General features: G+C 38.5%; 6 protein-coding genes and 1 long non-coding RNA gene across 13 annotated transcripts in view; 3 read left to right on the top strand and 4 right to left on the bottom strand.

Moving 5' to 3' along the window:
• The first annotated feature begins 7,052 nt into the window (after positions 1-7,052).
• tmtopsb (teleost multiple tissue opsin b) lies at positions 7,053-89,904 on the top strand. Its single transcript, XM_062020947.1, has 4 exons — positions 7,053-7,984; positions 53,641-53,969; positions 67,988-68,221; positions 89,488-89,904. Exons 1-4 carry the CDS (start codon positions 7,612-7,614, stop codon positions 89,761-89,763), a joined length of 1,212 nt encoding a protein of 403 aa, XP_061876931.1. The 5' UTR covers positions 7,053-7,611; the 3' UTR covers positions 89,764-89,904.
• A 20,999-nt stretch (positions 89,905-110,903) lies between these two features.
• On the top strand, positions 110,904-123,120 carry LOC133630402 (uncharacterized). Of its 5 annotated transcripts, none has more exons than XR_009821246.1 (4): positions 110,910-111,278; positions 120,969-121,104; positions 121,186-121,350; positions 122,901-123,120. It is a non-coding gene; the product is annotated as an uncharacterized LOC133630402 (long non-coding RNA). The 5 variants fall into 5 exon arrangements; XR_009821247.1 differs by lacking the exon at positions 122,901-123,120 and adding an exon at positions 121,911-122,149; XR_009821248.1 differs by lacking the exon at positions 122,901-123,120 and having other exon boundaries at positions 110,904-111,278; positions 120,958-121,104; positions 121,186-121,733.
• Positions 113,059-121,618, bottom strand: and1 (actinodin1). 3 transcript variants are annotated; one of them, XM_062021973.1, is made up of 7 exons: positions 121,172-121,618; positions 120,980-121,064; positions 115,464-115,508; positions 115,198-115,343; positions 114,730-115,134; positions 114,409-114,663; positions 113,059-114,331 (listed from the first exon to the last, which is right to left on the bottom strand). In XM_062021973.1, the coding sequence occupies exons 2-7, from the start codon at positions 121,047-121,049 to the stop codon at positions 113,348-113,350; spliced, it is 1,905 nt and encodes a 634-aa protein (XP_061877957.1). In that variant the 5' UTR covers positions 121,050-121,064; positions 121,172-121,618; the 3' UTR covers positions 113,059-113,347. The 3 variants fall into 3 exon arrangements, with proteins under 3 accessions (XP_061877957.1, XP_061877958.1, XP_061877959.1); XM_062021974.1 differs by lacking the exon at positions 121,172-121,618 and having other exon boundaries at positions 120,980-121,092; XM_062021975.1 differs by lacking the exons at positions 120,980-121,064; positions 121,172-121,618 and adding an exon at positions 117,755-117,819.
• A 3,924-nt stretch (positions 123,121-127,044) lies between the features above and the next one.
• On the bottom strand, positions 127,045-130,068 carry cops9 (COP9 signalosome subunit 9). The gene is made up of 3 exons (XM_062021976.1): positions 129,878-130,068; positions 129,556-129,628; positions 127,045-127,211 (listed from the first exon to the last, which is right to left on the bottom strand). Exons 1-3 carry the CDS (start codon positions 129,938-129,940, stop codon positions 127,174-127,176), a joined length of 174 nt encoding a protein of 57 aa, XP_061877960.1. The 5' UTR covers positions 129,941-130,068; the 3' UTR covers positions 127,045-127,173.
• An 852-nt stretch (positions 130,069-130,920) lies between these two features.
• On the bottom strand, positions 130,921-134,966 carry otos (otospiralin). The gene is made up of 4 exons (XM_062020962.1): positions 134,608-134,966; positions 134,423-134,487; positions 133,711-133,734; positions 130,921-131,323 (listed from the first exon to the last, which is right to left on the bottom strand). Exons 1-4 carry the CDS (start codon positions 134,775-134,777, stop codon positions 131,136-131,138), a joined length of 447 nt encoding a protein of 148 aa, XP_061876946.1. The 5' UTR covers positions 134,778-134,966; the 3' UTR covers positions 130,921-131,135.
• The window catches only part of LOC133629887 (threonine synthase-like 1), a 211,311-nt gene continuing 198,276 nt past the window's right edge, over positions 131,145-144,179 (top strand). Inside the window, 1 exon segment of the mRNA XM_062020959.1 lies at positions 131,145-131,331. The gene's annotated coding sequence lies outside the window, so the exon portion shown is untranslated.
• Positions 135,237-144,179, bottom strand: part of apodb (apolipoprotein Db) — a 9,606-nt gene continuing 663 nt past the window's right edge. Inside the window, exons 2-5 of the mRNA XM_062020961.1 lie at positions 143,930-144,047; positions 143,743-143,864; positions 143,586-143,671; positions 135,237-135,958 (exon numbers count right to left, since the gene is read on the bottom strand). Coding sequence (XP_061876945.1) covers positions 135,726-135,958; positions 143,586-143,671; positions 143,743-143,864; positions 143,930-144,043 — 555 coding nt within the window. The 5' untranslated portion in view covers positions 144,044-144,047 and the 3' untranslated portion in view covers positions 135,237-135,725. The remainder of the gene's footprint in view (positions 135,959-143,585; positions 143,672-143,742; positions 143,865-143,929; positions 144,048-144,179) is intronic.

The raw sequence follows: 144,179 nt of genomic DNA on the forward strand, positions 1-144,179 counted from the left end.
TCGAAATTATTTTGGGTCTTTTCTGATTGGCGTCTTGCCATCTCATTAGATCAAACAAGTAGAATGAGCCAAGTCACAGAAGAGGGACAGCTAGTCGATAAGTGTGAGATAGCAGTTGACAAAGCAGATATTCTTAGGTTTGATATCTCCCACAATCAGAGTAGTGGAGGAGAAGAGTGGACGATGTTACTATCACACTGCCGGTCCAAGGATTAAATAAACTAATCTGAACCGTGTACTTAATTCCCGTACGGTACGCATTAAAAATGAAAGATAGGAGGTGTTTTCTCTGTAATCAAATACAAACGGTCCCAAAAGACAAAGTATTTGTCGCGGGAAAGGAGATCCAGGAGGAGGAGACATCCTGCCCCAAGTGGAGATACTCAAGTACCTTGGGGTCTTGTTCACGATTGAGGGAACAGTGGCTCGTGAGATCAACAGACGGAATGGTGCGGCATCAGCATGCGGACTATGCACCGGTCCGCTGTGGTCAAAAGGGAGCTAAGCCAGAAGGCAAAGTTCTCAATTTACTGGTCTAGCCACCCCCGCGAACCCGAGAGGGACAACTGGTAGAAAATGAAAATGTATAGATGGATGGGATCTACGTTCAAGCTCTGGGTTGTGTCCTAAAGGACAAGATCGCGTATACGAGCGGCCAAAAAGAGCTTCCTCCATAGGGTGGCAGGACTCTCCATTGGAAATAAGGTGAGAAGTGCTGTCATTTGGGAGGGGCTCAGAGTAAAGCCAGTGCACTTCCATATCGAGAGGAGCCAGGTGAGGTGTCTCAAACATCTGCCTCCCTGGGGAGGTGTTCAGGGCACGTCTGATCAATAGGATGCCACAGGGAAGACCCAGGACACATTAGACAGACTTTGTCTTTGAGCTGGCCTGGGAACGCCTTGGGATCCCCCGGGCGGAGCTGGCCGAAGTAGCTGGGAAAGGGCTTAGGGTGGTGCCCTCACGACCCGACACCGGATAAGTGGAAGAAGATGGATGGACAGAGGATGGAGAAGTGATCCAGCCATGTAGGGCACCTTTATAAGCACACAGAGTGTGCATAAACACGCCGTGGGAGTGTGCAGAACACCTCCACAAGCATGCAGCCCAGCCTTTGACTAGCCCTTGTGGTAACACTTACCCTTCCCGGTAAAATACTGTATATAAACCAGACAGTGGCTCATTTTTTATGGGCCCATTGCACTTAGTAGAAAAAAAACCATAACAGCAGATTTGTATTTCCTCCACTTCTTTTAACATTTAGGCATTTACAGTATGTTCAAAATATAATTGAATTTATTGCCATTTGACATGTGATTAAGGGGAAATTACCCCGCTGGCCTAAAATTGGCGCAAGCATATCTGGTTACATTAAGTGGACACTTAAGCCTCATGACATTGGAGGAGTGAACATGCCACAAACGTCTCAGGAGTTTCTATGAATCTGTCTGCATTATTAATGGAATTAATTTAAATAATTCCCGCTGTTTTGTTCAATTAATGATGTGGTCCTCGGTGGAGGTGCAAACGTATGACATCTGATATCAAAGCGATGACAAAAGACGTGAATTATGTACATGGCGTCTGAAAAAGTTAACTTCATTTTAACTTTTGTCGCAAACAATAAGAACAGATTTTCCTTAGATGTGTTGCCACATTGATTTGAAGAAGCAATCAGGAGAGGTATTAATTTGTATTCATTGCTTACTGAGAGCTGCAGCTAATATTGTAACCCTACTGTATGTATATTTGCGGTGTACAGTTGTTGTTTGCCTTGATGCAGCCTGTGAGCACAGAGACATACTGTAAATCCAACTGCTTGAACTAACGATTCACTTTAAAAAAAAAACAGTATTCCCACTGGGTTTAAACATCTGATGTCAGGCGGCGTATGGATTCTCTGCTCCTGATGGCAGCAAAATCTGTGACTTTAATTAAAGTGAAGTGTATTCGGGAAGACTATACTTGAAGACCAAGGAAATATTGGTTTTAATGGTTCATGATGCTGAGAGATGCTGTCACTGATCTGAAATATTGAACCAAAATCATATATTGAGGATTATAGTGTAAGAAAGCCTAATAACTAAAAGCATCATTGTAAATGTTTGTTTCTCAGCATTCACACATCAACAACATATTATGTGTGTACAGGAGAAGAAGACGGCACAGACAGCCGGTACGTCGTTTTAGCTCTATATATATATATATATACACAATAGAGTGACTAATCCAGAATATGTGTGGTGTGTGACTATGTGTGGAAATTAACTGTAGTGTGTTACCAGTAGTGTTGAGCGAGAGGCGGAAGTCCAAGAGGGGCAAGGCTGACTCGGAGGTCTGTGAGCAGGCAGGAAGTTGGGGGCAATAGAGAGGCGTCAAAGTCCGTGTCCAGGGTGGAGGTCGAGATCCAAAAGGGGCAGCCAGAGAACCAGAGGTTTTGTTCTTTGAACAAGGTGATGTTCATACACGGTTCATTTTGTGCACCAGTAAAAAAAACATGGTAACACTTTAGTATGGGGGACATATTCACCATTAATTACTTGCTTATTAACATGCAAACTAATAACATATTGGCTCTTAACTAGTTGATATTAAGTACTTATTAATGCCTTATTCGGCATTGGCCTTATTATAACCCTAACCCTCTAACCCTGGCCCTAACCCTCTAACCCTAACCCTAACCAAATAACTCTAAATTAAGTCTGTTACTTAGAATATGTTCCCCTAGTGTCCAAAAAACTCTAAATTAAGTCTTTGTTGCTTAGAATATGTTCCCCATACTAAAGTGTTACCAAAAACATATAACTTTGTCTTGAATTTGAAAAAAATATTTTATTTTTCACTAAAAAAGGGTTCGGTGAATGCGCATATGAAACTGGTGGGGTTCGGTACCTCCAACAAGGTTAAGAACCACTGGTCTAGAAAGAAAAAGTCTAGGGGAGCGGATACAATTGACAACCTTAAGCAAGTAAGCGTGTGCGTGTGTGTCAACAACACTCTTTAAAAGTAGATTTTACAAGCTATTGGTGAAATCTAACGTGGTACATTTTGCAAACTATGCAAATAAACTAAGTTTTCAACCCAAGAGATATAATTTTGGTTCTGAATATTTATATAATAAGTCAAAAAAGCTCCTTCAAAGTTATTTTATAAACTTTTGGTGAACTCTAAGATGTTAGATTTTGCAGAATATGAAAATAGCAACAGATGTCATTTTTTGTCCAGAATTTTTGAGGCGAGTCATGTAAAAAGTCAAAAAAGCTTTTTCAAAGTGCATTCTATAATATTTTTGTAGAATCTAAACTGGTTAATATAACAGAATATAAAAAATAACCTGCATGTTCAAACCACAAGACGGAATTTTGGTTCGGAATGATTGAGTTAAGCCACATAAATCAAAGAAAGTCCTTTCAAAGGATACTTTAGAACAATGTTTTTCAACCACTGTGCCGCAGTCTGGTGTGCCGTGGGAGATTATGTACTTTCACCTATTTAGGTTAAAAATATTTTTTGCAAACCAGTAATTATAATCCGCAAATAATCTGCAGTTGTTGAGTGTCGGTGCTGTCTAGAGCTCGGCAGAGTAACCATGTCATTCTCTTCCATATCAGTAGGTGGCAGCAGGTAGCTAATTGCTTTGTAGATGTCGGGAACGACGACGATGGTTTGTCGTGATCACGATATGCAGGCGACAGCTGGAGACAGCTTGCAGGTAAAAAGGTATTTAATGCTTAAACCAAAAATAAACAAAAGGTGAGTGTCCCTAAGAAAAGGCATTGAAGGTTAGGGATGGCTATGCAGAACGAAACTAAAACTTTCACTGGCTACAAAGTAAACAAAAACAGAATGCTGGATGACAGCAAAGACTTACAGCGTGTGGAGCAGACAGCATCCACAAAGTACATCCGTACATGACATGACGATCAACAATGTCCACACAGAAAAGATAGCGACAACTTAAAGGCCTACTGAAACCCACTACTACCGACCACGCAGTCTGATAGCTTATAAATCAATGATGAAATCTTAACATTGCAACACAAGCCAATACGGCCGGGTTAGATTAGTAAAGTGCAATTTTAAATTTCCCGCGAAATATCCTGCTGAAAACGTCTCGGTATGATGACGTTTGGGCGTGACGTCACGGATTGTAGCGGACATTTTGGGACACCATTGTGGCCAGCTATTAAGTCGTCTGTTTTCATCGCAAAATTCCACAGTATTCTGGACATCTGTGTTGGTGAATCTTTTGCAATTTGTTTAATGAACAATGGAGATAGCAAAGAAGAAAGCTGTAGGTGGGAAGCGGTGTATTAGTGGCTGGCTGCAGCAACACAAACACGTAGCGGCTATGTCGTAGCCGGTGTTTCATTGTTTACATTCCCGAACGATGACAGTCAAGCTTTACCATTGGTCTGTGGAGAACTGGGACAACATAGACTCTTACCAGGAGGACTTTGAGTTGGATACGCATGCTTGTGGAGATGGGACAACAGACTCTTACCAGGAGGACTTTGAGTTGGATACGCGCTACCGTGAGTACGCAGCTGCGGCTTCCAAACATTTGATCGCTTGCCCGTACGTGCGTGCCACTATGTGCATGTCACGTACGTAACTTTGGGGAAATATATGTGCTGTATGAACTTTGGGGAGGTGAACGGTACATTGGGCTGTGGGATTGAGTGTGTTGTGCGGGTGTTTGATTTGTATTGACGGGTTGTATGGACGGGAGGGGGGAGGTGTTTGTTATGCGGGATTAATTTGTGGCATATTAAATATAAGCCTGGTTGTGTTGTGGCTAATAGAGTATATATATGTCTTGTGTTTATTTACTGTTTTAGTCATTCCCAGCTGAATATCAGGTCCCACTCGCCTCTCACAGCATCTTCCTTATCTGAATCGCTTCCACTGCCCTCTAGTCCTTCACTCTCACTTTCCTCATCCACAAATCTTTCATCCTCGCTCAAATTAATGGGGATATCGTCACTTTTTCGGTCCGAATAGCTCTCGCTGCTTGTGGCCATGATTGTAAACAATGTGCAGATGTGAGGAGCTCCACAACCTGTGACGTCACGCTACTTCCGGTACAGGCAAGACTTTTTTATCAGCGACCAAAAGTTGCAAACTTTATCGTCGATGTTCTCTACTAAATCCTTTCAGCAAAAATATGGCAATATCGCGAAATGATCAGGTAATGAATCTGCTATCCCCGTTTAAATAAGAAAATCTCATTTCAGTAGGCCTTTAAATGTTCTTAATTGCTAAAACAAAGCCGGTGCGGGGAACAGTGCTCAAAGGAAGACTTGAAACTGCTACAGGAAAATACCAACAAAACAGGAAAAGCCACCAAAATAGGAGCACAAGATAAGAACTAAACACTACGCACAGGAAAACACCAAAAAACTCAAAATAAGTCACGGCGTGATGTGACAGGTCATGACATTACACCTACTTTGAGACAAGAGCTATAGTGATGCATGCTTTGTTATGGTTTAAATTCATATCCAACAATTGCGACAACATTTTATTGTCAACTGAGTTTCATTTTTTAATGATTTCTGCTGGAAAATTAAAAAAAAGCCGCCTTGGCTCAAAAAAGGTTGAAAAACACTGCTTTGAATGTTTTTATGAAATATTGATGAAATCCAATCTCTCAGCATAAAGCACATTATGATTTGTGTCTAATCCTATTGCTTCTCAAATATAATGTTTTTACGCACAAAAATACAACTTAAAGGCCTACTGAAACCCACTACTACCGACCACGCAGTCTGATAGTTTATATATCAATGATGAAATCTTAACATTGCAACACATGCCAATACGGCCGGGTTAACTTATAAAGTACAATTTTAAATTTCCCGCCACACTTCCGCTTAAACGTCTCGGTATGATGACGTATGCGCGTGAAGTAGCCAGTTTAACAGAGGTATGGCTTCCCCATTGAAGCCAATATGAAATAGCTCCGTTTTCATCTCATTATTATACAGTATTCTGGACATCTGTGTTGGTGAATCTGTTGCAATTTGTTCATTGCATTATGGAGAGAGAAGCTGAGCAAGCAAAGAAGAAAGTTGTCGGTGCGAAGCGGATATTTTGCGAGGGAAGTCAGCAACACAACACAGCCGGTGTTTCATTGTTTACATTCTCGAAAGATGCAGTCAAGATCGAAGAACTCGGACAACAGAGACTCTAACCAGGAGGACTTTGATTTGGATACACAGACGCGATACCGTGAGTACGTAGCTGCGCTTCCAAACATTTGATCGCTTGCTATAACTAGCTCGAGCTTGTAGCTAGGAGCTAGGAGCTAGCATAACAAACACCTAGGTGTTTGTTATGCGGGATTAATTTGTGGCATATTAAATATAAGCCTGGTTGTGTTGTGGCTAATAGAGTATATATATGTCTTGTGTTTATTTACTGTTGTAGTCATTCCCAGCTGAATATCAGGTCCCACCCGCACGCTTCCAAACATTTGATCGCTTGCCCGTACGTGCGTGTCACGTACGTAACTTTGGTTAAATATATAAGCTTTATGAACCTTGGGTTAGGTGAACGGTCCTTTGGGCTGAGTGAGTGTGTGTGTTGTGCAGGTGTTTGAATTGTATTGGCGGGTTATATATACGGGATCCCGTCCATATAACCCGCTCGAGCTATAACTAGCTCGAGCTAGTAGCTAGGAGCTAGCATAACAAACACCTAGGTGTTTTTATGCGGGATTCATTTGTGGCATATTAAATATAAGCCTGGTTGTGTTGTGGCTAATAGAGTATATATATGTCTTGTGTTTATTTACTGTTGTAGTCATTCCCAGCTGAATATCAGGTCACCCCCGGCTCTCACAGCATCTTCCCTATCTGAATCGCTTCCACTCCCCACTAGTCCTTCACTTGCATTTTCCTCATCCACAAATCTTTCATCCTCGCTCAAATTAATGGGGAAATTGTCGCTTTCTCGGTCCGAATCTCTCTCACTTCTGGCGGCCATCATTGTAAACAATAGGGAACTTTGCGGATATGTTCAATTGACTACGTCACGCTACTTCCGGTAGGGGCAAGCCTTTTTTTTAATCAGATACCAAAAGTTGAGATCTTTATCGTCGTTGTTTTATACTAAATCCTTTCAGCAAAAATATGGCAATATCGCGAAATGATCAAGTATGACACATAGAATAGATCTGCTATCCCCGTTTATATACAAAACATTTATTTCAGTAGGCCTTTAATGATCGTCTCTCAGTATGATGACAGTGATTAACTGTGAGTGGAGTTGTCGGGCGCATGCGCAGACGCCGACATGCTGCCCAGATGGGCACATTTCTCTCTCCGCGGCGCACCAGCCGGCGCAGTGGGCGATAAAAGGGCAGACGTGCGAGAAGGGAGCGCACCTCTCCTGCTGAGGAGCGCTCGGCGCAGGGTGTGGGCGGAGCCGCCGTGACACCTGCGTGTTCCTCACCCACGCTCAGCTTCCCTCGTCGGCCGCAGACGCAACCCTCCGCCTCGCGCCCGGTGCGTAAAAGTCTTGACGAGTCTGAATTCCCCCCCCCGATGGGTTGAGTTCGCGCTCCGAACAGCTCCGAGAGCCGAATGGTTCGCCTCCAAACTTGTCGGCATGATCGACTCCAACGTCAGCCTGAGCTGCGCACACTGTCCGGAGGGAGGAGCCGCCACCACGGCCAAGTACGAGGAGGTCTCCGGCTCCCTGCCGCCGCCGTCCCTCAGCCCCACCGGGCACTTGGTGGTGGCCGTGTGCCTGGGCTTCATCGGCACCCTGGGGTTCCTCTGCAACTTTGTGGTGCTGGCCATGTTCCTCCGGTACCGGGCTCTGCGCACGCCCATGAACCTCCTCCTGGTGAGCATCTCGGCCAGCGACCTGCTGGTGTGCGTGCTGGGAACACCCTTCAGCTTCGCGGCCAGCATCCGGGGACGCTGGCTGATCGGGCGGGCAGGCTGCGTCTGGTACGGCTTCGTTAACGCCTGTTTGGGTGAGTCCTGATCACTTTTAAGTACCCCCTAATCAGAGCAAAGCATATTTGGTTGACAAAAAAGAGATAAAGAAGTAAAATACAGCACTATGTCATCAGTTTCTGATTTATTAAATTGTATAACAGTGCAAAATATTGCTAATTTGTAGTGGTCTTTCTTGAACTATTTGGAAAAAAAGATATAAAAATAACTAAAAACTTGTTGAAAAATAAACAAGTGATTCAATTATAAATAAAGATATCTACACATAGAAGTAATCATCAACTTAAAGTGCCCTCTTTGGGGATTGTAATAGAGATCCATCTGGATTCATGAACTTAATTCTAAACATTTCTTCACAAAAAAATAAATCTTTAACATCAATATTTATGGAACATGTCCACAAAAAAATCTAGCTGTCAACAGTGAATATTTCTTTTCACAGTTCTTTTTGACAGACATTTTAGTGAGGGTCAAACCATCATGGCATGGGGGAAACTCTGGCTTTATGGTAATGAATGGAATAGCCTACTTGATTTGATGTTCAGTTTATGAACTTACATTGATATTTTGTTGAAGTATTATTCAATAAATATATTTATAAAGGATTTTTGAATTGTTGCTATTTTTTAGAATATTTGAAAAAAATCTCACGTACCCCTTGGCATACCTTCAACTACCCCCAGGGGTACGCGTACCCCCATTTGAGAACCACTGCACTAGTGTACCGTGAGATAATGTTTGGTGTGCAGTGGGACTACCAATATTTTGGTACCGGTACTAAAATTATTTCGATACTTTTCGGTACTTTTCTAAATAAAGGGGACCACAAAAAATTGCATTATTGGCTTTATTTGAACAAACATTTTTAGGGTACATTAAACATATGTTTCTTATTGCAGTTAAGTCCTTAAATAAAATAATGAACATACAAGACAACTTGTCTTTTAGTAGTAAGTAAACAAACAAAGGCTCCTAATTAGTCTGCTGACATATATGCAGTAAAATATTGTGTCATTTATTATTCTATTATTTTGTCAACATTATTAAGGACAAGCGGTAGAAAATGAATTATTAATCTACTTGTTCATTTACTGTGAATATCTGCTTACTTTCTATTTTAACATGTTCTATCTACACTTCTGTTAAAATGTAATAATCACTTATTCTTCTGTTGTCTGATACTTTACATTAGTTTTGGATGATACCACAAATTTGGGTATCAATCCGATACCAAGTAGTTACAGGATCACATTAGTCATATTCAAAGTCCTCATGTGTCCATGCAGGGACACATTTCCTGAGTTTATAAACATGATATACATTAAAAAAAAACGAAAGAAGATGTTGTGATGCCAAAAAATATCAACGTAATCATAGTAGTATCGACTAGATACGTGCCTGTACTTGATATCATTACAGTGGATGTTAGGTGTAGATCCACCAATGGCGTTTGTTTACATTTTGTTGCCGGTGAGCTACGGTGTGTAGTGAAGCATGTTTAGCTATTCCTCATACTGCAGGGATGATACTTGTAAGAAACGTACTTTATTTGTCGCCATGGAGACCAGGATTAGTGATTTAGAAGTAGCTAAAACACTGCACACTGCGGATGGACGTTAGCCGCTAGCTAGCTAGCCATGTCTTAAAGCACCTCTTCCTGAGGGTGTTTCAGTGTTCTAACTTTGTTAGTTTTTAAGCCAAAATGCGTCCGTTCTCCCTTTTCTGTCTACACACTGTGTCTGCTTGTAAGTACTCTGTGATTGTGTGCTGCCGAACATGCTCGTTTGCTCGTAAACCAGCAATGTCACGACGTGACTTCGACGCAGGCGCGGGGGGTGGGGTGGGGGGGTGCGGGAATGGTACATTTCAGAGACGGTATCGTACCGAAAATGATTCATTAGTATCGAAGTACTATACTAATACCGGTATACCGTAAAACCCTACGTGGGACAATATGTAATTTCACCTAATTGGGTTAAAACTATTTTATGCAAACCAGTAATTATAATCCGCAAATAATGTGCCATTGTTGAGTGTCTGTACTGTTTAGAGCTCGGCATATCAGCAGGTAGCTAATTGCTTTGTCGATGTCGGGAACACGGTTTGTCGCGATCACAATATACGGGAGGCAGTGTGCAGGCAAAAAGGTATCTAATGTGTAAACAAAAGGCGAGTGCCGCTAAGAAAAGGCATTGAAGCTTAAGGATGGCTATGCAAAACGAAACTAAAACTGAACTGGCTGCAAAGTAAACAAAAACAGAATGCTGGACGACAGCAAAGACTTACAGCGTGTGGAGCAGACGGCGTCCACAAAATACATCCATACGTGACAATCAACACCCAAAATAGGAGCGCAAGACAAGAACTAAAACACTACACACAGGAAAACACCAAACAACTCAAAATAAGTCACAGCGTGATGTGACAGGTGGTGACAGTACACCTACTTTGAGACAAGATCTATAGTGATGCATGGTAGGTGATGGTTTGAATTCATATCCAACAATTGCGAAAACAACTTTTTATTGTCAATATCGACTGCTGAGTTTAATTTTTTTATGTTTTTCTGCTCTTTTATGTGTGCCTCGGGATTTTTTCAATGAAAAAAATGTGCCTTGGCTCAGAAAAGGTTGAAAAACACTGCTCTAGTCAACATGTTCAAAAAGGAGTAGGAAGAAGCAGAGCTTATTTAATCCTACCCCTTTTCCTTTACATAGCAGTTGCTAAAACTTTTGTTCACTTCCTGTTCTCAATTTATTTACAATATACTCCATAACTAATAACATTAAAAATCAAAAAATACATAAATAGTAATCAGTGAAGTAATTTATATTTCATATGGTGAGATAAATAAGATTATCTAGAAATGTTGTCGGGAAAAAAAAACACACGTAAGAATTGATACAAAATTGGGGGATATTTTGATATATTTAAAACAAAATGCTACAGACATCATATATCAAAACTTAGTGTCAGCTTTCTTATGAGAGACAAATTGTATTATTATTAGTTATTATCTGTCACTGAATGTATTAACTCGTGCTCACGTCATCATCTTTTTTGCTCTTTGCTCTATTCACTGCTACACTATCATTCTAAAAGCTTTGCACATATTTGTTATTTAAGTGCTTGTTTATATTTATAGTTAATCGTTATTATTTATTGTTTTCATTGAACTAAGAGAGCGCAGTCGAACAAGTCCTTGTTTGCTAAACATATTTGGCCAATAAAGCTGATTCTGATTAGTATCAAAATTTAAAAAAAAATCATTTCATAACATCATTTTGTTCATTGTTCTTTACATTTTTACTGTTGTTTTTTTCCAACAATATGTCGTGGGCCAACAAAACCCAAGCACCTGGACACCCCTGAAATAACTACCAATTGTACACTTTGTCACCTATAACACAAAGCTGACGCTAAGGTTTGTCTTTAAACTTATTTAATGTCTGTTTTCAGCATTTAAAAAAAAAAATATATATATATATATATAAATGGGCCCCGTATCCTATGACTTTTTGTAATGTGGCCCTTGGTGGAAAAATATTTGGACATGAAAAAGCAGCCGCCCTTATTATTGATGGGTCTTGGGTCACTTGAACTGAAAACAGACCGAAGGCACCGACTGTGTTAAAATGACAGCAAAAAGCATGCAGCATTTATGTAAGAGAAAATGCATTGGAACTGTGTGTGTGTGTGTGTGTGCGTGTGTGTGTGTGTCTTTAAAAGTATAATTTACAAGCTATTGGTGAAATCTAACAAGGTACATTTTGCAAAATATAAAAATAAACTACGTTTTCTACCCAAGAGATAGAATTTTGGTTCTGAATATTGAAATCATAAGTCAAAAAAAGCTCCTTCAAAGTGTATTTTATAAGCTTTTGGTGAATTTGTCAGAATATGAAAATAGCGTACCTTTTCTATGCAACAGACCTAATTTTTTGTACAGAATATTTGAGGTAACCCACGTACAAAGTCAGAAAAGTTCTTTCAAAGTATATTCTACAATATTTTTGTGGAATCTAAACTGGTTAATATAACAGAATGTTAAAAATAACCTGCATATTCAAACCACAAGACTGAATTTTGGTTTAGCCACAAAATAAGTCAAAGAAAGTCCTTTCAAAGGATATTTTAAAATATTTTTATGAAATCCAAGCTGGTAAACATAGTACAATATAAAAAATAACATTCGTATTCAATCCAAGAGACCAAATTTTGGTTCTGATTCTTTGAAGTAAACCATGAAATATGTCAAAAAAACCCTTTCAAAGTATTTTTTAGAACATTTCTTGTGAAATCTAAACTGGTAAATATAGTTTAAAAATAACCTGCGTACTCGACCCAATAGACTAAATTTTGGTTCGAAGTATTGGAGTTAAGCCATGTAATATGTCACAAAAACTCTTTCAATGTATATTTTAGATTGCTTTTTGGGAACGCTAGATTTTGCAGAATATGAAAATAACCTGCGTTTTCAACCAAGAGACAGAACGGAATATTTGAGTTGGCCCACATAATAAGTCAAAAAAGGTTTCCTTAAACGTATATTTAAGATAACTTTTGGTGTAATCTGAGCTGGTAAATTTGGCAGAAAATAAAAATACCCTAGGTATTTAACTGAAGAGATACAATTTTGATTTGGTATATTTCAGTTAAACCACAAAATAGGTCACAAAAGTTCTTTCAAAGTACATTTTGGGAGCTTTTGGTGAAATATAAGGTGGTACTATAAATCATTCAGTCTGTTGTGCAGCCTTTTGAAACATTTGTGATGAAGGGCTATATAAGTAAACTTTAAGTTTACATAAGTAAACTTATAAGGAAACTTTAAGTTTCCTTATAAGTAAACTTATAAGGAAACTTTAAGTTTCCTTATAAGTTTACTTATAAGTAAAAATAAATTAAAAAAATAACTTGCATATTCAACCCAAGAGACTGAATTTTTGCTCAGAATACATGAGTTATACCACGTAGTATAAGTATATTTTAGAAGATTTTGGTGAAATCTAAGCGAGTACATTTTGCAGATTATCAAAATAACTACGTTTTCAAGCCAAAAAATTGAATTTTGGTCCGGAATATTTGACTTAGGCCACATAAAATGTCACAAAAGCCTTTTCAAAGTATATTTTTGAATCTTTTGGTGAAATCTAAGTGTATAAAACAGAGGCTAAAAATAACCTGTGCAATCAACCCAAGAGATGGCATTTTGGTTCTGAGTGTTTAAGATTAAGCTGTGTAATTAGTCAAAAAGCTCTTTAAAAGTATATTTTAGAAGCATTTTGTGAAATGTACAATGGTAAAACTAGCGCAATATATAAATAATGTATATTTTTAACCAAGCAGATGGCATTTTGGTCCTGAATATTTGAGTTAAGCCGTGTAATTAGTCAAAAAGCTCTTTAAAAGTATATTTTAGAAGAATTTTGTGAAATGTAAAATGGTAAAACTAGCACAATTTATAAATAATGTATATATTCAACCAAGCAGATGGCATTTTGGTTCGGAATATTTAGTTACGTCACATAATATGTTACCAAAGCTGCCCAATGAAGTTGTTGCTTTATGTTCTGTACTGTGCATCCCATATGTGGTTGCAAACTTCTACTATTTTGAGTTGGTAATAGATGATAAAAGTGGTTAATTGTGGCACCCTTTGGAAGCTCTTATAAGCCATTTTGGCCAACAACATGGGAGTGCAGTATAAATAATGAGCGTGCACACCCAAAGTAAGGCGCTAATGGATCGGAGCAAAGTGTTAGAGTGACGATGATGATGATGATGATGATGATGGAGAGCAATCCCCGCTGTGCTGTCGTCCATTTGCAGGCTGCTTGAAGCTGATAAAGGTCTAAAAGGTTGTAACCCTCCATCATTTTACTCCGCTTCATAAACCTTGAGCCTCTCCTGCGCCCTGTTCCACGACGCCCCCCCCACTGGAATGGATTACGTCAAGTTCTTGCAGCCGACTCTTGACCTTTATGTGATACCGTTCTCTCTGATTTAACAAGTTTTTGATGCCAAACTGCAGAAAATAATCCCCAACAGGTTCAAAAAGTCAGCGCTGAATATATATAGCGATGGTTTAGTTCTTTTTCAAACAAGCTTAAGAGTGCTACACCACATGTTTGCACTTGAAAAGGAATAGGATGAAGCGCAGCTTATTAACACCTTCATCAAATAACACAAGGATAAAACATTACATAACTACAGAGTAGGGTTGTACGGTTTACCGGTACTAGTAAAGTACCGCAGTACTAATCAATTACAATTGGTACTATACTCCCTTTAAAAAATACCAGTTGTCTTTAAAAAAATATATATTATTATTATTTTTTTTAAGAGGTGCTTTAAAACATGGCTAGCTAGCTAGGGGCTAATGTCCATCCACAGTCCATTAGTGTTTTAGCTACATCTAAATCACCAATCCTTGCCTCCATGGTGACAAATAAAGTAAGTTTCTTACAAGTATCATCCCTGCAGGACGAGGAATAGCTAAACACGCTTCTCTACACACCGTAGGAGGATACGATAGCTCACCCGCGTCACCGCTAAGAAAAGCTAGCGCTCCTCAATGTAAACAAATACCATGGGTGGATCTACACCTGACATCCACTGTTAGGATACCAAATACAAGAGCGTATATAGTAGGGGTGTGGGAAAAAATCGATTAGAATTCAAATTGCAATTCTCACGTTGCACGATTCAGTATGGATTCTCATTTTTCAAAAATCTATTTTTATTTTTATTTATTTATTTATTTATCTAAAAATGTTTAGTTTTTTTTTAATTTGTATTAATCAATCCAACAAAATAATACAAAGCAATACCATAACAATGCAATCCAATTCCAAAACCAAACCCGACCCAGCAACACTCAGAACTGCAATAAACAGAGCAATTGAGAGGAGACACAAACACGACACAGAACAAACCAAAAGTAGTGAGACAAAAATGAATATTATCAACAACAGTATCAATATTAGTTACAATTTCAACATAGCAGTGATTAAAAATCCCTCCTTTACATTATCATTAGACATTTATAAAAAAATAAAAATAAAAAGTCACAGTGGCTTACACTTGCATCGCATCTCATAAGCTTGACAACACACTGTGTCCAATATTTTCACAAAGATAAAATAAGTCATATTTTTGGTTCATTTAATAATTAAAACAAATTTACATTATTGCAATCAGTTGATAAAACATTTTCCTTTACAATTATAAAAGCTTTTTACAAAAATCTACTACTCTGCTTGCATGTCGGCAGACTGGGGTAGATCCTGCTGAAATCCTATGTATTGAATGAATAGAGAATTGTTTTGAATCGGAAACATATAGTTTTTGAATCGAGAATCGCGTTGAATCGGAAAAAAATCGATGTATAATCGAATCGTGACCCCAGGAATCGATATTGAATCGAATCGTGGGACACCCAAAGATTCGCAGCCATTGTATAGTCGATACTACAGTGATAACATCTATATTTTTTACTGTTACAAATTCTTTTAAATGTTTATTATGTTTATAAACTTAGGAAATGCGTGCGTCCCTGAACACATGAGGGCTTTGAATATGACCAATGTATAATCCTGTAACTACCTGGTATCGGATTGATACCCAAAATTGTGGTATCATCCAAAACTAATGTAAAGCATCCAAACCAGTGGTCCCCAACCATCGGACCGATTGGTAAGAAATAAATAAAAAAAAAAAAAATGTATTAAATCAACATAAAAAACACAATATATACATTATATATCAATATAGATCAATACAGTCTGCAGGGATACAGTCCATAAGCACATGATTGTATTTCTTTATGAAAAAAAATAAAAATAACAATTCCACCCCCCGGTCCGTGGGACAAATTTTCGAGCGTTGACCGGTCCGCAGCTACAAAAAGGTTGGGGACCACTGATCTAAACAACAGAAGATTAAGTGATTGTTACATTTTAACATGAGTGTGGATAAAACATGTTCATCATCATCATCATTTCTTTTTATTCCTTTCATGAAAATGCATATATACAAGCCATGTACAGTTGACACTATCATTGTTTTTTTGTTTCTTATACATTTCCATGATCAGAAAGGAGCAGATGGAATAATATCCATCCATCCATCTTCTTCCGCTTATCCGAGGTCGGGTCGCGGGGGCAGCAGCCTAGGCAGGGAAACCCAGACTTCCCTCTCCCCAGCCACTTCGTCCAGCTCTTCTCGGGGGATCCCGAGGCGTTCCCAGGCCAGCCGGGAGACATAGTCTTCCCAACGTGTCCTGGGTCTTCCCCGTGGCCTCCTACCGGTCGGACGTGCCCTAAACACCTCCCTAGGGAGGCGTTCGGGTGGCATCCTGACCAGATGCCCGAACCACCTCTACTGGCTCCTCTCGATGTGGAGGAGCAGCGGCTTTACTTTGAGCTCCCCCCAGATGGCAGAGCTTCTCACCCTATCTCTAAGGGAGAGCCCCGCCACCCGGCGGAGGAAACTCATTTCGGCCGCTTGTACCCGTGATCTTGTCCTTTCGGTCATAACCCAAAGCTCATGACCATAGGTGAGGATGGGAACGTAGATCGACCGGTAAATTGAGAGCTTTGCCTTCCGGCTCAGCTCCTTCTTCACCACAACATTATATTGTGGTATTCCCCAGGGAAGTTGCCTGGGACCTTTATTATACTCAATATTTGTAAATGATATGTCATGTATTTTAAAGAATGGTTGCTGTGCAATTTACGCAGATGACACAACAATATATGCTTATGCTGATAATTGCACAGACCTGAGCAGTATACTACAAGACAAGGTTATGCAGATTTCTAAATGGGTTACAGAAAATAAGATGAAACTTAATATTTCCAAAACAAAATGTCTTGTTATTTGCTCAAAACATGCTCATAGAAAAGAACGCATATTGAATGTTTCTTTGAACGGAGTTACAATAGATGAAAGACTATCTTGGGCCACTCACATTAATAACATAGTAAAAAAAATGAGCAGAAGCATCTCAATCATAAGAAGAAGTGCCTATTTTTTAACTAACACAACTACGAAACAAGTTATACAATCCCTTGTATTGTCACATATTGACTACTGCCCAGCAATTTGGTCCAATGCATCTAAACAAGAACTCAATAAAATCCAGCTTACCCAAAACAGAGCTGCCAGACTAGCTCTCCATTGCTCATTTAGGACCAGCGTTGAGATCATGCATAATGAATTGTCATGGATGAGAGTTGGTGAAAGACTAGCGTGTAGTTTGATTCTATTTTTAAAAACAATCTATACATACCATAAACCTTCATATCTGTATTCTCAGCTGTTGCTTGCTAGTGAAAGTCACAACTATGGTACCAGGCTAGCCCTAAGAGGTGCTTTCACCCGTCTTAAACCCAAAAGTGATGTTTTGAAAAAGACTGTAATGTATAGGGCAATCACTTACTGGAATCGACTTCCACAATATTTGGTATCAATCACCAGCAGAGTGGGTTTTAAGAATAGACTAAGAGGAGAAGTATTGCGGAAAGAGATTATTCTAGATTGTACCTAATGTCATGACTGTTTTTATTGACTATTTTATTGATTATGGGACAAGCAGTAGAAAATGGTGGAGGGAACTTTTTTCGTCACTTATTGTTTGTCTTTGGTACACTAATGTATATATTTTAGGCCATTGGTTCTTTGTTTTATTTTTTATTTTTGCAAAAATATATATATATCTATTTTTATATTGCTCTTTTTATCTTTGTTATGAACAATATTATGTAAACTCGAAGTTATTATTATTTTTTTGGTTCTTTGTTGTTGCTATTTTTGTATTACAACATTTTATTATTTGATCATGTTGTACTGCATTTTAATCTTTTGTTTTGTGATTGTGTGATGTTTTTGCCTGGACCCCAGGAAGAATAGTCTCCACTGCGGTGTAGACTAATGGGGATCCTTAATAAACTAAACTAAACTAAACTAAACTAAACGGATCGATACAGCGTCCGCATTACTGATGGAATAATACTATTCTTATATTTATCTGCCCCCTTTTTTACACAAATTATTTTAGATGACTTTATAACTGTTCCCTCCACCAACACCCGAACTGCAACATACGTTTTCATTTTCATTTAAGCATTTTCACAATGACATGTCCAATCAAAATCAAAAATCAGTTTGATATAATTCCAGTTGTCTCTTTTTGTAACTCTTTTTAAATTCAAAGATATTCTTGTTAAAACAAAAAATAGCCAGATATTAACAGTAAATGAACAAGTAGATTAATAATCAATTTTTACAGCTTGTCTCCCATAATTTTGACAAAATAATAGAATGAGAAATGACACAATATGTTACTGCATATGTCAGCAGACTAATTAGGAGCCTTTGTTTGATTTCCTACTACTAAAAGACAAGTTGTCTTGTATGTTCACTATTTTATTTGAGGCCAAAATTGTTCTTCAAATGCAATAAGAAACATACGTTTAATGTGCCCTAAGATTTTTTGTTAAAATAAAGCCAATAATTCCAATTTTGTGGTCCCCTTTATTTAAAAAAGTGACAAAGTATCGAAATACATTTTGGTACCGGTACCAAAATATTGGTATTGGGACAACCCTACTACAGAGTATATTATAATGAAAACAAACAGAGACATTGTAATGAATAGATCATTGTATAACATATGACAGCTTATAGATAATGATATCATATATCAACCCCTCATAAACACAATTTGCTCGTTTTAGTTCAGTGTTAAACTTCATTGCTCAATCCCTTCCATAATTTTACTCCGCATATTGACTCAGGGACATAAGATGCTTCTTCTTCTGGAAATGGTCGGGTCCTCTCGTCTTTTTTCTCCTTGTCCTACTGACTGATGGTCTGCAGTATCGGTTCGGAAAGGATGCCAGCTGTGAAAAAGTGGAAGAAGATTGTTGGATTGCTCATTAGGGCGGAGGAATTGTACTGTAGCGCTGACGTCAACCGGGCTGGCCATTGTTACTATGAGGGGCTTAAACGCCACTTTCAGTTTCCCTTCCTGGACGTGTGATTCCGTCCCAGTGCTGCGTTTGACCTTCAAGAACAGGCTGGTAGCAGGCTAATGAGACCCTGTGCGCTGCAATCAGTGTAAGCTAGCAATCAAGCCTTATCGCCTTTTTCTCGCCAAAATGCTCACTCAAGAAGTCGGTCATTACGTCTCCTTCGGGGAGGTAGCCGGGGTTGTATATTGTAGCGTCCCGGAAGAGTTAGTGCTGCAAGGGGTTCTGGGTATTTGTTCTGTTGTGTTTATGTTGTGTTACGGTGCGGGTGTTCTCCCGAAATGTGTTTGTCATTCTTGTTTGGTGTGGGTTCACAATGTGGCGCATATTTGTAATAGGGATGTCCCGATCCAGGTTTTTGCACTTCCGATCCGATACCGATATTGTTTTTGCACTTCCGATACCGATACTGGCCTATCCGAGCATGTATTAAAGTTTAAAGTTATTTAGCCTACTTAGTTGTCAGAATCATGTTGAATAGGGTTTTAGTACTCTTGATAACAACTAGCCAGCTGAATTAGGGGAATTTGAATAATACACAATGGTTGGTAACAAGAAACTGACCTGTTTATTCAAGGATAAACACAAAATAGACAAAATTATACATGCCAAACAGAAATGGCATCATTGAACTAGGGCTGGGCGATATGGCCTTTTTTTAATATTGCGATATTTTAAGGCCATATTGCGATACACGATATATATCTCGATATTTTGCCTTAGCCTTGAATGAACACTTGATGCATATAATCACAGCAGTATGATGATACTATGTGTTTTGATTGATTGATTGAGACTTTTATTAGTAGGTTGCACAGTGAAGTACATATTCCGTACAATTGACCACTAAATGGTAACACCCGAATAAGTTTTTCAACTTGTTTAAGTCGGGGTCCACTTAAGTTGATTCATGATACAGATATATACTATCAGATATATACTATCATCATAATACAGTCATCACACAAGATAATCACATTGAATTATTTACATTATTTATAATCCGGGGTGTGGAGGGGGGCGCCGGATGTAAGTGTCAAAAAGACAGCCAAAAGAGTTTGATATGAGAATAAATCTAAAGTTAAAATATAGGGTAGAAATGCACCCATTTGCAGGAAATGTAGTCTTGATTTTCAAAAATTTCTTTCAAGGCTCGCATGTCTACATTAAAACATTCTTCTTCATACTGCATTAATATATGCTACTTTTAAACTTTCATGCAGAGAAGGAAATCACAACTAAAAAAATCACAAATTTTTTCATACGGTGTTGATGTGGAAATTTTTACCTCGGCATTTTGATGGTGTGGGTGTGTGGCACCGAATGGAGATAAGCGTCTCGACAGACGTTACAATATTTGAACAATGATGACGAAAACTGTTTTCTCTGTTGTGTCCGTGTGTCGAAAATTGTTATGCGCTTATTTTTTTATTTGATTTTGTGCGTGGCATACAATTGCTATGCGCAGAGGAATTGCAAAGGCGCGCACCTTAGAGGGAACGTTGCTCGCACGACTGCGCTAGCATCATAGCTAACGTTAGCCATGCTGCTACCTCTCTGCTCGGGGAGGGCGTATACGTATGTGACGTATGACGTGACAGTATGTGACGTGTGTAAGAAGGTGCGCTTGCTGTCTGTGAGAGGGAGTCACAGAAAAGAGTGAGAAGAGCCTGTCGTGTAATGCCAGCAGCTAAAAGCAACTGCGTGAGAATCCACAGACCTGTGGATGTGTTGAAGGTGTGCTGGAAAATGCGGAACGGAAATTAGGGAGCAGCAGAAAAGTGGAATGTATTATTTTTATTTTTTAAACTGGATCTGGATCGGCATTTTCCCATGCCTTGCCGATACGCGTTTTTTGGCAAATATCGGATCGGGACATCCCTAAACAGTTGTTACGTTGTTTATACGGCCACCCTCAGTGTGACCTGTATGGCTGTTGACCAAGTATGCTTGCATTCACTTGTGAGTGTGTCTAAAGCCGTAGATACTATGTGACTGGGCCGGCGCGTAAAGGCAGTGCCTTCAAGGTTTATTGGCGCTCTGTACTTCTTCCTATGTCCGTGTACACAGCAGCGTTTTAAAAAGTCATACATTTTACTTTCTGAAACCGATACCGATAATTTAGAAACCGATACCGATAATTTCCAATATTACATTTTAAAGCATTTATCGGCCAATAATATATTCAAGGGTGACCCAAACTTGTTCACTTCCGATGCAATACTTAATCCTTTTGATCCGATAGCAGCATGCATCAAAATGTTTATGTCCTTGTAGTGTGGAATGTTAGGAAAGCTTTGATCAAGTGAAAATAGTCAACCTGAGAACAATGTTAGGTCTAAAAAAATAATAGCATATTTATCATTAACCATTTGGCATGGACTTAATCTGTCTTTAAGTGGAAGTGGCGTGATTATTGTTTTCAATTAATTAAATGTTTTTAATTGAATGATGCGGACACGTTTGTTATGCATACTTCCTAATACGCGTCTGCCTTGGAGACTTTGTATGTGTAAGTAATATGCAACTAAAATTATTTGATAGTTGTTAATATAGACTTAGACAAACTTTATTGATTATTGATTTATAGCTCCGTTACAAAGGTTGGAAAGGATAAGGTTGGAAAGGATAATGCACACAAGGGCACAAAAAGAGGGCGAAAACAAAGGGTATAAAGTAAACAGAAAATGTACCATAGTAGCAATATAAAATATAACATATATGTAGTATTTACATATTCTATATACAGTATATAATACATATTATATTATTATATTATATTTTTTATGTAATATATACAATACATAACAAATCCCAATTACCAAGTACGATATTACAGTATGTGGAGGTCTTGCTCCTCCGGGTTCTTCAGACCACCAATTACGGACATGACAGCTTTGTTCATGGTTCTGAACAGGGATTTATTTTTCAATAAATGTCTGCTGTGATGCTTTTCAGCCATAGATCTTGCGCTCGCTTTCGCTCTTGCTCCCACTCTCCTCCTCCTTCCCGGCTGCTTCCTTTAACAGAGCGACAGGTGATTAGATAAACGAGGCCAGGTGGGCCATCTACGCACCTGTCGCTGATCTCAAAGCTTCGCTGCAGGTCCCCAGTCCACGCCCCCCCACCGCCACGCACAGTATATGTAAAAGCTGCAGCAAAAAAAAGGGCAGCATAAAATAAAGAGTAGATCCAGCAGAAAATATACATTATAAACAAAGAGAGGTAGCTAACATAGAAGGGGTCAGGTAATAGACAGATATAATCTATTGCTGTATGGCAAGTACAATAGTATTGACAAATGTGCTGTTTTAGACTGCAATATTGTTCAATTATTATCATATACACTACCGTTCAAAAGTTTGGGGTCACCCAAACAATTTTGTGGAATAGCCTTCATTTCTAAGAACAAGAATAGACTGTCGAGTTTCAGATGAAAGTTCTCTTTTTCTGGCCATTTTGAGTGTTTAATTGACCCCACAAATGTGATGCTCCAGAAACTCAATCTGCTCAAAGGAAGGTCAGTTTTGTAGCTTCTGTAACGAGCTAAACTGTTTTCAGATGTGTGAACATGATTGCACAAGGGTTTTCTAATCATCAATTAGCCTTCTGAGCCAATGAGCAAACACATTGTACCATTAGAACACTGGAGTGATAGTTGCTGGAAATGGGCCTCTATACACCTATGTAGATATTGCACCAAAAACCAGACATTTGCAGCTAGAATAGTCATTTACCACATTAGCAATGTATAGAGTGTATTTCTTTAAAGTTAAGACTAGTTTAAAGTTATCTTCATTGAAAAGTACAGTGCTTTTCCTTCAAAAATAAGGACATTTCAATGTGACCCCAAACTTTTGAACGGTAGTGTATGTCTCGCTTGTCTGTTATTGTGTGCTTAGCTGTTGTGTAGCTGCTTGTACCTTTTGTTGTTTTTAAACATTTGTTTATTGGGTTTTAGACACATACAGTTAACATGAATAGCCAAAAATGCATCAAATGCGGTCACCCCCATAAGCAAAAATAAAAAATAAAAATTTAAATAAATAAATGAGAAACCACAGACAGATAGCAACATAAAACCACATACCGTTGCATTCCTGAATGGCCCTAGAGCAGGGGTGTCAAACCCAAATACAGAGTGGGCCAAAATTTAAAACTGAACAAAGCCGCGGGCCAAGGTTGAACAAATTAAGCTTTTAATAGGGACCCAAACAAGTTTTGCATTGAATATTGAACAAGCAAGGCTTATATAACTTTATAGTGACATGCAAAATCGAGTTTCAAATAATAATAATAATAATAAAAATATCAATGGCATATCAAATAAAATTTTTATAAAAATGTAATACCTATTTTCTATTTGCAGCCTTCTGAGGTAAATATCAACATTAACTTTGTCAAAAGGCTAATACATTTGAAAATAAAATAACAATGAATAAATCAACCATTCAGAACTTTAAACTGCTCAGTTTGCAACACACTGATCTAATCTGATGTGCCCAAGCCAGATACCTGGCATCTTTTCTTGGGTGCTAGTTCATTAATATCTGGGCTCAGCCTCTGAGCTGAGGCAACCTTCATTATCGAACGAAGGTGCATCAGTCATTATATCTCGTAGTCCACCCGTACCACAGTCTTGGGGGCGTGCCTTAAAGGCACTGCCTTTAACGTCCTCTACGAGCTGTCGTCACGTCCGCTTTTCATCCATTCTAACAACGTGCCGGCCCAGTCACAAGATATGTGCGACTTCTGTATGAACACACTTGGTAATGCAACGCATACTTGATCAACAGCGATACAGGTTACACTGAGGGTGACCGTATAAACAACTTTAACAATGTTAGAAATATACACCACACTGTGAACCCACACCAAACAAGAATGACAAACACATTTCGGGAGAACATCCGCACCGTAACACAACATAAACACAACAGAACAAATACCCAGAACCCTTTGCAGCACTAACTTTTCCGGGACGCTACAATATACAGCCCCCCCCCCCCCCCACCTTGTAGCTCCCGGAAGAGTTAGTGCTGCAAATGATTCTGGGTATTTGTTCTGTTGTGTTTATGTTGTGTTACGGTGCGAATGTTCTCCCGAAATGTGTTTGTCATTCTTGTTTGGTGTGGGTTCACTGTGTGGCGTATATTTCTAACAAAACTTAAAGTTGTTTATATGGCAACCCTCAGTGTAACCTGTATCACTGTTGATCAAGTATGCGTTGCATTCACTTGAGTGCAGAAGCCGCACATATTATGTGACCGAGCCAGCATTTGTTGGGCTGGATGAAAAGCGGATGTGACGATTTTCGGAGCGGACACTGAAATCTGGTACTCTCCCGGGAGGGTTGGAAAGTATGAGAATTAGCGGTGAATGCGGTGTTACCGCAGCACCGCCGCTGAATATAATCGGCGGGCCAGCTCTAGTGTTAATTTGATATTGCCTCAAGGGCCAAGTGGGGCCAGAGTTTGACACCCATGCCCTAGAGAGATATATCGACCAACAAGCACACAAGAGGCTCATCAACCACCCACATTTCAATTGTTTACCCTTTGTAAATGACTAAAATAGAAGAAATTGAGTGTTTATTGGAGGTAATTTAGAGGTTGACTGAAGTAAACACACTGCAGTACTGCTTGTAGTAAAACTAGTATTGGAAAGTTTAGATGCAAGCCGATATAATCTGATAATGTTTTTTCATGCCGATATTGGACCGATATGTGATATTATTATCCAATCAGGACACCCACAGTGAGCTTAAAAGGTCAGTATGAATACGAATTACATTTGTAAAGTCAACCTTTGGCGGGCCAAATTAAACGACTCAACGTGCCAAATTTGGTCCCCGCGCCCCAAACTGTATATGGAATGTGCAAATGTTCAAAAAATATATTTTCAAGTTTTCAGGTGTGTACCAAAGCAACAGGTGGTGCTATAACTCATAAGCGTATTTTAGCTAATGAGATATATGCTGATGATTATCACGCACAAATGATTGTTGACCAATCAAAAACAAAATAAATATTTGCAGTATAAAACATCGAATGAGTTTTAAAGAGGTAATTTTACAGTCAAGCGCTGGAGATTAATAAAATACGAATAAGTGAGTCAGAGCTTTTTTTCCCTGTCACTCCCACAAGTGTTAAAAGTAATTTAAATGAATATTTTTTGTATTTTTTTATTTTTTTTTCTGTCTTAAAACATTTTTTTCCCAAAAATAGTTCTTGAAGGGGCGAGGGGTGTCTTTTAGTCAATATCAGTATATAGATACAAAATATATATAATTATAAAAAATATATTTAGTAATATTTTACAAATATATTTAGGAATTTAATGTAAGCAAATATCAAGGAAACACTCCAAAAGAAAACTAATTCTCCATAATAATATACATTATGAAATACTTTATATTATGGATAGGAATGGGAATTGATAACATTTTTCCCGGTTCCGATTCTACTTTCAATTCTGCTTAACGATTTTTATTTTTTTGTCGGTTCTCTTATTGTTTATTTGTAAAAAGGAGAACAAAAAAGGTGGGTTAGCATCAACTTTGTTTAGGTTAGAGGTGGCATGACCTTATAAAGCCAACAGTGAGGTTTTAAGAGGCACAAAGCGTAGAAAAAAAAACACTTTTTTGAAAATAAATATAAGAAATAAATATTCCTCTGTAGAATATAACAGGATAAAAAATATGTGAAAATTACACATGAATTAAAGATTTAGTAACATTTTCGAATATTTTAAGAATCTCCCGAGAAAATATTTTATGTAGGTGAAACTGAAACAAATACAATATTGTGCAAAATTTTGTGTAGATTTACAAGCTGAAAGTAATATATGGCAAGGGCTCTTAACATGCAACTCGACATATTTCAAGATTACTTTTGATATAATGTTGATGATTATGGCATACAAAGTATGAAAACCTCAGATTGAAAATCTCAGAATATTTCATTTGAAAACTGTAAACCATGAACATCAAAATTATAAGAAATAAAGGCTCGCCATATCTCACTTTGCATGCAATGACTTTATACCACATAAAAGTTTTACATTTGAAGTTACTGCTGACATGAATGGACCTTTGCATTTTCTGAGTTTCAACTGTATATAGTGCCTGCCTGAGTGAAAACAGATCAATTTTTTTCCACATAAATGCACATTCCATCACTGTAAGAAATCAATTTCCTCCAACTAAGCAACATTTTTGGGTCATTCCTGGACAGGGGGGGGGGGGCCAGGGTTTACATTGACCGCTGCATTGTGACATGATTAAATTGACAGGTGCATCCCAAGACAACAACAGCAGAGTAAACACACCATTCAGTTTGTCATTGGAGACAGTAATGGCTACACACGTATCCTGTACATCATACTCACTCACAGGCCGCTCGGATTTATTAGGACACCTGTCACGGCTGATTACACCAGGCCGTGCCCTTTTGTTGGTGTTCTCTTGTGTTTTGTGTTGGTTCATGTCCTGTGCTTTTCTTTTGGTGGCCGCTTCACACATCTTGGCCAGAGCATTTCTCCTCACCGGTTTTCCGTTTGCAATCAGTTCTATTTAAGTTGAGTGTGAGCCACCATTCTTTGTCAGGACTTTGTTTGGAATGGATATTGATCATTTGGATGCTCTTTCCTCCTGCCGTGAGTTTTGCTGTATTCCAGCATTCTGTTTTGTTGTTTTAGTGTCGTTTTTTTGCATATGCTTTGGTCCCTTCCCAGCGGCACTCATCTTTGTTTGTTTTGAGCTATATTAAATACTTTTACCTGCACGTTGCCTCCTCGATCTTCTGCATCTTGGGAACACGCCACTAATCGCCGTCATGCGACCCGAGTGTCACGACATCGTCTCGTTTTGCTCGAAAATTGGGTTTTTCAGTTTTCCGGCCTGATTTCTTCATTTGTAGTACAAACCCCGTTTCCATATGAGTTGGGAAATTGTGTTAGATGTAAATATAAATGGAATACAATGATTTGCAAATCCTTTTCAACCCATATTCAATTGAATGCACTACAAAGACAAGATATTTGACGTTCAAACTCGTAAACTTTTTTTTTTTTTTGCAAATAATAATTAACTTAGAATTTCATGGCTGCAACACGTGCCAAAGTAGTTGGGAAAGGGCATGTTCACCACTGTGTTACATGGCCTTTCCTTTTAACAACACTCAGTAAACGTTTGGGAACTGAGGAGACACATTTTTTAAGCTTCTCAGGTGGAATTATTTCCCATTCTTGCTTGATGTACAGCTTAAATTGTTCAACAGTCCGGGGGTCTCCGTTGTGGTATTTTAGGCTTCATAATGCGCCACACATTTTCAATGGGAGACAGGTCTGGACTACAGGCAGGCCAGTCTAGTACCCGCACTCTTTTACTATGAAGCCACGTTGATGTAACACGTGGCTTGGCATTGTCTTGTTGAAATAAGCAGGGGCGTCCATGGTAACGTTGCTTGGATGGCAACATATGTTGCTCCAAAACCTGTATGTACCTTTCAGCATTAATGGCGCCTTCACAGATATGTAAGTTACCCATGTCTTGGGCACTAATACACCCCCATACCATCACAGATGCTGGCTTTTCAACTTTGCGCCTATAACAATCCGGATGGTTCTTTTCCTCTTTGGTCCGGAGGACACGACGTCCACAGTTTCCAAAAACAATTTGAAATGTGGACTCGTCAGACCACAGAACACTTTTCCACTTTGTATCAGTCCATCTTAGATGAGCTCAGGCCCAGCGAAACTGACAGCGTTTCTGGGTGTTGTTGATAAACGGTTTTCGCTTTGCATAGGAGAGTTTTAACTCGCACTTACAGATGTAGCGACCAACTGTAGTTACTGACAGTGGGTTTCTGAAGTGTTCCAGAGCCCATGTGGTGATATCCTTTACACACTGATGTCGCTTGTTGATGCAGTACAGCCTGAGGGATCGAAGGTCACGGGCTTAGCTGCTTACGTGCAGTGATTTCTCCAGATTCTCTGAACCCTTTGATGATATTACAGACCGTAGATGGTGAAATCCCTAAATTCCTTGCAATAGCTGGTTGAGAAAGGTTTTTCTTAAACTGTTCAACAATTTGCTCACACATTTGTTGACAAAGTGGTGACCCTCGCCCCATCCTTGTTTGTGAATGACTGAGCATTTCATGGAATCTACTTTTATACCCAATCATGGCACCCACCTGTTCCCAATTTACCTGTTCACCTGTGGGATGTTCCAAATAAGTGTTTGATGAGCATTCCTCAACTTTATCAGTATTTATTGCCACCTTTCCCAACTTCTTTGTCACGTGTTGCTGGCATCAAATTCTAAAGTTAATGATTATTTGCAAAAAAAAAAAAAGTTTATCAGTTTGAACATCAAATATGTTGTCTTTGTAGCATATTCAACTGAATATGGGTTGAAAAGGACTTGCAAATTATTGTATTCCGTTTATATTTACATTTAACACAATTTCCCAACTCATATGGAAACGGGGTTTGTATATAACATATCATAGGTCGTCTTATCTTACAGTCAAGGTCTGGAGATAAACACTAACAAGCAGGTGGCGCCCAGGCACTTCTGAGTTACAGCTTTTTTTCTGTCACTAACACACACACGAGGGTCACTCGTTATTAAAATGTTTTTTTTTTATTTTTTTTTTACTTCGTTTAGTCTTAAAAAAAATATTTTGTCAAAAAGAAGTCTTGAAAAGGAGGGGGTTGTCTTTTCGTCAAGGTCGGTATATACTGTAGATCAGGGGTCGGGAACCTTTTTGGCTGAGAGAGCCATGAAAGCCAAATATTTTAAAATGTATTTCCGTGAGAGCCATATAATATTTTTTAACACTGAATACAACTAGATGCGTGCATTTTTAAGAAAGACCAACATTTTAAGAGTATAATAAGTCTCTTATTCTTTTTAATAACATTGTTATTCTGAAGCTAACCAATAATAAATAAAATACTTCTTACCATTAATGCGACTTCTTGAACAGGTGCGGTAGAAAACGGATGGATAGATAAAATGCATGAGAATGTTTTATATTTTGAACGTTATTTTTAACACTGTGATTACCAGCTGAATTATTCATTACTTATCGTGTTAAGCAATGTCAGCTAAGATTTATCTGAGAGCCAGATGCAGTCATCAAAAGAGCCACATCTGGCTCTAGAGCCATAGGTTCCCTACCCCTGCTGTAGATAAAAAATACATATTCTTATTAAAAATATATTATTTTTTAAAACGTTTAATTATTCAATGTAAGCAAACACTCCAAAAGAAAACAAATTCAATATAATACTGTATGATATGAAATAGTTTACAGCTATTTTAATGTATTATAAATGTAAGAAAATCCAAAAATATTCATAAAATATCTATTTTAAGTTTAAATTAATTTTTTTTTTTTAAATGCACATTTGTTTAAGATACGATTTTTTTTTTAAAATTATAATAAACCATACCTATTTAACTAGATTTTTTAAGCACACATTTATATTAGGGCTGTCAAACGATCAAAATATTAAATCGCAATAATCCCATATTGTTCATAGTTAACTCGTAATTAATCACAACTACAAAAAAATTTTTTTGTCTTTAATAAGTGTACCATAAAAAAATATGATAACGTTTTTTATACTATTATTACATGTTACAGTTCATTTCGGATATGCATACAATGCAATTACAATGTAATGCATCACATATTTCCAATTGTTTAATTACAGCACGTCCAAAAAGGAGTAGGAAGAAGCAGAGCTTATTTAACTCTACCCCTTTTCATATCATAGCAGTTGTATCCCTTTTCTTTGTTTTCTGTTTGTAACAGAACAGTGAATAAAAAAATACATACATATACCATGAGTAAGCAAACCAATATTAAATACATAAATACATTTTAGACATGTAAACATGTATTCAATGATTTAAATTCTCATAAATAGATAGTTAATTAATTTAAAGTGTCTCTGATTCTGATGGTTCACCGAGGAGAGGAATGAGATATGAGATTATCTCTTCTTTTTTTTTTAAAAAGGTTCAAGATGTTTATCATAATTCTTCTTCTTCGTACTTTGTAAACACTTGTAGTTTGAACAGCTTCTTAATCCGAATCATATTAGTGCTTTGTTTGATTTATTTATATAATTCATTCCTTAATTTAATTCCACATACAGATATGCTAAAGGTTTTAAGTGTTGTACATGAATAAAAATGTTTTAAAATAGATTTTCCTCTAAGGTTATATTTCTCCTCTTTTGTTGAGAAGAATTGTTATACATTCTTGGGTAGCAGGTTATAGTTTACTTTGTACATCATTTTAGCTGTTTGCAAATGCACCAAGTTGGTAAATTAAAATATTTTTGATTCAATAAATAAAGGGTTTGTATGTGCTCTATATCCAACATTTTGTATTATTCTAATTGATCTTTTTTGTAACACCGTTACAGTTGTAGTTGTTTCCCCATATTTCTACACAATAACTCAGATATGGTTACACTAGTGAGCAGTAGGAGTGGACAATGTGTTTACAAATGTTTAATTCTGTTTTTTAAACAGTTTAACACAAAATGTACTTCTATGTATCAAAAAGAGACAAAATGTGCAAGGTAAAAGAACAATAAATCTTAATAACTTATAAAAAAGCTCAAGAACGGTTCTTATTCAAAGGTTAGGCAAAAATTTGTTCTGACTTACTAAAACTGCAAAATAAAATCAAGACAAACAACCTGCGACAAACGGTGCATAGATTGTCCCAATTAGTTGTGTTTCTGTGCACTTTTCTTCGGCACCACATGTCCAGACAGGGAAAATGACCCATCGCATGGCACTGATGTGGCAGGTGTTGCCAATACTTTTGTGCAACTAACACCATCTCACTGCGTGCCCCTTCATGTTCAGACCACCTCTGCTGGGAACAATCTTCAAAGCCAGTAGTGGGCTCTGTCCTGTAATGCCTGAAACACGTTTCTTCATCCGGGCCAAACATGAGAACTCATTTTTTTGGTTGAAGGCTCAGGCTTGGCTGGTTGTTCAGGCTGTGTCGTTCTCTTCCTCTCCCTAAACGTCACACCTCAACCCTTTATTAGGAAAGCTTTTTTTGGACACTGAATTTATCTCACTGATTTTTTTGCATCAAATTATGCTGGTAATTTCATTGATAAAAATGTGTGTGTTTAAAAATAAAGTTTTAAAATTCAGTGTCAAAATATTGTGACTGCAAACTTGACACCTCATTGGCTGGATCGATTGCTTCAGTCTTAATTTGTGTCTTTATTATGAAAGCTTTTTTTGGACACTGAATTTACTGATTTTTTTGTGTTTGAATTTTGTGGACTGTATTAAGTTTACATGAAATGATGCTGGCAATTTCATTGAATAAAAAAAATGTGAGCAAAATGGGTGTGTTTAAAAAATCAGTGTGTTTAAAAAATCAGTTTGTTGTAATTCAGTGTTTAAAAATAACAGTGTAAAAAAAATCAGTGTTTTAAAATTCAGTGTAAAAAAGTCAGTGTATAGAAATTCAGTGTAAAACATGACGTGCAGAAAAATGTTGTGCAGAAGAATTCAATGTAAAAAAAAAAAACCAGTGTATAAAAATTGAGTGTAAAATACCAAGTGCATAAAAATTGAGAGCATGAAAATTGAGTGTAAAAAAAAATTCAGTGTATAAATATTAATTGTAAAAACATTCAGTGCAGAAATATTTGAACTCAAGAGCCACTTTCAGTAAATTAAGACTGAAGCGATCCAGAACCAGCCTAAAAGGTGTCAAGTTTGCAAACTTCTTGAGTTTTAAAGAACATTTTGAAGTATTTCTGCACTGAATTATAAACACTGAATTTACTTAACTGATTTTTTTTGTGTTTAAATTTTGTGGACCGTATTAATTTTACAATAAATGATGCTGGCAATTTCATTGAATAAAAAAAATTGTGGGCAAAATGGGTGTTTAAAAAAAAACAGTTTGTTATAATTCAGTGTTTCAAAATTTTGTGTGTAAAAAAAATCAGTGTAAAAAAAAAAGGCAGTGTTTTTCAAATTCAGTATAAAAAAGTCAGTGTATAGAAAATCAGTGTAAAATATGAAGTGCAGGAAAATGTTGTGCAGAAGAATTCAATGGAAAAAAAATTCAGTGTAAAATACCAAGTGCAGAAAAATTGAGTGCAAAAAAATTCAGTGTAAAGAAAATTCAGTGTATAAATATTAATTGTAAAAACATTCAGTGCGGAAATATTTGAACTCAAGAGCCACTTTCAGTAAATTAAGACTGAAGCGATCCAGAACCAGCCTAAAAGGTGTCAAGTTTGCAAACTTCTTGAGTTTTAAAGAACATTTTGAAGTATTTCTGCACTGAATTATAAACACTGAATTTACTTAACTGATTTTTTTTGTGTTTAAATTTTGTGGACCGTATTAATTTTACAATAAATGATGCTGGCAATTTCATTGAATAAAAAAAATTGTGGGCAAAATGGGTGTTTAAAAAAAAACAGTTTGTTATAATTCAGTGTTTCAAAACTTTGTGTGTAAAAAAAATCAGTGTAAAAAAAAAAGGCAGTGTTTTTCAAATTCAGTATAAAAAAGTCAGTGTATAGAAAATCAGTGTAAAATATGAAGTGCAGGAAAATGTTGTGCAGAAGAATTCAATGGAAAAAAAATTCAGTGTAAAATACCAAGTGCAGAAAAATTGAGTGCAAAAAAATTCAGTGTAAAGAAAATTCAGTGTCTAAATATTAATTGTAAAAACATTCAGTGTGGAAATATTTGAACTCAAGAGCCACTTTCAGTAAATTAAGACTGAAGCGATCCAGAACCAGCCTAAAAGGTGTCAAGTTTGCAAACTTCTTGAGTTTTAAAGAACATTTTTAAGTATTTCTGCACTGAATTATAAACACTGAATTTACGTAACTGATTTTTTTGTGTTTAAATTTTGTGGACCGTATTAATTTGACATTAAATGATGCTGGCAATTTCATTGAATAAAAAAAATTGTGGGCAAAATGGGTGTGTTTAAAAAAAATCAGTTTGTTATAATTCAGTGTTTAAAAATTCAGTGTGTAAAAAGAGAAATCCGTGTTTCAAAATTCACTGTGTAAAAAAAAATCAGTGTAAAAAAAAAAAGGCAGTGTTTTAAAATTATGTAAATTTAGTCAGTGTATAGAAATTCAGTGTAAAATATGAAGTGCAGGAAAATGTGCAGAAGAATTCAATGGAAAAAAAATTCAGTGTATAAAAATTCAGTGTAAAATACCAAGTGCAGAAAAATTTAGTGCAAAAATATTGAATGCAAAAAAATTCAGTGTAAAGAAAATTCAGTGTATAAATATTAATTGTAAAAACATTCAGTGCAGAAATATTTGAACTCAAGAGCCACTTTTAGTAAATTAAGACTGAAGCGATCCAGAACCAGCCTAAAAGGTGTCAAGTTTGCAAACTTCTTGAGTTTTAAAGCAAAGTATTTCTGCACTGAATTATTAACACTGTATTTTGACAAACTGAATTTTTAAACATAAACATTTTGCTCACACATTTTTATTCAGTGAAATGTTCAGCATATTTTGAAAAAATCAGTTTACCAAAATAATACGCAAACACTTCAGCTACATAAATTCAGTGTAAAAAAAAAAGAAGACACTAATTAACCTCCATTGTTAGAAGCTTGTTATATCTACTCTCCTAAAAGTAAGCTAATTAACTCAAAGTCTCAGACACTCTCTCACTCTCGCTCACACACACCCACGCACACACTTTAAAGACAAACCTGCTATAGATGACAATCAAAAATGAGCTGCAGTGCTCCAACACTGTCTCCAGCTTCTTTAGTTTCTCCAGCTCAGCTGCAGTGTTCTTGGTGACGCTGTTTGCTCGCTGAGCCAGGATGTCGTGATTCCTCTGAACACTCTTGATCATCTTCAGGGTGATGTTCCATCCCATTGGCATGTCCTGCGTGAGCGACTTTCTTGTGCAGGCGATGTTCAATTTGCTTTCAGCTTCCTTTGGTGGGCTATGCGTGAAATGGCCAACGACCTTTCTGCCATTAGTCAATGTGCTGTGAAACGGGCTGCTTTGTAGTGAAACTACGACGGCTCGATGGAGGCTACGTGCGAAGCTAAGGGTGCCTCTACACCAGGGGTCACCAACGCGGTGCCCGCGGGCACCAGGTCGCCCGTAAGGACCGGATGAGTCGCCCGCGGGCCTGTTCTAAAAAAAAAAAAAAAAAATTTTTTTTATTTTTAAAAAAAAAAATTCAATCTACATAGAAAAAACACAAGATACACTTTCAATCAGTGCATCAACCCAAACAACCTCCCCCATGCACACTCATCCACACCCACTCACACAAAAGGGGTTATTTCTTTCTGCTACCAATATTCTGGTTCCCACAACATAGACAACACATCTGCAAGGGACACAGTCCCTGAAGCACACATGATTGTATAGGCTGCTGGTCCACTAAAATTTTCATTAATTACTATTTTTTATGTAATTATTTTTATATTGTTTTACTTTCTTTTTTATCCAAGAAAATGTTTTTATTTATTTATCTTATTTTATTTTATTTTTTAAAAAAGGGCCTTATCTTCAACAGACCAGGTTGTCAATGAAATTAGATTTGTTTAAAGGGTTTTTTAAACCAGGCCCAGTCCAGATAATGTCCAAGTCGGACTCAGCAACACACACCTTCATTCATGTACACAGAAAAAAATTAGGGAACACAACAGATTGCATATAATTTATAAACAAAATTACATTTTCAAAATAAGCATTTATGTACAGTCCAGATTATGTCCAGGTCACTCAAATTAGGGAACACAACAACAGATATCATATAATCTATAAACATAATTATACTTTCAAAATAAGCCTTTGAGGACTTCTCATCTTTTTTTTTAATGTTTTTTGGCATCATTATCGTTTTCAACCATGTAACTTTCTAAAGTTAGAAAATACTGAATAAATGTTTTAAAGAAAGTAATACTAAGTGAATATCTGTTTTTGGCCTTAAAAATAAACATTTTACCGAGTACTATAATTAAATTGACTAAATCATGATTGTCAATGAACTCTCCTAAAATAACAGAAACCACATTAAGCTTCATAAACAAACCAATCCTTAAACACATTTTTTCAACTTCCACCCAAAACAAAGACACAATATGACAATACCAAAACAAATGCAGGGTGGATTCAGGCTCCTGACAACAAAATCGGCAATCATCTGACTCTGTCATATTCCATAATTTTAACATTTTCCCTGTGGGTAAGAAGTTATAAATAATTTTAATTTGAAAATAACGATTTTGCACATCGATAGTGGTTTTATAGATTAGTTTGAATATGGCATCCCATGGCAACGGGCAGTCAAAAAAGTCCTCCCATTTTCCATTTGTGTTGTATGAGGCAGCCTTCAAAGATTTCTTTATTAAATAAAAATTATATATTTTTCTATTTATTTTAGTTCCTTTTTGCCAACTACAATTTCTTATTAGAGGTTTACAAACTAATAATTTAGTAGTTCCATAATTAATTATTTGTTTCCATATTTTCCCAATTACTCCAGTTAGTTGATAAAAAAGCTTGAGCAAGCATCACCATACATAGCTCTAAATTCATCATACTTCATAATTTTACCATTCTCAAAAATGATTCCTCTTTCAAACATATTTTTCCAAAAGAAAGGCTTTCCATCTATTACAATATTAGAGTTCATCCATATTAACTGCTGCAAAATATCGTCTCTTTTTTCTGGCACATAAAATTGAAAACACCACTATGAGTGGTTTGTTTCCTTTATGAACCCCGCCATGTTTCCCAGCAGACTCTCTGGGAGGGGATCACTTGTAAAAAAGGATACAATTTCTTTTGATACAGTACATGTTTTTTGTCCAACAGGACATTTGTGTACCACTCAATGTTTAAATACATCTTTGGAACAATTGATGCTTTTAAAGACAGACACATAGCTTCAAGGTTGAGAAGTTTCAGGCCCCCATATTCATTCTCTTTGTACAAAACCTTTCTTTTAATCTTTTCTGGTTTGCCGTTCCAGACAAAATCGAAGACCCTCCGCTCATAAATCTTAAAAAAGTTTTGTGATGGAGCTGGTAATGACAAAAACAAATAAATAAATTCAGGAATAATTAACGAGTTGGCAATAGACATTTTACCATACAAGGTTAGGGATTTCCCTTTCCATAATTGCATAATTTTGTCCAGCTTTGTTAGTCGATTATCATAATTTACTGAGCCTAGATCTTCCAGATTTTCTGGGACAACAACACCAAGTATGTTAACTGGTCCATCTGTCCACAAAACAGGCACTTTGCATTCCATTCGAAAGGACGTTCCCTTTAGATTTCCGATCCTTAACATTTTACATTTATCATAATTAAGCTTAAGGCCAGATTGCTGTGAAAATATGTCCAAAAGATTAAGAAGGTTCCGCAAACAATGAGGAAAAATCTTATCTTTGTGAATCAGCCTTTTCTGACATGAACTTCATCAAGAACAAACACAGAACACGCCTCACTGATGCACATCTGCAAGACTCACTCAGAGTTGCAGTGTCAAGTTACACACCAGAGTACAACACACTAGTTAACAGCATGCAATGCCAGGCTTCCCACTAACTGACAAAGAAACAGATAACAGATTTGGTGTCCAGTTCAAAGTGTGACATGATTTAAAAATTTGAGAGTTTATTTTGTATTTTACATGAGTTATTATTTGTACAAACATGGTGCAAAGTAATTCATGATTTGTTAAAAAATGTTAGTGGCTAGCTAGTTAAAATGGGATATTGTGATTTCACAAGACTGTCTTAGAAGTGATCATTTGAAAATGTTCAATTTGAAAAATGTGCACTTAGAGAAAATATAAAAATAAAGTGTTGCATATTGATATTTATCTGTTTCTATATATATTTATTGTGAGAAATCATGAAGATGATCAGTGTTTCCACAAAGATAAATATCATTAATTATTAATAATAACAGAGTTAAAGGTAAATTGAGCAAATTGGCTACTTCTGGCAATTTATTTAAGTGTGTATCTAACTGGTAGCCCTTCGCATTATTCAGTACCCAAGAAGTAGCCCTTGGTTTCAAAAAGGTTGGTGACCCCTGCTCTACACTGAGGCCCCTTCTACACTAAGGGTAAATCCCACCTAACCTTATCCTTGTCCACACACACACACAATGGTCGTTTAAGACCCCCTACCCTCCCTCCGTCCGCCGGCACAACGCGACCGAGTACGCATGCGCGGAAAATGCGCACGTCGTAGTCACCTCCAGTGTTGCTTTGTGTGCAAGTTCTTAAAATTAACTTATCTGAACAATATCCAGTGTTGTGGTATTCCAATTAACTGGAATCCAGTGTGCTGTGGGGCTCTATTGTAGTGAATCACACCTGAGCCATCATAAGTTAATCAAATCTTTAAAGGCCTACTGAAATGAATTTTTTTTAAATTTAAACGGGGATAGGAGATCCATTCTATGTGTCATACTTGATCATTTTGCGATATTGCCATATTTTTGCTGAAAGGATTTAGTAGAGAACATCGACGATAAAGTTCGCAACTTTTGGTCGCTGATAAAAAAAAGCCTTGCCTGTACCGGAAATAGCGTGACGTCGCAGGTTGAAAGGCTCCTCACATTTCCACATTGTTTTCAATGCAGCGAGAGCGATTCGGACCGAGAAAGCGACGATTACCCCATTAATTTGAGCGAGGATGAAAGATTTGTGGATGAGGAACGTGAGAGTGAAGGACTCGAGTGCAGTGCAGGACGCATCTTTTTTCGCTCTGACCGTAACTTATGTGCAAGCTGCCTCATTGGATTCCAAACGCTCTCCTTTTTCTATTGTGGATCAAGGATTTGTATTTTAAACCACCTCGGACACTATATCCTCTTGAAAATGAGAGTCGAGAACGCGAAATGGACATTCACAGTGACTTTTATCTCCACGACAATACATCGGCGAAACACTTTAGCTACGGAGCTAACGTGATAGCATCGGGCTTAACTGCATATAGAAACAAAAGAAATAAGCCACTGACTGGAAGGATAGACAGAAGATCAACAATACTATTAAACCATGGACCTATAAATACACGGTTAATGCTTTCCAGCCTGGCAAAGGTTAACAATGCTGTTGCTAACGACGCCATTGAAGCTAACTTAGCAACGGGACCTCACAGAGCTATGCTAAAAACATTAGCTATCCACCTACGCCAGCCAGCCCTCATCTGCTCATCAACACCCGTGCTCACCTGCGTTCCAGCGATCAACAGTGCAACGAAGGACTTCACCCGATCACCGATGCGGTCGGCGGCTAGCGTCGGATAGCGCGTCTGCTATCCACCTCAAAGTCCTCCTGTTTGTGTTGCTGCAGCCAGCCGCTAATACACCGATCCCACCTACAAGTTTCTTCTTTGCAGTCTTCATTGTTCATTAAACAAATTGCAAAAGATTCACAAACACAGATGTCCAGAATACTGTGAAATTTTGAGATGAAAACCGAGCTTTTTGTATTGGATTCAATAGCGTCCGAATACTTCCGTTTCAACGATTGACGTCACGCGCATACGTCATCATACATAGACGTCTTCAACCGGAAGTTTAGCGGGAAATTTTAAATTGCACTTTATAAGTTAACCCGGCCGTATTGGCATGTGTTGCAATGTTAAGATTTCATCATTGATATATAAACTATCAGACTGCGTGGTCGGTAGTAGTGGGTTTCAGTAGGCCTTTAATGGACACGTGAAAGTAAACAATGTGATAAAGAACATTTTACGTCAATCAGTCTAGGGATCTAGATATAAATGATAAATAATGATAAATGGGTTATACTTGTATAGCGCTTTTCTACCTTCTAGGTACTCAAAGCGCTTTGACAGTATTTCCACATTTACCCATTCACACACACATTCACACACTGATGGCGGGAGCTGCCATATCAGGTCAGGACACTCCTCACTCTTTTGCCTTCACCTTCATTGTCCATTTGTTTTTGGTGACTTGATATACTCTGGACCTGGACGTTGAGTCGGCGACATACATGGCGGACAATAACTGATACAGTCTGCTTTGCCAGTCCAAAAGCATTCGCTGTTTTCCATAGTCTTCCCTCGACGGCCAGGTAATACAAAGCACACGCAACCTTTTTTTAATCACATCCACGGGAGCTCGCATTCTTGTTGTCAACCTACTAATAAAAGTCTCAATCAATCAATCAATCAATCAATCAATCAATCAATCAATCAATCAATCAATCATTTAATCAATCAATCAAAAGTTTCAAAGCATGCGACTGAAGATGAGTTAGTTTTGTTGACTAAAAATGTCCGTCTTAGGTATCGTCAACAACCTATTTTCCCCTGACACAATAGAACCCCAATCAAAACAAATGCACGTTGACTAAAAACATGACACAATTAATTGGCAATTCAGTCAATGAATAAAAACAAGACAAAATCCAATCATATTTCATTCCGTCTTTAAGTGGGTGGTACAAGTTAGGAATCTGTCCAATCACAGTTGCATGTAAGAGAGGGGAGGGGAATAAATCAAGGAGGGGATCCAATCAGAACTAAGGAACCGTGTTTTGACTTTTCACTGGAAAAACAAGACTGAATTGTAACACACCTCAATTCAGTATGTCTTCTACACCTGGATGAGAGACAAGGGAAGACATATGGACGGGCTTCACCTTTGCCACGGTAGACAACAAGACACGTTGTAATCCCTGTCCTTTGATTTTCTCTGGTAAAGATACAACTAACGTAAAGCGCCGTCTGCAGGCCAACCATCCAAACAGCTACGCAACAGTAAGTAGGCCGAAGCCAATATTTCGAGCTGAATTACTGGTACTATTAAAGAGAGTAGTGCAGGAGCAAGACAGCTTACTCTACCGCTACTTTTGTTGTACACCATGGGCGAGCTTTTCCGCTAATATGATAACCAAGATACCCGTACAGTGAAGTGAATTATATGTATATAGTGCTTTTCTCTAGAGACTCGAAGCGTTTTGCATAGTGAAACCCATTATCTTCATCTTTACGTTACATTTAAACCAATGTGGGTGGCACTGGGAGCAGGTGGGTAAAGTGTCTTGCCCAAGGAAACAACGGCAGTGACTAGCAGAGGTGGGTAGAGTAGCCAGAAATTGTACTCAAGTAAGAGTACTGTTACTTTAGACTCTAAAGTAACAGGGGTCTCAAACACGCGGCCCGCGGGCCAATTGCGGCCCGCGAGACGTTATTTTGCGGCCCCCACCTTAATAGGAAAGTTTAATGTTAGTGCGGCCCGCGAGTTTTAAATGAATGGCGCTTGACAGCGTTGTGTGCGGATTTTAAATGAATGGCGCTTGACAGCGTGTGTGCGGAGCTGAAGGAATCTACCAATCACGGTGTGGTATGAGGCTCCCCACAATGTCAATGGTGTACCGTGATGGCGCTGTCTTTAGTGTCCTCTAGAGACTGTCAGCGCATCATCTTTTTCTCCATACTAACAGTGTGCCGGCCCAGACACATGTTGTATGAAGCTTCTGCAGGCACACGCAAGTTATTGCAAGACATACTTGAGGAACAGCCATACTTGTCACACTGAGGGTGGTCATATTTTATTTTATTTATTTTTTAACACTGTTACAAATATGCGCCACACAGTGAACCCACACCAAACAATAATGACAAACATTTTGTGAGAACATCCGCACCGTAACACAACATAAACACAACAGAACAAATACCCAGAATCCTTTGCAGCCCTAACTCTTCCTGGCTACAAAAACACCCCCGGTACCCCCAACCCCGCCTCCTCCCAACCCCGCCCACCTTAACCCCCCCACACACACCTCAATCCCCCCCTCCATCTCCCGAATTCGGAGGTCTCAAGGTTGGCAAGTATTCATTGACGTCACTTGCGTGATGCAAGCAGAGAAACATTTTGCCGCTTTTCCACGACACCCGCACACGGTCTTCCTCCCTCCCTCCCTCCCTCCCTGCCTCCCTTGCTCGCCCGCCTGCTCGCTCCCGCCCCCGTTGTAAACAGTCCAAGCGGGGAAGACGAGCGGTCCTTCCAAAGCACTCCGCCGAAGGACCAAGCGACAATACAAAAGTGTGGTGCACTGGACCCCAGCGCTGATACTCCGACAGAGAGTCGCTGGGCGAATCAGACGTGTAACACGTTAGTGGTGATGTTAGCCCGTTCGAGGCTAATTGTGCTACCGTAACTGTAAAGTCCACGGTGAGCCGCCAACCCCCACTACCACCCACCCTCCCCACCGTTGACTCCAGACAGAGACGATTTTTGATGCAATATTTCTTTGTTGAGCACAGGGGCACCCCGACGTGTCTTATTTCATTTAATTTCTTTTCATTTTTATTTATCTCCTTCATTGATGTGCATCTTTGATCGATAGACAATTATACCTCACTTATTCAATTATACATTTACACACCAATGCCTGAGAAGGAGCAGGATGAAGAAAAATCTTATATTTTCCTGCCCCCTTTAACATAATACGTAGTCTTACTTAATGATATCATATAAACCAACAATTACATCCAAATATAATGAAAACAAACAAAAAAACACAAGAAGAGCAAAACTTCATGAAGTACAAACCGAACAAAATAAACAAAAGACGTAATATACACCTCACAGGATGATATAAAACAAATACAAAACCAGGCAAAAAATAAGTTAAATAATAAATATAAAGCAAAATGTAAACACTTATGGCTGTCCATATGATCTTATTGTTCTGTCTTTATATATTTTTTCAATTGGAATATATTTTTACAATCCTTTATCTCATTGTAAAGAGAATTCCATAGTTTAACCCCCACCACTGATATGCACATTTGTTTTAAAGTTGTCCTTGAATACTGATGTTGGAAATGACCTTTTCTTCTATGCTCTTCATTCTCAGAAGTGATGACAAACATTTTTTGTAAATTTGCTGGTAATGTTTTACTTTTAGCCTTAAACATGACACATCATGTCTGTAACTTTACTAGCTCCTGTAATTTCAATAAACCCAAATTAATAAATAATATGTTAGTGTGTTCTAAGTAATCTACTTTATGAATAATCCTTATAGCTCTTTTCTGTAGTTGATACAGAGAAAGTTGCAGTGCACAAGGAATACAATTTCAAACGTCATTATACAACTAGACATGCTGAGGAGTATGCAAAATACCAGGGAGATGAGAGAGTGAACCGGGTTGCAAATTTTAAAACCAGTCTACTGAGGCAACAAGATTTTGTCAAAAAAGCAAGCGAAAAGAGCGATGCAGCAGTCAAAGCTAGTTACATGGTGAGTGAGATGGTTGCTAGGGCGGGAAAGCCATTCAAAGAAGATGAATTCATTAAAAAGTGCATGTTAGATTTATTTTTAAGAAATCTTTTCTTGCGGCCCAGCCTCACCCAGTTTTTGCATCCAGTGGCCCCAAGGTAAATTGAGTTTGAGACCCCTGCTTTAGAGATTTATTACTCAAGTAAAAGTAAGGAGTAGTCACCCAAATATTTACTTGAGTAAAAGTAAAAAGTAATATGTGAAAAAACTACTCATGTACTGAGTAACTGATGAGTAACCTGTTTGTTTAATGATGACGGCAACAAAAAATGCACAAAAACATAAAAATAGCAATGAGCAAATTCAAAACCAGGAATATCTCTTAAGCAACTAAAACAATAATAAATATTAAATAATAATACATTAAAATAAAAAAATGAAGGCAAATTGAGCCACAATAACTTAACAGCACCATAGGCTCAGTAGGCATTCATTGATTGAAACTTGTATTAGTAGATTGCACAGTACAGTAAATATTCCGTACACTTGACCACTAAATGGTAACACCCCAATAAGTTTTTCAACGTTAATCAATTACTTAATAAATGACCAAGTCGAGGTGATCTACCTCATATATACATATACATACACACACATATCACATATCATATATATATATATATATATATATATATATAAATATATATATATATATATATATATATATATATATACATATATTTATATATATATATATATATATATATATATATATATATATATATATATATATATATATATATTTATATATATATATATATATATATATATATATATATATATATATGTATATTTATATATATATATATATATATATATATATATATATATATATATATATATATATATATATGTATATTTATATATATATATATATATATATATATATATATATATATATATATATATATATATATATATATATATATATATATATTATATATATATATATATATATATATATATATATATATATATATATATATATATATATATATATATATATATATATATATATATATATATATATACACATTAGAGATGTGCGCGGTTTGCGGACACAACCGCGGAGTCCGCGGATAATCTGCGGGTCGGGCGGATGCATGACGAAAAAAATAGATTTTAAATAGATTCGGGCGGGTGGCGGTTGAACCAATTCAGAAAAAAAAAAACATAGTTAAATGTTGTTACCCACATATGAAAAACGAGCAGCACTCTTTGAAACAGGCAATTATTCATCAGGCACTGCTGCAGCTGTCACGCCAAATTTCTTCCCCCCTACAAAAGCCGTCCCCCCATTTACTTCCGGGGCTGCGTCCAATAAAGTCACAAAGTTGCCGGGGGTCCTTAACCTGCACGCGACTGTCCTGTTTCGTGCCTGTACAAAAAAAAACAATAATCGATTTCTATATAAATAAACATTGCTTGATTGATTGATTGATTCTTCAGATTCCAGCAGCTGTCAAAGACGAAGTATCCTACCAGCGACGGGCAGTCAAAGCCAAAGTGCTATCGATCGCTGTCAATGACGTAAGAGGAAACATGACCACGGAAGTAAATGGGGGGAGGAAGGTTTTTGTAGGGGGAAGAAATTTGGCGTGACACAGCACACCACAACACAACACAACAACAGAAGAAGAAAAAAATAAAACGATTGCAACGCCGGCTGCAAACGTGTTACGCGACAAACTAAAAAAGGGAATACTAAAGACCATGGGAAAAAAATGACAATAATAGTCAACACTTTCTTAATGGAAATGACTATAATATTATAATATTGATAAATAATATTATCACGCATTAATATCTCTTAGCCTCTAATGCGTGGCCAAGAGATATTAATGCGTGGCACGCATTGAATGTCTCTGCTGCATTGGATCAGTCTCCTTTCTGCCTTGCATCGTCTATATTAGATATATAACAACGGGCGGGTGGTTGTGGTTTTGATAAAATGTTAGTTCGGGTGGATGGCGGGTGGAGGACGACTTTTGTGATGCGGTTGCGGATGAAATAATTGCCTATCCGCGCATCTCTAATATACATACATTTATATATACAGTATATAATTTATATTTATTTATTTTGCCGTTTTTGTTCACATGTTAAAGGTGTTTTAATGAATATACATGCATGTTTAACATATAGATTCCTTTCTTTCATGATGACAAGAATATAAGTTGGTGTGACCGCCTGGCTCTGTTTGATTGGTCCAACGTCACCAGTGACTGCATCTGATTGGTGAAACGCAGGCATGCGTAGATCCTACTTTGAAGGTCTGTCTGACAAACCAAAACAAACTAAAGCGTGCATTAACAGATCGATAAAAATCAGTAGCGAGTAGCGAGCTGAATGTAGATAAATGGAGCGGAGTAAAAGTAGCGTTTCTTCTCTATAAATATACTCAAGTAAAAGTAAAAGTATGTTGCATTAAAACTACTCTTAGAAGTACAATTTATCCCAAAAGTTACTCAAGTAGATGTAACGGAGTAAATGTAGCGCGTTACTACCCACCTCTGGTGACTAGGATGACGGAAGTGGGGTTTGAACCTGGATCTGGCATAGATTTTTTAACTTCAACTTTAGTTTTATGTGAATAAGTGTTGATGTCAGCATGATGTAAGTCGTAACGGTTGTCAAAGTACACATGAGACTTGTTTGTCGTTGCCTCTTTAATACTGTTTATTAAAAAAAAGTAGATTAAAAAAGAAAAAGTCTGGACCTTTTTGAAAGTCCTGATTACAAGAAGCATGGTTGTTGTTTGTGTGAATTAGTCTAAAATCAGAATCAAGTGACCCTCTAATTGAGTCGCGCCAACAAAGTTGTGATTGTCATTGTTGCTGCATGTGGTGCAGAAAATGTTTTTTGGAGGAGAATTAGCGCCATAAAGGACACGAAAAGCAACGGACACTTTGCCGTGATTAGGCCTTCTGCTGACTCAGCTGAGGGGCCGCTTCATTTCGCCACCGTGAATAATCGGGCTTTAGGTGGGGTAGCCCATTAAAAATGGACGATCGGAACGAGCCACGGTTGAATCCGTGCCAGCACCGAGGACACGAGTCCTTCCTTAGAGGCTGAACTCAAAAATGAAGGTCATTAGTACAAATGAGTACAAACTATTTCTTTAAAGAAAAAAAAAACTTTGGACAGGCACGGCAAAACCGTTTCAACTTGGCTCAGTGCCAGCTTCCTCTCTCAAAGTGTTCAATTAGAGCGTGACCGCACCACAACAACATGGTGTTGGAGGAAGAAAAGACAACAAATTGCACACTGACTGGCTAAAGATAATACAGATGGCATAATTATTGAACAGAAACGCCCACTGAGGGTGTTTATTTTAAAACACGGTATTTCCAATGTCTTCTGCTTACTAGTGAATCTGGATCTTCTTCCAGTATTGGTCAAATTCCAATAAGCGCTATCAAACAAACTCTCTGCCGCTTCCTTCCAAAGGGAAACCCTGAGCAGCTGTGAATCATAATCACCTATACCACCTCACTTTTTGTTCAAAACATCACAAAAATACATCAATTCCTGTATGTTTGATTGCATCATTCAGGGATCAGAAGGTTTTTTCTATAACACGCTTCTTCTATCAGGCCAAGGACTCTAAAAACTGATGATGAGAAGGAGCCGTGACCCCTTACTTCAGGGATGGCCAAAGTGCGGCCCGGGGGCCATTTGCGGCCCGCAGGTCATTTTTTAACGGCCCTACGGCACATTTTAAAACCACGATTGAAAAAAATTAAAACCATAAAAAGTGGTGTAAAAGAGCAATCAGGTGAAATGTAACAAGAAAATGTTGCAATGTTTACTCTAATAACACAAAGCTGCCATGCAGGCTGTTTCTTTCTTTAAAAAATAATAATGAATCAAAATCAATGTCATTAGGAATTATTGACCTATTCAAGGCTCCAATTACGTCACATTAAATATTCCACTTTGAGATATTTCATGGGGAAAATGTTGCATATTTTGTGTTTGCCATATATAAAACTGAGCTATTTTTTTTTTTTTTAAAGAAGGGCCTAAAACGAACAAACAAAAAACATAAACCACAACAAAACTTATAATTGACGGATAGATCTGAAGTTGATCTCGAGATTATTGTGTTAAAAGTAAACAGTAAAAGAATTGTATAATTTATTTTTTAACACTTTAATATGTAGGATCCCCAATAATTTTAGTATGATTTATTTTTAAGTGTCATTTAAAAAAAGAAAAAAAAAAAAGAATTAAAATCAATTATGAGTTATTGACCTTTTTAAGGCTCCAATTATTATATAATCTCAAATATTCCACGTAAAAGTTTTATTGGATGAAAATATTGCATATTTTGTGTTTTTTACATAAAAAAACAGGGTTTTCTTTGATAAAAAGATCATACAACTTAAATCTTTAAAAACATTATATTGACAGATAGACCTAATGTTGATCTAGAGATTTAAAACTTGAATAATAATAAAAATAATAATACTGAATAATGACACATTTTTTATATTTTTTTGACCAAAACCCTTTGTGGTCCCCGGGATCAAGCCTGAGTGGACGCCTGAATATATATTTTTTATACATATAATGTATTGGTTTTTAAAATAAAAAATATCAAAATGGCCCCAGCTATCTTTGATTTTTCAGTGTGCGGTCCTCGGTGGAAAAAGTTTGGACACCCCTGCCTTACTTATATATTTGTATTTCACCTTAAACTGGTCCCAAAGGTACCTTGTTATAGTGCAATACTAACAATAGTCAATATTCCGCTAATAGCCAGCTGGCAACTAGCATGCTAACCGCTTGCTGCCAACTGGCGTGCTAATTGCTGGTGAAAACTAGTGTGCTAACCGCTAGCTGAAAACGAAAATCGTTTATTTTTACCTGCCACCTAGAGCACTAATCGCGAGCTGACAACTAACGCGCTAATTGCTAGCTGGCAAATAGAGCGTTAGTCCCCAGCTGACAACTAGCGCGCTGATTGCGAGATAGAAAATAGCCCTCTCATAGCCAGCTGGCTACTGAAGCGCTAATCGCTAGCTGGCAATTAACACCCTAACCGCTAGCTGGCAACTAGTGTGCCCATTGCTTGCTGACAACTCGGGCATCAATCTCTAGCTGACAAGTAGAGCGTTTATCATTAGCTGGCAGTTAGAGTACTAATCCCTAGCTGACAACTATGCGCTAATTGCTAACTGGCAACTATAGCGGCAAATGCTAGCTGGCAACTAACGCACCAATCACTAGCTGACAACTAGCATGCGGATCGCTAACTGGTAACTAGGGCTCTAACTGCCAGCTGGCTACTAGTGCGCTATTCGCTAGATGGCAACTGACGTTTTTAATTGGTAGCTGACAACTAGGGCATACATCGCTAGCTGACAACTAACATGTTAATCGCTAGTTGGCAACTACAGCACTAATTGCTGGCGGCTGGCAACTAGTGCGTTAATTGCGTGCTGGCAACGGCTACGCTAATCGCTAGCTGGCAACTAGAGCTCTAATTGCTATCGGGCAACTGGCACGCATATTGGTAGTTCCCAACCAGCGCGTTAATTGCTAACTGGCAACTATAGCGGCAAATGCTAGCTGGCAACTAACGCACCAATCGTTAGCTGACAACTGGAGCGCTAATCACTAGCTGACAACTAGCATGCTGATCGCTAACTGGTAACTAGGGCTCTAATTGCCAGCTGGTAACTAGTGTGCTAATTGCCAGCTGGCAACTAATGCACTATTCGCTAGATGGCAACTGACGTGTTAATTGGTAGCTGACAACTAGGGCATAAATCGCTAGCTGACAACTACAGCACTAATTGCTGGCGGCTGGCAACTAGTGCGTTAATTGCATGCTGGCAACGGCTACGCTAATCGCTAGCTGGCAACTAGAGCTCTAATTGCTATCAGGCAACTGGCACGCATATTGGTAGTTCCCAACTAGCGTGTTAATTGTTAACTGACAACTACAACGCTAGTCGCTAGCAGACGACTAACGCGACAATCGCTAGCTAACTATAGGTGTTACTCGCTGGCTGACAATTAGAGCTCTATTCGCTAGCTATCTTTAATGCTAACATGAATATAATACCATCATTATTTATTTATGTTTTTTGTAATTATTTATTCACATTCAACTGCATGACAGTGTGTTGGCTCAATGTTCATGTGTGTTTAACAACATTTACATTTGTGGAGAAATTGCAGTATCTCTGCAGACCCCCTGGGGATCGCAGACCCTGTTGAAGACCTGTGCACTATAGTATGGTATTTCAGGGGCTGAATGAGATGTAGCAAAAGGATTATAAAAAAAGAAACATGTCATGTCTAGGTTTTCACGTGCATGCCTAAACAGCAGGTGGCGCTGTAAGCCTGAAGAAAATCACATGTGGAAAATCCACCACAATAACAATAGTAGGTACTGGTTGGTGTTTTAATGTGATCTAAACAAAACAAAAAACAAGCGCCGTATGCTTTCTTCACAAAGCGATTCAGAGCTTGTCTTCCTGTCACTCACAAGTACACATCAGTGATACGGGGATGACTTTCATTGCGTTTTGTCAGACAAATCATTTGTGCTTGTCAATCATGACGCCTAACGAGAAGTTACGAGGCCCTCTCACGTTAGTTTCAGGCGTCTGTTGGTACAAAACCCAAAACCAGTGAAGTTGACACGTTGTGTAGATTGTAAATAAAAACAGAATACAATGATTTACAGATCCTCTTCAACTTATATTCAATTGAATAGACTGCAAAGACAAGATACTTAACGTTCGAACTGGTAAACTTTGTTATTTTTTGCAAATATTAGCGCATTTGGAATTTGATGCCTGCAACATGTTCAAAAAAGCTGGCACACGTGGCAAAAAAGACTGAGAAAGCTGAGGAATGCTCATCAAACACTTATTTGGAACATCCCACAGGTGAACAGGCTAATTGGAAACAGGTGGGTGCCATGATTGGGTATAAAAGCGGCTTTCCTGAAATGCTCAGTCATTCACAAACAAGGATGGGGTAGAGCAGGGGTCACCAATGTGGTGCCCGCGGGCACCAGGTAGCCCGTAAGGACCAGATGAGTAGCCCGCTGGCCTGTTCTAAAAATAGCTCAAATAGCAGCACTTATCAGTGAGCTGCCTCTATTTTTAAAATTTTATTTATTTACTAGCAAGCTGGTCTCGCTTTGCTCGACATTTTTAATTCTAAGAGAGACAAAACTCAAATAGAATTTGAAAATCCAAGAAAATATTTTAAAGACTTGGTCTTCACTTGTTTAAATAAATGCATTCATTTTTTTACTTTGCTTCTTGTAACTTTCAGAAAGACAATTTTAGAGAAAAAATACAACCTTAAAAATGATTTTAGGATTTTTAAACACATGTACCTTTTTTACCTTTTAAATTCCTTCCTCTTCTTTCCTGACAATTTAAATCAATGTTCAAGCAAATTTATTTTTTTATTGTAAAGAATAATAAATACATTTTGATTTAATTCTTCATTTTAGCTTCTGTTTTTTCGACGAAGAATATTTGTGAAATATTTCTTCAAATTTATTATGATTAAAATTCAAAAAAAATATTCTGGCAAATCTAGAAAATCTGTAGAATCAAATGTATCTCTTATTTCAAAGTCTTTTTAATTTCTTTTAAAAATTTTGTTCTGGAAAATCTAGAAGAAATAATGATTTGTCTTTGTTAGAAACATAGCTTGGTCCAATTTGTTGTATATTCTAACAAAGTGTAGATTGGATTTTAACCTATTTAAAACATGTCATCAAAATTCTAAAATTAATCTTAATCAGGAAAAATTACTAATGATGTTCCATAAATTGTTTTTTTAATTTTTTCAAAAAGATTCGAATTAGCTAGTTTTTCTCTTCTTTTTTTGGGTTGAATCTTGAATTTTATAGAGTCAAAATTGAAGATAAACTATGTTTCAAAATTTAATTGTCATTTTTTTCGTGTTTTCTCCTCTTTTAAACCGTTCAATTAAGTGTAAATATCATTAATTATAAATAATAACAGAGTTAAAGGTCAATTGAGCAAATTGGCTATTTCTGGCAATTTATTGAAGTGTGTATCAAACTGGTAGCCCTTCGCATTAATCAGTACCCAAGAAGTAGCTCTTGGTTTCAAAAAGGTTGGTGACCCCTGAAATAGACCATTCATCGACAGTGCGCCTTATAATCCGGTGCGCTTTATATGTGAAAAAAGATAACAAATAGACCATTCATTGCAGTGCGCCTTATAATCCGGTGCGCCTTATATGTGAAAAAAAATCAAACCTGGACCATTCATCGGCAGTGCGCCTTATAATCCGGCGCGCTTTATATGTGAAAAAAGATAACAAATATACCATTCATCGGCAGTGCGCCTTATAATCCGGTGCACTTTATATGTGAAAAAAGATAACAAATAGACCATTCATCGGCAGTGCGCCTTATAATCCGGTGCACATTATATATGGAAAAAGATAACAAATAGACCATTCTTCAGCAGTGCGCCTTATGGTAAATAAAAACAGAATACAATGATTTGCAAATCCTTTTCAACTTATATTCAATTGAATAGACTGCAAAGACAAGATATTTAATGTTCCAACTGGAAAACCTTGTTATTTTTTTTTGCAAATATTAGCTAATTTGGAACATGTTTCAAAAAAGCTGGCACAAGTGGCAAAAAAGACTGACTGGGAAAGCTGAGGAATGCTCATCAAACACTTATTTGGAACATCCCACAGGTGAACAGGCAAATTGGGAACAGGTGGGTGCCATGATTGGGTATAAAAGCAGCTTCCATTAAATGCTCAGTCATTCACAAACAAGGATGGGGCGAGGGTCACCACTTTGTCAACAAATGCGTGAGCAAATTGTTTAAGAACAGCATTTCTCAACCAGCTATTGCAAGGAATTTAGGGATTTCACCATCTACGCTCCGTAGTATCATCAAAAGGTTCAGAGAATCTGGAGAAATCACTGCACGTAAGCAGCAAGGCTGAAAACCAACATTGAATGCCCGTCACCTTCAACCCCTGCATCAAAAACCGACATCAGTGTGTAAAGGATATCACCACAAGGTCTCAGGAACACTTCAGAAAACCACTGTCAGTAACTAAAGTTGGTCGCTACATCTGTAAGTGCAAGTTAAAACTCTACTATGCAAAGCCAAAGCCATTTATCAACAACACCCAGAAACGGCGCCAGCTTCGCTGGGCCTGAGCTCATCTAAGATGTGTTGATGCAAAGTGTAAAAGTGTTCTGTGGTCTGACGAGTCCAAATTTCAAATTTTTTTGAATCCGGTGCGCCTTATATGTGAAAAAAAGATCAAAAATAGACCATTCATCGGCAGTGCGCCTTATAATCCAGCGCGTTTTATATATGGAAAAAGATAACAAATAGACCATTCACCGACAGTGCGCCTTATATATTTTTATTGTAAAGAATAATAAATAAATTTTGATTTAATTCTTCATTTTAGCTTCTGTTTTTTCGACGAAGAATATTTGTGAAATATTTCTTCAAATTTATTATGATTAAAATTCAAAAAAAATATTCTGGCAAATCTAGAAAATCTGTAGAATCAAATTTATCTCTTATTTCAAAGTCTTTTTAATTTCTTTTAAAAATTTTGTTCTGGAAAATCTAGAAATAATGATTTGTCTTTGTTAGAAATATAGCTTGGTCCAATTTGTTATATATTCTAACAAAGTGTAGATTGGATTTTAACCTATTTAAAACATGTCATCAAAATTCTAAAATTAATCTTAATCAGGAAAAATTACTAATGATGTTCCATAAATTGTTTTTTTTAATTTTTTCAAAAAGATTCGAATTAGCTAGTTTTTCTCTTCTTTTTTTGGGTTGAATCTTGAATTTTATAGAGTCAAAATTGAAGATAAACTATGTTTCAAAATTTAATTGTCATTTTTTTCGTGTTTTCTCCTCTTTTAAACCGTTCAATTAAGTGTAAATATCATTAATTATAAATAATAACAGAGTTAAAGGTCAATTGAGCAAATTGGCTATTTCTGGCAATTTATTGAAGTGTGTATCAAACTGGTAGCCCTTCGCATTAATCAGTACCCAAGAAGTAGCTCTTGGTTTCAAAAAGGTTGGTGACCCCTGGGGTAGAGGGTCACCACTTTGTGAACAAATGCCTGAGCAAATTGTTTAAGAACAACATTTCTCAAACAGCTATTGCAAGGAATTTAGGGATTTTACCATCTAAGGTCTGTAATATCATCGAAAGGTTAAGAGAATCTGGAGAAATCACTGCACGTAAGCAGCAAGGCTGAAAACCAACATTGAATGCCTGTGACCTTTGATCCCTCAGGCGGTACTGCATCAAAAAGTGACATCAGTGTGTAAAGGATATCACCACATGGGCTCAGGAACATTTCATAAAACCACTGTCGGTAACTACAGTTCGTTGCTACATCGGTAAGTGCAAGTTAAAACTCAACTATGCAAAGCGAAAGGCGTTTATCAACAACACCCAGAAACACTGCCGGCTTCCCTGGGCCCGAGCTCATCTAAGATGGACCGATGCAAAGTGAAAAAGTGTTCTGTGGTCTGACGAGTCCAAATTTCAAATTGTTTTTGGAAACTGTGGACGTCGCGGAAAAGAACCATCCGGATTGTTATCGGCGCAAAGTTCAAAAGCCAGCATCTGTGATGGTATGGGGGTGTATTAGTGCCCAAGACATGGGTAACTTACACATCTGTGAAGACACCGTTAATGCTGAAAGGTTCATACAGGTTTTGGAGCAACATATGTTGCCATCCAAGCAATGTTATCATGGACGCCCCTGCTTATTTCAGCAAGACAATGACAAGCCACGTGTTACAACAGCGTGGCTTCGTAGTAAAAGAGTGCGGGTACTAGACTAATAAATATCTTGTCTTTGCAGTCTCTTCAATTGAATATAAGTTGAAAAGGATTTGCAAATCATTGTATTCTGTTTTTATTTACAAGTTACACAACGTGCCAACTTCACTGGTTTTGGGTTTTGTAGAACTGAGTGTGAATGAAAGAAGTGTTGAAGATGTGTCTGATAAATGCTTTATACAGCAGGTCTGGTTTAGTGTTCTGCAGCTTCCTTACGTAACGTTGTTTATTCCAATCAAAAATCGACTCCCAGGCGATCCACTTCACTATTTAACGCTGATTGGGCTTGATTTTGTCACTTCAGAACAACAATTGAAGCTCACAGGAGAACAATCAGCAGTGGCAGAAACAATGGCAGGATGGCTTTGGTGTCCCAATACTATTGTCCCTCTCTCGTCCCCAGGCATCGTGTCGCTCATATCCCTCGCCGTCCTGTCCTACGAGCGCTACTGCACCATAATGGTGCCCAACATGGCCGACGGCAGAGACTTCCGCCCGGCGCTGGGCGGCATCTGCTTCTCGTGGCTCTACTCGGCGGTGTGGACCGTGCCCCCGCTGCTGGGCTGGAGCCGCTACGGCCCCGAGGGTCCGGGCACCACGTGCTCGGTGGACTGGCGCACGCAGACGGCCAACAACGTCTCCTACGTGGTGTGCCTGTTCGCCTTCTGCCTGATGCTGCCGTTCGGGGTCATCGTGTTCTCGTACGGCCGGCTGCTGTACGCCATCAGACAGGTAGGAGTACCAAGTGGCGTTCTGAGTCCTTGCGTTTCAGTAGCGTGCGTAGGAAAGTGACAAGGTCCATCTTTTCACATTTAAGTTAAGAATGATTAAAGTTAAAGTACCAATGATTGTCACACACACACTAGGTGGGGCGAAATTATTCTCTGCATTTGATCACCCCCTGGGAGGTGAGGGGAGCAGTGAGCAGCAGCAGTGGCCGTGCCCGGGAATAATTTTTGGTGATTTAATAATCATTAAACTATTTATCTGGAAATCGTTTTTCGAATACGGTTCTCCTTTTGGTCTTTTTTGCGAATAAATAGGAATAAAAGCAACAACAAATTTGTGTTTTTTTGCTGCCAGCTTGCGTTAGCCACTAAATAGCTATCTGCTTTTTTTTTGCGTCCTTTGCCATGAAATGCCATAAAGACTATAATTCATTATTTTTGCCAACTTTTTTTTTTACACATGTCAGTTTATGCTTAAAAAAAAGGAGAGATTGTTTGCTTAGCGAGATATGCTAATCCTCGCCGGCTAATCTTCTGTTGCCTTGACAAATACGTCCTACAAGGACTGTGTGGAAGCACATTAGAAAGTCTTTTGCAGTCTCGCCAACAAACTTCATTGCAAATATTTTAATATTTGGCGCCAGTTTTAGCTATGATGATGCTAGCTAGCGCATCTTAACGAAAAAATTATTGGGAGGAAAACGTTTTTCTATTCTAATTGACTGTAAGACTGTTTTGTACTTGTGTAAGTAAAAATAACGTTTTAATAATGTTGTAACAAGATCAGTTTGTTCGATTAATCGAGTAATCAGGTAAAACACACTTTATCGTCTCAATGCGTACTTTAGGGAAAATAGGTGAAATAAACCAACATTTTTCTGGTTGCCATAAATGTCTACAGTATTTACCTTCTATTTACTTTCTTTAACTTTTTTTTACCTTCTATTTTACATTTCTTTATCTTAAATTTTACATATATAACCTTCCATTAACACTTTTTTAACCTTTTTTTTAAAACTTTCTTTTACCTTTTTTGTTTACCTTCTATTTTACCTTCTTTACATTTCATTAACTTTTTGAGCTTTTTTTTTACTTTTTAGTTACCTTCCTTTTCTTTTTATGTACCTTCCTTTACTTTTATGTACCTTATTTGACCTTTTATTTATCTAATATTTCCTGTTGTTTACCTTCTTCTACCTGTCTTATTTTACCTTGTTGTAATTAACATTTACTTTATTTTACCTTGTATTTTACTTTAATTTACCTTCTTTACCTTCTGTTTACCCTCCTTTACTTTTTATCTAACTTATATTCATCTTCTTGTACCTATTTACCTTCTTTTACCTTCTATTTATGTTCTTTTACCTTTTATTTACCTTTTTTACCTTCTGTTTACCTTATTTTACCTTCTATTTGCCATCTTTTCCTGTTATTTACCTTATCTCACCCTCTATTTGCCTTCTTATACCTGTTATTTTTACCTTATTTTACCTTCCATTTACCTTTTCTTAACCTTTTTTTTACCTTCTTTTACCTTTTTTACCTTCTATTTTACCTTCCATTTACCTTTTTATTTACTTTATTTTACCTTTTTAACTTTCTATTTACTTTCTATTTACCTTCTTTTAACTTTTATTTATCTTATATTACCTGTTATCTACCTTCTATTTACTTTCTTTTATCTTCTATTTGCCTTCTTTTACATGTTGTTTACCTCAATTTACCTGCCATTTACTTTATTTTAACTTCAATTTATATTGTACTTTATTTTACGTTCTATTTTACTGACCTTTACCTTCTTTATCTTCTATTTGCCTTTTTTTTCACCGTTATATACAGTTTTTAACCTTCTACTGACCTTTTTAACCTACCATTTACTTTCTTATACCATTTCTTTACCTCCTGTTACTTTTGTTTACCTTCTATTTACTTATTTTATCTGGTTGTTGTTTTTTTTTACCTTATTTTCATTCATTTAATTTATTTATTTAAAAAAAAAGTTTTACTTGTCATTTACTGTATTTAACTTTTACTTTATTTTACCCTCTATTCTGTTTTATCTGGTCTGGACTTTATCAAGTTTTATAGTTCTAACTGTAATATTTGTCCCTGTTTATGAGCATTTAATGTGAGGAAAATCAATCTCCATCGCTTGCTTGATCCACTTTTGAGACAAGAATGAAGAAGTGTGAAGTTGTGGCTTTTCGTAACGTCACTGAGAGAAAAACTTCTCTCCGTATGGACATGAAACCGCCCTGTGTATATGTGTACTTAATGGGGGGTCAGGCTTCGCTGCACATCCCAAAATAAATGTCAATAGGTAAACCACACAAACAATTATATATGTCAGCTTTGAAAACCTGACAAGCCTGTGGACAAAATACAAGCTGACATTTGTCGTCTTATCAGTATCAGGCTCAACTCTAAACAGATTTTTACGCCGGATTCCAGCGAGTACACATGAACATCTGTGTTCTCTTCTCGTTTAAAGGTTATAGGTCCATTTGTCTCCCGTGTGCGCGTTCTGCTGTTTGCACAAGCGTATTATTTGCCACACCATTTGCTGGCTCATGTGCCTTCACTGAGGGGTTTTCTCCCATGACCGCAAGACTCCGTTGACATATTTATCCCAAGTATTTCCTTAACAAACGTCTCTCGTGGAAACATAGGTTGACATTTATATGGACGGTTGTTTATGTAGCTGTAGCTATGTGATATACATAAACAAAAAAACATGGCAAGGGAAACAATAGGCCCAGAGCAGCCATATGTGCAGTTTTGTTAGCCAAGTTAGCTTTTTGGTGATTAACAAGTAATTTGGAAATTTGAATATTTTCACAATATTTAATGTGTTTCTTTTTCTCAAATAATTACCGTATTTTCCGGACCATAGGGCGCACCGCATTATAAGGCGCACTGCCAATGAATGGTCTATTTTCGATCTTTTTTCATATATAAGGTGCACCGGATTATAAAGCGCATTAAAGGCCTACTGAAACCCACTACTACCGACCACGCAGTCTGATAGTTTATATATCAATGATGAAATCTTAACATTATAACACGTCAATACGGCCGGGTTAACTTATAAAGTGACATTTTAAATTTTCCGCTAAACTTCCGGTTCGAAACGCCTCTGAGGATGACGTATGCGCGTGACGTAGACCGGCGAACACGGGTATGCCTTCCACATTGAAGCCAATACGAAAAAGCTCTGTTTTCATTTCATAATTCCACAGTATTCTGGACATCTGTGTTCGTGAATCTGTTTCAATCATGTTCATTGCATTATGGAGAAGGAAGCCGAGCAAGCAAAGAAGAAAGTTGTCGGTGCGAAATGGACGTATTTTTCCAACGTAGTCAGCCACAACAGTACACAGCCGGCGCTTCTTTGTTTACATTCCCGAAAGATGCAGTCAAGATGGAAGAACTCGGATAACAGAGACTCTAACCAGGAGGACTTTTGACTTGGATACACAGACGCCTGTAGAGAACTGGGACAACACAGACTCTTACCAGGATTACTTTGATTTGGATGACAAAGACGCAGACGTGCTACTGTGAGTATGCAGCTTTGGCTTTTTTTTGCGTATGTACGTAACTTTTTTAAAATATATAAGCTTTATGAACCTTGGGTTAGGTGAACGGTCTTTTGGGCTGAGTGATTGTGTGTGTTGATCATGTGTTTGAATTGTATTGGCGTGTTCTATGGAGCTAGGAGCTAGCAGAGGAGCTAGGAGCTAGCATAACACGTACCGTACCGTACGTGCGCGTCACGTACGTAACTTTTTAAAAATATATAAGCTTTATGAACCTTGGGTTAGGTGAACGGTCTTTTGGGCTGAGTGATTGTGTGTGTTGATCAGGTGTTTGAATTGTATTGGCGTGTTCTATGGAGCTAGGAGCTAGCAGAGGAGCTAGGAGCTAGCATAACAAACACGCAGGTGTTATTATGCAGGATTAATTTGTGGCATATTAAATATAAGCCTGGTTGTGTTGTGGCTAATAGAGTATATATATGTCTTGTGTTTATTTACTGTTGTAGTCATTCCCAGCTGAATATCAAGTACCGTGAGTATGCAGCCTTGGCTGCTAAACATTCGATAACTTGACCGTATGTGCGCGTCACGTACGTAACTTTTTAAAAATATATAAGCTTTATGAACCTTGGGTTAGGTAAACGGTCTTTTGGGCTGAGTGATTGTGTGTGTTGATCAGGTGTTTGAATTGTATTGGCGTGTTCTATGGAGCTAGGAGCTAGCAGAGGAGCTAGGAGCTAGCATAACAAACACGCAGGTGTTTTTATGCAGGATTAATTTGTGGCATATTAAATATAAGCCTGGTTGTGTTGTGGCTAATAGAGTATATATATGTCTTGTGTTTATTTACTGTTGTAGTCATTCCCAGCTGAATATCAGGTCACCCCGGCTCTCACAGCATCTTCCCTATCTGAATAGCTTCAACTCCCCACTAGTCCTTCACTTGCACTTTACTCATCCACAAATCTTTCATCCTCGCTCAAATTAATGGGGAAATTGTCGCTTTCTCGGTCCGAATCTCTCTCACTTCATGCGGCCATCATTGTAAACAATAGGGAACTTTGCGTATATGTTCAACTGACTACGTCACGCTACTTCCGGTAGGGGCAAGCCTTTTTTTTATCAGATACCAAAAGTTGCAATCTTTATCGTCGTTGTTCTATACTAAATCCTTTCAGCAAAAATATGGCAATATCGCGAAATGATCAAGTATGACACATAGAATAGATCTGCTATCCCCGTTTAAATAAAAAAAATTCATTTCAGTAGGCCTTTAAAGGAGTTATATTATTTGTATTTTTTTTCTAAATGGAAAACACTTCCTTGGGGTCTACATTACATGTAATGGTGGTTCTTTGGTCAAAATGTTGCATAGATTATGTTTTACAGATCATCTTCAAGCCGCTTTCTGACAGACACTTCAGGATGCGCAGTTTTGTGGGCGGTCTTATTTACGTGGCTCACCTTCGGCAGCGTCTTCTCCCCGTCATCTTTGTTGTAGCGGTGTAGCGTGCAAGGACGGGAGTGGAAGAAGTGTCAAAAGATGGAGCTAACTGTTTTAATGACATCCAGACTTTACTTCAATCAATAATGGATTGGCATCTCCTCATCCGGAAAAAACAACACCGGAAATGTGTCCCGTGAAAAACCGTCTGACCGGAACTCTCGAATAACTAAAGTTCCTTGGGTGAATAATGTAAACTCACTACACCGGTATGTTTTAGTGCTTTCATGGCGAGTTTACTGACAGATATAAGTAAGAACTTTACGCTACCTTATTTTAGAAACTCCAACAGCAGAGGATGAATGTCACATAACAAGAAGATAGAGAAAAAGAAGAATCTTATTGACTCCATCATCATCGTCGGTCACTCGAAGCGAGTATGACGATCCTCCTGGTATCGGGGTATCCCTTTATGGAGGATGCCTGTGCGTGACTTTGTTTAACGTGGGGAGACTGGTGCACAGACAGTCACCACATGATCCTTGACATATCCGGGTCAGGGTCCAGTGGCATGGAGTCCAAGACGACTGGGGACCCTTTTCTGCTACAGCCTTCATCCGCGATCCCAGCCGTTGTGACACTCCATAGGGTTAGCAGTCATCCTCCGCCTGTTCCACCGTTGAGGTCTTGGGTTGTTATTTCCCCATAACTGGGCCCACATGGATGTGGGGGTGCCTTCTTCCGCCATCGCAGCCGTTGTGGTGGTTCATACATCTACCGTCTTCCGCCTGCTCCGCCGTTGAGGTCTTCACCGTGTTCCTGGCAAGGGGGCAGTCAGGTACTAGGCCTTTGCCAAGGGCCACCTGGGGTAACAGTAGTAAAGGGGTTAACCTCCTAGTGCCCCAAGACCCTATAGAGGAGCCTCCACTGCCGGATGCACTTTAACGTCATGCCCAGGACACAGCTTATCAACTACAGTTGGCACGGACTACAAAGGCGGACGCCCGCAATTTTTCAGGATTTATGCAGATCCCAAATACAGATCAGCAGGTAAGAAAAGTTGCTTTTGCATAATATTGCAAAACAAAACGCCAGATAATATGTCCTACCTTATACACACACCATAATAATACTCATATGTTTAATGCGCCGACAATCCATGAAGCGGTGTGGCTTCATAGCTTACCAAAGTCGTACTAAAACATTTTGATATATTTTTGAACGCCGTGTGTAATGTTCTATATTTTCAATGGAACATATACAATGTTGGTGTTATTTACTTGAGACATATTGCCATCATAGTGCAGTCTACACGTATCTGTTATGTGTGACTGCCATCTACTGGTCACACTTATCATTACACCATGTACCAAATAAAATTGCTTCGAGGTCGGTAAGCAAAACCAGAATTATTCCGTACATTATGCACCCAGGGTTACAAGGCGCACTGTCGAGTTTTGAGGAAAAAATACGATTTTAAGTGTGCCTTATAGTCCGGAAAATACGGTGTATCGATAAAACGTCATCGTGACCACAAAGTTGGAATGAATCTTAAATAAGTTGGTGCAACCAAGCTAATACTGTAGCCAAGCTAGTCATGGTTGACCAGCTAATCATTTTGATTATTTGTTGAATTTGTATGTATACCTTCCTTTGATATTTTTAGTAAATCGCGGGGTAGGGCGGTGTTGAGGTGTGGCCTAAAGTCACAGCAGGCAGATAAAATTAATGAAAATTCCAAAGAATATTTGGAACTGGTCAACTTTTTGTTGTGCCGGGCCGAAGCTACTTTGCTGTGGTCAATTTGCTCGGACAACCTGCTTGGTATAGGCACCGCCCAAATAAAAATCAATTGGAAACTACTATAAGCAACTCTTGAAAGAAATTTGTGGATCTAGAGTCGTTATGGGGGTCTCTGACCAGGTTAGGGTCTCCTCGCTCGGTAGGGAAAGTCATGTGACAGCAGTGTAACGACCTAACAGTTAGACTTTATGTATGGTGTTGGAGTTGTCCGACTGTTTTTGTGGCCGTGAATGCATCACTAACAGCGGCTGCTTTGTTTCGGTGTGATTACGACAGAAAGAGAACAGTTTTGTTCGATAGTAGTCAAAGATGTTCGTAATGAAACCTGTGACATTTGTACCCAAATTAATGTTTTTGATAATCTGTACATTTCATGTTGTGTTTATGACTGGGGACACATTTTCTTGGGCGCACATAATTCCCTTTCTGACTTATGTGTGATTAATGAAACAAGTCCAAATTCACAAGTTTTGTTGTAGATGATGCTAGATATGTACAGAATAAACCACTTGATGTTCGTACATCAGTTGAGTAAAATCAGTAAATTATATTAATAACAGTCTGTAGTTATATTTTGATATTATTATTTATTTCATCTTCTAATAAATTAAATATTAACACCAATGGGAGCATTTTAAAACTCTGCCAGACTCAATTCCACCTACTTGACTGATTACATTATCACATAATTTATTCAGAAAGTATAAATAACGACAAATGAAGATAGAATAATATTAACCGCAACATGTAAGTTTAAAAAAACATTATGATTTGTACATTTTCAGAATGTGCTTGTTCTACTTTTTAACAAAGAAAACAATCTAAAGTTGACTTCACTTTTGAGTTATCTTGTCATTATTTTACCAGTCCGGCGCACTTGGGAAAAGATTTTCCTCCTAACGGATCCTGATGTATATCATGGGTTCCACTATGTAAAGCACTTTGAGTCTCTAGAGAGAAAGCGCTATATAAATGCAATTACTTCACTTCACAATTCTTTACTTTGGTTACAAATTGGTTATTGGTTGCAAATGTTTTTTTGGTAAAAAAAAAAAAAAAGAATTTTGAGGTTAGGAAACCTTTTTTTGGTTGCAAATGTTTATTTTGGTTACAAATCGGGTTATTTTGGCTAAAAATCGTTTTTTAGTTACAAATATTTTTTATGTTTACAAATAGTTTTTGAGGTGAAAAATAGTTTTTTTTGGTTGCAAATCTTTCTTTTTTGGTTCCAAAACTTTAGTTCCAAATCGGTCCTTTGGTTACAAAGCTTTTTTTTTTGTCTACAAAAAATATTTGGTGATAGATAGAGATGTCCGATAAATGCTTTAAAATGTAATATTGGAAATTATCGGTATCGGTTTTTTTTGTGTTTTTTTTTTTTAATTAAATCAACATAAAAAACACAAGACACACTTACAATTAGTGCACCAACCCAAAAAAACCTCCCTCCCCCATTTACACTCATTCACACTCATTCACACAAATGGGTTGTTTTTTTCTGTTATTAATATTCTGGTTCCTACATTATATATCAATATATAACAATACAGTGTGCAAGGGATACAGTCCGTTAGCACACATGATTGTGCGTGCTGCTGGTCCACTAATAGTACTAACCTTTAACAGTTAATTTTACTCATTTTCATTAATTACTAGTTTCTATGTAACTGTTTTTATATTGTTTTACTTTCTTTTTTATTCAAGAAAATATTTTAAATGTATTTATCTTATTTTATTTTATGATTTTATGACCTTATCTTCACCATACCTGGTTGTAATAATAATGTGTTAATTCCACGACTGTATATATCGGTATCGGTAATTAAGAGTTATCGGGATATCGGCAAAGCCATTATCGGACATCCCTAGTGATAGAGCCTTTTTTTGTTTGCAAATAGTTTTTTTTAGTTAAAACATTTTGGGGGGGTGGGGTTCCAAATCTTGTTTTTCGGTTCCAAATCTTTACTTCGGTTCCGAATCGGTTTTGTGGTTGCAAATCTTTTTTTGGTTACGAATTATATTTTTTTGTGACAAACCTTTTTTGGTTGCAAATAATTTTTGTGGTTAAACTAACACATTTTTCAGAGGAAGCCCCGCCCACAAATTTCTTAAAAAACTAAAACATGTATGACGGGGTGGAGAGGCAGTCGAAGCGGGTCGACAAGACCGCCTACAAAACAGCGCCTCCTGAAGAGATGGTCAGAAAGCTACTTGAAGATGATCTGTAAAACATAATCTTCGCAACATTTTGACCAAAAAACCACCATTACATGTCATGAAGACCACAAGGAAGTGTTTTAAATATAAAAAATATATATAATATAAACACTTTAACGTATTTTTAATTTTTTTTTTCATTTGAAAGGAAAATATTTTACTGGTTCCCCTGGCAACCCATTTAGGCAGCTAGACAGGTCTGAATTAATACAATCTCCAGTGTTTACAATAACGTAAAACACAATCTGACTAAGAATATTAAGGAGATATCTACGCTGGTTTCAGTACAGAGTATGAAGCTTTTTGTCTTTAAATATAAAGCGACCATAAACGTTGTGTGTGTGTCTGCATTAGCATAGTTCTATGATTGCCTTTGGGGAAGAGATAATCTCAAGTGTACACAACATGGCATTTTCTCCCTAAATACATCCTGTCTACGTGTGTGTGTATGTGCGCGCGTTTGTGTGTGTGTGTGTGTGTGTGTGATTTCTTATGTAATTCATACTTTCCAATATTTGAATAATGAACTCTCATTTGCAAGCTGCTCAAATCAACTACTACCACTACTAATAATTGTAATAATAGCTCTAAAAATTAATGGTAGTATTAATAATATAGTGGTGATGGTGAAACGGTAAAAATGAACATCCAGATAAATAAATAAATATAAATAAATACAATCAATTTCACCCCCTTTACCATTTTGATAGCGCATTTTATTTTCCTGCAGTTTGTAATGTGAATAATATGATAATGTTATAAGATGATAAATAATTGTTCAAAGGAATTCACACAAATAAAGTAAACTCCATTAAAAAAATAAATAAATCAAATAATTACGTTTTTTGTGTACTATTATGTATTTTGAGGATTTTTTTTTTAAATTAAAAAAATAATAAAACAAAAAAAGTATACACCATTTTTTTATAGTAAGCTTTTGTGTAGTTAATGTTTTGTCATAAAGTTTGAGTATGAGTTAAAATGAAGTTCCCAGTTGAACAATTTATTTTGTGGATATAAATTATAGTATAATTTTGATCCTTTTTTATTTTTGTCCTTCTCTTGATGGCCCAGACAAAAACCTCCAAAACCCATTCAGCACCTTTTGTTGGTTCCCCCGCAGCTGCTGTGTACTTTTTGTGTCCCTCCTTTCAGTTTTTATTCCAACTCTAAAGAGGTGACTTGGCAGTGATCCGCCGGTAATTTGGAATTGGTCGCGCTTACAGTAATTATTATTTCAAATGGAATTGTGTGTGTCGGTGAATAAACCGACATGTGCTGATGAGCACGTAATTAGCCACACTAAGCTGTTTACTTTGCTCGGGTACCTGCTTATTTCAACCGCTGTTACTGCCGTCGCCATGGCGACCGAGCCCCATGCGTCACTTTAAGAGGACAGGCCTATTCTTATGTTACTGATTGTAGTCAATTTTTGACATTTTTGCCGCTCCATCAGAGCATACCCTGACATATTCCGCTCGCGGCCTCCAGCTGGTGCCTTGCCTGTTGCTTTTTGTGTTTTGTTTTTTTTTTAAATCGATTGTTCTCCGAGTGGGGAACATTTTTGGAGCAGTGAAGTGATGCATGCATAAACCCAGACTCCATAAGTCCACACAGCCACCACCCCGGACCTTCAAAATTGAATATTTATGATGGCAGGCTTGATTGTTTACACCGCAGCCTCTTCTTCCTCTTTTTATGGGTCCATCTGATGATCCCCTGCCCTGACTTGGAATGATGGCCGTGACCGTTTCATCGGATTTATTGTGGCCCTGCCCCCATTTTAGTGGACTTCCGCGGAACGTTACTACACAAATTAACCGGAGCGAAAACTGACTGCAAATGGGATCATCCAAATGGAAAACATGGAGGCTGAGGTGCATGAACTGTAAGGTTCTGCTAGCTTAGTCGTGCTGCTTGCCAGCTTTACTGATTGTTAAACTAATGTTCCACACACGACACAATACATATTCGCCATATTAGCTGTATTTATATGAATGCGTATTATTTTTAAAGGTATCTGACAGCGTTTTGCTCTATTTATTCATATAAACAATATCCAAATGAGGCGTGTAACTAAACCAAAATGTATATATGTGCGACTATGTGTAGGGATTATGTTGAGTGTTACCGGGAGTTGTTGAAGATGCGTGTTGAGTGAGAGGGGAAGTCCAAGAAGGGCAAGACAAGCTCGGAGGTCCGTGAGCAGGTGAGAGTTCGAGATCCAGGAAGGCAGCAAGGGGACCAGAGGGAATCCAGGGAGACAAGACACACAGCTTGAATCCGGGAAGCGAAGAGGGACTGTGGGAACACGACACCGGACAACACACAATGAGCCATACTTGCCAACCCTCCCGATTTTCCCGGGAGACTCCCGAATTTCAGTGCCCCTCCCGAAAATCTCCCGGGGCAACCATTCTCCCGAATTTCTCCCGATTTCCACCCGGACAACAATATTGGGGGCGTGCCTTAAAGGCACTGCCTTTAGCGTCCTCTCTCACCTGAAAATTATATATGTCTCCGTTATCCATAAGTTTATTTATAACCCATAAAGTCATACTTGCCAACCTTGAGACCTCCAATATCGGGAGGTGGGGGGTGGGGGCGTGGTTGGGGGCGTGGTTATTTATTAGAATTCACCAACTCGAGTATTCCATATATATATATATATATATATATATATATATATATATATATATATATATATATATATATATATATATATATATATATATATATATGTATATATATATATATATATATATACAGGTATATATATACATATATATGTATGAAATACTTTACTTTCAGTGAATTCTAGCTATATATATATATATATATATATATATATATATATATATATATATATATATATATATATATATATATATATATATATATATATATATATATATATGAAATACTTGACTTTCAGTGAATTCTAGCTATATATACAGGTATATATTTATTATATTTACATAAAATAAATACTTGAATTATCTATCCATTAGATGGCAGTATTGTCCTGTTTAACTTCTCTGTTCATGACTGAGAAATCATTTCGGCCGCCGTGTTCAATGGAGAAGTCTGTTCTACATATTTACAGGCAACATACACCTTCCCCTTCGAACTGTCCTGGATGAACTGAAATTCTTGTTTCCATTCGTTTTGGAACTTGCAAGCGTATTTATATTGTGGGAAAGCGGACGTGAGAAAAGGCTGTCCCCACTCAGTCTCAGGTCCGCATTGAGCTGGAGGGGGCGTGGCCTCCAGCTCCGGCTGAATACCGGGAGTTTGTCGGGAGAAAATCTCTGCCGTGAGGTTGTCGGGAGAGCCGCTGAATAACGGGATTCTCCCGCTAAAAACGGGAGGGTTGGCAAGTATGCATAAAGTAGGCAGGCACGGAGCTATTTCTCAGCGTGTGTTTATTCCAGCCGGCACGTTAATACACTGACACACAACATCCGGATTCCCATCATGCATTGCTTCAAAACTACGGCAAGTAGTAATGTCCAAAAACATAACAGAGACGAAGCAGAAGAACGAAGAAGAGACATGGCGACGACGAGTAAGAAGAAGAAGCACGCTTGCAAGTTCCAAAATGATTGGAAAAAATAATTTCAGTTCATCCAGAACAGCTCGAAGGGGAAGGGGTATGCTGCCTGCACATTTTGTAGATCAGACTTCTCCATTGAACACGGTGCCCCCCCCCCCCCCCCCATCTCCCGAATTCGGAGGTCTCAAGGTTGGCAAGTATGCAATGAGCACAGAGGTGGGGAGACACAGAGAGAGACTGCGCAGAGAGCTTGACATTTCGGCTTTCTGTACGGAACAGGAAACTACGTTCTGGCCCGGAACGCAGGTATGCTCTGGCTTAAGAAGCCCAGGGAGCTCATCAGCGACAGTATTGTACTTATTACACACCAGATGTTTGGTTGTGCATCTTAGTTGTAGTTTTCATTAACATATTTGAAGGTGTTGAAATCGCCATGTAAAATCGCTAATGCTAATCAGTAGCATGTCAATAGCAAAGCTAATCTGTATTTGCATCAAGCTGGCACAGTTTTGTAAGAGTGCAACCTTGCTTTAGTTGCATTTGAGCCTTTTTTTGAGTCAGTTACTTTGTTGGCATTGAAAATTGCAACATTACCTGGAGGTAGTTTGGCTGAGTCCGCTCTCAGTGCTGCTGGAGTGATCGCCAAGTGCTGCAGTTGAAAAGTGTCGGCCACCTTGTGTGTGACGTCATTGCGCAACCATGCTAAAAAACTGCCGGATTCGGTACCCATTCCTACTGGTAAATAAAAGAAAAATAAGATGTGGATCAAAATAGTTTAAAAAAAGAACACCAATTTTATTATTATTATTATGAAATATTGACTCAAATTATATTTTCATTGTGTTTTTATTATAAACATTCCCATGCTTTGACAGTGACATCACTCTTTAGAATTTTTCATCAATTAAAAAAACTGAGTAGCGCGAGAGCATTTTTAAATAATGTGAATAAAAACTATGAATAAAACTAGACACAAAATTTGGACGTAATAAAAACATGAATCCAAAATTGCACCACTCTACCTGGTTTGTGTACGCTTGAACTACTTTACATATCCTCATCAGAACAATGTCACCAGAAAAGTGAATCCAAATTAAAAATAAATACGTCAATAAAATATGTATCTTCAAATGAAAAAAGTGAATCCAATTTTAAAAATGACCGGTACATGCATTAAAAACCACAAAAAGGTCATTAAAAAAAATGTAAAAGGGTGGCATGCACATGCAGCGCGGGCAATTTCTGCTTCCAAATGAACGGCTCTCAACTGCGAATCGAATCTCATCATTCGCCTAAAAGAGTCGTTCAAAAGAATTGATTCGTTCGCCAACGTCACGTCTCTCACAAGTGCTGAGTTACAGTGTTTATGTAAAAAGAGGAGTCGAATGCAGGCATTCAATCTAGGGACTAATCTAAGATGATTGATAAACTTCACGATGTTGGTGACGCTGCTTTTCTTTTAGGTGCGCAGCGCCAGTTCGGTTGTGACGCGGCGGCGGGAGCAGCGGGTGCTGGTGATGGTGGTCACCATGGTGCTCTGCTACCTGGTCTGCTGGTTGCCCTACGGCGTGGTGGCGCTGCTGGCGACCTTCGGCCCGCAAGACCTTCTCACCCCGGAGGCGACCATCATACCGTCGCTGCTCGCCAAGTCATCCACGGTGGTCAACCCCTTCCTCTACATCTTCATGAACAAACAGGTGGGCTTTGATGGTGACCTCTTTGGTTAGCTTATTTTTACACTTGTAAAAAAATAATAAAAACATTTACACATATAATAAATTTGATTCTCAATTTAAAATCAAATTTTTATAACATTGGGTGCCAGTTTTATGATTTACTACATTCCTCCATAAAATACATAAATAGCTCTGATAAATGTGTGTATTAATTACCGTATTTTCCGCACTATAAGGCGCACCGGATTATAAGGTGCACCTTCAATGAATGGTATATTTCAAAACTTTGTTCATATATAAGGCGCACCGGATAATAAGGCGCACCTATGCATCCATTAGATGGAGCTGCGCTAAAGGGAATGTCAACAAAACAGTCAGATAGGTCAGTCAAACTTTATTAATAGATTACAAATCAGCGTTCTGACAACTCGGTTCACTCCCAAAATGAATAAACAGCTGTTTTATTATTTTCCCCGAGGTAAAGTCAGTGACGTGGTGTTTTGTTTATCTTTTAACAACAGCAAGGTATAACATGTAGTGCAACATTTATATCACATAGTGGAGGGGAAACTTTTCCCTGATTCAATAAACACGTAAAAAACAGTGATACTGTTACGGTAAATCAAACGTTAGTGCAATCACAATATAGTAACACTCGAAATATCGCTAAGCAATAACAATATGTCAATAACTCGAACGTTGCTCAAATGTTAATGTCACACAACACAACACACAAAATAAACATGTAATGCTCACTTTATGAAGTTATTCCTCATCCACGAATCCCTCGAATTGTTCTTCTTCAGTGTCCGAATTAAACAGTTGGGTGGATACGGCATCCAACATGCCCGGCTCCGTCTCGTCAAAGTCGTCACTAATCGAGTCAGTGTCGCTGCTGTTGTCTAGCAGTTCAGTGACAATGTTAAATTCTCTCGCTGCTGCTCTATTCCCGTGTTCTACTGCGTGACTGATCGTCTTAAGTTGAAACTCTGCGTCGTAAGCGTGTCTCTTAATAGGAGCCATTTTGGGGTCTTTACATAAACACACAAATGGAAATCAAAACGGCACGCCTCGCGCAGTCATATATCCCAGCATGCACCGCGCGCTTCTTCTTCTTCTATGGGGGCCGCTGCTTACCGTAGAAGAAGAACTTCTTCTTCCACGGGGGAAAATGAAGTTGGCGGCTGCTTACCGTAGTTGCGAGACCTAAACTTTATGAAAATGAAGTTTAGGTTTGTTGTGGCTCAATATTGGTCCATATATAAGGCGCACCGGATTATAAGGCGCACTGTCAGCTTTTGAGAAAATTTGAGGTTTTTAGGTGCGCCTCATAGTGCGGAAAATACGGTAAAAGAAAACTAGTCTTGTTTAATAAAATTCTACCCAAACATATAATAAAGTCAAATACAAATAAGGCAACAAGAGAAGTAACACTTCGCTTTTCTAAAGTAAATCTGTAGAGCAGATATGATCATCTACATCAGTGGTCCCCAAACTACGGCCCGTGGGCCGGATCAAAATCCGGCCCACAGGAAGTCCCAAGTTAAAAAAAAAAATATATATATATTAATATATATATTTTTTTTTTAATTATTATTATTTTTTTAAATCTTTCCTTTCTAATCCATTTTCTACCGCTTGTTTTTCTTGGTGTCTCCTAGCCGCTCAGGCAAATCATATTGTCTAAAAATGCATTTTCCCATCGATACCGTGACATCATCACGCTCGGAATATATATATATATATATATATATATATATGTATATATATATATATATATATATATATATATATATATATATATATATATATATATATATATATATATATATATATATATATATGTATGTGTGCGTATATATATATATATATATATATATATATATATATATATATATATACTGTATATGTGTATATCTATATATGTGTATGTATATATATATATATATATATATATATATATATATACATACATATATTTACATATATATACATATATACATATATATACATATATACATATATATACATACACATATATATATATATACATACATATATTTACATATATATACATATATACATATATATACATACACATATATAGATATACACATATACAGTATATATATATATATATATATATATATATATATATATATATATATATATATATATATATATATATATATATATATATATATATATATATCGAGGTTACTGTGGTTAGCCGTTATACAGTGCTCAATATCGGGGTAGAGCGGGATATACGTTTTGCAGCTTTCCCTGCTCTTCAGAGGATTTTAAATAGGGGGACAATAGATGGATGAGTGGATATCCATTATATTAATATAATATGTACATATATATTATACATTACGTCAGGAATTTCATCCCTCCAAGCCTGTTTCGCAGGTTTCCCTGCTCTTCAACGTGTATATATCTATATATATATATCTAATATATCTATATATCTATATATATATATATATATATATATATATATATATATATATATATATATATATATATATATATATATATATATATATATATATATATATATATATACAGCCCGGCCCCCAACCAAATTTTTCTAACCCAATGCTTTTGGGGACCCTTGATCTACATCAACAAAATGATTTGCCTGAGTGGCTAGACAGGGCAGATTTAAAAAATGTGAAAACATTTGTTTTTGACACCCTTACATGATAAATGTCTCCATTCCACTTTCTCATGCACTCTGAGTCATTATTATAATAAGAAAAAAAATTAAAATTGTTCCACAGAATCGCTCACATTATCGCCTTCTAAAAAAAAGCACTGACCAGATAGAGTATTTACAGTATTTACATCAACTCCAAAAGGGTCATTTTGTTTCCAAATCAAATCATGCCAGCAAGTCGCTAGGCCACATTAAACTGTCACCAGCAAGCCATTTGGCGACAGAGGCAAGGAAAAACCCCATGAAACAAGCGCTAGTTATTGTCATTAGACGCTTCGCTTCACATCCATCAAATATGATTTCAAAGGAACGCGATAAGATGTTGGCATCATCCATCATCATTTAAGTGTTCAAATCTTGCAGATAATTTCCCTTAATCCCCAAAACAATGTTTTTGTTGTTGCTTTTTATCTCGAGACGACAGGCACACTTGACACGAGAAGAACGCTTACGGCAATTTTATCCACATTTTTCACACTGCGGTAACATTTGCCCGAATTCCATGAGCTGAGAAATCTGTCTGAGCGCTACGCTGGAACAAAAAAAAAGTCAGTTGTATCCACATTTGAACAAATCACCTTTTCTGGCAGCTCCAGTTGAGTGTCACCTGACCCTCAACAACAATTTGTGTCCAAATGTCGCTCCTGCCTTCCTTCAAAGGCTCATAATTAGCTCACAGAGGGCTCTTCAATGCACAAAAAGAACAGGCAGACATTTGCTGCTTCCTTTTTCCAGAGACAGTTGCCAGATGTGCGCAACCCCCATTCCCCACGTGGAGCCTGGCACTTGAATGCAACATTAATAGACGCGTAATTAACAGGCACCCGTTAATTAGCAGCCTACCCCCAGTCCTTCTGTTTCGGTGCAGTCAAGCTGAATAAATTATTTTTCGGATTAAGAACTCTGACATTCTTTTTTGGTCTTTATTTTTTTTTCATCACTCTGCCAGCAGCCGTAATCAATGGATGCTTTCACTTTTGTCTGACGGGGCGGAATTAATTTAATGTTCAGTTTTTGTTTTGGCTCCTGTTTGTCTCCATTATGCAACATTGGCTTCTTTGTCTGCCAGCATCTTTTGTTTTTCTTTTATTTATGTACGCCGGGTGCATGGTCTCTAATCAGTCCCCAAACACTGGCTTTCTATGGCGCCACAAGGCGGCAGTAGCTGCGTTTGAAGAGAGTTTGACATCCTGCGACTTTATTTACTTTTGCATGCGCTTTAAAATGTTGCTACACCTCCACTCTTGGTGGTGATCATGTGTCACGCTTGTCACACTGTTTTCAATGAGCTCAGTGCCACTAACCCTTGTGCAAGCTTAAAGTACCAGTAAAGTTGAAAACAAGTCGCCTCTATATAAGGGTGTCCAAACTACGGCCTGCGGACCATCGACATATTCAATTTGGCCCGCGAGATGTCATGAGTTTTAATAAGGAATTTTATGCACCACAAGAGATTGCATTCATTTTGATAGTCTGAAAAATGTAATGCCATCATTATGTTGTCATAAAGTTTACAACGTTTACAACATTTAATTATATATTGAACAACAATCTGCGTACTTCTATGACCCAATGCAAGCAACCTTCCTTAGTCATGGTGGAAAAAAATATATACAAAATGTCAACAGACATGGTCACACATAACAAAAACTCCTCACTGAACTTTGTGGACATTATATAAAAATGTCCATGCACCATAAAAAAAATCTAAATTACACCCATTTAAATCCATTACAAAGCATGATGGGAAAAATGCGAAAAACTCAACACACTTATCCATGTTTGGTGCATTTTACCTGCTTGGATATTCTGATGATTACAAAACTTTAAGGAGGTCGTCACGGAAGTAAACAAGGTAGAAGTCGAACTTTCACATACTCTTAATATCCAATTATATTAATTATTAAGCCCAAGAGGGACACGTGGTAGAAAATAGATGGATGGATGGATTGTATATCCATTATATTAATATTATATATAAATACTGTATATATATATATATATATACACTACCGTTCAAAAGATTGGGGTCACCCAAACAATTTTGTGGAATAGCCTTCATTTCTAAGAACAAGAATAGACTGTCGAGTTTCAGATGAAAGTTATTTTTTTCTGGCCATTTTGAGCGTTTAATGGACCCCACAAATGTGATGCTCCAGAAACTCAATCTGCTCAAAGGAAGGTCAGCTTCGTAGCTTCTGTAACGAGCTAAAGTGTTTTCAGATGTGTGAACATGATTGCACAAGGGTTTTCTAATCATCAATTAGCCTTCTGAGCCAATGAGCAAACACATTGTACCATTAGAACACTGGAGTGATAGTTGCTGGAAATGGGCCTCTATACAGCTATGTATATATTGCATCAAAAACCAGACATTTGCAGCTAGAATAGTCATTTACCACATTAGCAATGTATAGAGTGTATTTCTTTAAAGTTAAGACTAGTTTAAAGTTATCTTCATTGAAAAGTACAGTGCTTTTCCTTCAAAAATAAGGACATTTCAATGTGACCCCAAACTTTTGAACGGTAGTGTATATACAGTACAGGCCAAAAATGTGGACACGCCTTCTCATTCAATGTTTTTTATTTATTTCCATGACTATTTACATTGTAGATTGTCACGGAAGGCAGCAAAACTATGAATGAACACATGTGGCGTTATGTACTAAACAAAAAAAGGTGAAATCACTGAAAACATGTTTTATATTCTAGTTTCTTCAAAATAGCCACCCTTTGCTCTGATTACTATTTTGCACACTCTTGGCATTCTCTCAATGAGCTTCAAGAGGTAGTGACCTGAAATGGTTTTCACTTCACAGGTGTCATAGTTTTGATGCCTTCAGTGACAATCTACAATGTAAATAGTCATGAAAATAAAGAATACGCATTGAAATGAGAAGGTGTGTCCAAACTTTTGGCCTGTACTGTATATCTATCTATCTATATATATATATATATATATATATATATATATATATATATATATATATATATATATATATATATATATATATATATATATATATATATATATATATATATATATATATAAAACTTTACATGCTGTCCGTTTTCGGCTCTCGACCAAACTTTTTTAGCCCAATGTTGCCCCCAAGTCAAAAAATTTGCTCTATATTGAAGCTATTATCATACAGTATATTTCTGATTTATTACACCAAAAGTAGAGATGTCCGATAATGGCTTTTTCATATCCAATATTCCGATATTGTCCAACTTTTTAATTACCGATACCGATATCAACCGATACCGATATATACAGTCGTGGAATTAGCACATTATTATGCCTAATTTGGACAACCCGGTATGGTGAAGATAAGCCCTTTTTAAAAAAAATTATAAAATAAGATAAATAAATTAAAAACATTTTCTTGAATAAAAAAGAAAGTAAAACAATATAAAACAGTTACCCGTAATTTCCGGACTATAAGCCGCACCTGACTATAAGCCGCACCAGCTAAATTTAGGGGAAAATACAGATTGCTCCATATATAAGCCGCACCCGACTATAAGCCGCAGGGTTTTGATGTGTAATTACCGTAGTATATAGGGGTTCCTGCTACCACGGAGGGGATTGTCGGGACAGAGATGACTGTTTGGGAACGCAAAGCGTCCCATTTATTAACAATAAATCTTTCAATCATTCAATCAAACTTTCACATCTTTGACATGGCGAACAGCATTCGTGCAGAGTACAAATAATACAACGGTGCAAAGTAATACAAAGTGCTCGCCTGTACGTTATCAAAATAACCAGCCTACCAGTATATGAAAAGTCAGTCTTTAATCATTGTGTCATCGTCTTCCTCCTGCGTACTAAAACCACCGAAATCCTCTTCGTCGGTGTCGGAGAAGAACAGGCCGTAAATAAGCCGCACCCTTGTATAAGCCGCAGGGACCAGAACGAGGGGAAAAAGTAGCGGCTTATAGTCCGGAAATTACGGTACATAGAAACTAGTAATTAATGAAAATTTAGTAAAATTAACTGTTAAAGGTTAGTACTATTAGTGGACCAGCAGCACGCACAATCATGTGTGCTTACGGACTGTATCCCTTGCAGACTGTATTGATATATATAGATGTATAATGTAGGAACCAGAATATTAATAGGAGAAGGAAACAACCCTTTTGTGTGAATGAGTGTAAATGGGAGAGGGAGGTTTTTTGGGTTGGTGCACTAATTGTAAGTGTATCTTGTGTTTTTTATGTTGATTTAATTAAAAAAAACAAAAAAACAAAAACAAAACCCGATACCGATAGTTAAAAAAACGATACCGATCATTTTTGATATTATATTTTAAAGCATTTATTGGCCGATATTATTAGCCGATAACCAAAAGACTTCCAAATTTTGCGAGGAAAAAAATATGACCAAAATAGTATCATTCTCACAGAGATTCCCGAGCCCTTTTTTAGAGGTAATTAGCAAGCCTGTCACGTAGCATTAGGAACCACAGATGCTAATCATGCAGACTTTGTGAAAGCCATTAATTATCACTTCGGGAAAAATTAAGATCCAGAACCTTATATTTTTGAGCCCGGACACAAAGAGGATGAGGAATTTAGTTTTAGAAGCCGAGTGCTACGCGGGCACAGCTTTATTGACACACTATAGCAGGGGTCACCAACGCGGTGCCCGCGGGCACCAGGTCGCCCGTAAGGACCAGATGAGTCGCCCGCGGGCCTGTTCTAAAAAAAAGAAGAAAAATTTTTTTTTTTAAAAATAAAAATAAAAATAACTTTTTTTTTTTTTTTTAAATTAAATCTACATAGAAAAAACACAAGATACACTTTCAATCAGTGCATCAACCCAAACAACCTCCCCCATGCACACTCATCCACACCCACTCACACAAAAGGGGTTATTTCTTTCTGCTACCAATATTCTGGTTCCCACAACATAGACAACACATCTGCAAGGGACACAGTCCCTGAAGCACACATGATTGTATAGGCTGCTGGTCCACTAACATTTTCATTAATTACTATTTGTTATGTAATTATTTTTATATTGTTTTACTTTCTTTTTTATCCAAGAAAATGTTTTTTATTTATTTATCTTATTTTATTTTATTTTTTAAAAAAGGGCCTTATCTTCAACAGACCAGGTTGTCAATGAAATTAGATTTGTTTAAAGGGTTTTTTAAACCAGGATAATGTCCAAGTCGGACTTAGCAACACACACCTTCATTCATGTACACAGAAAAAAATTAGGGAACACAACAGATTGCATATAATTTATAAACAAAATTACATTTTCAAAATAAGCATTTATGTACAGTCCAGATTATGTCCAGGTCACTCAAATTAGGGAACACAACAACAGATATCATATAATCTATAAACATAATTATACTTTCAAAATAAGCCTTTGAGGACTTCTCATCTTTTTTAAATGTTTTTTGGCATCATTATCGTTTTCAACCATGTAACTTTCTAAAGTTAGAAAATACTGAATAAATGTTTTAAAGAAAGTAACACTAAGTGAATATCTGTTTTTGGCCTTAAAAATAAACCTTTTACCGAGTACTATAATTAAATTGACTAAATCATGATTGTCAATGAACTCTCCTAAAATAACAGAAACCACATTAAGCTTCATAAACAAACCAATCCTTAAACACATTTTTTCAACTTCCACCCAAAACAAAGACACAATATGACAATACCAAAACAAATGCAGGGTGGATTCAGGCTCCTGACAACAAAATCGGCAATCATCTGACTCTGTCATATTCCATAATTTTAACATTTTCCCTGTGGGTAAGAAGTTATAAATAATTTTAATTTGAAAATAACGATTTTGCACATCGATAGTGGTTTTATAGATTAGTTTGAATATGGCATCCCATGGCAACGGGCAGTCAAAAAAGTCCTCCCATTTTCCATTTGTGTTGTATGAGGCAGCCTTCAAAGATTTCTTTATTAAATAAAAATTATATATTTTTCTATTTATTTTAGTTCCTTTTTGCCAACTAGAATTTCTTATTAGAGGTTTACAAACTAATAATTTAGTAGTTCCATAATTAATTATTTGTTTCCATCTTTTCCCAATTACTCCAGTTAGTTGATAAAATGAAAAGCTTGAGCAAGCATCACCATACATAGCTCTAAATTCATCATACTTCATAATTTTACCATTCTCATTGATAATATCATTGACAAAAATGATTCCTCTTTCAAACATATTTTTCCAAAAGAAAGGCTTTCCATCTATTACAATATTAGAGTTCATCCATATTAACTGCTGCAAAATATTGTCTCTTTTTTCTGGCACATAAAATTGAAAACACCACTATGAGTGGATTGTTTCCTTTATGAACCCCGCCATGTTTCCCAGCAGACTCTCTGGGAGGGGATCACTTGTAAAAAAGGATACAATTTCTTTTGATACAGTACATGTTTTTTGTCCAACAGGACATTTGTGTACCACTCAATGTTTAAATACATCTTTGGAACAATTGATGCTTTTAAAGACAGACACATAGCTTCAAGGTTGAGAAGTTTCAGGCCCCCATATTCATACTCTTTGTACAAAACCTTTCTTTTAATCTTTTCTGGTTTGCCGTTCCAGACAAAATCGAAGACCCTCCGCTCATTAATCTTAAAAAAGTTTTGTGATGGAGCTGGTAATGACAAAAACAAATAAATAAATTCAGGAATAATTAACAAGTTGGCAATAGACATTTTACCATACAAGGTTAGGGATTTCCCTTTCCATAATTGCATCATTTTGTCCAGCTTTCTTAGTCGATTATCATAATTTACTGAGCCTAGATCTTCCAGATTTTCTGGGACAACAACACCAAGTATGTTAACTGGTCCATCTGTCCACAAAACAGGCACTTTGCATTCCATTCGAAAGGACGTTCCCTTTAGATTTCCGATCCTTAACATTTTACATTTATCATAATTAAGCTTAAGGCCAGATTGCTGTGAAAATATGTCCAAAAGATTAAGAAGGTTCCGCAAACAATGAGGAAAAATCTTATCTTTGTGAATCAGCCTTTTCTGACATGAACTTCATCAAGAACAAACACAGAACACGCCTCACTGATGCACATCTGCAAGACTCACTCAGAGTTGCAGTGTCAAGTTACACACCAGAGTACAACACACTAGTTAACAGCATGCAATGCCAGGCTTCCCACTAACTGACAAAGAAACAGATAACAGATTTGGTGTCCAGTTCAAAGTGTGACATGATTTAAAAATTTGAGAGTTTACTTTTGTATTTTACATGAGTTATTATTTGTACAAACATGGTGCAAAGTAATTCATGATTTGTTAAAAAATGTTAGTGGCTAGCTAGTTAAAATGGGATATTGTGATTTCACAAGACTGTCTTAGAAGTGATCATTTGAAAATGTTCAATTTGAAAAATGTGCACTTAGAGAAAATATAAAAATAAAGTGTTGCATATTGATATTTATCTGTTTCTATATATATTTATTGTGAGAAATCATGAAGATGATCAGTGTTTCCACAAAGATAAATATCATTAATTATTAATAATAACAGAGTTAAAGGTAAATTGAGCAAATTGGCTACTTCTGGCAATTTATTTAAGTGTGTATCTAACTGGTAGCCCTTCGCATTAATCAGTACCCAAGAAGTAGCCCTTGGTTTCAAAAAGGTTGGTGACCCCTGGTTTAGATGAAGACTCAATCACAATCCTAACAAAGGGTTGTCTTTTTTGCCATCTTGGGGGATGTGAAAGTCAACCAGCTTGTCGGTCCATGGCCACATGTGTCTACTACCAGGTGAGCGATGCATCGATTATAATTTAGAAATTACTTTCAGCAAATTTGAGACGAAGTAGACGCAGCCGCCGGCTCAGTGTGTCGACAATAGCAGCGTAAGCTAGCTGCTATCAATGCGCCGCTACAATAGTCAGTCTGCTTTGACGCTTATAATAACAATATCACTCATATTTGGTTAATTTTCAGGTCACGACATGTAAATGGAGGATTGTTGGCGCTTTCTGGATGTTTTTTCAGAGAGAGTATAATGAGCGCAACAGAGGACAATCTATCTGTTGACTCAATGGTTAGCTATTTATTTATTTATGATTTCCCAATGCATAAAACAGCCAAACATGTGTTCTTGTGATTGATAAACATCACATATCCTTCCAATTTTTGCACATTTCCAGTATGACTGATCTGATAATACGGTCAGAGTGCAGAAGTGTTACTCCGGTGACGTAGAACCTACGGAAATTGCGGAAGATATTCATAGTGGAATATTTGAAAAAGCTGACTGAATTTGTGGCATTTTGTGATGTTTAGACGGTAATTTCACATACCTTTTGGATTGTAAATACAATTGGATTTGGTTTAATGGATACAATGGAACACAATTAAGCTTATAGTCTTAATACTATAGCGTTGAATAGGTCAATAATTCATGACAACATTGATTTTGATCAAATAGACAAGTAGACAATATTTGTAGTGCCTACTGAAGTAGAATGAGAGAAAAAGCAGGCAGTACTTGGCTGAGTTTATTGAGTCCACAGGCGTCTTTTATGTAAATCTGCCATGTTGCACATGACTGCCTAAGATCATATTTATTGCATTTCAGGAGCTTAATGGCAGTTTAACTCATTTACGCTTATCAAAGCTCTGAGAATAATGCTCATGTTTTCTGGCACCAATTACACTGAAACAGTATTTTCTTGTTTGTCAATCAGCAAAATGGGATTTTTTTTTTCTTTATGTAAAAAGGCCTAGTAATATACCAGGAGTACAGTCTGTTTCAAAATAGCTGTTATAATGGGAGTCAATGGGGAAGAAAAGGTGTGTATACTTTATGTTTATAGTCTATTCTAACATTGCAATCAACAACACAATGCTAATCATGCAGACTTTGTGACAGCCATTAATTATTACTTTGGGAAAAATTAAGATCCAGAACCTTATATTTTTGAGCCCGAACACAAAGAGGATGAGGAACTTAGTTTTAGAAGCCGAGTGCTAAGCGGACACAGCTTTATTGAAACACTATATCATTAGCAGCATGGCTAGGTGCTAAACTAACCATAATAAACCATAATAAAAAACACTTACTCATCATCATTTTCATTGCATTTCAGTAGCTTAATGGCAGTTTAACTTTACGCTTATCAAAGCTCTGAGAATAATGCTCATGGTTTCTGGCACCAATTACACTGAAACAGTATTTTCTTGTTTGTCAATCAGCAAGAATGACATTTATTCGGTTTTTTTAAATATAAAAAGGCATAGTAATATACCAAGAGTACAGTCTGTTTGAAAATAGCTGTTATAATGGGAGTCAATGGGGAAGAAAGGGTGTGTATACTTTGTTTATATTCTATTCTAACAACACAATACTATTTTTTTTTTTTTTAACTCCCCAGTGAAATCTCCCTAACTTTCAAACTGAACAATCATATCACATAAGAAACACATGTAATGCCCAATTTGGGCCTTCGGTTTGCACTAGGGTTAATGCTGATTAAGCAAGTTTGCTCGTTACCGCTATTACAACATTGGTTCTGTCGCTGCTGCATCGTGCGATGTACTATGTGACCATGCCGTCCACAAGATTTGAAGTACCATGAGCGGCCTAGCGTCCCGCGGCTTTATTTCAGCTCTGTCTGCGCTTTAAAATGTGGCTGCTCTGCTGTTGTCATGTGTGTAACTCTTATCGTACAGCATTTTACGATTTACTCATCAGCAGGGGTGTTCCAGTACAACCGATAATGGAGCCTTGAGCATTTGCTGACACTGATATTGATCCGATACGATATTTATCTGTGTATGTAAAGAGACAATACACATTGATGAACACAGTAACATGGGATATTGCCTGAATATGAATTATGATTCAGCAGGAGTTATACTTACTTTTATTATTTGCTAGTGTGGAATGTTAGAACAAGTGATCTATTTATTTTTAGCCGTCTGGAATGGACCTATGCTGTCTTTAAGTTTAAGTGGACTGGTAATTGTTGTTTTTTTCGCGAAATCTAGCATTAAGATGATGCGGACACATTTGTTACTTGATATTTTCTAATACACTTCTGCATTGGAGACTTTGTACGTGGAAGTAATATGCAACTATATTAATTCGATACTTGTTTATATTGACACATGTCATGTTTTAGACTCCTTTATTTAGTTTAATGAGGGACATAGCTCTTGTGCTACTGTGTGCTTAGCTGTTGTGTAGCTACTAGCTACTAGTAGCCTATAATCTACCATGTTTACCTTTGGTAAATGACTTGACTAAAATACAAAAAAAGACCAATTTATGTGCTAGCTTTGCAGGACTGCTTGTTATATTGTATTTTACATTATATAATCCCTTACTTGTTTTTCTTTTCAGATATCAAACCGATATCTGATGCTATTAATGGTGGCTGAGCAAGTACACACTATATGTTTATATATGTATATGTATATGTAAATGTGTATATATGTGTGTGCATATATGTATATGTCTATGTATATGTATATGTCCATGTATATATATGTATATGTAAATATATGTGTATATATATGTATATGTGTATATGTGTATATATGTATATGTGTCTATATGTGTGTGTGTATATATATATATATATATATATATATATATATATATATATATATATATATATATGTATATATGTATATATATATATATATATATATATATATATATGTGTGTGTGTGTATTCATACATATATATTCCTTGCGCACTAATTGACTTAAAGAGCGCACTTGCTGCATGTCACATTATCGATGGTAAAATAAATTTTTAGACAATATGATTTGCCTGAGTGGCTAGGAGACGATAGAAAATGGACTAGTGAGGACAAATTAAAAAATAAATAAAAAAATACAAAAAAATATATATATATATATTTTTTTTAACTTGGGACTTCCTGCAGGCCAGATTTTGGACGCTGGGGGGCCGTATCCGGTCCGCAGGCCGTAGTTTGGGGACCCCTGGGTTACATTTTTGAGTTATTTTTATGAAGAGCAATCAATTTTTTGGGTTATAAGGGTATTATTTTAACTCAATTTCTGGGTTTTCAAAACTATGATCCATTTTTGGGTTGTTTTTCCAATGTCTAACGCGTTTTGGGGTAAAAGGCTTTTTTTTATTAAAAAGGTACTTTTTTTCTTGAAGGGAATTTTACTAAGGATTGATCTCATTAACATTATTTACAATCACACATCTCATGTACATGGAAATATTTGAGCATGCTGTATATCGATCAATCAATCAATCAATGTTTATTTATGTAGCCCTAAATCACAAAAGTCTCAAAGGGCTGCACAAGCCACAACGACATCCTCGGCACAGAGCCCACACAAGGGACGTCGATGTGAATGACTATGAGAAACCTTGGAGGGGACCGCATATGTGGATAACCTCCCCTCTAAGTACAGTCCCTAGTGGATCCACATAACAGTTAGAGTCCAGTCCATAGTGGGGCCAGCAGGAGACCATCTCGAGCGGAGACAGGTCAGTAGCGCAGAGACGTCCCCAACCGATGCACAGGCGAGCGGTCCACCCCGGGTCCCAACTCTGGACAGCCAACATCTCATCCATGGTCACCGGAACCGGAATAACCCGGTGAGGGGGCAAAGGAGAAAAGAAAACGGCAGATCAACTGGTCTAAAAAAAGGGGGGTCTATTTAAAGGCTAGAGTATACAAATTAGTTTTAAGATAGGACTTAAATGCTTCTATTGAGGTAGCATCTCTAACTTTTATTTGAGTAATATTTAGCTTTAGCTAAGGTAAGCATGCGTTTATAAGTTATTAAACTATCACTCCATGCTTGATGGAAAACCTCAAGTTTAGTCGCGCGCCATTTACGTTCCAGCTTTCTACATGATAATTTATGGGCTTTAGTTTCTTCTGTAAACCATGGGGTACACCTTTTAGGGGCCCTTTTTAGCTTTAGCGGTGCTACACTATCAATGGTGTCGCGCAGGGCGTCGTTAAAGTTGTTAGTGAGGTTATCAATAGAGCCGACATAATTTGGGAATGGTGCCATTACCGAAGAGAGTAGGCCAGCAAGAGTCGTCGTTGTGGCAGCCTTAATGTTGTGGCTGCTATAGTAGTTATTATTATTATTAGTTTGTTGACAATGAGTCAGAACTTCGAATTTTATAAGGTAATGATCGGACATTACTTTAGTATACGGGAGTATCGTAACTTTGGAGGTGGTGACACCCCTGACAAGCACTAGATCTATCGTATTACCGTTGCGATGCGTGGGTTCATTTATTATTTGTGTAAGACCACAGCTATCAATTATAGTCTGGAGCGCCACGCACGGAGGGTCCGATGGGGTATTCATATGGATATTAAAGTCCCCCATTATGATTATATTGTCGGCGTGCGTCACTAGATCAGCAACAAACTCTGAGAATTCACTGATAAAGTCCGGATAGGGCCCAGGGGGGCGGTAGATAACAGCCAGGTGGAGAGGCAGCGGTGTGACAAACCTCATAGTGAGCACCTCAAACGAGTTATATTTATTATTTAGGTTAGGTGTAAGATTAAAGTTTTCATTGTATATTAGTGCGACACCCGCTCCCCTTTTAAGAGGACGGGCAACATGTGCATTCGTATAGTTAGGAGGAGATGCCTCATTTAGCGCAAAAAAAATCGTCTGGTTTGAGCCAGGTCTCGGCGAGACCAACGACGTCAAGTTTGTTGTCTCTAATGACCTCATTAACTAATAACGTTTTGGAAGATAATGATCTTATGTTTAAAAAGCCCATATTATATGTAGTGGGCTGTTTTGAGGATTGTTTGTTGAAATTATCCGAAGTAGCAATATTAATAATGTTGTGTTTATTATGCGTAGTGCACTTTAAATAGTTTCGACCATATCTAGGAATTGATACGACGGGAATTTTCATATTGTTTGCTTAGTGCTGCGATAAATTGAACGCATCATAGTTAGCAAACCTCAGTAGAATGCATGTCTACCTCTGACACAGTCACAACAGAAAAAACATTATGTGAGTTGTGTTTTATTCTAAGAGAATTGCTATGTGTGCAGGGATTATCCAGCCTGGCGCCGGCTAGTTCTAGTTTAAATGACTTCTTACCCGGACACTCCACGCTTCTTTGAGGATTAGCCTTTGTTGTTAGCCCCGCTCGGCATCCCCGCTTCTGCTTCCGCTCACACCGCTTACGTCTCCTCCATTGACGGTCCCCGCTAGTACTTGACTCCGCTGCTACAAAGGCCGCTCGATGTAGCCCGCAAAGTATTCCCACGCTAGCGAGGAGGTCCACCGTACATGCATCTTTCAGTCTATAACGACCCGATCTATCCACATCCAGAATTGTCTGTCGGTCGTATGTGATCACAGAGTGTCCACGCTTTGAGCCAGCCATGAAATTGACAGAATTGACGGGTATTTTTGCCAAATCGCTCTACACTCCCAAGAGCGTCTGCAAGCCGCTGCCATCAGGGCGCCGCCATCTTGCCGTATACAACTACTAATGTCATGATCCGTCATGTTTGTTTAGTTTTTGACTTCCTCATTTCCTGTTTTGAGCACCCCCGGGTTTGTGTTTTAGTTGCCATGACTACAAAATAATTTTCACCTGCGTCTGATTAGTGTTCGGGACGCTCACCTGCTCCTGGGCACTAATCAGAGAGCTACTTATTCCCTGCTTATCGCCACACTCAGTCTGGCTTTATTATTAAAGTTAAAGTTCAAGTACCAATGATTGTCACACACACACTAGGTGTGGTGAAATTTGTCCTCTGCATTTGACCCATCCCCTTGATCACCCCCTGGGCGGTGAGGGGAGCAGTGGGCAGCAGCGGTGCCGCGCCCGGGAATCATTTTTGGTGATTTAACCCCCAATTCCAACCCTTGATGCTGAGTGCCAAGCAGGGAGGTAACGGGTCCCATTTTTATAGTCTTTAGCATGACTCGGCCGGAGTTTAAACTCACAACCTACCGATCTCAGGGTGGACACTCTAACCCAGGGGTGGACAATTAATTTTCACCGGGGGCCGCATAAGCAACCCGAGCACTGCTGGAGGGCCACACGACAATATTTCAATTAAATGTTGCTCAATATTATTTTTGATATACCGTAAGTCGTAAGATAAATAATGATGATAATAATAATAATAATTAATGATAATAATAATAATAATAATTTAATTTAACCTAACTTAACTATACAAAAGCAGATTGATTTTGATGGTTTTATTTTTAACACTGTTTTACACAACACTTCCTGATGTATTATACAATGCAAAAATGTCCATTTCTGCACAGGGTTAATTTCTGTCACTTTATCCTGCATTATCCAACATTTTTCCCCGTCAGATTTGGACAACCGTCTGTTGTTGAAAAAATAGTTTTTAATCATATTTATTTTATATTGTTTTTTATATTGTTTTATATGTAATTATTTTTTCTTTTTATTCAGTCATTGGTGGAGCTAAGGATAATGTTTGAATATTGTTTTTAATATTGTTGTGCAGCACTTTGGAAACATTTTGTTGTTTAAATGTGCTATATAAATAAAATGGATTGGATTGTCACACCTGCCAGCTTGTCCCATTTCAGTCCTAACATGTCCAAACACGCATTTACCTATGTGAACAAGTCATTACCTGTGGTTGTCTCTTTAATTGACTGCATGGCTGCCAGCTCCTCCGTGATTTGAAAGTCTGCAGTTATCCCACGTAAGAAGATGAGCAGTTGGGCGGTGTCACGTACATCGCAGATCTCATCCAATTAAAGCCAGCGAAAAACAGTCCATGTCTCCGGGCATACAGCGCAACAGAGTCCAATAAGCACTCCTTAATACACTCTCCGTCAGAAAACGCCTTACTTTTTCTGGCGCTTTTGTGAGAAATGACGAAACTTGTCCTGACGGCTGCATCTCTGGGGGTGTGAAATATGGCAAAAAGTTCTTGTTGGGTTTGCAGTTTTACCATCAACGCATCGGCCTCCCTTGCACGTTCTTCATCAGACAGATTCCGGTATTTTCCCTCGTGCTTCGTCATGTAGTGGCAATACAAATTATATTCTTTAAACACAGCAACATGTGTACCACAAGTTAAGCACACGGCTTTACCTTTAATTTCTGTAAAGAAATACTTGGCAGTCCATGTCTTGTTGGAAACACGGCATTCGTCATCAACTTTTCTCTTTTTAGCGTCTCATCACTTGTCGCTGTGCACCTTCCCTCACAGGTTACACCCGGACATACGCCCATAAATAACACATTTCAAAATAAAAGCAGCACAGTTGTATTGCGCGTACGACATAGATGTTTTTTAAACTTTATTTTGTAATTTGTGATTGCGCACACGCGCATACGTCCACACGGAAGTAATACAAATAACGCTTTTCAAAACAAAAGCAGCACCGTTGTATTGCACACTCGACATAGATACTTTTTAAAATTTATTTTGTAATTTATGATTGGCCTCACGCGGCCTGGATAGGGATGCACAAAGGGCCGGATGCGGCCCGCGGGCCGCAGAATGCCCAGGTCTACTCTAACCACTAGGCCACTGAGTAGTATTTGCTTCCACGCAACGGTTACGACGGCTACTAATTTGATTCCTGAGCTAAGATTTGCCTTTTTGTTTGCCTGTTTACATGCTAAGCTTTTCTTGTTCGCTATTCCGTTAGCTTCTTGTGCTATCTTTTGTTTGTGTCCCGCATGATTTATGGATAATAAATCATTTCCTTACCTGCACTTTGCCTCTGGAGTCCCGTCGGCATCCTGGGAGAACGATCCATGCAGTAGAATGCGACCCCGCCGTGACAACTATGACCATACACGGCAATTCTTGTAAAAAATATGTCACTCATATCTTGCTTTTGAGTATATTCTAGTGGAATAAAAATAATTTTGATCAGTAGTTGGGAAGGAGTAGGACAAACCAGCAGTAAAATGTATAATTTTTAACCAACTATTGGGTCAAAGAGCGCTAAATTGCGCAACCCAATAGTTGGGTTTGGAATAACCCAACATTGTAGTCAGCATAACTCAGCTTTTGTGTTAAATAAAGTCAACCCAATAGTTGAGTTATGAATCAACCAACATTGAGTTAGCATAACTCAACTTTTGGGTTGAATAATTTAACCCAATACTTTTCTTTTTATCTCCAAAGAGCGAAGGCCGGTGGTGACCTTTCCGTCTTGGCCCGTTCAAACACTCGATTGTTCCTCGCTTGATCTCACAACTTCTGCTCTTCCCTGCGAGGCGCCAATAAAAAGCCCCGTGCAGAGAGAGGCGCAAACGGAGACGCACACTGTACTGCGTGGCGCTTTCAGTCTTCAGTTCCTCCCAGCCCATCAATCTGGCCGCCGTGTGTTGAGGCGAGTTGAAGGCTTAAATCGCCGCGCGGGCCGCCGACACTTGCTACCAGCTGACAGCCACCATGGGAGTTATGGGAACGGTGTTTCTAATACATTGTCACGCTGCGTCTCATACTGGGTGGGAAACAAGTCACCAGACGGGACACGTGGCTCCGTGGAAGACTGCGGGCCATTTGTGGGCCAAAAAGGAAAGTTTGAGAAGATATAGATTATGCTTTGTATTCACTTTTACATTACTTTTTATATTTACTTTTGGGGCTCTTCCTTTTTTTAGTTGAAATACGTCTAACGTAATAATGATAATAATGTTGATCCTATTTATGATAAGATTAGTAGAATGATACATTAAAAACTATTTTACAAAAGATTTTGAAAAAGTAGCCCAACAAACCCAATTGATAATTCAATTAATAATAATAAAAAATAACAATATAGAAAATAAAAAAAATAACCTTACACTGTAATGTTGTATTTACCTGCATTTAATACTTTAAAAAAAATGTAATTGTTTTTATTAAACATTTACAATATTATAAAATATATTGAACATTAAAAATGCATTAAAAATATTTGCATCAACCTCATTTAAATTTGAGTGGGACAAGCGGTAGGAAATGGATGTATGGATTATTGTTTGGATATTACTAATAATGATATGTTTTATTCCATTGTATTATCATATTTTAATTTCATTATATATCTTTTGGACCCATTACATTAATCTAAACATTTAATTATTTAACCTAAATACTTTCATAAACTTAATTGACATTTCAAAGGCATTTTACAATATTATTATTAATATTGTTTAAATATGACTAATATGTATATATTTTATTCCATTGTATTATCATATTTTATTTCATTATATATCTTTTGAACCCATTATATATTGGACCCATTAAATTAATCTAAACATTTAATTATTAAAACTAAATACTTTCGAAAACCTAATTGAAATTTCAAAGGCATTTGACATTATTATTAATATTGTTTAAATATTACTAATATGTCTATATTTTATTCCATTGTATTATCATATTTTATTTCATTATATATATTTGGACCCATTAAATTAATCTTAAAATGTGATTCATTCAAACTAAATACTTTCATAAACCTAATTGAAATTTCAAAAGCACTTTACATGATTATTAATATTGTTAAAATATTTCTTATATGTATATTTTTTATTCCATTGTATTATCATATTTTATTTCCTTATATATCTTTTGGACTCATTAAACTGATCTAAAAATGTGATTCATTCTAACTAAATACTTTCATAAACCTAATTGAAATTTCAAAGGCATTTTACATGATTATTAATATTGTTTAAATATTACTAATATTTATATATTCCATTGTATTTTATTTCATTATACGTATTTTGGACTCATTTAATTAATCTAAACATTTTATTCATTCAAACTAAATACCTTTATAAACTTTATTGAAATTTCAATGGGATTTTACATTATTATTATTATTGTTTCAATATTAATAATAATTGTATATTTTGTTCCATTGTATTATCATATTTTGCTTTGTTATGGTTTTAGAATGTGGTTTTAAAAAGAATAAAAATGTGGTTGGACAAAAACAAAATAATAAAATATCAAAGTCCAATAAAATATTTTAATACAATGCAAAATAACTAATAATGTATGAATATCAATAATGTGATGACGTGAGTGGTATTTAAAACTAAATTAAGTGCAAATTGGCACTATATAGTCTTAAATGATGGCTGCATTAACTTGCTTAACACAGAACAATAAATGCAACAAAAATAATAAAGTAAGTAGACATTTCTGGTGTACTTACATTTGAATATCTTAACTTTAATGTTTTATGAAACACTTGAGCAATACAGTAACATTTTGAATTTTTAGTCACAATTATAATTTGTATTTATACACGCTCTTTGTTGTTATTTTAACGCAATCTTAACGACTGCAGCATGCCAGTTTCCCAAGCGGCCCCTTGGGGAAATGTAGTAGACTTAAAGTATACGTGTGGAATGGGAGAGTATACTAAGTACACTACGTTTATCCAAGGCAGCTGTCCTGCCAACATGGAGACCACTCAAGTCAACTTTTATGGTGTAACACAGGTCTAAAACGATGGTAGTTACTCCTAATGTGTGTGTGTGTGTGTGTGTGTGTGTGTGTGTGTGTGTGTGTGTGTGTGTGTGTGTAGTTCTACCGCTGTTTCAGGGCCTTCCTGAGATGCTCCACCCCCGAGCGAGGCTCCACCCTCAAGACCTTTTCCAGGATGACCAAAACCCATCGCACTGTCCGCCCAGAGAGGGACCCCCACGTGTCCGCCGCCGGCCCCTCCTCGGCCCAGCCCTCTCCGGACTCCACCCACAGATCCCGCAAGGGAGCCCAGAGGGCGTCCGCTCCGCCGTCGGCCGCGTCCTTGGTAAACTGTCCCCTTCGCAAAGTGACTCTGGTGGCCCACTACACGGAATGACAGCACAAACTGGTCTGACTCTTGTTTCTACTCGGTGTAAGCACGTCCATCTTCATCAAGAGCACAAGTGTTCCCGTAAAGCTCTCTTATGAACTTCCTGTTAGCTCAAATGAAGGATGAAATGTAATAAACTTAGTTGGTTTGGTGTCGTTTTTCTGGACAAGTCATTGAAATCCACTCCATCCGGTTCACTTGAGTCTGTGAATCAAATCCTTTCCCTTGAGTCCGCTGACTCGATTTAGTGAATCAATCAAAATGAATCTTCCTCTCAGCTGTCATTCTAGCCAGTCCGCAGATTTGAGTCAGTGAATCAGTTCAATTGAATCATCTGAGCCAGGGAATCTGCTCATTTGAGTCAGTGAATCATTTGGTGTCAGCAAGTCTTTGAATCAATTGAAGTGAACCTTTTGAGTAAGCTTTGTATGCGGTGAGTCCGTTTATGTGAATCAGTATAAATGAGTGTGGGGTGTTTTTTGTGACTCAGATGACTCAAATTAGTGAAACAATTCAAACGAATCATCGGAGTCAGCAAGGTTTCAAGTAATTGAATCAATTGAAACGAATTTTCCGAGTCATGAATCAGTTTGAATGAATCGTCTGAGTGCGTTGCGTTGAAAGTGAATCGGCTGACTCGAGTTGGTGAATCAATTCAAACGAATCATTGGATCCAGCGAGTTTTCAAGTAATTGAATCAATTGAAACAAATTTTCAGAGTCAGTGAGTCAGTTTGAATGAATCGTCTGAGTGCGTTGCGTTGAAAGTGAATCAGCTGACTCGAATTGGTGAATCAATTCAAATGACTCAGAGTCAGTTTTGCTTCCAGTAAGTTCTCTGACTCGAGTCAGTTAATCAACTGAAATCAATCTTCTGAGTGAGCGATAAGTCCACTAATTGGAGTCAGTGAATCAGTTTAAAGGCCTACTGAAATGAAATGTTTTTATTGAAACGGGGATAGCAGATCCATTCTATGTGTCATACTTGATCATTTCGCGATATTGCCATATTTTTGCTGAAAGGATTTAGTATAGAACAACGACGATAAAGTTTGCAACTTTTGGTCGCTGATAAAAAAAAGCCTTGCCTGTACCGGAAGTAGCGTGACGTCACAGGAGGTAGGATTCCTCACAATTCCCTGTTGTTTACAATGGAGCGAGAGAGATTCGGACCGAGAAAGCGACGATTACCCCATTAATTTGAGCGAGGATAAAAGATTCGTGGATGAGGAACATTAGAGTGAAGAACTAGAGAGGCAGTGCAGGGTGTATCTTTTTTCGCTCTGACCGTAACTTAGGTACAAGGTCTCATTGGATTCCACACACTCTCCTTTTTCTTTTGTGGATCACGGATTTGTATTTTAAACCACCTCGGATACTATATCCTCTTGAAAATGAGAGTGGAGAACGCGAAATGGACATTCACAGTGACTTTTATCTCCACGACAATACATCAGCGAAGCTCTTTAGCTACGGAGCTAACGTGATAGCATCGGGCTCAAATGCAGATAGAAACAAAATACATAAATCCCTGACTGGAAGGATAGACAGAAGATCAACAATACTATTAAACCATGTACATCTAACTACACGGTTAATAATTCTCAGCCTGGCAAAGCTAAACAATGCTGTTGCTAACGACGCTGAAGCTAACTTAGCAACCGGACCTCACAGAGCTATGATAAAAACATTAGCGCTCCGCCTACGCCAGCCAGCCCTCATCTGCTCATCAACACCCGTGCTCACCTGCGTTCCAGCAATCGACGGCGCGACGAAGGACTTCACCCGATCACAGATGAGGTTAGCGGCTAGCATCGGCTAGCGCGTCTGCTATCCAAGTAAGTACTCCTTGTTGTGTTGCTACAGCCAGACGCTAATACACCGATCCCACCTACAACTTTTTCTTTGCAATCTCCTTTGTTCATTAAACAAATTGCAAAAGATTCACCAACACAGATGTCCAGAATACTGTGGAATTGTTCGATGAAAACCGAGCAGTTTGTATGGTGACACATTGGGTACGAATACTTCCGTTGCCTTTGTGAGTCACGCGCATACGTCATCATACATAGACGTTTCCAACCGGAAGTTTAGCGGGAAATTTAAAATTGCACTTTATAAGTTAACCCGGCCGTATTGGCATGTGTTGCAATGTTAAGATTTCATCATTGATATATAAACTATCAGACTGCATGGTCGGTAGTAGTGGGTTTCAGTAGGCCTTTAAATTAATCATCTGAGTATGTGGTGATTCTTGAGAATCATATGACTCGAATTAGTGAATCAATTCACATGAATCATTGGAGTTAACAGTGTTTCCGGTTAGTGCGCTGACTCGAGTCATTGAATCAATTTAAATGAACGTTTCAGTCAGTGAATCGGTTTGAATGAATCCTCTTGAGTGTGTTGTGTTGACAATGACTCGAATTGGTGAATCAATTCAAATGAATCAATGGACTCTGCAGTGGTTCTGGTAAGTCCACTGACTGGAGTCATTGAATCAATGGAAATTAATATTTTGAGTTCGTAAATTGGTTTAAATGAATCATATCTAAGTGTGTGATGATTCTAGTAAATCAGCTGACTCCAATTAGTGAATTAATTTGAATGAATCTTCTGAGTCGATGACTCATTTTAAATGAACCATCTTAGGGTGTTGTGTTTTAAGTGAATCTTCTGACTCGAATTGGTGAGTCAGTTCAAATGACTCATTGAAGTCGGTTGTGTTTCCGGAAAGTAAGCTGACTCAGGTCGTTGAATCAATTGAAATTAATCTTCTGAGTGAGCGATGAGTCCACTAATGTGAACTAAATCATCGTAGCGTATGGTGTATCTAGCAAATCAGCTGACTCGAATTAGTGAATCAATTCAAATGAATCATTGGAGTTAACGGTGTTTCCGTTTAGTGCACTGACGCGAGTCATTAGATAGATTGGAGTGAATCTTTGAAGTCAGTCAATCAGTTTAAATGAATCCTCTGAGTGTTGGGTCGCTGGTGAATCAATTCAAATTAATCAATGGAGTCTGCAATGTTGCTGGTAAGTCCACTGACTTGAGTCACTGAATCATTTGAAATTAATCTGTCAATCAGTTTAAATTAATCATATAAGTATGTGATGGTTCTAGTGAATCAGCGAACTCCAACTAGTGAATTAATTACAATTAATCATCTGAGTCAGTGACTCAGTTTAAATGAGTCATCCTAATGTGTTGTGTTCCTTGTGAATCAGCTGACTACAATTAGTGAATCATTCAATTGAATCTTTGCGAGTACACGTTGCTTCCAGTGGTAACGGCGTCGGTAAGTGAACAGACTAAAATTAATAAATGTTCCTTCTTTTGATTTTAGGTCTTTAAAAAAGCATAAGGTTAAAAACACATTTCATTAAAGCAAATTATTTGTCCAGTCATGCCGTTAAAACTTGAAAGTTACCTGTCATGTCAGGGGTACAATTATTAATGATGAAAAATTATATTTATCTGTGATTAATCGCGATTCATTTTGAGTAAACTGTGATTAACATCTGATTAATCGCGATTAAATATTCTAATCATTTGACAGCTCCAGTAAAAATATGATAAATCTATCTGTGGCAGCATATGAGAAAGTTATGTTTCACTTTTGCATCGCATAACCGTAGTGCATTCGAGGACCCTTGATGGAAGTTACAAACAGTCGTCACTCGGTCACTCTGTCACTCGGAATAACGATGTTACTACCACTTTATATTGAATTTGTACGTGGGGGGGGGCTAGTCTCACTACAACCGGAGGAAAAAAAAACTTTCTGGCTGACAATATCGACGTGTTAAAAAGATGACCACGTAAATCCACAGCTTCCTAATAATGGCGCCTGAAAGTCTTCATGCGGTACAAAAACACACATTTCTCATTTTCATCCTTTTGAAAGTCATTTGCAGTTTTACTGTTCTACTTTCCCCTTTGGGTGAATTCCCCAAGGATTACATTTGTGACGGAATATTACTTTCAGATTAAAAATTGGTCTTTGATCGTCTGCCAAGACGTTACAGATGTCTTCTTTTTGCCCTCAGCTCATTATTCAGTCAGGGTATTAATATTCCCTTCCATGTCTCCAAAACGCCGCTTGTTTGCCGCCACCATTTAGAAGGCTAATCTGCTTCGCCTCCCATGAATAACGTCTGCGTTAATGAGTGATGGATTCATCATCGGAGAGTGAACAGTGGCCCACTTTCTGACAGGGGGATGAGTTAGTCCTCCGATTCAAAGATTGTTTACTTGCAAATACTTTGCCCCAACATGTCTTCCAATATAGCGTAAGATGCTAAAGGTTAGCCCACATGCTAATCATTTAGCTCATGCCTGCACCTGTTCTGTCAAATGATTCATTCTATAAGATTTACTGATTTGAGTGGACTACCCAGAAACATTACTCAGATTCAGGTTTCTTGACTCCACTTGAATTATTACTTTGAACTTAATCACTGGAGGCAGCATGAACGATTCAAATTGTTTGAACTGATTCACTCATTGGAGTCAGCTGATTCACTAGAAATACAACATTGTTTCCCATTGATTCAATGACTCGAGTCAGCAGACTTACCGGAAACACTGTATGACTCTATTGATTTATTTGGATTGATTCACTAATTCGAATCAGCTGATTCACTCAGATGATGCATTCAAACTGTTTCACTGACTCCGAAGATTCATTTAAATTGATTCAATTACTCTAGTCAGCGGAGTAACCGAAAACACTGTTAACTCCAATGATTCATGTGAATTGATTCACTAATTCGATGATTAATTTTGACTGATTCACTGACTCAAATTAGCGAATTTATCGCTCACTTAGAAGATTGATTTCAATTGATTCAATGACTCGAGTCAGAGGACTTACCGGAAACACTGTATGACTCTATTGATTCATTTGAATTGATTCACTAATTCGAATCACTCTCAACACAATACATTCAGATGATGTATTCAAACTGATTCACTGACTCCGAAGATTCCTTTAACTTGAAGCAATAACTCAAATCAGTTGATTTAATTTGTTAATTTTAGTCTGTTTACCGACCATTATCACTAGAAGCAGCGTGGACTCAAATGAGTCATTTGAATGATTCACTAATTGTAGTCAGCTGATTCACAAGGAACACAACACATTATGATCAATCATTTAAACTGAGTCACTGACTTAGATGATTCATTTGAATTAATTCACTAGAATCCGTTGTAGATGAACTACGATCAAAGTATTGGACAGGACGTCGGAAATGTGTAAATAAAGTTGTACTTTATATAAGAAAAAAATGGGCATACAAAACGGTACAAAACGATCCTTTTATCTTGTTATCATCTGTCGTTCATTCATTCACCCGTAGGCTGGTAATGCTCAATCTCAACAACCACAATGCACCTGCTCCCGGTCTTTTTTTTAACATCCGGTTTGCACAATGAATTGTGGAACATGCAGTATCTTAGTTAACCCTTTGTTAGGCTATGAAGTAGAAAACAACTCAATTCAGTGTCAGTGTTTCTCAAATAATCAATATCAAATACATGTATAGATCAAATCAATTCCCTTTTAACTCTTTTTTAACTGTGAATAATAATAGATCAGCAATTAAATCAAGTATGCAAACAGAAAAAGTCCGGAGCTAAAGTCATAAAGAAGTTTCTCAAGTGCAAAAATCATGACTAAAGTGGTAAAGTTGTCTTTTCATATTCAGTTAAAGAATATATTCATCATTGATTTATTTTATTTATTTTAGCACAACATACATTTATTTTTTGTAAGTGACTTATGAATCCCTTCTTATGCAGTATATTTGGTTAGTACTTATTATTCCAGTGAGCCTAAACCTAATATTTATGTGTTAAATAAATCATAATCTTTTGAGTTTGTTAGTGTTTTCCTGTGGTTAGTGCTTTAGTTCCTGTCATGTGCTTTTATTTTGGTGGCGCTTCCGTTTTTGTGTTTCCCTGCAGCTACTTGACCTCTGAGCACTATTCCCCGCACCTGTTTTCTGTTATCAATCAAGTTGTGCAGGTGCTGTCTTTTGTTGTCGGGACATGGTCACTTTTTAGAAGACGTCTCTGCTCTGCAAGTATCGTAAGTCTTTGCTGTTGTCCAGCATTCTGTGTTTGTTTATTTTCTGGCCTGTTGAGTGTAGTTTTTGTTGTGCATAATATACAACCCTACTATGCTTTCAGAGTGGGGTGGTTGCGATACCAATAATTTGGTACCGGTACCGGCACCAAAATGTAGATCGATACTTTTCTATAATTTTCCAAATAAAAGGAACTCCGAAAAATGTCAATATTGGCTTAATTTTAACAGAAAATCTTACAACACAATAAACATATGTTTCCTATTGCACTCAAAGAACAATTTTCCAAGGTTAAAATATAACTTAAAGGGCATTAAACACATTGGGCTTTTCCTGTTGCACTCAAAGAACAACTTACAATTTTCCATATTACAGACTATAGTCTGTCATAATTAAGGATTATATTACAATATTTTTTTTAAAAAGCTTTATTGACATTATTTTAAATGCTTCATGATTTATGGTTGCCAATCCTGGTATGTGCTTTAAGAAAAATTAACAATTATTAGTAAGTACTAAAAACAAAACCATGGATAAATGTACCCAGATAAGTCGTGTAGCAGGTAAAACACACATTTGTTAAAGATAAAGCACAAATTGTAGCAATTTGTTACAAAATTCAGTCATTTTACTTGCATTAGTTGACGCTAAATGGGCAGTTTTAACTCTGCTAATATTTGGCATTAATCCAAGTATAGCTGTATGCGCGTCTACGTATTTACATGTTATGTATCTACATGTTACAGTATGTACCAACATGTTATGCACCTACATAATATGTTACGTATCTACATGTTATGAATCTACGTCTTATGTACCTACATACTATGTATCTACATATGTATTGACATGTTATGTACCTACATACTATGTATGTACATGTTATGTATTGACATGTTATGTATCTACATGTTATGTATCTACATTTGCACAACAGAGGAGCTGGTTAACTTATGAGAGTAGCGTATGTTTGTTTGGGAGAATGGCAACGTGCTGGCTGAGTGACGTCAGTGAGTGAGTAAAGAGAGAGAGAGGGAGCGTGTGCACTACACAGTAGAAGGATGAACGGGTCCGGTTGAATCCTGCAAAACTAATAATAAAGCAATCAAATTGTCACAAATCGGCGGCCTCGTCGTTCCGACCCGAAAGCGGGTAAAGTGAATGATGTTACCCCTGATGAAAACACCCGCCCTGGAAGGAACGTCTGCCCTGTGCTCCTTGACTACAGTCTGCACCGGAGCTGGACACCAGGACAGGTGTAACAACTACATTATTACCTGTCACTATTTATAACTCCTTGTGCAGATATGAATGCTTATTATTTAGATGTGCAAGGTGCATGCAAAGGTGGGAATACTAATAGCCACATTTGGCGAGGCGTGTTTTAAAGTAACACTTCTCCCTGTTTAAAGCGTCACCTTTATTGTTAGTTTTGAAGCCCAAATATCTCCATATTGCACTTCACCACCCTCTTTATTAACCAGTTGTGGTGACCCAAACCATATAATGAGAGACATTCACCTAAGAGGACACTGTAGCTTTAAGAGAAGAAGCGGAGGGGGAGTTAGGTTCTTCCGCTTCCGGTTGAGAGGTCGTTGTTGTGGTCGAATGTATGACATGCTAGGTTGGAGCTAGTAAACTTCCTCGACTACGCTCACGTCTCCTGTCTCGTTGTTTACTAACTCCACATTGGTGACCCCGAGAATACGAACTACGAATACGAGCATGTCAGACAATGAAGGCGCTGACAATTTTGTTGACGCGGTACCCGCAGACGGAGTAGCTGCTGCTAACAACGGCAGTCTCTGAGTTCACTACGGACATACAACATGTGTCTGGCAGGGATAACTTTGTCGCCGACTGCCTTTCACGGGCTGTTGTTAACATCCTGGGGTGAAGGCCTCGACCAAGATGGTGAGTGTCAAGTTTGTTTGGCCGGGACTCCGCAAGGATGTTAGAGCCTGGGCCAGCTCGTGTGTGGCGTGCCAGCGCGCCAAGGTGCACCGCCATACCAAATCCCCTTTGGCGCCGTTTGTGGTTCCAGAGAGGCGGTTCGACCATGTGAATGTTGACCTTGTGGGCCCTCTGCCTCCCTCCCGTGGTTATACCTTCCTCCTCACTATTGTGGACAGGGCTACCAGATGGCCGGAGGCTATCCCCTTGTCCTCGACGACGGCCGCGGAGGTGGCACGGGCGTTCATCGGCTGATGGGTGGCCCGTTTTGGCACGCCTGGTGACATCACAAGCGACCGAGGCTCCCAATTTACCTCTGAGCTCTGGACGGCGGTTGCTGAGCACCTCGGGATGAAGATCCACCGCACTACTGCCTACAACCCACAGAGCAACGGACTGTGCGAGCGGTTCCATCGGGACATGAAAGCAGCTCCGCTGGCCAGCCTCCCGGGCGGCGACTGGGTGGACCGGCTTCCGTGGGTCATGCTCGGCCTGCGTTCAGCCCCTAAGGAGGACCTCCAGGCATCCGCCGCGGAGCTGGTGTATGGCGAGCTTCTACGGGTTCCAGGGGCGTTCCTTCCGACTGCTACGGCTCCCTGGTCGCCCGCCTCTCACCTCAGTGCGTCCCGGAGCGCTGCTGACGCCTTCATTCCCGTTCCGACGTCTCGACACTGCCTTCCCCAGTCCTACGTCCCCAAGGATCTGCCATCGGCGAAATACGTCTTCATAAAACACGACAGCCATCGGTCCCCGCTGCAGCCCCCATACGACGGGCCCTTCCGTGTCCTGGAGGCGGGGGATAAGAACTTTGTGGTAGACATGGGGGGCAGACCGGAGCGGGTGGCTATAGACCGTCTCAAGCCTGCTCACGTGGACATTGGGGAGCCGGTGCAAGTGGCCCTGCCGCCGCGACGGGGGCGCCCTCCTCGGTCGGCCCCTGCGCCTGCCTCTCTTCCGGCCCCAGCTCCACCTGTGGCTCGCGTTTCGGGCCCATCTGTTTCCCCTCCTGTCAGGCACAGCCGTTACGGACGGAAGGTCCGCCCCCCCGGCCCGTCACCTGTTTTCCCATTGACTTTGCACTGTGTTGGTTACTGTTCATTTACTGCAGGGTCATGTTTTTCTGTTATGCAATTGCACTTTTTCTGTTTTGCAGGGTTTTGTGTAGGTGAATTCTGGGGGGGCCTGTGTGGTGACCCAAACCATATAATGAGAGACATTCACCTAAGAGGACACTGTAGCTTTAAGAGAAGAAGCGGAGGGGGAGTTAGGTTCTTCCGCTTCCGGTTGAGAGGTCGTTGTTGTGGTCGAATGTATGACATGCTAGGTTGGAGCTAGTAAACTTCCTCGACTACGCTCACGTCTCCTGTCTCGTTGTTTACTAACTCCACACAGTAGAATTATTGTTTTTTGCCAGTCTTCCTCTCCAAGATGTTTGACACACTCAACATCATGCGCCTCGGCTCTGTAGTCACCGCCGCAGTATCTGTACTTTTTAAAGGTAGTGTAGTATCGATTTCAATCAATTAGTATCGCATACTTTATTAGTACGGGTATACCGTGCAATCCTATTTCAGAGCACTTCCCAGTTGCTACCTGTCACGACTCAGACTTTGGAGCAATTTCCTGCGTGGATTGTTTTCCCGGAATGCAAGTGAACTGGACCGGACATGGAGTGAAGGTAAAGACATGTTTTAATTCTACTAAAAAAGTGCAAACAAAAGGCGGAGAACAAACTTGGCTAAGAAAACAAAAACTAGCACAAAGGCAGAACTATGGACATAAAACGAAAACACTTACTGTGACATGAAAATAGCAGCATGAACTATGACATGGCATGAAACAGTAAACATGGCATGAAGTAGAGTGCAGAGCACGCATAGACGGAGTGAACAGAGTGATGACAAACGGAGTGATGACACCAGAACGACCAACAGAAAATGACAGGCTTAAATAGTCTCTTCATGAATGAAAACAGGTGCATGAGTCCAAATGAGTCAGGTGAAACCAATGAGTTGTCATAGAAACAAAACAAGGGAGTGAAAAAACAGGAACTAACAGAGTCCAAAAACCAACAGAACATAGCCAAACAAAACATGATCAAAAGACATGACACTCCCGCCTTTTTGTGTGTTTAGTTATTAAATCCCCTTTTACCTGCACGCTGCCTTCTCGACTTTCTGCATTTTTAAATCCCTACAAGCCATCGTCGTCTCAAACGACGCGTGCCCGACACTTTGTGATTAATACATGGTTCATATCATTTGACAAGGTTGTAAACTGTAAGGAGTTTAGAAAGACTTATTGAATATGATTAAAATCAAGAATAAAATGAATAATTCAGCGGGGTTTTTTTGTGTTTTTTTTTTTATTTAATTTTTTTTTTTTTGTGTGTGTTTTTTCCAAAGATGGCGCCACTGTAGTGGCTGCTGGTGGCAGGAGCTCTGTGCTCTTGTGTCATGTGTTTCTGATGTTTCCCTCTTGTTTTCATGTGGGTTATTTTAATTTAATTTTTTAATTTTTACCTTTTGGTTCGGGAACCTTCGGGACTGTGCGACAAGGGGTGGCACTTTCGTGGCTGGAGGATGAAGCTGATGTCATAGAAGATCTCAATCAAGCACTGAATGCTGCTTGATTGTAAAGTAAAGAAGTAAAGTGTGTGAAGATTCCGATAGCAGAAGAAAAACCAATCAGTGTTTCCAGGAACAAAACGTTCTTCACAGAAAAAACTTTTTTTTTGTGAACTTATGAATCTGCCTCACGGGAGCCTTTTGGCCATGCAGACCAGCTGCTGGGTCTCTGCCACACTAGAGTCTGTTTGGAGAGACTGGAGGAGATGTGGATGAAGAGACAGTGCTGTGGAGCTGGCGCTGATCGCCGGGACGGACAAGCTTCACAATGTCTTGGCTGAATGAGCATATATCGGACACCTCGGTCTCCTTGGACATATCCGCTCATCCATGCGGACTGGACACTGGCCGAGAGTTGGTGGGCGGCCGAGGGTGGAGTCGGCTATCTTGGTTGCTTTGTTGGGTCTGCTCCTGTCTCTGGTCATGCTCCCCCAACCCCAGCAGACGATGGCGTGGAACACCGCAGAGGCTACCACAGTGTATATCTTTTGTTGTTGTTGTTGTTGTCGTACTTTTGTAGCTGTATGTACAAATGACTGGTTGCGTCAGCTCTGCTCTTTTTGTCAGTCCTTTGTGTTCTTTGCTGTTTCCCTCTTACACACATGCTTATTGTGCTATGGCTATGATTTTTTCCCCCCTTGACTTCAGTCTGGACCCCCCAGCATTTACCTGTTTCTCACCTTTTTTGTAAGGGGCGCCGGAAGTTGGCTGACCCGTCAGCGATCCTGTTCTGTCTCCCTGTAATGTTTGTCTGCTCTTGAATGGGATTGTGCTGAAAATCTGTCATGTCTGTGTGATGATGTTTTGTTTGGCCATGTGCTTTTTTGGATTTTGTCAGTTCCTGTTTTTTCACTCCCTGTTTTGTTTCCATGACAACCCATTAGTTTTCACCTGTCCTCATGTCACACACCTGATTCATTTGCACTCACGCACCTGTTGTTAATCATGTCTGTGTTATTTAAGCTTTTCATTTTCTGTTCGGCCTGGGGACATTAACTCTGTGACCCCTGTTTACCTCTGATGACTTCTGCTACCCATGTTTCCATAGTTCCATGCCAAGTAAGTTTTTGTTATTAATGCCACAGTTAGTGACGTTTTGCTTCATGTTCATAGTTTCTGCCTTTGTGCAAGTTTTTGTTTTATTAGCCAAGTTTTTGTACTTCCGCCTCGTGCGTGCCTTTTGTTCCTTTTTTATAGTAATAATTAAAATATGCCCTTACCCTCACGCCTTGCCCGCGCCAACCTTCCTTTGCATTCTGGGAAAACAAACCCCATAGTCCACGTTTTGACACCCTCTGGGATTAATAAAGTATTTCTGATTCTGATTCTGATTTAATATTTAAGCGGGTCCCCGGCGCCCTCTGTAAAAAAAATGGTTAAGAATCCCTGTTTAGACCACAACCCATAGGTAGCGCTACAAAATCTTTCATGACTTAAAATGAGCCATTTTTTGATTGGACTTCTGAATGTAGATCTCTTCATTGCACACATTTTCATCACTTTCCTCGCTCCCTTGCGTTTTACTCTCATGTTTCATGTCATCCGATCATCATCAAGTCATGCACATGTTAGATTCCGCCCCCCGGCCCCGTCAGCCTGAGTGATTTGCGTGAGGCGTTTCAGCAACGATTACAAAAAACAGACCCCGTGCTCGCTTCCAGAGCGCTGTCATGGAGGCTGATGTTTCCATGATTATGGAGGCACAAAGTGGCGTGATGGTTTAATAAATGGCGCAAAAAAATGCAGCTATTCTATAGTGCTTTTAGTTCTCCTTGGCTACATGATTAAATCTGGCCTCGTTGTCATCATTGAAGACATCTTTTAACACACACACACACACACACACACACACACACACACACACACACACACACACACACACACACACACACACACACACACACACACACACACACACACACACACACACACACACACACACACACACACACACACACACACACACACACACACACACACGCGCACACAGACCTGAGGCCATGCTTCAATGTCAAAAAGACACTGCAGCTGTTTTGACACACACACACACACACACACACACACACACACACACACACACACACACACACACACACACACACACACACACACACACACACACACACACACTGTACAATAACTCAACGTGTATGTTCTGTTCTTCCACATTATTAGGGCGGACTTAGTCACGCTCCACTTCTGAGGGCCATTTCTGTTTGAATTTCCCAAGTGTCATAATTCAATTTGGAACAGAGGAGCGCGCAAATGGAGCAAGTTTGGCCACTACAGCGAACACACCTCCGCGATTGGAAAAGGGAGATGAATGTTTAATTGGACTAAGTGAGGGGTGTGGCGCGATGGATGAGCGCTCGCGGCCAAGGATGGCAAGATAAACAGTTCTAAGTCAAGACGACACGACAGCGGATGGATGGGGTTCATCCGCGTGGCGAAGTTGGTAGAGTGGCTGTGTCAGCAATCGGAGGGTTGCTGGTTACTGGGGTTCAATCCCCACCTTCTACCATCCTAGTCACGTCCGTTGTGTCCTTGGGCAAGACACTTCACCCTTGCTCCCGATGGCTGCGGGTTAGCGCCTTGCATGGCAGCTCCCGCCATCAGTGTGTGAATGTGTGTGTGAATGGGTGAATGTGGAAATACTGTCAACGCGCTTTGAGTACCTTGAAGGTAGAAAAGCGCTATACAAGTATAACCCATTTATCATTTATTTATTTATCCCACATCAAGGTTGCCATGCGGCCCGTCTCCATGGCGACGGCTTCCTCCGCCTTGCCTCTTTTGACCCCCGGGCAGCGTGGACCACATGCTAGCCCCTCATATATCTTCTTCATTAAGCAGACATGCTAATTAACTATGAAATAATTACATGTTTTGTGTGCTACCCTCCCCCTTTTCTCGTCTTGCCCCTGATAGAACACTTTTTGTGGATAAATGTTCCCAATAAACAATTTAGTATGCACCAGAAGTAAATAAAAGAAGCCATACAAAAAAAAAAACTGAGGAAGAAAAATAATTCCAAAGAAGGAACGTCAATCATCAACTACACTAGTTAACTATCTGTCTAGCTGCACACGCTGGAAACGAGTAGCGAGGGATTAGTAGGAATATAACCTGCAGAGCCACTTTCTAAAGAAACATCCACATTTTGATGTCCGGCCCCTGAGATCTTGGGCTCTTGAAACTGTGGCCCTCTTCATTATGTAGTTGAATAGGCCTGCTCTATAGCTGCTGTCCTCACCTCCTGCCTCACTGTCTCAAATGTTTTAGCTGCTTTTTTGGTGGGTGGCAAAACCTGTTTAAAGGTGCTTGGATGAGTTTGGTGCAGAAGAACAAGCCTATAGGTTTAAAATCGATGCCCTTTGACCTTGCAAATGAACATAAACTCCCCATGTTGATTTTATCCTTTGTTGTTTTATCGTTATCGTTTCTAATTATTTTATCTGTAAACAGTAAAGTCTCTTTGGATTTTTTGAAAGGTGCTTATAAATTAAATGCATTAATTGTATCATTATTATTGGCAAAATGTATATTTAATTGTATATATATATTGTATTAAAGTTAAAGTCAAAGTACCACTAATAGTCACAAGCACACTAGGTGGTGTGAAATTACCCTCTGCATTTGACCCATCCCCTTGTTCCACCCCCTGGGAGGTGAGGGGAGCAGTGAGCAGTAGCGGTGGCCGCGCTCGGGAACCGTTTTGGTGATTTAACCCCCAATTCCAACCCTTGATGCTGAGTGCCAAGCAGGGAGGTAATGGGTCCCATTTATATAGTCTTTGGTATGACTTTTTGACACTTGTATTAGTATTAGTAGGTTGCACAGTGAAGTACATATTCCGTACAATTGACCACTAAATGGTAACACCCGAATAAGTTTTTCAACTTGTTTAAGTCGGGGTAAATTGATTCATGATACAGATATATACTATCAGATATATACTATCATCATAATAATACATGACTCAGCCGGGGTTTGAACTCACGACCTACTGATCTCAGGGCAGATACTTTAACCACAAGGCCCCTGAGCAGGTTTTTATAATATTATATTTAATTTTGTTTGATTTAATTTAATTTTATAATAATTATTTTCCCCGCTTGCCTTCGTACAATGTGTTTCACTCTATAGCCGTCTTGGCCCCGCCTCTTCCTCCTGTCCCAGCCAATCAGCTCCCTGTCCCCACCATAGCCCCACTGTATAAAATGTTCATTATTGGCCTATTTTTTAGTCGCGTTACTTTTAAAACTGCCGTTTTCCAGTATTTTCCCGGAAATTCTGAATACTTCTCAGGGATACCATATTGGTGTAATAGGCATCCATCCATTTTGTACCGCTTGTCCCTCTCGATCAATATCAACGAGATAAAGCAGGAACTGTGCGTAGTATCACGCCAAGTGGAAGAAGAGGTCAGTCAGACAAGAGTCGTCAGCAGTTTTTGGGGAGAAAAAGACGGAAGCTTGGCGGTCTGCCTGCCCGCAGGATTAGAGCCGCTGATGGTCCACAATGTTAATGCGTTAGCTTTATAACAGCCATTCTTTGTGTCCGCCCCCTGCAGATCATTAGCATCATGACTTTGGCGCTCTCTTCATACCTCCACCACTTACTCTGCAATTTACTTTCACTTTCTCCCTACTTATTGTTGCCCCAGGGACGACTCTGTGCTTATTTACCCCCAAAATAAAGTTTGTCTGCTTTGTGTGACAGAATCTGGTGTCTTAATGGAGCAGCTGAAATCTGATTGCCAGACAATTGGATTCCATTATTGCATATAGTGAGCTCTGCTTTGTGTTACCAGTCTGGAATGTTCTACTGTACCTAAAAGGGACCGTCTAACATCCGGCAATGCAATGTTTCCCTATACCGCCTGTTTAGGAGCTCCAAACCTGGTGAAAACACTCGCCTCTGACCAGCCCCAAGCTACATGAGCCTGTGTATAGCGCCACCACTTCTTGGAGGACAGCGTTGTATTTTTTTTCTTAGGAAGGTTAAAAAAAAAAAAGCTTCACCACACGCCTTAAAACAAAAAATATATTATATATGATTCGCAAACAAATTACTAAAGGTCCCCCTTTGACACAAAAGAAAAATAAGAACAGCAGGCTTTGCTACACATCTTAAAAATAAAGCTCTGCTTACTATCCACTGTCACTGCTAGTATCCTGGGCTTTTTTTTATCACTGTTAAAACAAATGTGAGTTTAATGGTAGAACTTTAGCAACGTTTGTGTAGACAAGAGTCTAATAGTTCATTTTTTAAAATCAGATTACTTTTATTCGCATACTTGCCAACCTTGAGACCTCCGAATTCGGGAGATGGGGGGGGTGGGGGGGGGTATATTAATATATACACTACCGTTCAAAAGTTTGGGGTCACCCACACAATTTTGTGGAATAGCCTTCATTTCTAAGAACAAGAATAGACTGCCGAGTTTCAGATGAAAGTTCTCTTTTTCTGGCCATTTTGAGCGTTTAATTGACCCCACAAATGTGATGCTCCAGAAACTCAATCTGCTCAAAGGAAGGTCAGTTTTGTAGCTTCTGTAACGAGCTAAACTGTTTTCAGATGTGTGAACATGATTGCACAAGGGTTTTCTAATCATCATCATCATCACCTTCTGAGCCAATGAGCAAACACATTGTACCATTAGAACACTGGAGTGATAGTTGCTTGAAATGGGCCTCTATACACCTATGTAGATATTGCACCAAAAACCAGACATTTGCAGCTAGAATAGTCATTTACCACATTAGCAATGTATAGAGTGTATTTCTTTAAAGTTAAGACTAGTTTAAAGTTATCTTCATTGAAAAGTACAATGCTTTTCCTTCAAAAATAAGGACATTTCAGTGTGACCCCAAACTTTTGAAAGGTAGTGTATATATAAATAAATAATCTGTTCATGAATGAGTATAACCGTTCGGCCACCATGTTCAATGGAGAAGTCTGATCTACAAAATGTGCAGGCAGCATACCCCTTCCTCTTCGAGCTGTCCTGGATGAACTGAAATTATTTTTTCCAATCATTTTGGAACTTGCAAGCGTACTTCTTCTTCTTACTCGTCGTCGCCATGTCTCTTCTTCGTTCTTCTGCTTCGTCTCTGTTATGTTTTTGGACGTTACTACTTGCCGTAGTTTTGAAGCAATGCATGATGGGAATCCGGATGTTGTGTGTCAGTGTATTAACGTGCCGGCTGGAATAAACACACGCTGAGAAATAGCTCCGTGCCTGCCTACTTTATGGGTTATAGATCCAATCCAATCCAATCCACTTTATTTATACAGCACATTTAAACAACAAAATGTTTCCAAAGTGCTGCACAACAATATTAAAAACAATATTCAAATATTATCCTTAGCTCCACCAATGACTGAATAAAAACAAAAAATAAATACGAATAGAACAAAACAATATAAAATAAATATGATTAAACATGATTTTAAAGGGTAAAACCAATTAAAACAGTAAATAGAAATCAACATTTTAAGAACACAGAGGACAACAGAGTACCACATAACTCACGTAGTGTTAAAAGCCAAAGAATAAAAGTGGGTCTTAAGACGAGACTTAAAACACTCCACTGTGGGAGCAGTTTGAACATGGAGGGGCAGAGTGTTTCAGAGCTTAGGGCCGACCACAGTGAAGGCCCTGTCTCCCCTGGTTTTAAGTCTGGTCCTGGGCACCACGAGCTGGAGTGTAAATTTGGATGAGGTCCGAGATATACTGAGGTGCCAGTCCATGTAAAGCTTTAAAAACAAACAGAAAGGTTTTAAAATCAATTCTAAGATGAACAGGGAGCCAGTGCAAACTCTGAAGAATTGGGGTTATATGCTGGCGTCTCCTGGGCCCTGTTAAAAGTCGTGCTGCCGCGTTCTGGACTAACTGCAACCGGGAGAGAGCTTTTTGGCTAATGCCAGCATGAAGTGCATTGCAGTAGTCCAGGCGACTTGAAATAAAAGCATGCACGACTTGTTCAAAAAGGTTAAAAGATAAATACGGTTTTACCTTTGCTAAAAGACAAAGATGATAAAAACACGATTTTAAAACGCCATTGACTTGTTTGTCAAGTTTAAAATCGCTGTCTATAGTGACGACAAGGCTGGTGACTTTGGGACGCACATAATTTTGCAATGGCCCCAAGTCAGTGAGGGCTGGACTAAAAACTAAAATTTCCGTTTTTCCCTCATTCATTATTAAAAAATTCTGGGCTAACCAAGACTTGACGTCGCATAGACAGTTGAGAAGGGGTGTCAGGGGGCCGTGACCTTTTGAAATCGGCATATAAATTTGGCAGTCGTCTAGATAAACCTATGGATAACGGAGACATATATAATAGTCTCCTTTTCAGGTGAGACAGGACGCTAAAGGCAGTGCCTTTAAGGCACGCCCCCAATATTGTTGTCCGGGTGGAAGTCGGGAGAAATTTGGGAGAATGGTTGCCCTGGGAGATTTTCAGGAGGGGCACTGATATTCGGGAGTCTCCCGGGAAAATCGGGAGGGTTGGCAAGTATGCTTATTCGGACTGTAAGACACACTTAAAATCCTTTCACAGTGCGCCTCCTAACCCTAATGTACGGATTAATTCTGGTTGTGCTTACCGATCTTGAAGCAATTTTATTTGCTACATGGTGTAATGATACGTGTGACCAGTAGATGGCAGTCACACATAAGAGATACGTGTGGACTGTTCAAAAAGGGACTCTAAATCCCAAAACGTTGATGTTTCATAGAGAACATAGAACATTACACACAACGCTCAAAAATCTGTCGAAATGTTTTAGTACGACTTTGGTAAGACAAAGTTGCACCGCTTGATGGAAAGCGGAGCATTACGGCTAACGTAATCAGACGTACTGTGCTTCAACATACAGGTAATATTATGGTGTGTGTACAAGGACCCCAAAATAGCACCTTTTTAGCAGACATGTTATCTGGCGTTTTGTTTTGAAATATAATGCAAAACCAACTTTTCTTACCTATTGGTTCTTGCTGATGTGTATTTGGGATCTGCATATGTGCCGAAAATGTGCACGACTTCACCATGAGTGGCTATATCCATTCGGCCACCGTGTTATGGGTTATAGATAAACCTATGGATAATGGAGACATATATAATAGTCTCCTTTTCAGGTGAGAGGACGCTAAATGCAGTGCCTTTAAGGCACGCCCCCAATATTGTTTGTCCGGCTGGAAATTTTGGATATTACAACTTGCCATAGTTTTGAAGCAATGCATGATGGGAATCCGGATGTTGTGTGTCAGTGTATTAACGTGCCGGCTGGAATAAACACACGCTGAGTAATAGCTCCGTGCCTGCCTACTAGGGCTGTGAATCTTTGGGTGTCCCACGATTCGATTCAATATCGATTACGATTCGATTCAAAATAAATAAAAAAAAATTCAATTCAACACGATTCTCGATTAAAAAATTATTTTTTTCCCGATTCAAAATGATTCTCTATCCATTCAATACATAGGATTTCAGCAGGATCTACCCCAGTCTGCTGACATGCAAGCAGAGTAGTAGATTTTTGTAAAAAGCTTTTATAATTGTAAAGGACAATGTTTTATCAACTGATTGCAATAATGTAAATTTGTTTTAACTATTAAATGAACCAAAAATATGACTTATTTTATCTTTGTGAAAATATTGGACACAGTGTGTTGTCCAGCTTATGAGATGCGATGCAAGTGTAAGCCACAGTGACACTATTGTTCTTTTTTTTTAATATAAATGTCTTTTTAATCACCCGCTATGTTGTAATTGTAACTAATATTGATACTGTTGTTGATAATATTCATTTTTGTTTCACTACATTTGGTTTGTTCTGTGTCGTGTTTGTGTCTCCTCTCAATTGCTCTGTTTATTGCAGTTCTGAGTGTTGCTGGGTCGGGTTTGGTTTTGGAATTGGATTGCATTGTTATGGTATTGCTGTGTATTATTTTGTTGGATTGATTAATTTAAAAAAAATAAAATAAATTAAAAAATTGTTTAAAAAAAAAAAGAGAATCGATTCTGAATCGCACAACGTGAGAATCGCGATTCGAATTCGAATCGATTTTTTCCCACACCCCTACTGCCTACTTTATGGGTTATAGATAAACCTATGGATAACGGACACAAATATAATAGTCTCTTTTTCAGGTGAGCGACGACGCTAAAGGCAGTGCCTTTAAGGCACGCCCCCAATATAGTTGTCCGGGTGGAAATCGGGAGATTTTCGGGAGAATGGTTGTCCCGGGAGATTTTCGGGAGAGGCACTGAAATTCGGGAGTCTCCCGGAAAATTCAGGAGGGTTGGCAAGTATGCCTGCAGAGAGCATGACGTCATACTTGCTTGGCGCTGTTGCTCCAGTTGGACTCTCTCTCCTTAAAAGCTGTCCTCTTATATTTGCACATTTTGTAGATTGCTGTCTGTGGGTATATCTGGGATACATTAAAGTTACGTCCACATTGCAGACATGCTGACTCCAGACAATCGCGTGCATCTAGTTTACTTAATTACAACATCCGGTTACGGCAGTGCTGTTTTTGCTGGTCAGTCTTTTTTCGGTGGTCAAATTTTTGGTGCATAACTTGTCAATAGTGCTGGGGTGTCAAACTCATTTTAGACGGGGGGCCACATGGAGAAAAATCTACTCCCAAGTCAGACCTACACTGTTTTAATGTCCATTTCTCAGATGATGCAATTGTTGATGACTGAAGTGCTGATATCAACAAAACCTAACACCCCCCCCCCCCGCCCCAACCCCACCCCCCGGATTGTAAATAATTCAATGTATATACTCTGATGATTAACTTGTGTGATGACTGTATTATGCGGATAGTATATATTTGTACCATGAATTGATTAACGTGGAACCCGACTTAAACAAGTTGAAAAACTTAATCGGGTGTTACCATTTAGTGGTCAATTGTACGGAATATGTACTGTACTGTGCAATAAAAGTTTCAATCAATCAATCAAATCGGAGGTATCGAGGACAGTATCGATCCGCACATCACTATATTAACCTATATTCAGCATCAAGCAACAATATTTCCATGATATTGTATATTATGTACTGAGGTATTTATGCTCCAATGATAGGCGTCCTGCAATTCCAAACATGACATAAAAAAAAGGAAAATAATACAGCTCATACATCTGCAGCTGACTTACAGATAGCGTTTTTGAAGCGAGTCAAGAGGACACAATTGTCTGCGACACAAGTATTTTTTTGACTGCAGTTTCATGCTAGGTTAGCCTGTTTGCTAAAGAGAAACAACATGATCAAACCTACAGCAAGGTGGGCTTTTTCAGCATCATGGGAACTTTTAAAAGCTCTTGCTTTGTGCTGGAGGAAAGTAATTGGTGGAACACACTTGGAGTGTGTCTTTTCATCTGCCATTTTGTTTACCCTGCAGTGGCTGTTACGCCAAATGTCTTCCCTCTACAAAAACCTTCCCTCCCCCATTTACTTCCGTGGTCATGTTTCCTCTTACGTCATTGACAGCGATCGATAGCACTTCGGCTTTGACTGCCCGTCGCTGGAAGGATACTTCGTCTTTGACAGCTGCTGGAATCTGAAGAAATCGATTATTTTTTTTTTTTTGTGTACAGGCGCGAAACAGGACAGTCGCGTGCAGGTTAAGGACCCCCGGCAACTTTGTGATTTTATTGGACGCAGCCCCGGAAGTAAATGGGGGAGGGTAGGTTTTTGTAGAGGGAATAAATTTGGCGTGACATGGCCAACAGAGGTGAAGGACTATTGTAGTAAAGTCAGCTTGACATCATACTGGACGGACTCAACAACAACAACAACAACAACAACAACAACTAAAACCAAAGGTAACCCTGTAAAATATTAGTGCTTTGTTCCAGAAGTCAGTGGCACACTGTGTTAAGCTAATGCTAATTCTAATTGGTCCACACCAAAACTCTCTAAAATATCAGGAAATATGCATTTCCCTTTGAAAATATAGTATGAGCTGCTGTATGGACGTGTTTTTTCTGTCGCCCTAAGATCTTTACTTATGTATTTTTTCTCAATTGCATTTTTTCCCTCCCAATTTCATGTTTTTGTTTTCTTGTTTAACTGTATTTTTAAAATAAAGTCAAAGTTAAAGTACCACTGTTAGTCACACACACACTAGGTGTGGTGAAATTACCCTCTGCATTTGACCCATCCCCCTGTTCACCCCCTGGGAGGTGAGGGGAGCAGTGAGCAGCAGCGGGGGCCGCGCTCGGGAATCATTTTGGTGATTTAACCCCCAATTCCAACCCTTGATGCTGAGTGCCAAGCAGGGAGGTAACGGGTCCCATTTTTTGTAGTCTTTGGTATGGCTCGGCCGGGTTTTGTACTCACAACCTCCCAGTCTCAGCCCACTGAGCTGTGCCAAGGGTCAATTAAGTATCACTGTGGGATTCAATTAGCTGTCAGGCCGCACTTTGGACACCTGTGTTATCGTATTGGTGACTGAGTGCTTTCATTCATTCATTCATTCTTTCTTTTATATTTTCTTGTATTCTTTCCCTCTATTTGTTTTTTTTCTTTATTTTTTTTTAGTCTTTCTTTGTTTCTTTTATTCTTCATTCAAAAGTTATCTGAACAAATACAATTTTAACATGAAAGAGCAATATTAAGAAATGTATTTTTTTTTTTAAAATAATACTGCCAAGATTTTTTAATTACATTTTTAGATGATTAAGTAAACTTGAAATGTAAAAAAAAAAAAAATCAATTTATTTATAATTGATTTATTATTATTTATTCCATTATATTATGTGGGCAACAGGGCTCGGTTGGTAGAGTAGCCGTGCCAGCAACGTGAGGGTTCCAGTTTGATTCCCGCTTTCGCCATCCTCGTCACTGCCATTGTGTCCTTGGGCAAGACACTTAACCCACCCGTTCCCAGTGCCACCCACACTGGTTTAAATGTAGCTTAAAGATGTAGATAATGGGTTTCACTATGTAAAGCGCTTTGAGTCTCTTGAGAAAAGTGCTATATAAATTTAATTCACATTTATTTTGAAGTAGAAACACTTAAAAATGTATAGGTAAGAAGCATCTCTATTGTATTTAATGATTGTATGTGCATATTCTGGTTAAAACGATTCAAGGAAGTGGCTCAGATCATAAATCTTGATGTCCTTCAAATGCAAATACATCACTTTAAATTCAGACTATTTTCCAACTTGCATTCTCATGAGTGCATTATTTAATCACGTCCTTTCTTGTGTTGCTTTATTGGACTTTTGCAGGAGTATTTAAAGGTTGAGCTGACATTTCGGTGAGGTAGAAGATCATTCAACACAACTTTTCCCCTGCTTGCAATTTTTCTCCATACAGATGACATTTGGATTAAATTAATCATTTGTAAATTCTTAATTCCATTGAAACAAAATTGTAGATTATTTTTTATCGATATGTCACTGTTTATGAGAGTCAAAGGTTGTCATAATGTTATGGAAATAGTCAGGCAGGGGTGTCCAAAGACCAAATAAAACAAAAACTCACTAAAATAAAATAAGGTGTTGTGATCAGTTATACTAATACCAACACAGCTGGTTGTTTTTTCTTTCAAAAAGCTTTATTGCTTTGCATATTTGATATACATTGGATGGGTTTTGCATATCTGTGTTTAGTGGACAGCCCTGCTGTATGTTGATGAATGCCAAATATGCTTCAAATCAGCTTTTTTATTGGAACATTCAAAGAGAGAACAACTTTACATAAGTGGCTAGTTAAGTGAAGCTTGGAGGAGGTCTGAGGTGGAGCTAAAGGGCGCCCCCTGCTGCAAGCAAAGCGTGTGTGCCGAGATAAAGGCGCTCTCTTGCTTATGGGGTCCATAGATTTTTGTCATGAAGCAAAGAGGGTGTCTGTGTTGTCATGTCCATCTGCACGCTTGTGTGCGTGTTTATTTCTTGCGGTAGTCTCCCTGCTCGGGGAACTGGTCCCCGTAGCGTCTCAGTATGTCCTGGAGGGTGGGCATGACGTGCGACTGGGGCTGGAAGGACATGTGAGGCTCCTCCTGGCCGCTCTGGTAGGGCTCGGCCTCGTACGAGTCCTGCTCCGGCATGCGCTCGCTCTCCGCCGCCGCTGCCTCCGCCTGGCTGGGCTCGGGCTCGAGTTGGGGCTGGGCCTGCTCGGGTTCGAATCGACGCAGGCGACAGTTGGGGTCGTACTCGGGGTCGCAGTGCGGGTTGGAGGGCTCCAGAACGCCGCTGCGGCTGCCGTCAGCGTTCAGGTGGGGCTCGTACGCCTCGGCGGGGAAGGGGATGCGGCGGTGAGCGTTGGGTCGAGGCTCAGTAGGTTTTAAAGGGAAGCACTCGCGGTCGTAGCCGATGAAGCAATCGTAGCCTTCCTTGGTTTTTCCCGGGGGGCCCAGTGGGTGGCGCTCCTCCCGAATGGGCTCCTCGTAATTGGGCTGAGAGAATGGATACTGGTGCCGGGTGGCGGGAGGACTGTGGCGGTGCATAGCGGCGGCGGCGGCCTCTCTCATTGCAGAGAAGGGATCATTGGGGTTGGACTCGGGCGCCGCCTCCATTGGAGGGGAGTATGGGTCGTTGACCTGAACGTGAGCCATTAAGCGGCGCAGCATTGCATACGGGTCATTGGCGGGCGGCGAAGCTGGGGCGTTAGCCTGGCGGTACATGGCGTAAGGGTCGCTAACACTGTTAGTGCTAGTATAAGCATCCCGATACATGGCGTAGGGATCATTGTAGTGCTCGGCAGCAGGGGGAAGGACACGAAGGGCGGCGGCCTCCTCGGGTTCCTCTTGTTGGTACGACTCTGGGGGGCTGGCGAATTTGGTGGCGGTAAGGGGGTTGCAGCCATCCTCAAAGAGGGGGTTGCAGGACCCTATGCCAGCAGGGGCAGGAATTTTTGAGGCCCGGGGAGCCTGGAGGGACAAAGACACTAAGATTAGAAACTTCTACAGATGAAATCAGAAACGCAGGTGTGTTGCACCAATCTCACCGCTTGGGAGGCAGAGTAGGCGCAGTACGGGTCCCGGAGTGGGTCACAGTTGGGGTACTTCAAGTGGAGACCAGAGGGGGCCCTCGGCACCAGCTGGGGTATGCAGGTGGGGTCCTTTTGGGGGTCACAGCCGAGTTGGGCATAGGAGGGCGGTGCCCCACCGGAGGGTGAGTAACCATAGGCGGCTCTCAAGTGGTACTGCAAACACTCGACGTCTTCGGCGCCGCAGATACGCAGCAGCTCAGCCTTCTGCTCCTGAAAAGTGGAAAACGTATTTCTAGCGGGATTCTACCACCGAGTAGCAAAATGAAGAGCTTCTACCTTAGGAAGGAAAGAAATTGACGATGGTGCGAAGTAGTGGTAACCCGACTGCGGCTCTTTGGCTGGGGAAGAGCGCACGTAGAGAGGGGCGGGGGTCTTGACGGGGGCAGGTGCAGGGGGGGAGGCAGGCAGCACCAGCGGCAAATACGGACTCTTGCCCGAGACCAAGGCAGCGTACAGGCAGTGGGCGTCCTTGGTGGGGTCACAGGTTTTGACCGGCGCAGGCTTTGGGGGCTCTGGCTTGGGCCTGCTGGTGTACGACGCCACACAGTTGGGGTCTTCCGAGTCTGCGCAGGACTTGTAGATGTCGCCCAGGTGGCTCAGGTAAGCCTTGTATGAGCGACGACTCTCTGCGCGGTTCTTGTTCTGGAGGTACGCCAGGTAGATGCGGTCCATCTCCTGAATCTAAAAAGGGGCGAGTCTGAGATGACTTTGGGGGAAAAAAAATAGTCCTGGAGGTTAACTCACCGCCTCCTGGTTGCCGTTGTCCGTGAAGTACTTGTACCAGCCCCAGAAGTCCGAGTGCTGCTTGTACCAGCTGATGTTCCTGCGGTTACGGATTAGTCTCCTGTGGGCCGCTGCCGCCGCCGCCTTCTCCTGGATGCTCTCCCCCGCTGAGGGTGAGAAGGAAGTCACAGATAATCCCCAAGGCTTTTGAGCACCGGAATGGTGACTTTTAAAAAGTTTTGCATAAAAAAACTTATATAGTTATGCAGAACAAGCGTTGTATTTACCATCACGCTTGGCTTTGCTGGCGATCGGCCCGGCGGACACGTCGGCTGCAAAAAAACCCAGAAGAAAACAACAGCAGATGTGAACGGAAGCAGATTGCGTTGACTTTTGCTCACACCGACTACGATGATGAAGAACGACGTTAACGCGCAAACGCTTACAGGCGCAAATTCTTCAATAAAAAGGACAGCGGTTGCTCGCCTTCGCCCGCAGGGGCCCGCTGACTATGGCTCTTTGTAGATTTTATAGGTGGGCCTGTAACACTGTGGACCCCCTGCTGGTTTCTAAAAGCTGCGTGTGAGGGAACAGTGGATTCAGCTTTTCTGCAGGCTTCTTTCATCTCCCCAGGGAAAAGGTGTTAATGCCTTGCAGAAGGAGAGGAGGAGGATGGAGGGATGGTGGGGTTAGGGGGGGGGCTTCAAAAGTGCCTAAGGTAAAAACATCATTCTTTTTGTTGATCAAAAAAAGCTCATTCAGGAAGCGATGGAGATGTAATGCCATGGAAGGGGGATGTTTCTTTTTAAACGAGCCTTAAAAAGAAACGTCTGGCACATCTGGAAACAGGGGAGCAGTTTGAGAAGGAGGAGGAGGTGATGCTGACAGGTAGTCATTTTAATTTTTTTTTTACATGAGCATGAAAGAGAAAAAAAACCTCCTTCCGTCTGTTTTAAAAGGGGGAAGTAAGTATTTAAAACTTGTAAATCTGACAGTCACCTCCTACCTGAGCTGATCTGAACCAGGTGGTGGAGGTTTACTTATGATCGTCATGATGAATAAACACGATGAACAGATGAGGAACTGTCAGCAATAACACAAGTCTCACTCAGGAGTATGTGGGTTTTTTTTTGGCCAGGATGGAAAAATATTTTAAAATTGTAAAAAAAAAAAAAAAAAAAAGACTTATATGAAAGCTTTTTTGTGATTTTTTTTTGGCAAGGATGTAAAAATATTTTAAAATTGTAAAAATACAACAAAAAACAAACGAACGAAAAAAAAAGACTAATGAAAGCTTTTTTGTGATTACTTGGCCAAGATTTAAAAATGTTTTTGAAATGTTCTTTTTCTTTTTTAGACTTTAATGAAAGACTTTTTTTGATTGATTGGCCACAATTTAAAAATGTTTAAGATTTTTTGAAAATCATCGTGATGATGGATAAACACAATGAATAGATGAGGAACTGTCAGCAATACTACACTTCTCACTCCAGGATTGTGTAGGCTTGTTGGTGATTGTTTGGCAAGGATGTAAAAACGTTTTTGAAATGTATTTTTTTAGACATTTATGAAAGCTTTTTCTGTGATTGTTGTGCCCTAAAATGCCTGATTTTTGCAGCAAAAGTGGCACTTGTTTTTTTCATGAACATTACATCCCCTTGTGATTTTATGAATTTGTAATCAGTGTTTAGTTTTTTGTAACCCTAACTCCAAAAAGTACACGATTTTAACAAGTCTAACAAAACATGATTTATTTTTCTTCTTGAAGTTAAAAATGTTTGAACAGCTGACAGATATTGCAAGCCTTTTTTGAGCTGTCAGAATCTCTGGAAGTTTTTCTGGAAGTTCTTTGCAAAAATTGCAATGGAAAGCACATTGTTTTTTCCCCCCCTTTTGGTGGGAAAAAAGGAAAATTGCAATAAAAAAATGTTGTGATTTTTCCCTCTGAAATTATAAAAAGGGAAATTTGCTAATGAAAAAGTAATTAATGAAGAAATATGAACAAAAAGACTACGAAAAACATGTGACCGACATGGCACAAAAATGTGCAAAATAGGCTTCAAACAATCCTAAAAATACATTTAAAAAAGGACAGATTGTATAACAGCTGTACACTGACTACTCTAAAGTACATCCAAGCTTCATTTTTAGCATTATCCCCTGAATAGATGTACTGAAGTAAAAAATGGTTGAAGGGTGTACATTTATGAGATATTCTATTATTATTTTCAAGATATTGTTTTTCTTAAAGTGTATTCACCTTCATATCTTATCCAACCGTGTGCTCCATCTGAATACAATGAAATCTGAAGGAAAAACTTTAATGTAACATGCTGTACTTTTACAGCATTGTGACATGTCACCTAACAATACAGTGGTACTTTTGTTTTTGGTAATCCAATCCAGAAGGTCAGAAAAAAAATTGCAATTTTTCCCATAAAAAATAACAACCTAAAATTTTACCTAAAAATATGAACACCAAAAACAATTAAAGTGAACAATTCTAGTTTTAAATGCACAAAACAGTGTAGAATACTAGGGGTGTAACAGTACACAAACATTTCGGTTCGGTACGTACCTCGGTTTAGAGGTCACGGTTTGGTTCATTTTCGGTACAGTAAGAAAACAACAAAATATACATTTTTGGGTTATTCATTTACCAAATTTGCAAAATCTTCCACCAAAAATATTTTTCTTAGTGGAATATTTGATGTGAAGTAATCAGAACCTTGGATAGGTCAATAATTCATAATAATATTGATTTTGATTCAATATTATGTTTTGAGCAATGACAGTTTGAAAGAAAAAAAAACAGCTTTGTTTTATTAGTCAAAATTGCAACTTTTTCTAAATTTTATTTGACCTTTAAGCTTTTTTATTTCACTTTTGTTATGTTTTTGTTTATTTTAATAGTATTTTTAGAATGTGCCGTGGGCCTTTAAAACATTAGCTGTGGGCCGCAAATGGCCTCTGGGGCACACTTTTGACACCCCTGCTATAGATAATAAAAAATTAAATGTGATAAATTTATGGATAAAAAGCAGAGCCTGGCGACACATGCGCGTTTATCATAACTCTCTCGCTCTCTCTGTCTCTGCCCCTCCCTCACGAATGCTGCTGCGCGCACAAGTTGTTTGGTTTTTAACCCCTTTTTAACCCTGAACGTACATTGAAAATACATGCAACCCTAACTCAAAATGCTGGACATTTGAGGCATTTAAGAAACTCCGCCCTGAAAGCTCCGCAAAAGAGGACATGTCCGGTGAAAAGAGGACGTCTATCGTAGCCCGTTAGCTGCTAGCATGCCGTGTGTTTTGCCTCGGTGTGCATTGTTTACACAACGTGCGTTACACTACTTAATATGTCCGTGTGGAAACTCGTTCGGTACACCTCCGAACCGAACCGGAACCCCCGTACCGAAACGGTTCAATACAAATACACGTACCGTTACACCCCTTTAGAATACATATAGCTAAGTAATGAAATAGATACATATATATTTTGCATAATTTTTAGCTTTATTGAATTATTTTTTGCCGACCTGTGTACTTCGCTAGGAGTTATTTTCTTAAATCCAATAGTGTTTCTCACCTTCTTTATCAAAGTACTAGCATTCACAACTTTTTTTGGCCCTACGATGGATTATTTTGCAGTCGTATATATAATCACACGCCGACAAACAGAGTAGTTTCGGGCTAAGAGTTTTGGAAACAAAATGTGTGATTTCCAATGTTGAAAAAATTCTTTATACCGTATTTTTCGGACTATAAGTCACAGTTTTTTTCATAGTTTGGCTGGGGGTGCGACTTATACTCTGGAGCGACTTATGTGTGAAATTATTAACACATTACCGTAAAATATCAAATAATATTATTTAGCTCATTCACGTAAGAGACTAGACGTATAAGATGTCATGGGATTTAGTGATTAGGAGTGACAGATTGTTTGGTAAACGTATAGCATGTTCTAAATGTTATAGTTATTTGAATGACTCTTACCATAATATTTGACTTGACTTGACTTTATTAATTCATGCTTGCAGTGGAGCCAAGGCCCCACTGAAAAAACAGCTGAACTTTACAATGAATATCAAACAAACAAACAAAAATAAAAAAATAAAAAGAACAGACAGTATTTTATATAAAAAAAACATTTTCAGGGCAACAGCAGCATGGAAACTATTAGCATTCTAGTATATGACTGTAGGGTATATGTTACGTTAACATACCAGGCACGTTCTCAGTTGCTTATTTATGCGTCATATAACGTACACTTATTCAGCCTGTTGTTCACTATTCTTTATTTATTTTAAATTGCCTTTCAAATGTTTATTCTTGGTGTTGGGTTTTATCAAATAAATTTCCCCCAAAAATGCGACTTATACTCCAGTGTGACTTGTATATGTTTTTTTTCCTTCTTTATTATGCATTTTCGGCCGGTGCGACTTATACTGCGGAGCGACTTATAGTCCGAAAAATACGGTATATATTTTTTTCATGTCTGTGTAGGAAAACCCTCAGCACTACTTGTTTACGTAGCAGATTTCATGACAAAAGTAAACTTTTCAAGTACCACTGATTGACCGACATTAAAATACAGTAGAGTAGTAGGCCTAAGTAGTTGTTAAAAACAAGGCAGAAGTTTAATTTAATATGTATTTGGCCACTAACATTACACACAGTTTGAACAGTAGCACTTGTAGGAAGGTAAAACACTGTACTTTAATCAATTTCAATTATTTGGCGTACCACTAGATCAGGGGTCGGCAACCCGCGGCTCTAGAGCCGCATGTGGCTCTTTAGCGCCGCCCTAGTGGCTCTCTGAAGCTTTTTCAAAAATGTATGAAAAATGGAAAAAGATGAGGGGAAAAAAAACAATTTTTTTTTGTTTTAATATGGTTTCTGTATGAGGACAAACATGACACAAACCTCCCTTATTGTTATAAAGCACACTGTTTGTATTAAACATGCTTCACTGATTGGAGTATTTGACAAGCGCCGTTTTGTCCTACTAATTTTGGCGGTCCTTGAACTCACCTTAGTTTGTTTCCATGTACCATAACTTTCTCCGACTTTCTAGGACGTGTTTTATGCCACTTTTTTTTCTGTCTCTTTTTGTCCACCACACTTTTAACGTTGTGCGTGAATACACAAAGGTGAGTTTTGTTGATGTTATTGACTTGTGTGGAGTGCTAATCAGACATATTTGGTCACTGCATGACTGCAAGCTAATCGATGCTAACATGCTATTTAGGCTAGCTATATGTACATATTGCATCATTATGCCTCAGTTGTAGCTATATTTGAGGTCATTTAGTTTCCTTTAAGTCATCTTAATTCAATTTATATCTCATGACACACTATCTGTATGTAATATGGCTTCTAATTTGTTGCGGCTCCAGACAGATTTGTTTTTGTATTTTTGCTCCAATATGGCTCTTTCAACATTTTGGGTTGCCGACCCCTGCACTAGATGGAGCCTGCGTACCAGAGTTTGAGAATCACTGGTTTACTTTATTGAATAGCAGGAAAAGTACATTTCATAGTTCATTATTTGACAGCTAAAATTTGCTTTGTGAAATAAAATGTCGAACTGTTATTGCATAAATCCGAGCGTCCACTGCAGTGGACATTACATGCCGTTTTTAGAAGACATATATAGTGATACTACAACAATATGTTTATTATAGTTATAGTACAGTTTGCAGTGGAGTATAACTGTACCCCTCTGAGATCGCTCTCTCATGCTACTGCTAATTGGACAAGCAAAAAATATTTTAAGGGCCTCCACAGGGTGAACTCACCAGGCAGCAGCATCAGCATCAGTGTGGCAGCCAGTAGGGCGGTGACGCCGGTCCTCCTCGCTCCAGCCATGACTCGTCTCTTCTCCTGCCGAGACAAAGTCAAAGTGCTTTTAACGAGCACAGAAGTAAGAAATGACCCCAGACGTCACCGTGAACTTGACCAACTTACGGAAGAATAACAGAGCTTCTTACCTTTGGTTGCCTAGGCGACAAGTCTCACTGCGGAACCGGCTGGGGGATTGACTGATTGGTCCACCTGTGCTCAAAGTGTGTGTGCGTGTGGCTCGACTCGACTCCCTGAGACAAACTGCCGTGACGGACTGAGCGGTGCCAGGTTTTAAACAAGGCCCATCATCACTGACACACAACAGGTATTCATTAACAGCCGTGCAGCAAACACACACAGGGAGGAGGGGGGTTCAAGACCAAGCTCAACGAGCGCTCTGATTGGCTGAGGGCTTCTGCTGGATCATTTACCCTAAGGGCACATTTGGGGATTCATGCAATTAATTTTTTATGCTTCTTAACATATCAATCAGCTTTTGACCATATTGGAATTTGTTTTATTTCCTTTTATAAAAGGGTCCGTTTTGTGAATGGAGGATAAAAGTGTTTTGAATAAACTCTCCTTATTCCAAGAATAATCATGCAGCACAATGTTATCAATTATTGGCCTTATAAATCTGCAATAGCCTTGTCTCATTTTTGGGAAATATTGCATAATTATCCCCATTGAACAATAATAACAGGAGCTATATTAAAAAGATAATCAAACCTTCAGAAGTTGTACTTTTTTTTTTTTTTTACAGTTTTATGGGGGTTGGGGAGGGTGAAACATTTTGGGACCTAAGAATCAATTAAAAAGATAACTACCTTCCCAGGTATGATATACAGTACCTACCCGCCTGTTGATTCACTATTTGTTATTTAGGCTCAAATGTGCCCGTGTTGCGTTCAAGTGCAGCCATACAGCGTGGGAGAGGATTGATGAAGGTCAGCGAGTTACCAGAAGGCATGTGAAGCCAATGAGAGGATTTGTCTTAAGACTTTTTATGAAAGCCTGTTTGTGGTTGTTGAGCAGGATTTAAATATATTTTATAAATGTATAAAAAAAAAAAAGACTTTTATTAAAGCTTTTCTGGGATTGTTTAGCCAGGATTTAAAAGTGTTTTTTGGGCTTTTATGCAAGCTCTTTTTGGGATTGTTTGGTCACAATTAAAAAATGCTCTAGATTTTTTTTTTCCAGACCTTTTATAAAACATTTTTTATTGTTTGGCCAGGTTTTAGAAATGTTTTTGAATAAATATTTTTTTAGAGTTTTATGAAAGCTTTTTTGGGTTTGTTTGGCCAGAATTTAAAAATATTTTTGAAATAATTTCTTTTTTACTTTAATAAAAGCTATTTTTGTGATTGTTGGACCACAATTTTAAAAGGCTTTAGATGTTATATCAATTTTTTTTTAACTTTTATATAAGCTTTTTTGGGTGATTAATTGGTAAGGTTTTAAAAATCTTTTTGAATTATTTTTTTTTATAGAAAAGCTTTTTTTGTGATTGACCAAGATTTAAATGTTTATTTTTTTAATCTTTTATGAAAGCTTTTTTTATGATTGTTTGCAGCCTAACATTCCTGATTTCCGTGGCAACATTTTCAAAAAGTTACAGCAGAAGTGGCAATTTTTTTTTCCCCCATTAACTTTACATCCCTTTGGGATTTTATGAATTTGTAATCAGTATTTTTTGTAACCCTAACCCCAAAAAGTACAGGAATTCAAAATGTCTAGCAAAATGATTTTCTTGTTGACTGCATTTACTGTATCATTTTGTTTGGGGATCACTAGCACGGCGTCTGGGTACAGCTATTATATACACTACGGTGATGTAAGGTACTAACCAGTCTTTTGATTTATTATGTTATTCAGGCTAAGATGTGCCCGTGGTGCGTTCAAGTGCAGCTATACAGCATGGGAGAGAGTAAATAAACGTCAGCGAAGGTGCCAAAAGACTTAAAAAGCTAATGAGGGGAGCCAAGATGCCACATAAGCACTTCTCGAAGGCCGCGGCCAGCACCAAAACCGTATGCACAGCTTGTAGCACAGTGTGAGTGCAAAGCACACACACACACACACACACACACACACACACACACACACACACACACACACACACACACACACACACACACACACACACACACACACACACACACACACACACACACACACACACACACACACACACACACACTTACACTTGGGAGACAGCTGGTCTGCACATGAGGAATCCGATAATCTTCAGCTTCCTGCACGCTTTGGCTACGTTGGGGCACGTTAGCCTTGTAAGACACAAACTTGAACAGTTTGTGTGAAATGTAGCACTTTGTGACTAGACGGGCCTGAATGTGCGCGCCTTAATGAGAGTAAACAGAGATGAGGATTTAGAAAAGCTTCAGCGTTTATGTTGTTGTCTGGGTGGTGAGAGGTCGGCCTGGGTTGGAGTCGGGTTTAATGCGTCAACGTGTAGGAAAAAAAAGAAGTTTCTGCTGTGTCATGCTAAAGGACGTGTTTCTGGCCAGATGTTTGCTTCTTTGGGTTCTGTTGCCATGGTAACAGAACAACTAGGCAGATGTGCGCTAATGCAATATAGGGGTGCATCTTTTCTACCTGCACACGCAGCCGTCGCTGAACAATAGCTGCATTCTACAGCATGAAAATATTCTAATTCAGGGGTGTCTAAAAAGTGGCCGGCAGGTAGTATTTTACCGGTTGAATAAAAAAGCACATACATAGGTTAAATGTAACGGGGAAAAGTTGCAATGTTGACTCTAAAAACACAAAGCTGCAATGCAGGCTGTTTTTTCTTTTTTTTTTGTCATTGCTACAAAGATAATGTATCAAAATCAATGTTGTTGTAAATGATTGACTTATTCACAAATTCCAAGTACTTCACATCTTAAATATTTTGTGTGTTTGCCATTTAAAAAAACTTAAGTTTTATCTTACAAACAAGGAATAAAACAAATATAACATTTTTTAAATAAAAACTTATAAACAACAGATCTGAAGTTGATCTTGTCTTAATTGTAGCAAGTTGAAAAATAATGAATTAAAATCAATTGTGTTTTTAATTATTGACCTATTCAATACAATTACTTCAGCTCAAATATTCCACTGTCAGTTCCACTCAAAAGGAGCATAAAACATAAAAGCGTCGTGGCTCGGTTGGTAGAGCGGCCGTGCCAGCAACCTGAGGGTTCCTGGTTTGATCCCCGGCTTCCGCCATCCTATTCTATCCATGAGCAAGACACTTCATTCACCCTTGCTCCTGATGGGTCGTGGCTTGCACGGCAGCTCCTGCCATCAGTGTGTGAATGTGGAAATAGTGTCAAAGCGCTTTGAGTACCTTGAAGGTAGAAAAGCGCTATACAAGTATAACCCATTTACCATAAAATAAAAAAATAAAAAAGTCAAATACTTTATCTTGACAGATAGATCTGAAGTGTATCTAGACATTCACTGTAACTGTGGAATTAAAAAATATATATAATATGACTTATTTTAAATATTTTTATGACTGAGATCCCCTTTTAAGTCCCCCCACAAACGTTTGGGGCTATTTCATCCCTACAAGCCTGTTTTGCAGGTGTCCCTGCTCTTCAGGAGATTTTATTGAAGTGTCTGTGGTTGTTACATATATAGGGTACATTACATGGGGGTGTGGCCATTGTTACACAGTAGTGCCTTGTTTCTGTGCCGGCATGATGAGACCGGTTGGTTGCGTTTGTTTAAAGGGGACATGCTGGCGTGGTATATAATAAAAACATTTTCTTTCAGAAAAAAAGAAAGAAATAATTTTTTTTTATTACAAACCCCGTTTCCATATGAGTTGGGAAATTGTGTTAGATGTAAATATAAACAGAATACAATGATTTGCAAATCCTTTTCAACCCATATTCAGTTGAATGCACTACAAAGACAAAATATTTGATGTTCAAACTCATAAACTTTATTATTTTTTTGCAAATAATCATTAACTTAGAATTTCATGGCTGCAACACGTGCCAAAGTAGTTGGGAAAGCGCATGTTCACCACTGTGTTACATGGCTTTTCCTTTTAACAACACTCAGTAAACGTTTGGGAACTGAGGAGACACATTTTTTAAGCTTCTCAGGTGGAATTATTTCCCATTCTTGCTTGATGTGCAGCTTAAGTTGTTCAACAGTCCGGGGGTCTCCGTTGTGGTATTTTAGGCTTCATAATGCGCCACACATTTTCAATGGGCGACAGGTCTGGACTACAGGCAGGCCAGTCTAGTACCCGCACTCTTTTACTATGAAGCTACATTGATGTAACACAGGGCTTGGCATTGTCTTGCTGAAATAAGCAGGGGCGTCCATGGTAACGTTGCTTGGATGGCAACATATGTTGCTCCAAAACCTGTATGTACCTTTCAGCATTAATGGCGCCTTCACAGATGTGTAAGTTACCCATGTCTTGGGCACTAATACACCCCCATACCATCACAGATGCTGGCTTTTCAACTTTGCGCCTATAACAATCCGGATGGTTCCTTTCCTCTTTGGTCCGGAGGACACGACGTCCACAGTTTCCAAAAACAATTTGAAATGTGGACTCGTCAGACCACAGAACACTTTTCCACTTTGTATCAGTCCATCTTAGATGAGCTCAGGCCCAGCGAAATCGACGGCGTTTCTGGGTGTTGTTGATAAACGGTTTTCACTTTGCATAGGAGAGTTTTAACTTGCACTTACAGATGCAGCTACCAACTGTAGTTATTGACAGTGGGTTTCTGAAGTGTTCCTGAGCCCATGTGGTGATATCCTTCACACACTGATGTCGCTTGTTGATGCAGCACAGCCAGAGGGATCGAACGTCACGGGCTTAGCTGCTTACGTGCAGTGATTTCTCCAGATTCTCTGAACCCTTTGATGATATTACGGACCGTAGATGGTGAAATCCCCAAATTCCTTGCAATAGCTGGTTGAGAAAGGTTTTTCTTAAACTGTTCAACAATTTGCTCACGCATTTGTTGACAAAGTGGTGACCCTCGCCCCATCCTTGTTTGTGAATGACTGAGCATTTCATGGAATCTACTTTTATACCCAATCATGGCACCCACCTGTTCCCAATTTGCCTGTTCACCTGTGGGATGTTCCAAATAAGTGTTTGATGAGCATTCCTCAACTTTATCAGTATTTATTGCCACCTTTCCCAACTTCTTTGTCACGTGTTGCTGGCATCAAATTCTAAAGTTAATGATTATTTGCAAAACAAAAAAATGTTTATCAGTTTGAACATCAAATATGTTGTCTTTGTAGCATATTCAACTGAATATGGGTTGAAAATGATTTGCAAATCATTGTATTCCGTTTATATTTACATCTAACACAATTTCCCAACTCATATGGAAACGGGGTTTGTATGAACAACCCCAGCATGTCCCCTGAAGAGCAGGGAAACCTGCGAAACAGGCTTGTAGGGATGATATAGCCTCTGTGTTTTTTCCTGACCTAACGTATATTCCGCTCTACCCCGGTATTGAGCACTGCATAACGGACAAACCACAGAAACCTCAACTATATGTATATGTATATGTGTGTGTGTATATTTATATATATATATATTTGTATATATATATATATATATATATTTGTATATATATATATATATATATATATATATATATATATATATATATATATATATATATATATATATATATATATATGTTTTGATAATGAAAACAATAAAAATGGCCCCCACATGCTTTGATGCTTTTCAGTGTGCAGCCCTAGGTGGAAAAGGTTTGGACACTCTTGTTCTAATAGAAGCAATGTAAAATCCATTTAACCGTGAAACATTTCTTCTGCATCATCCTTCCTGTTGCGGCGCCTACGTCGAGCGTTTAGTGCCCCGTTTTACGTGTGTAATTACGTTTCCTAACAGGTGTTTTCACAGCGTCCGCAAACCTGCAATCCACGACGCCAAAAGCATACTCATAATTTTCTCCAAAGCTGGAATGTGGGCGATCTACAGACTTTGCGAGACAAACACCTGGTTCCATGCTGCTTATTTTTGCGTTAAAATAAAGCTTTATTTTCGAGTGACATGTTTCATAATATGTACATTATACACAGACGCATGCAGGTGTGCGTGTGTGTGGACGGTGGAGGGTCACTGCAGGTCGTCGTCGTCGAAAAGATCCTCAAAGTCTGGAAGTGGACACAGAAAATTAGCCAAATTATGTCCAATTGCACTGAAACTTTATTTCATTTATTCATTAGCTTCAGTCGGTTTCTGTAATGAGGGAGCTTTAAGGACACAAAATCAGGTTGAATAATAATTAAATTTTGTCATTAAAAGCAGACTAGGTAAACAAACCCACAGCGAGAAGGTCAGGCGAGGCTTCTTGCTTTGTTGCAGATGTCTCACTTTGACAGAAAATGTAAAACCGACATTCTTCCAATAAAAGGTGAGAGAGTTTATCCTCTAAAAGGTATTTGATATGATGAAGAGGATGCTACGGTGCGTCAACGTCCAAACACAGTAATGATCTTAAACCAAAAACACACAAAAACCACAAAATGTAGCAAATCAAAAAATACTACAGCATCAATACCAAATGCAAAAGAAAAATGCTGCAAATGGAAATTTTGAATTGAAAGATGTATGGCATTTGTTATTGGAGAACAAGTGTGACCTTCCCAACCCCTGAGCTTGTCGCCACTTAACATCTGCAAGAGCAGCGTTAACAAGCCCGATGTGTGCTTGATTGTGTTTTTTTGTGTTCAAAGCAGCTGACTGGCAAGGTGTCGTGCTGAGTTTCCGCCATAAACCATCTTTAACGTCCTTCTCATTTCATTTTAACAATCTGCTCTTTTCACTCAGGTCATGTTTTGCTGGGCCCAAATTGTTTAGCCAGCGGGGCAACGCAGCATGTAAGAAAGTAGATGGGCTGTTTTTCCCCTCGTTTTAATGTCTTGTGAGTGTGCCGCACATAAAGCCACAATTAATAGGAAGAGCAACAGGATGATGTAACAGATGTAAACAATATTGAAACGTTAATGTGTTGCAATTCTATTTTGGGGGAAATTTCGAAGACAAACATACTAGTTTATTTATAAAATGTTTATTTTCTCTTAAATGTCTTAAAAGGAGGAGTTTGAGTTTATATCGAACATGCATGCATACAACATGATGCGTCAAAATTTCCAGTTTCTCTATTCAACATGTTCGAAAAGGAGTAGGAAGAAACAGAGCTTATTTAATCCTACCCCTTTTCCTTTACATAGCAGTTGCTAAAACTTTTGTTCACTTCCTGTTCTCAATTTATGCACAATATACTCCATAAGTAATAACAATAAAAATAAATAAATAATCAATCAATCAATGTTTATTTATATAGCCCTAAATCACAAGTGTCTCAAAGGGCTGTACAAGCCACAACGACATCTTCGGTACAGAGCCCGCATACATAATAATAATTAGTGAAGTAAGTTATATTTCATATTTAAGATTAAAGTACCAATGATTGTCACACACACACTAGATGTGGTGAAATTTGTCCTCTGCATTTGTCCCATCCCCTTGGGGAGCAGTGGGCAGCAGCAGCGCCGCGCCCAGGGAATCATTTTGGTGATTTAACCCCCAACTCCAACCCTTTGTTGCTGAGTGCCAAGCAGGGAGGTTATGGGTCCCATTTTTATAGTCTTTGGTATGACTCGGCTGGGATTTGAACTCCAACCTACCGATCTCAGGGCGGACACTCTAACCACTAGGCCATGGTGAGAGAAGTAAGATTATCTAGGAAATGAATGGATGGATGAAATGAATTCAGAATGTTTATCATGGTTCTTCTTCTTTGTACTTTGTAAACATTTTAAGTTTGAAGAGTTTCTTGAAGTGGATCATATTAAGAAATTGTTGAAATTTGCTTAATCCATTCCATAATTGAATTCCACTTACTGTTATACTGAAGGTCTTCAGTGTTGTACGTGTGTACAAATGTTTTAAATTACATTTTTCTCTAAGGCTATATTTCTCCTCTTTTGTTGAGAAGAATTGTTGTATATTCTTGGGTAGCAGATTATAGTTTGCTTTGTGTATACATTTAGCTGTTTGCAAATTCACTATGTCGTGGAATTTCAGTATTTTCGATTCACCGAATAAGGGGTTTGTATGTTTCTGTGTGGAGTTTGCATGTTCTCCCCGTGACTGCGTGGGTTGTGTCACGCCAACAAGGACCCCGGAAGTAAATGGGGGATAGGAAGGTTTTTGTAATGGGAAGAAAATTGGTGTGACAGTTCCCTCCGGGTACTCCGGCTTCCTCCCACCTCCAAGGACATGCACCTGGGGATAGGTTGATTGGCAACACTAAATGGTCCCTAGTGTGTAAATGTGAGTGTGAATGTTGTCTGTCTATCTGTGTTGGCCCTGCAATGAGGTGGCGACTTGTCCAGGGTGTACCCCGCCTTCCGCCTGAGTGCAGCTGAGATAGGCTCCCGCGACCCCAAAAAGAACAAGCGGTAGAAAATGGATAGATAGATGGTTGTTTACCATTGAAGAAGTCCAAGTGAACTGCCTTTTCATTGGCTGCCAGGTCCATTAAAAGGCCGCTGCTGCCCCCTGCCTGCAGACACACGCCAGTGCAACAGGGTATGTAATGAAACACGTCATCTTCGTCAATATGCCTGACTAAATCGAACAAATACAGCGATTTAACTCGAGTAAATTGTCTATATGTAGCATAAAGATGCCAACAACACGTTAAAATCCTTAAAAAAATAAAAAGGGGATTTCACAAAGATCATATTGTATCCTAGCTAGCGAGCAAGCTAGTTAGCTGTGGCGCTGTTAATGTTAAAATTGGCCACCAAACCTCGTCTAGATCCACGTACGGTCCAGCTCCTTCCGGAAACATTTCGTCCACGGCAGGTTTCATTCTGACTTCTCTCAAACTTCTATTAGTCGCTTTATTAAATATATCCCTGTGACGCTGACGTTTATTAGCTTTGACTAGCCACTGTGAAGAAAACAAAACCAGTGCAACGCCAAAATGTGCCCGGGCTCCAACGCGGAAACTTGTTCTCGAAGGTTCCTATTTGATGTATTTGTACTCTGCCATGATTTCACAAAACACACATAGTAGGTTTGTGGTTGTTTTGGGTTTTGCAACTCATAAACGACGTATCTGTAGATGTTTCTTTTTTTTCTCTCTCTTCTTTTAAATAAAGTGTTTACAGAGTACAAAGAGGAAGAACCATGATAAACATTCTGAATTTATTTGATCCATCCATTCATTTTCTAGATAATCTTACTCATTTCACCATATGTAATATAACTTACTTTACCAATTATTATTAATATATTTATTTATTTTTATTGTTATTACTTATGGAGTATATTGTGAATAAATTGAGAACAGCAACCGGCTCAGTGGCCTTGTGGTTAGAGTTAGAGTGTCCGCCCTGAGATCGGTAGGACGCGAGTTCAAACCCCGACCGAGTCATACCAAAGACTATAAAAATGGGACCCGATACCTCCCTGCTTGGCACTCAGCATCAAGGGTTGGAATTGGGGGTTAAATCACCAAAATGACTCCCGGGCATGGCCACCGCTGCTGCTCACTGCTCCCCTCACCTCCCAGGGGGTGAACAAGGTGATGGGTCGAATGCAGAGGGTAATTTCACCACACCTAGTGTGTGTGTGACAATCATTGGTACTTTAACTTTAACTGAACAAAAGTTTTAGCAACTGCGATGTAAAGGAAAAGGGGTAGGATTAAATAAGCTCTGCTTCTTCTTCTCCTTTTCGAACATGTTGAATAGAGAAACTGGAAATTGTGATGTATCATGTTGCATGCATGCATGTTCAAAATAAACTCAAACTCAAATATAAAACAAAGTAAATTTAGTTGATAAATCTTGGCTTTATTAAATGTTAATTGCATGTTACAATGTTAAAAAAAATGCTACTAGCTTAATCTAACTTTCTATACAAGTATGGTCATGCTATAATAAAATAGGAATTCCCCTTTCTTAAAACTTCCAGTATTTTCTTTTCTTATATTTGCTGGTTATTTGTACAAATCCAGAACTCCCTTGATTTCCTTTATCTTGTTGTATTTCTCTTTTTTCTCAGTGCTCATGCCCCATGTTGCTCTCATAGCCCAGCGTGTTTCCCAGGTGCTGGTGGGCGAAGAAGGCCCGGGCCATCTCGTTGATGTGGTTGTAGGCCCCGATGGATTTGAAGTACTCAACGTAGTTCCAGAAGTCCGAGGTGGAATACGGCCAGTAGGGGACGGCGGGTGGTTCGTCATACGGCACTGAGAAGGTATGATGATCGTTAGTAAGTCCCTCTCTAATTACATTGGTTCAAAATAGTATTACAGTGGAACCCGCTTATGTCGACGTCCCTCGGACACGAGTGGACATAAGGGGTTGTCAACACAAGCGGGGAGCCATTGCTTGCACATTTACTTGTGACTTTTACCAGAGACACAAGGAGACTGTGCAATAATAAAGGAGTCTTCATATTTGTGCACAGTCATTCCGCTGACATTACAAGATTTTAGACCGGGTTAATATTGTCATGCTTTTATTTGAAGCTAATTTTGCATTAAACAGGAAGTGTGTGCACATTTTTAATGTTGTGTAAGTAGACATAAGTTATGTTGTGGCATGCCGCTTAGCAATAATGACAAAGTCAACAGTATTTTACACCATGTTAATATCGTCATGCTTTTATTTGAAGCTTATTTTGCACTAAACAGGAAGTTACTGTGTGAACATTTAAATACTGAGTAAGTAGACAGGAGTTACGTTGTGGCACGCTGCTTAGCAAAAACGGTGAAGTTAACAATTTTACAACACATGTTTGTAAATGGGATAGCAATTATGCACTGCTTTGCAACTTTTTAAGTCAACTGTGTAGTCAAAACTTATGTTTGTTTCTTGTGTGGACGAAACAGGAACGAGTAACAATACATTAACTCTTTATTGCTCAAAACAACACAATTGTCATCATCCTGCGGAGCTCAGACCCACTTCCAGTTCCAGTATACTGAACAGCACTAAGCTTTCCGGGTAATAATATTTTTAAACATTTAACAACACACCAGCGTCCTCACGTTCTAGTTTACATGCATTCATGTATTTTCTTATTCTTTATTTAAACAGGGTAAGTCAAGTAAGAACATATTTTCATTAGCAATGCTGACCTAGCAAAAAAAAAAAACATTTACATGACAGAGATGTTGAAGTGTGATGATAATCTTTCATCGTCTCTCATAAAAAAACAGTTATAGGTGGCAATCAACATTTTACAAATGCTCTTAGCATGCGGGGGTGAATGTTTTGGAACATAAATGAATGTTTAAGAATGAAAAAAACACTTTTTGAGCGTAAAACATACATGGAAAATGTCTGCAACTTGTAAACTACAGAGCAGACAGCGGACGGAAGGAAGCCTTCGGTGGTGTTTTTACCTGTAACTATAATTAGTTATAATGAACTAAAACAGTATATGAGTTTGACAATGAGCTCTATGTATGTACTTAACTGCCATTTAGTGTCTACTTTTAAGTTTGTGTCATATAAAATGAGTAAAACATCAATACAAGTTGGGATTTTTTTTAGATTAAGGTTACAAGGAACTAGGGATGTCCGATAATGGCTTTTTGCCGATATCCGATATTGTCCAACTCTTAATTACCGATATCGATATCAACCGATACCGATATATACTGTCGTGGAATTAACACATTATTATGCCTAATTTGGACAACCAGGTATGGTGAAGATAATGTCCTTTTTTTAAAAATTAATAAAATAAAATAGGATAAATAAATTAAAAACATTTTCTTGAATAAAAAAGAAAGTAAAACAATATAAAAACAGTTACATAGAAACTAGTAATTAATGAAAATGAGTAAAATTAACTGTTAAAGGTTAGTACTATTAGTGGACCAGCAGCACGCACAATCATGTGTGCTTACGGACTGTATCCCTTGCAGACTGTATTGTTATATATTAATATATAATGTAGGAAGTAGGAACCAATAACAGAAAGAAACAACCCTTTTGTGTGAATGAGTTTGAATTAGTGTAAATGGGGGAGGGAGGTTTTTTGGCTTGGTGTAGTAATTGTAAGTGTATCTTGTGTTTTTTATGTTGATTTAATTAAAAAAAACAAAAAAAAAACGATACCGATAATAAAGAAAAACCATACTGACATTTTCCGATATTACATTTTAAAGCATTTATCGGTCGATAATATCGGCAGGCCCATATTATTGGACATCTCTACAAAGAACACTTAAACCATTTTTTAAAATCACGCATTTGCGGAACCATTGATAGCAAATTCCTAAAATCACAAGTTGATTACATTTTATAAGGAAAAAGAGCCTCAAAATAATGCTCTTTTTTTTTTTTTTTGAAAAACCCGCCATGAATTCAGGCATTTCAAGCCACAACAATCACTAAAAATCTCTTCAAATCCTGGAGGGACTAAAATATGGAACTGTCAGATAAATGATCCTTTTGGGTCTCAAATTTTATGTTGACAAAAACGGGCGACCATGTAAGTCTTCTTCGTAATAATAATTAAACGCAATAGATTAGGACTTGATGAGTTGTGCGACATAAGCGGGGCTGACCTTTTCACTGAATTGTGTATTTCCCCCTAAATATGGTTTCTAAATATCTTTACCTCCTTCTGGGATGACTCTGGCATCTGTGGAGAGTGAAAAAGAGGGGGGAAAAAACAAATATTTAGCATGTATTCCAAGTATTCCCCAACACACAAAGAGGGGATTGAGCTCATACTGGCTTCAGGCTACCTGCGAGCTTCTCCAAATAATATCACAGTGACAGGATAGCACACACCGCACAGACAGTAGTGTCTTTGTGCGCTTTGTACACACACACACACACACACACACACACACACACACACACACACACACACACACACACACACACACACACACACACACACACACACACACACACACACACACACACACACACACACACACACACACACACACACACACACACACACACACACAAACACACACACACACGCGCACACACACACAGACCTCATATATTCATCACTGTCACGTCCAGTTATAAATAATGATAAATGGGTTATACTTGTATAGCGCTTTTCTACCTTCAAGGTACTCAAAGCGCTTTGACAGTATTTCCACATTTACCCATTCACACACACATTCACACACTGATGGCGGGAGCTGCCATGCAAGGCGCTAACCAGCAGCCATCAGAGGCAAAGGGTGAAGTGTCTTGCCCAAGGACACATAACATTTATTTTTATTCATCCGTTTGCTATAAAACAATTCAACTTTTCTGCTTCAAAACAAACAAAACTATCACCAGGCAAAAATGATGACACTCACCGCTAATATGGAGGACACAGACACAAAGTAGAACGCTGAGGCAAAGCAGGCTCTTCATCTTTCTCCTTTTAAACAAAAAAAAACAAAACATTTTTTAAAAGAAAAATATAAATTTGGTTTAACATTAAAATACATGAAAGCAGCTAAAATTGTACTCAAACAGGTAAAAAATGTTGCAAATTTACCAGTTAGTTCTAGATGCTGCTGCTGGTTGGTGGTGGTCTGCAGGAGTGAGGACTGAGCATAGGAACACACACGTACACACTCGCACACACACACAAAATACAATTTCATTGGGTGTACCATCTGTGGTAAACCTGCACCAGCGAATAAAATCTAACACAAAAAAATCCATGAACAAAAATAGAGACGGTCAGTATTATTTTTAACAATCCTTACCAAAAAAAAAATCCCTAAAATTGAGTGAAATATATAGTACAGGCCAACAGTTTGGACACACCTTCTCATTGAATGCGTTCTCTTTATTTTCATGACTATTTACACATGTGGAGTTATTTACTTAACAAAAAAAGGTGAAATAACTGAAAACATGTTTTATATTTTAGTTTCTTCAAAATAGCCACCCTTTGTCCTGATTACTTTTTCGCACACTCTTGGCATTCTCTGGAAGAGCTTCAAGAGGCTAGTCACCTGAAATGGTTTTCGCTTCACAGGTGTGCTTGAAGCACATTGAGAGAATGCCAAGAGTGTGCAAAGCAGTAATCAGAGCAAAGGGTGGCTATTTTGAAGAAACTAGAATACAAGATATGTTTTCAGTTATTTCACCTTTTTTTGTTAAGTACATAACTCCACATGTGTTCATTCATAGTTTTGATGCCTTCAATGACAATCTATAGTCATGAAAATAAAGAAAACACATTGAATGAGGAGAAGGTGTGTCCAAACTTTTGGCCTGTACTGTACATAAATAATGTTTCAACTAATATACAAATCTTTTATGTAAATACAGGACCGCTAACATGTTTTTACCGCAATCACAAGGATATTTATTTCAATAAGTGATATCAGGTACAAAATGTTGCATATATACCAATAGAGCAGAGCAGCTTACATGAAAAAACATAGAAAAAATACATATATTTTTCATGAATTGATCCAATCTGATCACTAAGACATGTTTTTTTTGTTTAATTTTAAATAAAAACGAAAATAAACCTCACAATTTGAAGATTGAAGTACATGCTGTTGGTTAGATAAATATGTACCCAAAACAAACAATCAGTCAGTTGGCAAAATTAGGTAATGAGGTCATTCTATAGTTAGCATGGTGGACCATTCCCATCTAGTCGTCTTTGCAGCCCGTCTGGTCGGTGGAGGACATTTTATACAGGTTCACGCCCTCGCCCATCAGAATATCCTGGGCATAGTTCACCGTGTCTGGCGGAAGGAAGCGCGAGCGTCCCAGGATCCAGGCGTACTCCACGCGGAACAGTCGCAGGATGTCCGTGCACGAGTAGACTACGGCCAGGCTGGTGTAGTCGGTGGTCAAGATCCAGTATGGACTGTAGGGAGTGACTGGGGGCAAAAGGTTGCATGGATGGAAAAAACATTAATATGCTAATAGTCATGCTAACAAATTGTATTGTTATGACATTTATCACCAATTTATTGTCTTATTCAAAGAACATTTGTCACAGTAGATTCATGCAAATGTGTTCCAAGACACTCCGGGACAGTTTTTGATACTGTAAACCCGTCATATGACTCTGGCAATTATAAAGTCAATTTAATTTCAATTTGACAAATTTGGAAACAATGACAGTAAAGTTTTGTACTTACAAAATGTGCAGTTACACAACATCACGTCTTATCAAAGCATCTTCCTGTTTCATTCTAACTCTAGCATGCTAACAGTTAGCATGTGTCAAGTACCAAGTTATAAGACTCTGTGGTGTACAGCTGCTAAATTAGCTAAACAAGTTAGCATGTGTCAAGTACCAAGGTACAAACCCCGTTTCCATATGAGTTGGGAAATTGTGTTAGATGTAAATATAAACGGAATACAATGATTTGCAAATCCTTTTCAACCCATATTCAATTGAATGCACTACAAAGACAAGATACTTGATGTTCAAACTCATAAACTTTATTTTTTTTTGCAAATAATAATTAACTTAGAATTTAATGGCTGTAACACGTGCCAACGTAGTTGGGAAAGGGCATGTTCACCACTGTGTTACATGGCCTTTCCTTTTAACAACACTCAGTAAATGTTTGGGAACTGAGGAGACACATTTTTTAAGCTTCTCAGTTGTAATTATTTCCAATTCTTGTTTGATGTACAGCTTAAGTTGTTCAACAGTCCGGGGGTCTCCGTTGTGGTATTTTAGGCTTCATAATGCGCCACACATTTTCAATGGGAGACAGGTCTGGACTACAGGCAGGCCAGTCTAGTACCCGCACTCTTTTACTATGAAGCCACGTTGATGTAACACGTGGCTTGGCATTGTCTTGCTGAAATAAGCAGGGGCGTCCATGGTAACGTTGCTTGGATGGCAACATATGTTGCTCCAAAACCTGTATGTACCTTTCAGCATTAATGGCGCCTTCACAGATGTGTAAGTTACCCATGTCTTGGGCACTAATACACCCCCATACCGTCACAGATGCTGGCTTTTCAACTTTGCGCCTATAACAATCTGAATGGTTCTTTTCCTCTTTGGTCCGGAGGACACGACGTCCACAGTTTCCAACAACAATTTGAAATGTGGACTCGTCAGAACACTTTTCCACTTTGTATCAGTCTATCTTAGATGAGCTCAGGCCCAGTGAAGCCGACGGCATTTCTGGGTGTTGTTGATAAACGGTTTTCGCCTTGCATAGGAGAGTTTTAACTTGCACTTACAGATGTAGCGACCAACTGTAGTTACTGACAGTGGGTTTCTGAAGTGTTCCTGAGCCCATGTGGTGATATCCTTTACACACTGATGTCGCTTGTTGATGCAGTACAGCCTGAGTGATCGAAGGTCACGGGCTTAGCTGCTTACGTGCAGTGATTTCTCCAGATTCTCTGAACCCTTTGATGATTTTACGGACCGTAGATGGTGAAATCCCTAAATTCCTTGCAATAGCTGGTTGAGAGGTTTTTCTTAAACTGTCATGCCAAAAAAAATCTTGAATATGCGGGGGTGCAAATGAATAGGTGAGGGTATCATGTATTTTTTGAATAATAACCTGATAACAATAATAATAACTTTTATCAGTGTTGTTAGCTTTTAGCTCTAGAATTAAAAACAGCCAAAATATATTTTCATAAACAAAACAAATATGTGTGCTGTCAAATGAATTATATTTTTAATCGGATTAATCTTTTTTTCTTTTTCTTTTTAATTGGATAAATCATGATTAATCACAGGTTACTACTCACTTGCATAATTTCAGGTAACTATCCATGTTTAATGTAAAGAAGCATGTACACTTAAATATATTTTGTCAAAAATTTGCATGTATTTACATGATTAATGATTCCCACCTTCTACCTTCCGAGTCACGTCCGTTGTGTCCTTGGGCAAGACACTTCACCCTTTGCCTCTGATGGCTGCTGGTTAGCGCCTTGCATGGCAGCTCCCGCCATCAGTGTGTGAATGTGTGTGTGAATGGGTAAATGTGGAAATACTGTCAAAGCGCTTTGAGTACCTTGAAGGTAGAAAAGCGCTATACAAGTATAACCCATTTACCATTTATCATTTAATGCAATATTCTTTTGTGATTAATCACATGAGTTGATTTATTTTTGACAGCCCTACAAAATCAAAAACAAAACATATAAAAAAATACAATATTAAATAATGAAAAATAGAAAAGATAAAAACAGAAATATATATTTTTATATATATCTGTATATCTTTGCTTCTGTACAAGTGAATGTGGGTACTATTAGTTGCATGTGTGCGCTACCAAGTGGGGAAGTTGGTGAGTTGCGGTTTCATCGACATGTTTAGAAAACACTTTTAAAACATAAAACATTTGAACATGTTCCAAATTAAAATTGGACATGTGTTCTGCACACACACACACAACACATCTGTGCCAGAAGACTAAAAATCAAAAGAATCCTGGTGGGATACTGTTATGTTGCACTCATTTGAGCATTGAGTTGTGGTCGATACCGAAATTAATCTTCAGTTCAGTTCATTTATTTATTCCATGCATAAAAAATTAAAGGAATAAAAAAAATAAAACAATCAACATAACAGTTAAGTAAATTTATGAATGAAAAGGAGCAGAAAGAAGTTAAAAACGTATATCTGCCCCCTATTTTCACAAATATAACAATTGACTTTCAATGTTGGCGACTGCAAAGCCATATTTTCATTTTTAGATAATTAAACCAGTTAAACCAATTTTACTCAGTCATGTATTTTCATCATCATAATTTACACATTTTTTTGATATAGAAATACATTTAAATTGTTTTATTCCACATCACGCTTGTTCCATAAACTAATGAGGATGTCCTTGTGGCTTGTGCAGCCCTTTGAGACATTTGTGATTAAGGGCTATACACCTCGGATTGAAATACTTCTTTCCATTGTCACTGTTCTAAAACATCTATTATATACTTTATTAAAGATCTCAGTTCTTCTCAGATTATAATTACTTTCTCTTTCTACAAATCTGTTTTGAATGTTGTTTGGTAGGAATGTTGCATGTGCTTTGCACATGAATTTTAGAATATTATCCTCTAACAGTTCATGAAATTTCAATCAGTTTGGATTTGTGGGTTCCCTGTATGCATTTCCAGTAATCATACTTACGACTCTCTTCTGCAAAAGGAAGATTGGATTTAAAAGCCTACTGAAATGAATTTTTTTTATTTAAACGGGAATAGCAGATCCATTCTATGTGTCATACTTGATCATTTTGCGATATTGCCATATTTTTGCTGAAAGGATTTAGTATAGAACGTCGATAAAGTTCGCAACTTTTGGTCTCTGATAAAAAAAAACCTTGCCCCTACCGGAAGTAGCGTGACGTTGTCAGTTGTTCACTCCCTCATATTTTCCTATTGTTTTCAACGCAGCTAGAGCTATTCGGACCATTACCCCATTAATTTGAGCGAGGATGAAAGATTCGTGGACGAGGAACGTTAGAGTGACAGACTAGAATGCAGTGAAATACATATTTTTTTTCCGCTCTGACCGTAACTTAGGTACAAGCTGGGTCATTGGATTCCACACTCTCTCCTTTTTCTATTGTGGATCACGGATTTGTATTTTAAACCACCTCGGATACTATATCCTCTTGAAAATGAGAGTCGAGAACGCGAAATGGACATTCAGTGCCTTTTATCTCCACGACAATACATCGGCGAAACGCTTTAGCTACGAGCTAACGTGATAGCATCGTGCTTTAACTGCATATAGAAACAAAAAAAATAAACCCCTGACTGGAAGGATAGATAGAAAATCAACAATACTATTAAACCGTGGACATGTAAATACACGGTTAATGCTTTCCAGGCTGGCGAAGGTTAACAATGCTGTGCTAACGACGCCATTGAAGCCTACTTAGCAACCGGACCTCACAGAGCTATGCTAAAAACATTACCTCTCCACCTACGCCAGCCAGCCTTCATCTGCTCATCAACACCCGTGCTCACCTGCGTTCCATCGATCGACGGAAGGATGAAGGACTTCACCCGATGCGTTTGGCGGCCCGGAGACGTAGGAAGTCAAGGTGAGGTCGCCGGCTAGCGCGTCTGCTCTCCAACAAATTCCTCCTGTTTGTGTTGCTGTAGTCCGCTGCTAATACACCGATCCCACCTACAACTTTCTTCTTTGCAGCCTTCATTGTTCATTAAACAAATTGCAAAAGATGTCCAGAATACTGTGGAATTATGAAATGAAAACAGAGCTTTTTGTATAGGATTCTACGGGGTACCATAACTTCCGTTTAACTGACTACGTCACGTGCATACGTCATCATACCGCGACGTTTCAGCTGGATATTTCCCGGGAAATTTAAAATGTCACTTTATAAGTTAACCCGGCCGTATTGGCATGTGTTGCAATGTTAAGATTTCATCATTGATATATAAACTATCAGACTGCGTGGTCGGTAGTAGTGGGTTTCAGTAGGCCTTTAAATATGTTTTACAGGTAGCACCCCACACTTCTACGCAGTATGTTGGATATGGAACAATCAGTGAGTCATACAAAATATACATTGCTTTTTGATTTAGCAACGCCTTCACTTTGTGTAAAATAGCAATAGTTTTGGATGTTTTAACCTGTGTATCATTTGTGATTTCCATGACAAATTTTAATCTATAACAACCAAAATCTTGATCTCTTGTGTTCTTTCAATCTCAACTCCTTTGACATATGAGCCATCCACACTTTTCCTACTTTACCAGTATTTAAAGACAATCTATTTACATCAAACCATCTTTTAATTTGGATGAATTCATTTTCCACCACCCTTACCACATCTGTAATATTTTGTCCTGATACGATATCAGCATGAATCATACATTTAAAAAAAAAAAAATTTTGTAGTGTGGAATGTTAGAGAATGTTTGAGTTAGTGAAATTACCCAAACAGAGAACAATGGTCAGTATGAAAACACTAACCTATTTACTGCAATGGATTTATGCTGTCTTTTAAATTGAGGTAGAGTGGTAATTGGTTTTATAGCAACACCTAGTGGTCACAACAATGTATTAAGTTAAGCCAATGATGCAGTCAATTTGTTACTGGATACTTTCTAATACGATTCTGCCTTGGAGACTTTGTATATGTTAGTGATATGCAACTGTAATTATTTGATACTTGTTTATGTTGACAAATGTGCTGTTTTAGACTGCATTGTTCAATTAAAGAATCTAGCTTGTGTGCTATTGTGGCTGCTAGCTTCTAGTAGCTTATTATGTTTACCTTTTGTAAATGACTTGACTAAACAATGGAAGAAAGATCAACCTTGTGTGTTTATTGGATGCAATTTAGATATGTATTGTATCGGAGCATTTGTATGGAGGATTTTGTATACAAGCTGATATAATCCAATACTTTGTTTTTTATATCGGATGACAACCAATATCATATCTGGAACCGATTATTGCAATTTGATATGTTTATTTTTCAATTATTATGTATGTCTAGCTTGTATGCTATTGTGTGCTTAGCTGTTCTATAGCTGATAGCTCCTAGTAGCCTATAGCCTATCATGTTTACCTTTTGTAAATGACTTGACTAAAAAATGGAAGAAAGATCAACCTTGTGTGCTTATTGGAGGACATTTAGATGTTAACTGGCTGTCCAGTTTTGTACATGTAATGGATTGCAGGACTGCTTGTTTCAGAGATTTTAGATGCAAGTCGATATCATCCAAAACTTCTCAGGGCATTCTAACAATTACAACTGGAAGTTTTGCCACTCATCCAAGTAGGTTTCATCAGTTTGTGCTCATAGACTAAGATCGATCAAGGGCCGTACTTATCAAGCTTCTTAGAATTACTCCTAAGAAGTCTGCTAAGAGTTGACTTAAGAGTAAATAAATTATTCGCTGAAAGCTGCACTTAAAAGTTAGTTATCAAGCGTCTTACTCACACTTTCAGCGAAGTGTAGGACTGAATCTTAAGTGTCACACTCAGAGCTGAATTACGACATTACTATGTGACGTAAACGGAATTTTAGGTGACGTCATTTCTGTGTCCATAGAAATGACCAATCACGGAAGGGAATCCCTTGTCTAAGAATAAAGAAATATCTTAGAAATATTTAAGTGGACAATGGGAGTGTATATTTTGACAATAAACTACAAAATAATACAAAACAAACAAACAATATTGGCAATGAATCAAAAATAAATGTTTCCTTTTATTGTTGCACCTTTCCTGCTTCCTGCTCCCAGACCGTAACAAAGAGGCAGGGGAGACACTTCTCCAGGATGTATGCTCGGGGCAACACCCTTCACTTTACCCGGCAGTGGGTCTCCACAGCGGACGACTTTAGAGTGAATGATGAGTCCGGCGATTAGTTGCAAATCTTGCTTTATTGATTGCTTGCACACAGCCAATCCAACACAAAACAAACTAGTCCCCGCTCGCACTCACAATACCGCTCCCTCTCTTCTCTCGCCCACACACTCACTGACATCACTCACCTCACATGCTGTAACCTAGCGTATGTGTGTGCCACACACATATGCTACTCTCATAACATTTTCTTTCCAATTCATTAATTAGGCAACTAATTTGAAACTGGTGTGGGTGGCTCTATATATACTAGTCCACAGCAGCCACATGCAGAATCAACAAGGAATGGAAAATTATTAAATCTGTGACAAAAATAATACCTGCTCTGTCTAAACGATACCGTTTGATCAGCTGCTCGTCATCAAACAAAGATGAACATTCGCGCACGTCTCTCGCCTCAGTGCCATCCCCTGCTGGCAACTCCTAACCACTTAAGACACCTCTGAAGGTCTCTTAAATATCGTGGAGAGTAGGAGTGATTCTTAGACTTAAGAACGTTGATAAAAAGCTTTTATTCTTAAGTTTGAGAGTAGGACTAAATTTCGCAAATTTTCAGGACTTAAGTGTAAAATGGCACTCTAAGAAGCTTGATAAGTACGGCCCCAGATCTACATTCTTCTGGTTTTTGGAGTAAATATTTGGGGTTTTGGCACCAGCCGCTGGACTAGAGATGACCAATCTAAGTCTATAAGCACAAACTGATGAAGCCTACTCAGATGAGCGGCGAAACGTCTTCTAAGACAAACCCAACACTCCAGTTGCGATTGATTGAATGCCCTGAGATGACAATGACCTGGATGAATGAGAACATTCATAGACACATCCAAGACTTTTTTTTTTTTGCCGATATCGGACCAATATTGGATTGGGACACTCCTAGATACAATTACAGTATTTTTCGTACAAAATCCCACTAATTTCTAGTGAAATCATTGTTTACTGCGCAGACCACGAATCAGCAGATCTTATAGTGTTGAGGCGGCCACTTATGGAGGACAAAGGCATCCACTGAGACCGACGACAAGACAACAAACCGGTTGTCAAGACAAAACGCACAACAAAAGACGCTCGTCATGGTTCACGAGGCGCACGCAAATCGAATTGTAGCTGAACAAGAACGCTCGCTTGTCCAACATTTCGTGAGAAGACAGACGTGAACTTACAGTAAGAGAAGCTGACGCCTATTTTGGCTGGTTCTCTCTGGTCGTACACCACTGCGGTCCCCTCTGCTGTTCTCACCTTGTCTTTACTAGGAAGACACACGCATGTCAACAACGATAAAATCAAATGGCTATAAAGCTCCTTTAAAAAAAAACTCACTAGAACTGGGAGTTGAACACCCGGATGGTTCCGTCTCGCCGCATGGCGTAATTGGCCTCGATGCACTTTCCTTTCTCGAAGTTAGCGGGCAGCTTGGCGATCTCGTACCACTTCCCTAGATACTACATCGACAAGGTTGTTTAAGTCTCACAGGCCGTTCTTTACCCGCCATGTTGATGCTTGTTACCTGCTTGAGGTCAAAGTTGGGCTGCACTTTGGGCGTAGGACAGGCTCCCCAGTGGTACGTCTGGGCAGAGGTGAGCGGTAACAACGCCATTAGGACGCAGCAGGTGACCCACATGGTTCTGTCAAAAACATGTTTACATTGCTCACTGCTTAGCACGCTCTCGAATTGTTCAAACCATTCAGCTCATTCAGAGAACATCCCAATCAAAACTCACCAAACAGCATTTCATATACGCTTGATAAAAATGATT

The sequence above is a fragment of the Entelurus aequoreus genome, linkage group LG15, assembly GCF_033978785.1.
Source record: "Entelurus aequoreus isolate RoL-2023_Sb linkage group LG15, RoL_Eaeq_v1.1, whole genome shotgun sequence".
NCBI lineage: Eukaryota > Metazoa > Chordata > Actinopteri > Syngnathiformes > Syngnathidae > Entelurus > Entelurus aequoreus.

What these genes read in the sequence shown, in the direction of transcription:
- and1 (XM_062021973.1), bottom strand. Translation starts at nt 121,049, where the DNA reads ATGGCTGGAGCGAGGAGGACCGGCGTCACCGCCCTACTGGCTGCCACA. An exon ending in GATGCTGATGCTGCTGCCTG is followed by an intron (nt 115,509 to 120,979) that starts GTGAGTTCACCC and finishes GTTTTTTTGCAG; the next exon opens with CCGACGTGTCCGCCGGGCCG. An exon ending in CAATTTCTTTCCTTCCTAAG is followed by an intron (nt 114,664 to 114,729) that starts GTAGAAGCTCTT and finishes TCCACTTTTCAG; the next exon opens with GAGCAGAAGGCTGAGCTGCT.
- otos (XM_062020962.1), bottom strand. Translation starts at nt 134,777, where the DNA reads ATGGATTTTTTTGTGTTAGATTTTATTCGCTGGTGCAGGTTTACCACA. An exon ending in GCAGCATCTAGAACTAACTG is followed by an intron (nt 134,488 to 134,607) that starts GTAAATTTGCAA and finishes TTTGTTTAAAAG; the next exon opens with GAGAAAGATGAAGAGCCTGC. An exon ending in CTGTGTCCTCCATATTAGCG is followed by an intron (nt 133,735 to 134,422) that starts GTGAGTGTCATC and finishes CACTCTCCACAG; the next exon opens with ATGCCAGAGTCATCCCAGAA.
- tmtopsb (XM_062020947.1), top strand. Translation starts at nt 7,612, where the DNA reads ATGATCGACTCCAACGTCAGCCTGAGCTGCGCACACTGTCCGGAGGGA. An exon ending in CTTCGTTAACGCCTGTTTGG is followed by an intron (nt 7,985 to 53,640) that starts GTGAGTCCTGAT and finishes TCTCGTCCCCAG; the next exon opens with GCATCGTGTCGCTCATATCC. An exon ending in TGCTGTACGCCATCAGACAG is followed by an intron (nt 53,970 to 67,987) that starts GTAGGAGTACCA and finishes CTTTTCTTTTAG; the next exon opens with GTGCGCAGCGCCAGTTCGGT.
- cops9 (XM_062021976.1), bottom strand. Translation starts at nt 129,940, where the DNA reads ATGAAACCTGCCGTGGACGAAATGTTTCCGGAAGGAGCTGGACCGTAC. An exon ending in CGTACGTGGATCTAGACGAG is followed by an intron (nt 129,629 to 129,877) that starts GTTTGGTGGCCA and finishes GTGTGTCTGCAG; the next exon opens with GCAGGGGGCAGCAGCGGCCT. An exon ending in TCACTTGGACTTCTTCAATG is followed by an intron (nt 127,212 to 129,555) that starts GTAAACAACCAT and finishes GTCCACTTCCAG; the next exon opens with ACTTTGAGGATCTTTTCGAC.